Source organism: Scomber japonicus, chromosome 5 (genome assembly GCF_027409825.1).
Source record: "Scomber japonicus isolate fScoJap1 chromosome 5, fScoJap1.pri, whole genome shotgun sequence".
Lineage (NCBI taxonomy): Eukaryota > Metazoa > Chordata > Actinopteri > Scombriformes > Scombridae > Scomber > Scomber japonicus.
In genome coordinates, this window is record NC_070582.1 from 23,831,484 (window position 1) to 23,947,196 (window position 115,713).

General features: G+C 39.2%; 5 protein-coding genes across 5 annotated transcripts; all 5 read right to left on the minus strand.

Annotated features, from left to right (window-relative positions):
• Positions 1 to 10,433: 10,433 nt before the first annotated feature.
• osbpl5 (oxysterol binding protein-like 5) lies at positions 10,434 to 60,593 on the minus strand. The gene is made up of 23 exons (XM_053319539.1): positions 60,397 to 60,593; positions 40,711 to 40,772; positions 26,426 to 26,581; positions 26,174 to 26,247; positions 24,708 to 24,788; positions 24,238 to 24,339; positions 23,744 to 23,947; positions 23,425 to 23,509; positions 23,129 to 23,291; positions 17,705 to 17,918; positions 17,428 to 17,612; positions 17,194 to 17,275; positions 16,143 to 16,241; positions 15,850 to 15,946; positions 15,333 to 15,431; positions 14,416 to 14,513; positions 14,199 to 14,288; positions 13,755 to 13,891; positions 13,366 to 13,545; positions 13,088 to 13,217; positions 12,865 to 12,979; positions 12,674 to 12,776; positions 10,434 to 12,226 (listed from the first exon to the last, which is right to left on the minus strand). The coding sequence occupies exons 3-23, from the start codon at positions 26,559 to 26,561 to the stop codon at positions 12,091 to 12,093; spliced, it is 2,610 nt and encodes an 869-aa protein (XP_053175514.1). The 5' UTR covers positions 26,562 to 26,581; positions 40,711 to 40,772; positions 60,397 to 60,593; the 3' UTR covers positions 10,434 to 12,090.
• A 5,671-nt stretch (positions 60,594 to 66,264) lies between these two features.
• Positions 66,265 to 80,283, minus strand: ptprja (protein tyrosine phosphatase receptor type Ja). Its single transcript, XM_053318885.1, has 27 exons — positions 80,132 to 80,283; positions 79,652 to 79,912; positions 79,130 to 79,390; positions 78,549 to 78,821; positions 78,115 to 78,387; positions 77,708 to 77,971; positions 76,764 to 77,030; positions 76,383 to 76,637; positions 75,133 to 75,384; positions 74,660 to 74,920; positions 74,309 to 74,572; positions 73,298 to 73,564; positions 72,913 to 73,176; positions 72,306 to 72,581; positions 72,031 to 72,180; positions 71,613 to 71,814; positions 71,197 to 71,312; positions 70,985 to 71,072; positions 70,854 to 70,898; positions 70,532 to 70,619; positions 70,024 to 70,114; positions 69,668 to 69,744; positions 69,311 to 69,445; positions 68,876 to 68,992; positions 68,222 to 68,382; positions 67,953 to 68,088; positions 66,265 to 67,849 (listed from the first exon to the last, which is right to left on the minus strand). The coding sequence occupies exons 1-27, from the start codon at positions 80,262 to 80,264 to the stop codon at positions 67,691 to 67,693; spliced, it is 5,136 nt and encodes a 1,711-aa protein (XP_053174860.1). The 5' UTR covers positions 80,265 to 80,283; the 3' UTR covers positions 66,265 to 67,690.
• Positions 80,280 to 82,668, minus strand: LOC128359452 (receptor-type tyrosine-protein phosphatase eta-like; the record flags this gene model as incomplete). Its single annotated transcript, XM_053319946.1, has 4 exons — positions 82,517 to 82,668; positions 81,623 to 81,883; positions 80,748 to 81,008; positions 80,280 to 80,389 (listed from the first exon to the last, which is right to left on the minus strand). Coding segments are annotated over exons 1-4 (741 nt in total), but the record flags the coding sequence as incomplete, so codon positions are not given.
• A 1,594-nt stretch (positions 82,669 to 84,262) lies between these two features.
• On the minus strand, positions 84,263 to 88,170 carry LOC128359455 (receptor-type tyrosine-protein phosphatase eta-like). The gene is made up of 5 exons (XM_053319947.1): positions 88,047 to 88,170; positions 87,002 to 87,262; positions 85,507 to 85,767; positions 84,480 to 84,724; positions 84,263 to 84,274 (listed from the first exon to the last, which is right to left on the minus strand). Exons 1-5 carry the CDS (start codon positions 88,168 to 88,170, stop codon positions 84,263 to 84,265), a joined length of 903 nt encoding a protein of 300 aa, XP_053175922.1.
• A 612-nt stretch (positions 88,171 to 88,782) lies between these two features.
• Positions 88,783 to 105,978, minus strand: LOC128358557 (receptor-type tyrosine-protein phosphatase eta-like). Its single transcript, XM_053318888.1, has 7 exons — positions 105,750 to 105,978; positions 92,132 to 92,153; positions 91,682 to 91,873; positions 91,177 to 91,428; positions 90,444 to 90,704; positions 89,992 to 90,252; positions 88,783 to 89,209 (listed from the first exon to the last, which is right to left on the minus strand). The coding sequence occupies exons 1-7, from the start codon at positions 105,813 to 105,815 to the stop codon at positions 88,860 to 88,862; spliced, it is 1,404 nt and encodes a 467-aa protein (XP_053174863.1). The 5' UTR covers positions 105,816 to 105,978; the 3' UTR covers positions 88,783 to 88,859.
• Between the last annotated feature and the right edge of the window lie 9,735 nt (positions 105,979 to 115,713).

The following is a 115,713-nucleotide window of genomic DNA, read 5'->3' on the forward strand; positions in this document are numbered from 1 at the left end:
TTAACGACGAAACAACACATACATACAGTAACCTCTTTGAGATTTCTGCCTCCACCCTGACACAATGGAGGTGAATGGAATATGATTTTGTTTGCTCATAGAATTTATAAGTTACATTTTAGCAAGACCAAGTGTCTACAGACATGCTAGCAGGTCTGTGAGGTACTTAGAGGATTTGAGCTGAATGCTAACATCAGTATGCTAACATGTCCACAATCACTCAGTGACATGCTAGGCAACATCAGCTTGTTAGTACTAAACACAAAATACTTTAGCCTTTAGTTTTTCAGGTTTTTGGACAAAATGCAATATTGACCTGATGGTGCCACTAGATGAAAAGTCACCAAAGTGATTACAAATTCAATCTGAAGGAGGGTTTAAATGTCTGTGACGAATTTCACAGCAATCAATCTTGTTTTTCAGCGACATTTTGATCGAAACCAGGAGGAGGAAGAGTCAAAGGAAAATTTAGGGGATTACCAGAGTTATCAGGATTAATCCTCTGAGTACCATAACTGTGTGTACCAAATTGTAATTGATCCAATAGTTGTTCAAAAAACAACTCAATAGCAACATCTGCTTCCACAAAAAATGTCATTAATCTCTGTTAAAGAAATTTTACTTCCGAAATGTTTTGCTCAGAGCATATTTCAATGGAAAGGAAATTCCATTCACCTCCACTGCATTTGGGTGGAGGCAGAAATCTCAAATAGAGTATTCTCAAAACCTAGACAAATAAAACGGACACTATTTGAGTGACTTGATACCGCTAGACAGAAGTGATTACATTTTGGTGGACCAGTCCTTTAAAATGTTAGTAACAGAGATGTGGACTGTGAGCAGCAGAGCAGCTGGGGATAATGTCTGGAGCTGCTCTGCACAGTCAGAGTCTGATCACACTGTCTAACTGGGCTCCTGAGGGGAGGTTTAGTTACCAGCACCTGCCTGAGTGGGTGTGTGAAGAGATGGCTCAGAACAGATTATAATAACATTACATTTCCCAGTCTGGAGGTCGAATGTAAGAAATCACTCAGAACTTGCAATCCTTAACATTTCTACATTAGTAAATGTCTGTTTTGGCCATCTCTACAGTCAGTGAGAATGAAGGTTCATCTTAATCATCCAGGTGGTATGATGTCTGGGGAAAAAAATGTAACCAGAATTATTGGATGTTAAGCTGTTCATCCGGTTCTCTTATTTTCATTACATATTGTGCACTCCTCAGTGGGATTAACGGGATTAATTAGTGTTAGCCAAATAACAAAGACAGATTGAACCTCAACAGGATGTATGAGGGCAAAGTGCTGGTGACACTGTGTAATAGCTCTTGGGTGGGGCTCAGAAACTCTGACTGTCATTCACAAGTTATAGTAGAATTACGTCAGATTATTGCCACAGCTACTAAAGCAGCAGCATGAGCCATGCTTCCTTCAATGAAACCAAAGGTGAAATGAATGGCTGTAATAAACTGTAATAATGACCCCTGGTAAGAGCTGTTACCAGGGCAAGAGGAAATGAGTACAGCATCGATGTTACACAAGGGGAGTGCAAATGAAAGAGAAAGAAAGATAAATGAGCATATAAGGTGTGTGTGTGTGGGGGGGGGGGGGGGGGGGGGGGGGGGTTAGAAGAAACAGAAGAGTTTGCTAAGCAGGAAAAAATGGATTCAGGAATTCCCTGGTGCCCCACCAAAACCAACAGCACACCAGGTTCAATTACCTAATCAACTGGCAACTCAGTGGGGATACTACACCATGCACAAACAACCTGCTAAATGATTTTTAGTTTATCTTTCACCCTCTTTGCATTAGGAAATGATTTGACCTGAGCAAAGAAAAGAAAAAACCCACATCATGCAGGAAGATAAACCATTTTGGGTGCAGTTTTATCAGTTAATGTTGCACCAAACACTGTATACTGTATATGTATCAGAACCATATAAAATAATTTTCGTAACTTTATATCATGACATTTTGTCATTTTGTTTACAAAAGGAGTCACATTTAAGCTTTATTTGGTGATAAAGAAACCATCAGTTGAAACTATTGTCAACGTTTTAATTTCTGCCTTCTCGGTATATTTTCTTAATACGTACATTTTATTTCATCTTTGGGACTGTGCATCAGGGAAATGAAGGCTGTTTGTATGAAAATGTCTTTCTCAGTGTGATGGGACCACAAGGAGCAGGCTGAGGAAGCTGGAAAGTCCCTTTATTAGGCTACAGGTTCTTACACAATGCATTCCTGCACTCCCAGATCCTACGTATTGTTTCACTTCTTGGCTACAGTTTGCTGATCACTTCAGCAGTGTGGTATTGACCCAACAGCTAAACTGTCCATCAATCACACCAAGATGCAACAGAGGCGCATTGTTCAAAGACATGATGGAGGGTGTTTAATTGCTGCTGATCAGGGTGTAGGCTTGTGTTTCCAAGTCTGCATACCTTCACAGCCACCCAGGAGCTGGATGCCTGCGTGGGTTGAACTATGAATGACTGGATGGACAAATGGACAGGAAGTTCTGTCTGAAGCAGACAGAAAGACACAGTAACACCAACACATAACAATAACAGTAGCTAAATCAGGGGGGCAATTTCTGGTTATTGTTTTTTTTAAACTTTTAGTTAATATCAGATTTTTTAAAATTCCAGAAAGTTTAAGAAAACTTGCCTCAGTGTATGTTGTTGCAAACTTAACAAAAGTAATACTGAAGTGGGAAAAAATGGTATTTTCCTTTAAATATGTATTTCACTATTACTGTAGCTAATCTAAGTACTGCCAGGTTATTTCTGCATTTAAGACAATGTTAACACACAGCAGCAGCAGACATGTGTCTCACTTTGTAGTGAGCTGATTTTTAACAGTTGGCAGTCCAGATAAAGAGTAAAAAATGATTTAACTTTGTTTGAGAGAAACAACTGAATATCTTTTATAGTTGTAGTATAGTATAGTCATTGTGATTTGTCATAGGTGGAAAAGCACAGCTGTAACTAATTAATTACAACCTTAATGATGGCTCAGTGCCTGGGCTTTTGAATTCTTATACTTAAATGGCACAGAGCCATTGATTATGTCCTTAATTACACATGTGTCAGGTGTATCCGGAGGTCTTTTACCTACTTAAAAATCTGAATATAAATGTGAAAAATCTGTTAATGAAATATCTGATTAAAAACTGTTTAATGACAAGAAAAAGCAAAACTCTGGATTTGTCAAGGTCAAGCCTGGTGCTGCCTGACATTGAATTTATGTGACATTACAGAGCTGTAAGTGGGTGCTTTATAAACCCCCTATAGAAGTAGGAAATGGGAAGACTAAAGCTTCAAATAAGAGGAAATCCTGTTTTTCATGGCTCAAGGGTCTTTCCCAAGAAGCAGGGGAACTCACAAAGGCCCTCTCTATCCGCACACTGCCCCAAGACTGAGCACAGTGGCAACCTTTTGCCAAATAGGCTACAGTTATGCTGGAGGTCAGCATTAATCAAGTTAGACAGCACGTTTAAAATGCTGCACAAGCACACTTCAGTTATGTAAACACAGGTATTTACACCACAGTCCTGGCTTTACCCATAGTAATGTGGGTCATCATCTATAAAAGGTTCATTAATATGGACACAGCTGTGCAATTTCAAAGAATATGCTAAAAATCACAATAGTGGTATTTATGGGAACTTTCAGTAAAGGAATATATGGAAGTCCATATTTGGCATCGCAACTTTTTTTCTTCAACTCATAACTATATTTTTAGCTTTAGTTTTGAGAAAAATGTGATTGCAAGGATCTTTTGCAAAAGAGGTTTGAAAGCACAACCAGTGCATGTGAGAAAAAGTAATATTCTGGTCTTATAAGCAGCACAGTCATCTGTGCCAGCAGCCTCACTGACTCCTTTTCTTCTCCACCCTCCTTCACATTTCACATTGAATTGGTCTGAAACTGGGCACAGACTGTAAAGCCAGGAGTGTTATATTACCCATCATATTCATTTCAGTATGCATAGGGTGTAACTTTATGGGTAACATTTTCCCACGAATGCAAAGGAAAATTATGTTTCATGAATCAGAGTGCATTTGAAAATATAATTTTGTCTTCAGACAGGAAGTCCCAATGATCTCATCTCCCATGGATGTCGTCTTTAATGAACACACTGTATACAGACACCCAGCAGTATGGTAAAAACATACACATCTCCCAGACCAATTGCTAAAACATGGGCGCAGTTGTCTGGTTTTGTCCCCATGAGGGGTGTTCACACTAGTCAAAGGTGGGGGTATAACCTATGTGAGCGGTGGGAACAAGAGATTTTGGTGTAGATTTACACAACCCCCAAAGAAATATGAAGAAATTACTGTAGCAGCAGAGATGGAGTCCCAGATTAGGATTTCAGAGTTATGCATGAAAAGGTTACAACATTAAATATGAAAATCGAGATCTTTCCTGTTAAAACATGTTCCACATGCTGTTACACACATGCACAAGCAAGCTGACATGCTACATCTACACACACACGCACGCACAGAGGAGTCTTTCAGAGCCATTCAGTCCACACAAACCCTGTTCCCCACAAACAGAATCCCTTTTCTTCAGTCAACGATCGACGAGTGTGTGCGCGAGGAGCTGCGTGTCAGCTATCTGAGCCAGAGGACAAGGGGCAGGGGCTTAGGCTTGGGCTGGGGCGAGGATGGAGATGTTTTGGGGGGAGGCAGAGGGGACATGAAGGGTGGGTGGATTGTTGGGTAATGAGTCACTGGAGCCTCCTTCAAAGCCTGTGCTCCAACCTCAACACCCCCCCCCCCCCGAACACCCGAGCAGGGAGGTCCACTGGAATCTGGGCCGGTATGGATGGAAGAGCTGAGTGGGCAGGCCACATACAGTGTGCATACACATGGTTGACAGTAGTACACACACAAGACATACACACACAGCTTCTCACTCGCTAACTGGGGTCAGGATCTCGCCGCATAGGACGTGGCCCAAATGACAAAGGCTTCTACTGTAGAGGATCTGACGGGTGCATGTACAGTATACTCTTGTCTTTACTTTATGAAAGTGCAATGCAATTTATTATCTTTCCATAGTGAGCTGGTATACACACTGTGTGGCAGTCTATGGCAGAACACATATCTACATATTTGACATTCTGGTTATTAAAGTATGATCTGGTGGCTTTATTTTGATTCTGTATCTTGTTAATTTTGAATATGATTTTCTCCACTTTTTTCTTTCACCCACATGCGGTCAAGTATTGTCCATTAATGTGTAAATTTGACCCAGAGACACCAGCGTGTTTGTTCGAAAACACAACAACAGCCTGGCAATAAAATCCCCTGTGTCACATCTCTGTGTTAATGCCCACAATGATCCTGGTAGCAAGTATGACGTCTGTATAGGATTTCACCACACACACACACACACACACACACACACACACACACACACACAGCTGTGACCTCATGTCACAGCTTTCACTCTCCTGTTTATTAGATCATGAGCAACTGTTGACTGCAACTGTAGAAATAATGAAGGAGTTTAAAGTGACATGACATCATGACTTGGAAAGCAGTAGCACCTCAAATTAAAGCTTTTGCTGCTGAGAGAACAAAACAACAACAATGAGACACAAACAGGAAGCAGAGCTCAGTTCACAGTGTATATGGAGAGTACTATTGTTGGAAGAAGTATTGAGATCCTTTACTTAAGTACAAGTACCAATACAGCACTGTTAAAATAATTGATTACAAGTAAAAGTTCCTTGATGTAGTTAAAGTATTGCAGTAAAATGTGTGATTTGAGCCCTCTGACTGAGTTTTGATACATAAATCTATTTTCAGTTTTTGTACTTTTTCTCTAATCTTTGATTTTTGGTGAAATATTGAATCATTTGATTATTTATTGAAATTAAACCATATAAGAAGCTTAGAGGAGATAACTACAGTATCTGGTGAAGTTGTTAACAGCTCATAGACATCTGAAATATGAGCCTGGCTACACACTTTGACGCTTGATATATTATCCATTGTGTCAAATCTTCATCTGAAGAGTAACTAAAGTTATAAATGTAGTGGAGAGGAAAGTATAATATTTCGCTCTCTGAAATTTAGTGGAGTGGTACAAAGACAAAACATCACATGGAAGTACTCAGTAAAGTACCTGAAAATAGTCATTACTTTCCACCACTGAACAGCAGACAGAGGAACAAGATCAAACACGAACATAACCTTGGGCACCATACATATACATAGATGCCTCAACTATATTTAGATACCATACATCCTCATGCGGCTGCAGAATTGCATACATGCCGTATAGGTCAAAGGTCAATCATCCAGTAACCTCTCAGTCCATAAATGTTTAAGAGCTGTAATAAAAATGATAGAATACTCTCTCCTCTTGGAGTGATATACACTCTTTTTGTGTTTGAATAGATAGAACATGATGTCCTATTTTCAGAGATGAATGGGAGTTAGTTGCAGTGAGATGGATGGGTGTGTAGTGTTAAATCCCATCTGAATGAATGTGTGTTTGTCTCATTAAACTGTGGGACGGGCTAAGTGCTCCGGAACAAGACTCGACAAGAGCCACAGCACTACATGGAAACTCCACCGGCGGGAAGGCAGGCAGGCGGGCAGGCAATGCTGCTGCCATGGCAACAAATCAAATGACACTGCACAGCTGGTAATAACTGTGTTTGGAAGTTTTGTAATGGCTGAAAGGTGATTTGCTGACATTAGAAATAAGAGATGGGTCATTATCACACCTCTCTACTTTTGTCATTTTCAACAGAACTTCAGTGTTTCTTCCTCCTCCCTCTGTGTTTCTTACGGGTGATGCGTACCTGTTTACACAAGACCACCCTGCTTCCTTTTCCTCTCAATTACATCACATGCTGTGGAAGGTTGGCACAGTAACAGACAAGCAGTGGCATTGCTAAAACCACCCCAACAAATCAGTACATGCTGAAAAGAGTTTTTCTTTTAAAGTGAAACTTAATGATTCATCCTGTAAATCATCAAAGCCCAAGTCTTTTGAGTTCACTTAGATTAGAAACAAAAGTTTAAATTTGGGGTCATCATCTCTTTAGTGAGGCTGAGGTGGTGCAGGCGCCATAATAATCAGTGACACACAAAGTTGGACAGATTATCACACAATGACTCACATCAGGATCTGCAGTCAAATACAGATAAAAGTTAAGAATAGTCCACCGCACGTGAAATACTGGATTAAATAAAATATAACCGAATCAGCTTAAATCATAAGAAATCTCGCAAACTTGTGGCTTTATTATTGCTCCTTTAATGCAGGTTTAAGTGAAGCAAGCACTCAAAATGTGCTTCATTACTTTCAGCCACTGTATAAGTATATTTATAAGGTACAAAGAGTTCCTAAGGGGCAAGGAGTCCCCTAACATTAACATCACAGGACTACAATTCAAATCAAGGTCAGTGATTTACTGGTTTTACTTGCAGCTAAACTGACACCATATGATCTTTTACAGCACAAGATAAACAAAAAGACATATGACACATATCACCTCAGGGTGTAGCACACTGCCAGACTCTCTATGTCTCCATCCTGTCTTCTGCCCTCTTTAAGACATGTTCCAACAAGTCCTCAGTCTCTGCCTCCCACTGGCCTTTCAACATGACGGTTCAGCTTATTCGGGACGGGCCTGGGCTGCAACAGAGCAGCAACCCACAAAGCAAACATCCGACCTGACTGCCGCTGTCACTCAGCCAAAATAAGAAGGAGACGCCTTGGTGACGCTGGCCTCTCCCTGGTTTACCTGGGAGAGAAAACACAGAGGAAGAAGAGTGCAGGGATCAGAAACAGAGAATAAAGGATAGTTTTTTTTGTCTAATTATGGCTCAGTGATGTTGAAAGTTTGGAGCAATCAAAGCTACTCAAAGTGAACTTATGCTCATTATGGAATAAGATCTGGGTTAAGTCATTATTAGACATCCTAATCTCATATATTACATAATATGATCAGTTTGATGTTACTTTGGGGAAATGTGCTTACTGGCATTTGCATTTTTGCTGAGAACTAGATGAAAAGATCGTTTCAACTCAACTATTTTAAACATCCCCTCATCTAACTCTCAGTATGGAAGCTAATTAGTGTATTTCCCAAAATGTCAAACTATTCCCTTCATTTCTAAGCAATAAGAAACGATGTTTCTGGACATATAAGTAGTGTTTTGATGAGAAAGAGGAATGTTTCAAAGATGAAGTAAGTCTGACTGATGTCACTCCTCCACTTCCATGTGACTCATTGATGTTCGGTTTGAATGTTGCCTTCCACTGTGGCCATTAATACTAACAGTGTGTGGGATTATTGTATTTGACACCGCTCATGCAGTGCCAAGAGAAGTAAACACACCAACACACATGTTAACAGACCAAACACAGTCCAGAGCAGGGAAACTGTTACAAGTTAAAGGCTACACACAAATGGAAAGGAAGCTCCTTTGATGGAGTGATTACTGCCTGGAAAATAAACACACACAAACTTACTCAGATGGCCTAATTTGGACTGTCATTCCCTCCATCAGCCCCACACACATACAGTCATGCAGCACAATGGTCCAGTGTGCACCCACTCAGATATCCAGCTAACTCTGGAGAGTAGAAACAAGACATGGGGGAGGACATTGCCCCTTGATCTTTACTCTGCCACCAATCTGCCCACTCTGTTAAAATGAATCCCTCTCAGCTACGTATCATTGTTCCGGCGCTGACCTTGTGCTCGACCTCATGCAGAGGTGGGAAAAGGAAAATAAAACGAACATCTGTGCACGTTTTCATCTTTTCTCTGGACGTTCACAGGCTTATAAATTGAAAGTCTGAGCACACGTGGAAGCAGAACAGTGTGGCATTGCTGTCAACTGCATTAATATCTAAAGTAAAACATATACAGTAAATGTATGAGCCTGATTATTTAACAGGGTTTGCACCAAGTAGTTTTTAGTAAGAGAGGTGGAATTCAAATCACCACACCAAAGGCTTCGGATAGCTACAGTAATCACTAAACCACAAATACATTCCACTTGTGCAGATTAAAGTCTGTTTGCATAGCCTTGACACTTGATATGTCAGGTATTCACTTCATCACACTTGAAAGACGGTCTCTGTTACACCAAAGTGACGGGGAGGAAGTTTCTTTGGAGCCATCACTCAAAATATCATCACAGAGAAAATGAAGTTACGGGTGGATCCACGTCAGAAATGTGACACAAAGAAGTCTCATCAGACTTAATTTAACTCTTTTGCGAGAGAGACCTTTGTTCACATTTAAGATAATATACAAATCATACAAATTATATGTGAGGCAAGTTTTTCATTGGTGATTAAACTGGTATAAAACAATGTTAAAATGTTAGTGTGTAACAAATGTTCTAGTGTATGTGACCATGCTAACTGATTTTAAGACATGACCGTGTGTTATCTTGCCTTCTGTTGCAAGATAAATTGGCAAGAAAAGTAATTGATTCTACTTGAGACACATTCTTAAAGTATACATGTCAGTATGCTGTCAGCTTCTCATGAGCACAGCAGTAATCGGATCTATTTCTGAGCTTAATTTTACTAATTTTTTATTCTGTTTATTTGCTGTTGTTTTATTGTATTTTTATCTGTAAAAAATACAAATAACTTATAATAATTAAAACATTTATATTTATTTATTTTAATAAATCTAATTGGAACTTTTTCTAAAAACTTTAAAAAAAAAATTGAAGTAGAAATGAGCTTTTTTTTTGCTTAAATAGATTTTCAAAACAGTACTATTACTTCTATTTAAAAGGCAAATTTATTAACACAATGTAGACACTGTATGTTTATTTACTGAACATCCATCACTGTACAGCTTCACGCATGGCAGGGAAGCTCACATGGGCTTAGATCTGTGTGTGTAGCTGAGATCTTGATCCATGTGGCGTCTACCAAGAGATTTTCACCTGCTCATGTTCGACTCTCGGGCCTGTGAGAGGGTCTGCAGCCACTGTGTCAACCACTCATCCCAGTTATGTGGTTTGTACAAAAAAAGAAGTGGCCACCAACGTCGATAATACTCCTGATGCAGGACTTTTTTTGTGGTATGTAGGGAAGGATTGTCACCTGAAGTAGCCTTGTTTTGTCTGGTTTCACATTTTCTTTCATTTGCACTCAAAGCTTGGGGGATTTATTATTTTGGCTGCTGCAGTTTAGTAATGTGGAGAGGATTAGACAGTGGAGCAGGTTGCATCTCCATCAAGGTGATGAATACTCTAGTTAATCTGTGTCAGTCCCACTACAACATCTCCCTCTACTGGATAAACTAACTACACACTAAATATTTTCTGTCCGTATTAAAAGTGAAACATTTCTCATTGTCCTCAACACCTGTAGATACAGTTTTCTATTATAAGACATTAGTAAGAGCCAAAGGCAGAGGCAGGATTAAAATGTTTTACTGTAGTGCTACAGTATGCAACAGGTATATGAATGAAAACATCGGGCATCATCATGTTCTCTGTAGTTATGTTCAATATGACAAAAATATCTGGCATGTAGAATCCCCACAACATGGCAGTAGAGTAGAAAACAGGAAAATTATGAAAAGAACAAACAAATTTAAGTGTAAATGAAAGCATTCAAAGAGTCGACTTCCTTCTTGTGCTCTCAGATTCTTTCACATCAGGTAGATCAGTACTGGCAATGGACTGAAATTCAAGGGTTAAAAACCAGTACGAACTACGATAACAGACCTGGCTCTGTACAACCATAATGGCTTTCTTGCACAAATGTGCTCCCTCACACTGACACACATACACACATACACACATATACACACACACAAAGATGACGAACCCACAAAACCCTGGGAGAGTGATTGTCACCCCTGGTGTCCCTCCTCCAAGCTGAATAGATTTGGAAATTCAAGGTTAATCACCCAATAAATACATTCTGAAATCTCTTTTTAAAACAGGCTATCAATGTACTCCAGACAAATATATACAAATTGGTTAAAAGAACAAAAACACAACTAATTACTAAGTGTTTATATCTTAAAACAGTCATGTGAACATGTTGTGGACCAAGATGCACACACAAACCCCTTCCATTAGACAAAAAATTACATTTTTTTCTCCTTATATTTTCACTCATTCCCTCTGTCCTTTCCTCCACGCGCTGCTTCTATGCAACTGATTGTACATACTAGTGTCGTGGTCTAGACCAAAGCAGTGCTATGCTATAATCCCTTCCATTACGGCACAACAGGCACACAAATACGAAGACACTCTGTTTGGCTCTCTGCCCTGCCTCACTCCCATGATCCCTCCTTCCTATGTGTCACTAGAAACACACACAGTGCTTCTTGTAAACAAGTACTCTTTGTCCTTTCAGATTATAAATACTGTTTTGGTAAAATCATCTTCATTAAAGACGAGACAGAGTGAATTTGAGTGTACATTAATACAAAACACACAGAATTGCACTGTTGGAAGATATTCCTTCTTAGTTTGTATATGTCATGTTTTTCCTCCTTTTTTTTGGCTTCAGCGTTAAGGCCCAAAATCTGGAGTGGAAGGGAAGTAGGAGAAGTCCAAGCGGTGATCTGCCTGCGCCCATAGGGCCTACTGTAGGTACGAACACACACACACGCACACACACACGCACACATACACACACACACATAAACAGTATTGCAGGGCAATATAAAAAGACACTAAGGAATGGTGAAACATCCTCTCTGTCATTCTTTTTACAAAATCATTCTTCATCATACATTTCATCTTTTTAGTCTAATCTTTTTTTAGCTATTCTCATCTCTCGTCCCTCCTTCCCTGTCCAAAGTGCGTGGGTGCCGGTGCTGTTTATGTCTGGCTACACTAGGGGGTGCCGTTCCTCTCTGCAGATGACTGACAGGCGGTGGCTGTGGCTGTGTTTATTGCTATAATGTCCGTGCTCCTGCCCTCTCAGAGGAAATGGGACAAAGTCGCCCGCCTAACACTGATCGGAGGTCTCAGCCCCCTCTGCTGATTACAGTCTGTGCTTGTTGGAGGGATCTGATGCCAGATCAGTGCCGGAGGGAAACTCCTCCCTGCGGAGTGGGCTCAAGTGAAGACGTAGTTGAGAAGGAACTGGGAGAGGAGCAGAACACATAGGATCAGACAGTGACGGCCTGTTAGCGACACACCATCATCTGCCGTCCTCTGAAGAGTCAGCTGACGACTCAGAGCCACCAGGTTCCTACAGAGAGAAAGAAAGAGAAGGTGTTCATCTTCAGTTAAATAGAATGAAGTCTACAGTCTAAATAATTCAAAAATGGCTAAATATATCAAAAACAACTATTTTAACTATTGAAATTTCTAAAACATGACACTGAAATGATCTGATTCAGGGTATTTTGTTACAGACCCTATTTAGCATATATCCAATAGCTGATATCAATGTGAGCTTCTAAATTTGCTTTTGAATCTTGTCACTAAATGTAAAGTCTGACACTATCAGCAGTGAAAAGTGGAAAACCACCTTTAAACTTTCTATCCTAAAATTATACATGAATTCAATTCCGGAAAAACTTTTTTTCACCTCCAGAGGAAGGATGTTTTGTGCCTCTGACCTATTAAGTTATTTACCAACCAGTTTCCTCCACAAATATGTGTGACCGTAAATGTGTGTGTGTGCTATTTTTACCTCTGGATATCCTGCTGTGTCTTCTGTATAGATGTGATGGAGGCCTCCATTTGGGCGATGTCTTTCACCTCTTTACTGCACCGCGCACACTGGTTTGAGAACCCTGGTCACATGACAGGTGAGCACATTAGAATTAAGCTCATGCAATCAAACACGGCCTGTGTGTTTTTAAGTGTGTGTACGCTCCTCACCTTCATTGTCGGAGGACTCGTGTGTGGGTTCTGGTGTGGTGCTGCTGCTTTCGGTGTTCTGGCTGCAGCTGGACGGCTGGCTGCTGGTCTTCCTGTGCTTCCCATTCACCTCAGCCTGGGAGGGAGCAGAACACTGTTTAGTTGAACTGGTGAGTGCTTTACCTTCATTAAATTCATTTTTTGAGTGGGAGCTGAGTGAGATTTGTGTTAAGGTCTGACAAACCTTCTGTTGGCTGGCCCAGCTGTGACTGTAGGAGAGTCCATTGTGTCTTCTCTGGGTTTTCTCGTGTGTCTGAATCACTCCGTCCTTTTCAAACTGAACCAGACAGCGCTCAGGATCCCACGGCCGCGTGCTGCCAAACATGGAAATACATATAAATTGAAATCTCCATGCACCATTATCTCCATGTTTTTCCTCTTCCTGTTGACCTAAAATTGAAACTAAAAAGACAAAACTACTTGAAATATCATGATTTCTTTGCTTGATATGTGTGTTCGTACTCCATGTGCTTGTAGGTCCACTCGGAGGTCACAGGATCCTGATGGAAAAGTCGTGAGTTCCAGACTTTGTCTCCTCTCTCCTTTGCCTCTTTCCGCTGAGCTTCTTCCAGCACAAACTTCTCCTGGGTGGCCCTCATCTGATCCCGATCCATGATGGCACTGGTCACATGCTGCCACAGTCTGTCGAAACCATATCGAAACAGATTCACAAACATATTGTTATTAGTTACATCTGTGTTTTCTCTGCAAAATCATCTCTGATCCTGTTTTCCTGTTTGTTGTCTGCAGATAATGACTTATGACTATATAACTAAAGAGATTAAGTATAAACACAGTGATTGACAAACAAAGATAGATTTAGTTAAGAAATATAGGCATGTGTGGTTTACCGTTCAGACTCAAACTCTCCTTGCTGGTCTAACTGGACCACTTGTCTCTTGAGGCGGCTGCTGCGGATCTCTGGGCTCGGGTTCCATAATGTCTCCTGAAGGCCTGAACGCTTCTCGTGAATGAACACCTCGTTGTCCTGAATACAACAAACCAAATGTTAAGTCCCATCGACTAAATCTATTCATAACATATTCTCTGAGTGTTCCTGTGGATATCAATTAATCATTTTGTTTTGTCTCCTTCACAGTGAGGTCAGACTGGAAGAATTAAATAAACTTTCTTTAAACCCTCTTAAGAGTGTCTTCTAAACATTTCTCTGTGCTGCTCCATAAACCAATTACCAATTTTGCCCTAATTGCTACAGGGAAGTAGTAGTAGTCGATTACTAAGTGGCAGAAAAAGATGCTGAAATATTAATTTAAGGAGATGGCAAAAACTCTCACCCAGTGCCCATCAACAGTAGCCATTAGCTCCTCTCCCACAAAGATCTTCCCACTGATCTGATTGACAGAGCAGGAGCCTCCCAGGAAAGGCTGCAAAGAACAAAAACACTATTACTAAACTTGTTTCAGAATGGTTGATAACTGGTTAAGTTACTGTTATAATGTTAAGAAAAAAAGCTCAAAACTAATCAATAAGTCTACAAACATGAACTTGTACCTTCAGTTTAAACTCCAGCTCTGTCAAACATTTTGTTTTCTCACACTCAATGGTAACCTTCCCACCCAGCTCTAGTGTCATTGTGCCATACAGGATACCTACAGGAGACACAGATACATTGTTAGAGCATCATATGGCCAGCACATCTGAATTGTAAGTGAAGATAAAGATGGTAATTACAAACAAAACCAAGTACACTTTGAGAATAAACAGAAACTCAACCAGGCTTCCACCCATCATCCATCTCTACTTTTGGCTCTCAGCCATATGACAGCCCATGACCAGAGCAGGGCAGGGCAATATTTGATTTCCAGTGGCACAGACATATTGACTACGACAGATGGCTTCAAAAGTAATTGCCCACACACAATGTGTCATAGAAGGCAGATTGTATTTGGTAGATTAGTTTCTTTGTTGACCCACTGTACTCTCTGTGTTTGGTGATTTAAGTACTGAACAGTTGGGAGACGCCAGAGCTAAAATCATCCAACAAGTCACAAATAAATTGGTAAGATCATGTTTCTACCAACTCAGGGTGATGTCAGGGCATGTTATCTTGTAGCAACACAGACAAAATGATTTCCTCACACTTCGACATTGTAACGCCTTGCCTCAGTGCCAGAGCTGTAGCTCAGCTTCACACTATGCAGAACTCTGCAGCTAAACACTCTTCTCACCCCTGTTTTAACCTCTCTGCACTTTTTTATTTTTCTCTTACCAATTTCTTTTAGTATAAATTTTAAAATCTTACAGTGAACTCTTAACTGTCCAAAAGATCTGCTGGTTCCAGTGTGTTTGGGTGATTTATGTGTATACTGATACTTGTGCAGAGTCAATTTTCACTTGTGGTCACACAGCAGCAACAACATGGACCAACTAAAAGTGAGGATCACTAAAATTTAAAGCAGACCTCTTACCTTTGCAGTGAGCATATGGCATAGTGATGACATATTCCTCCTCCCTCCCTAAGAACAGCAGCCTGGCTTTGCCGTCCAGAATAGCTGACAGAGAGTTACCTACATAGCAAAGGGGCCAATAGAACACAAGATTAAAGAGCAGGTCCACCTTAAAAAGCTAACAATTGCAGCCATAATATGGGCATTGTTTTAAGACAGACATGAAAAATCTGAAGGTGTCCTTTAAACTGAAACGTAATTACTTCATTGTTATTTCATTTCTAGGCATTTGCTGTATGTTTAGTGAAATGTAATGATATATGATGTTCTACAGATGTTAAATGTATTATTACAACTATGTTGTTTAATTAAAACAGTGCATCACCTTTAAAAACTCAAAAAAACTCCCAAGATAATAAGCAAAGGTTTCAAGCCGCATGGCCAAAGGAAATGTGTATTAAAGCATTTATATTTGTACTTCTCTATGTTGAACTTTCAACTATGATTAACAGATTGCACATGGCAGTATGCTGTGTACCATAAAACTTGGACTTGGCCAGGATGCTTCCACTGATAGAGAAACCATCCTTCCTATTGCAGACATAAAAGGCAGAGATGGGCGGATGGTGGGACACCTGGCAGAGGAAAGAGAGAGAGATATTTGAGCAGCAGCGTGAGAAAAAGAGGTGTCAGATTCCCTCTGGCACATATTAATTTCACACTTGCTGCATTTCACAGGTGTGTGATATGTGTGTTTGCCTGATTCTGCAAAGTATTTCACACAAGGGATGAATCGTGTACTGTGCATTCTAACAAAGAATACGGTTTAACCTGTTCAGCTATGTAGAAAGTGCAGCTATCTCTTTGAGGATGAAGCCAGCAGCAGCGAAATGTCTCTCCTAGGATTGGGTTGTAAGGCTTCTTCAGACCCTGGAAAATGCAAACATACACAGCAACATTAGAATCTTCATACACAGACATAGAGTTCGTCTTTTAAGTAAAATATGGAAAACGACCATTTATTCTTTTCGATTTTGTCAAAGTTGTGCCAAATTACAGTTCTCTATCATTTAACAAAACCCAGTGCAGAGGATGAATCAGATTGCTGATGATCACATCACCACAATGGCCAAACTAATGAGATTTCTTTAATTAAATCTTCAGGAAATGAGACACAGCATTGCAGACAGACAATCCTGTAGGTTTCAATCCAAACATTTAAGAGAAACTGCAGAGGAGTACTATTATGAAACAGCAGTATGGGTGTAATATGTATTATGGGTTGCACAAAGCCATATTGTTACAATATTAGCAGGTTTCTACCTGTCCATGTACAGCAAGCCAAGTGGAGTAGAGGCAATTTAATTTACAGGCATTACCCGATGGCTCAAGTAGGGTGTTTTGCTGCCACTGAGGAAATAAATTCCTAATGAGTGGGAGAGGCTCTCCTTGTATTTATCTTGCAGTAATACATCCTTGACAGATTTATCTGTCAAGTGGTCAAGAAATACAGTGTCACAGAATGTCATGTTAGAAGATGGCGAGCCTAAATAGAAACATACCAGAAAGTCAAGTGCTTTTAAAATGGATGTTTCCAACAGAAATGAGAGAATGAAGAGTATGCAACGGACAAACAGAATGGAGGCATGTCCATGTCCAAGTCTTTGCCAATCATTAAACAGATCAGTCCTCTGGTAAATACTATTCTTGTTGAGTCGGTAAAAAAGTGTAAGTGTAATCAGATAAGTTTAGATACTTTGTTGTTGATATCTTGTGTCTATTGATTTATTGTGTCTTTATTAAATGTAATGATACATTTAGGAGATATTGAATATGGTATTGTGTTTTATTCAAAATGTGTCTCAATATGAATACATTTTACCTTGGGCTTCTTGTAGAAGCCAGACAAGTACCATCTCAACACCTGCTTGATCCGACCATATGCACTCTCCTCTAGTGCAGCTCTGTGCCAGGAAAGATGAGAAGGTCGTGAAGAAGACAAAATTATGAAAATAAAAGCAGACAGATAATAAATCCCAGTCTTTATCATAAAACATTAAAATGTGCCCACTTATATGCAATCATGCACAGCATGTAAAGACTATGAGTTACTGACTGTGAGAGGAAATCAGCGTGGTAGTAGTAGTCAGACAGTTTGTCCAGGAAGGAGCGAGGCTCCAGGATGAAGGTGGGCAGCACCACCTTGGACAGGTCCATGCCTGGCCGAAGCTGCTTCAACAGGCCCCAGATCAGACCCTTGTTCTCCTCTGATACAGTCTCCACCTGGGATGCCTCACCAGCCTGAAGTAAAACATACAAACATGAGTACACCATGTTATTTGTGTTTCTTTTAAAGAGCTACCTACAGTACATAACTGAACATAGTGCCTCACCTCAGCCATCTCTTCTGTACTCTGCTCTGTGTAGGCTGTGGCCTGTGACCCGGGGGACAGCTCGTCTGATTGGTCCATGTCACTCTCCTCTGTCAACCTTGCACCATTCTCATTTGCTGTGGTGTCCCAGTCATCATGAGCCTCACGCTCCGACTTGTCTGAAAAGCCATCGTGGTCCATGTGGTGATTGCCCAGCAGCACGGTGTCATTCAACCTAATAGTGACAGAGTAGATGTGAACATCAGAGTTAGAACTATACTAAAGTAGAGCTAAACCGACCCTGATATTCAGACGCTTAATTGTCGCTGCACATCCAGTCCATGACTCAGCTAAGAAAAATACATTCTGAATAATTTCAGAATTTAATGAGATGCATCCTCCACTGCAGTTGTTCTACTCTGGTCTTTGACTTAACTGACCTGACTAAATTTTACCTGGTATCATATGTGGCTCTCGTAATGATAACACATCATTATCAGCATTAAGACAATTTTAGTGAGTATGGAAGCTTATTGACAGTGATTAGACATTTAAGATGATGTCAGACATTAACATTACAATCATCTCTTCATTTTACCTTTGATGATTGCCTCGTCATTCAGGAGACGATGAGTCAGACTGCCATGAACCTTTGAGGCTCTGAATGGCCTTTAAATGTGTTTTGAATCTGTGAGGTTCTCTTCTCTCCTCCTCACAGCTATGATGAGTAAGCCCACTGTGTTAGAGACTCTCCACTTTGAAGTCTATTGGGTCTGAATGCATTTCGCGCATCTGACCTGTCTGGTTGCTAGGACAACCAGACCACACATTACATCCTCATCCTCCCCCATTTCCTACCTCGACCTGGTCTGAATGTCACTGGTTACAATCAGGTGACACAAGCATGATAATGTTTGCGCATGCGTATATATATACACAAACACACACAGAGACACACACACACATTTGCACATTTGTGTCTAACAAAGTTGAGAGACAACTCGTTCAAAATGCATCCTATGCTGAATTATCATTTTCATGCGGGGGAATACTGCACATTATACACAGACGTCAGATCTGATGCCTCCCTAACAACCAGAACAACAGTCTAAAAAAAAGAAGAAGAAAAACATAGAGAAGCAAGTCACGCATCAGCTCATAAATGACCAAAGAAAAGAGAAGCGAGAATGAGAGGGAGGGACAAACCGAGGGGTGAAATCGATAGCTTAAAAGGGAACATCATGGTTTGAATCCTACAGCCATTTTCCAAGTCAGACAGTGGACGTCTGTGTCCTCTGTGGCTGCACACATCAAGACACACACTCAGACCCATTTAAACAGAGATGGCCACACAAGCAGACAGAAATATTTTAATTTAAGCAGATCTTAATCAATGCATACTCTTTGGTTCAAGCAAATATAGAAAAACAAGAACAAGACAACAGTAGTGTGCTCTAGGCTTTTGAATCCAGACTCAGTGAAAGGGCAATGGTCTCAGAAAACAAGGAAACTGTTTATTTAGCCAAACAAGAATGGAAGAGAGTTCAATTTTCAAAATGCCTGAAGGCTTGAGAGACTTGAAAAATCACATTCTTGCACACTCTGTGAATCACTAACCAGCCAGTCATGTTATTAATTAACCCAAACACGCCCTGGAGTAAATACCGCTTTCCTTACCTTAAAGACATAAAGCACTGAGACAAACTCTTCCTCAGGAATCAAAACACCACCGATAGTGATACCAGCAAAATCCAAACAAAAGCCCAGCCTGTCCTTGCTTCTTCTCCTCGTCTATATGTGTGAAAATGTTTTCAATCTAGTGTCTAAATGGTGTGGTTTTGTTTCCTCGACTCCAGCACACCTGCTTCCTGAATGTGTGTGCGTGCATATCCCTGTGTGTGTGTGTGTGTGTGTGTGTGCCAGTGTTTGTGTGTGCAAGCTTGCAACGGCTGTGTTGCTGCAGTCTCTTTCTGGGTGGTGTATGGTTCACATTCAACTCCATCTTCCTGCTCTTCTGTCAGTCATGTGATCCTATGGGCTGCTGTGATTGGCTGGGAGAGGAGCAGGAGAGGAGGGAGAGCCGGGATGGATGGCCAGAGGGAGGGTTTAGCCACAGAGGAGGGGGGTGGGGAGGAAAAGACTGTCTAATGTACGATCTCATGTACGATGTAACACTATACAACAATACACACTTTCAAGCAGAAATGAGAGAAGTAAGATGCATAAACCTCTACATGCATGCATTTATAGAGACTCAAAAAATGACAAGCAGAAGCACATAAAACACACTGTTACATATTTATAAATAGAATTAGAATTTATAACAATCACTGCAGATATCAACCTATTTGATTTGATAGGATTTCATATAAATAGATCTATTAACAGAAACTACATACACACCTTGGGTGGTAGGGCAGGTTGTTTTTAAACTAGGGATATCAGTTTTGGTTCATTATACTTTCAATAGACCGACACCCATTAACTGGTAACTAACTGCCTCCTTTTTAAGAAAAAGTAGTCATGTAGCTTTTGTTGTGAGAGCTAACTTGTCCCAGTTAGTTTGCCTTCTAGTTTATCTTTCTTCTCTTCAAAGTGTTTTTAATGTGTTTAGTCACAGTAGCTCTCCATAGTATAATGTACTCTGGCTCAAGGTACCATACTAGCTCTTTCATTCATCACCTTTTACAACACTGACAGAAAGCATAATGGTCTCAATCATTCAGCACACCAACTAGGTAATGGCCTCAGACCAGCACAGATCATACTTTCTCCCCCCAGCTAGCAGCAGCCTGATATTTGGCTGCGAGCCCTCCTTGTTAATGGCGGCCAGGTGCCTGTGGTACAGCATAGTTCTAGTATGGTATTGGCCCGAAGATAAGGCGTCCTTGATTATAAGATGAGCCCCCCTCCAACAACTGGTTTTGGAAAACAATAACGTTACTTTATGAAGATAACCTACAGCATAGCATAGTTAGATAGTCACACACTCTCCTACCAGGCTCTTGGAAATGGTCAAAACTTATTTTCCTTGGCAGTCAGCAATAATAATACTGCCAGTTTGTCTATTTGAGCTCCTTATCATCTCTGACAGTAGTATTTGGCAGCTTGACATATTCCATTCCTGCAGTAAATACACTGGAAGATACTTTGGGCTCATTTTCACTTGTCATGAATTTATTTCCTCCCTGGCAGAAAAATGTTATGCATGCCTTCAGAAAGTTCTGCAGGTTAAAATGGACTAATGAAACATTATTTGGGTTGACTGACTCTAACACAAACACTATAAACGGACTTTTAGGCAAAGGCTACAAACAACCCATAATGCAACACTGTGCGTAGGGAGTCAGTTTTGCACCAATACTTTATCCATTCAAAAAGAATATCTGATGACATCTGATTTCTGACATTACTGTCTGGTGTCTTAGTGTGTATGCAAATTAACTTAAAGGCCAACATGTGTAACCTGTCAAAAATATTCTTAGCAGGAACCACTGACATTCCCAATGTAAACATGTGGTGTGGCTAGCAGTTTTATATATATCTAGTTCTAAAACAGTATTTCTCCTCATCAAATTCATTTGGCCCCACATTGAGACTTTAAGAACCAAAGACATCTTCTGTTTAACTAATACATTAACTGCCTTGGATTGAGGATATATTAAAAGCGGTTACTGAGGGGCAACTTCACTTTTCCATTAAGGATTTTTTTCAATATGAGCAACCATTTCAGAAATTATATTTAAATAAAAAAACTGCTTATGGAGCTGTATTTAGAATATTTGTTATAGACAATACATATATAAGATATATAAAATATCAGAGCCAACATATATGACAACAAGACAATATAAACTGCTGTTTAGAGAACATTTCCACACTGCTCAAGTGGTCTCTGGTATGACAATATTACCGCCTACATAAAGGTGCGTTTTAGGCAGTTTCACCAGCTGCTACTCAAAACACTTAAACAAGCAAAGATAGAACAGAAAATAGAAAAGTCTTTATTGCATGGAAATTGTATTTGGTCTCACTGAAAAGAATAGCATATAAAACATTTTGAGTACATAAAACAAACACATTCATTCTATTACACACAGACATATGTCAGCGAGATGGACACAGCACATCACATGTACCCCCTCCCTCCCAGCCCCCACACATATGCATACACATCAGGTATAAAGCAGAAAGCACCAATTCCAGCCCATTTATAGTGCTCTTAGCTACACCTCCCTTTCATCTAGCGTTCCATAGCTTGTTGACCATGGAAATTGTATTTGGAATAAAAGAGTTTTTGTAGATTTTTTTCCTTGCCATATGTACTTTATAGCGCTGCCCTAGGGGAAGCAGCTTGAACTAAAAATGGAGGGGGTGGGTGTCATCATCTAATATTTTCATAGTTCTTCTGTGTACTGCAGTGCTGTGAAGTTTTTTAGTGTTTTTTGAGGTCTTCCTATAATTTTGCCCTGCCATTTTGACAATTCTGGACAGCTTGTTCTTGTTAAATAAAGTCAGGTGACCATACCAGACAGAGATGCTGTAACTAAGGACGCTCTCTATCAGACTGACATATATCCTTTCAAGAATATTACAGCTGACTCCAAAGCCCTTTAGTTTCCTAATTAAAAACAATCTTTGGTTGGCCTTTTTGCATATAGCATCAACATTCAGTTCAGCTTATCATCAATGTGTGTACCCAAGTACTTAACGGTTAACAATCTCCACAGTTTGACTGCTTAGTATCAGTGGTGTTGGAGAACCTGTTTGATTAAGAATTAGCTCCTTTGTTTTACCTGCATTGATTAAAAGTAAGCTAGTCTTACAACACTGTTTTAGCTCAAAAACAAGTTCAACATAATCAGATATGCTGTCGTTCTTGTGGAACAGTCCCACTAGTGCCTCACTAAATATTGGAGACTAAATGCATTCTCCAGGACACAATTTTCTAATATGTAGGACAATGTAAAGACTGTACAGCATTACGGCCCGAACACACTGAAAGTGTCTGATGTGTGCGTTTTGAGGTACACTTATAGTTTGAAATGGCTGAATGCACACCAAAAGTGTTAGGAGGCTCGTCAAACTGCTTTGACGCCCCTACTCTGACCTTGTGACTTTAGAGCATCATATGAGGACCCAGTGAACATGTTTTGCATTTGGTTAAGATTATTGCCTGAGATTCAATGTTTCTTCAGCTGTTAATCTGCACTGACAACTAGAAAGCTCAGACACTGTATTTGAGAATTTCTGATTTTTTCATAAAAATACAGCACAAATGTGATTGTTAGCAATGCCAGCAGTCTTGGGCATGAAATGCCAAGCACATTAACTTTCAGTGTGATTGACACACAGTTCATCTACAAACAACAACTGATGAATGTAAGGTGGAGATAATTTACATCTGAGAGTGTATGCAGGTGTAATGGTGTGTGTATTACTCACTGTAGCAGCTCTGTGTCTGTGAGTGCGGTAGACTGCAGTAGGTGGAGTATATGGGAAGACTCTGATGATGTGCTGATATCTCCTTCCCTCCCTGCTTTGGCTGTCAGCTTGTAGAGGCTGGAGCAGCTGAGAGCCAGCTCAAGGGCATCCATCCAGCACCGGCCTGGAGAGACCGATTATAGAGATGGGGAGGAGCGCCTTCAGTAAATTTTTGCTCATGAAACTATTGCATTTAAATTACACTGCACTAACAAGAACAAACGTTTCTAACGGAAACAAACAGAGATAGACCTCACCGTCAGATTCAGAGATTGCTCTGAAGATCAGGTAGTTGCTGGGTAGAGGCTGCGTGATGGAACCAACATTCTCTCCTTTGGGACCCTGAGAATATGGATCAAACAGTGACTCACGTTTTAAGCCATTCAGTCATGTTGTACAAACAGAAAAAAATAGCTCCTGCATAATAGAGCATTAAACAGGGTAATTATCATGTAAAAATTCAAAATATTACTGATAACACATCAAAAAGATGAATAGAAATCACAGACAAAACACAAAACTGTTCAGAATACACACAATGAGACAAAATACCAGTGAGTTACAAACATGTCGGACCTTGACAGCCCAGATGGATTTGTCCAGTGGGTGATAGAGCTTGAAGCAGAAGCCATCCTTCTTGGAGGGTCTCTCGATCAGCTTGCATGCGCTGAGCAGGATGGTGCCCACCCAGTGGTCTGCTTTGGGGGTCTTGTAAATCAAAAGAACTCCAGGCTTGAGGGCACACCACAGCTTGGTCCAACTCTTTAGAGAGCCACGGATCTAAATAAGGACGAGTAATGAGAGGGTACAGAATATTAGTATCAGACTTTTAGTTTGGTAAACTAAATACATGAACACATTCTGAGCTGTAGAATTGTTCCTGAACTGCAAAATGTGTTGTAACATTGAATGTGCAAATTACAGCTAGGATGACAATTTGTAAAATGTGTAAATGACACACAATACAAAGTCTGAATGGTGTATTGTTGGTGTGACTGGAAAGACAAGCATCATTCTGGGTGTGAAGTTTAGCGGCTTTCTGTGTTACTGCTGAGACATTAGGCCTGCACCTTTAGCCAGTTGGACATGATGACAACACTGGGGTCCTTTAATGCGCTAAACAGCTCTTTAGTTGCCCGTTTCTTCTCTTGCCTGTAATTCTGCTTTTGGACCTGTGAAACAGAAAAAACAAAAACACATGAATGAGTCATCAGTCTTACCTGTCAGAGAGCGGATCTGAAATTGCAAACACTAGGTGGAAGCAGAGTCAAACTCATTTCGTGCCACCATCCAATTGCCTTTGGTTATCATTAACGTGATTCATTGTAGGTCATTTAAAACGCTTTGCAAAATGTTACAAATTTAAATATAATTGGAAGATATATGAAAAGGTTCTCAGATGGGTTGTGTACATGAAACCCTCCAAGCTAAGACTGACAGAGATGCTTGAGTGCTCAATTGTACATATTTAATGATTAACCCAATTACTTTTAATTGCCTAGGCAAGCATTTTCAATATAGAACAGGAAGTGATGTGTACCTTTAGAGACTCTTTCCGGGCCAGCTTCTCTGTAGGGGAGGGGCAGTCCTTCTCAAGCCCATTAAACATCCTTGACTCAGACTAGAGGAGGAAGGAGGGAGGAGAGAGGACAGTCAATTACAATGAAGAGGAGGGGAAAAGAGAGACTGCAAAGGATTTAAACTAAATACAGGAAATCATAACTATTATAATTCCTCAGCTATTTAGCTTGCCAACAAACGACTGTGCAATAAACTTAGCAGAGAACAGAAAAACAGTTATGTCATTTGCATTAAATAAAGCCAATAAAGCCATTGCCACATTTCCCATCTGTTATACTCCTGGTTTTTGTGCAGCAGGTGGGTGGCCCTTTCAATGGACAGGGCAATTTAGTAGGCAGACAGTTCTAGTGTTGTGACCACACAACCACTAGCCCTTTTTACACAGTGATTTCAAGGTGTTTGATGGTCTCAACCGATCAGTAAGTCCTGATCACAATCTCAGTGGTAAATTGTCTTGTGATGTCATTGCAATACAGTATGTAATTAGATTACCATGTGTTCTTTATGAACTAAACTGCAAGAGACTCACAATATTATTTGAGCACACGCACGCAGGCATTTAGTTGTAACCATTTGTAGTAAAAGAAGACATTTTTTACAGCATAGTACACAACTACAACCCAATATAAGTGACAATATGCAAGTGTTAGGCTTTGCTCAATATCCTACTGTCACATAAGACCTTTTAAGATGCAAGAAAAGGGCAAACAGCCAACAATGCAGCTGTGCCTGTAAATTATTCCACATATAAAATAGGCCACACTGCTAGGCGAGGTGAGGCGAAGCAACAACAGGAGAGGAGACAAGACAAAATGAGATATCCAGTTGTCCCTGGAAACATTTATTGTCTCTAATTAGTATTACTAAAAAATGGAGACAGATTGTTAGAACTAATGCAACATAAACAAGAGGCAGCGCTAGGACAATAAAAGTCTGGGTTGCCAAATAGTTAGCTTGCAGTGCTGAAGACACAGTTCCCACCATGGCCCTAACATATACAGTAACATCAATTTTTGTATGACATAACCATACTACTGCACTGCCATGGCATGACAATGTAATTTATTCCTGGTATGTTCCCGCTGTTTTATCCAAAAGGTCACTTATCTGGTTTCTATATCAAATGCACTGATTTTTTTAAACAAGGAGAAAATCACATGACCCATTTGTAAAATGCCCTGATTTTACTTGATTTCCTCTAAAAATCCAATTAAAGATTTGTGTTTTAACATATTTTCAATAAATAGAGGGAAACTCTTAAAAAGGGTGGGAGGTTGGTATAGTTATAATTCTTGTTGACATTGCAGGCTGCTAATATTGGAAGCAATCAGTGGAAAATAAATCATCAAAAGGTTGTGTGTTCACCTAATCAGTCATCTAGAGTGAGCTGTTGAGGAGCTGCCCAATCAGGAGCTGTGATCTTACCTTGCTGCCTGGTGATTGGGCAGGACTAAGTTCATTACTCAGCATGGAGAGACCGTTCCTGTCTGTCTCACTGCCTGGTGGGAACCCACAACACACAGTCACATACAAATGAGCTCAGTGTATAAACCTGCAGACAGACAATTAAAGCATCGCAATCCAAAAAGCAGCGAATAAGCAGCAATTGAGGTCTGTTGAGTTGTACGTGAGTAAATACAGTACAGAACAGGACATGGTACACTGGTGGTCTTCTACCTGGGCTGAGGCTGTAGAGGTCGTTGTCTCCTCCATAGGACAAGTTCCGGGTGAGGGAGCGGGGGTCAATTTTGGGTGGGGAAGTGGCATTGGGGCCCAGAGAAAACCTCCGTTGGAACAAACTTTCCTCCTTCATCCTGACAACCTGCTTGTCCTCTGCAAGAGGAGAAGGGAGGACAAGATGTGTGGAGGAGGGAGAAAACAGAGGGACAGAAGAGAGAATTCTGGTTAGAAGAAAATACTTTCAAGATTTTTGCATGCATGCATTCCTTCATGTGCAGATTTATAAATATTTCAGTGAAGTGACTCATCCTGTCTTTATTGCTCTTCCTCTCTTGAATCTGATCTTACTTGTTGTGTCTTCCTGCTTCACTGACTCAGAGCTCTCTAACCCCATCCTCTCTCCTCCTCTCTGTGTATCTATCAGTCTGTCTGGACCCCCGCCCCTTTCTATCTTTTCATACACCAACAAAGACCTACTGTAAGAAGACATGTCAGCCTGTCCACATTATGTCAGCCTGTCCGCATAATGGCACAGTGCATGGCAGTGACAAGCAGTTCAGACTGCACATTGTCAGTGTACATAACAAATAGCGTCTCCGCCCAAGTTCAGCCGCTCTGCCCACAGTGAGCCACTGTCCAAGATGGTGCCCCATCACCCCTACGCCACTATCCTCCCTGTCTGCCTGCGTCAACAGGCTTCAATCCACAAATTGCTGCACCCAAATGTAACCTTGTTTCTTTATACATACACTTGATATCCACAAGGATCCGTTCTACGTTCTAGATGCACATGTGAGGCCAAATGCAGCTACAGCAGATGTGTGCAGGATCAAGCTGCGACTCTGCTGCTTCAAGTTGTGATTGTGCTGCTGTTCTTAATTTAGTGAGTGAGTGGATGAGTCATATTTTTAGACCACCATGCCCACATAAAGGAAACAGCAACCAGCGACCACACAGGCACATGCATATTGTATCAGTGTCTGCACACACAGGCCTGTTTCGAGACTTTTCACAGTCTTCTGTGAATCTGTGTGTGTTCTTAATGATGGAAATGTTTTTCTTCTTTGATCCCCGGAGACACAATGACGTAGCACTTGCTTTCTTTCAGCCAGCTCAGCCTCTCTTCTTCTACCTCCGTCTCTCCTCTAGCGAGCTATGTGACTATTGACAAGTTGTGCTCTATTCATAGAATGTTATTAACGCCTGCTGAGGGTCACGGCTGTTTCCAGACAGATCATTATGCTCGTTCAAATGGGCGGTGAGCTGATCGGAGCAAATCGGAGCTGACGGTAAAACACTGAGTTTAATGGAGCGTAGCTGTTACCACCTGGATCAGTCTGGACTGCCACAGTGTGCTCTGCTTAGATCAATATAATCCTATTCATTTTCTCTCAGTGCACAATAACATACAGTAAAGACCCTCTGACTTCCAGCCTACAGAGCAGTCTCGCCAACAGGTCTTAAATTATAAACATTCGAGAACAGCATGTTACATAAAAATTCATTCATACAATGTTTTTCACAGAATGATTCATCTTTTAACCTTCCCACATATTCAGTTGCAATAGTGATTCAAGTGAAGTATGTCAAAAGTCAACATACCAGGTATCAGAGTCGTAGGAAATTAACTTTTTAAAATGTGAACATTACCAGCCACTGACAGATAAATGTTAAAATTAATCAGCCAGTCAATAGTAAAACTGACATCAACCAGCCACATTGATATTTTACCAGTGTTTGGCTGGTGTGTGGTGCTAATTTTCCACCCTGATCATAGTTCATTATAAAGCCGTGGGTTGACAATGGCCTAAACTGGAAACTGGAAACCAGGCATAGTGCTAAAGGAGTCCTGATGATTAATAAAGTGCACACTCCCTCTTCAAGTACATACATGTAGATATTAAATATACACAAGCACCATCACATCCGTATACTCGTAACACCACTCCCTGCTTTCTTGGCTTTCCACTCTCCCTCTGTGACTCATTCTTTCAACCTCCTGGCTCACTCCTTATTTCTGATCTTGCAATATATCCTGTTCTTTTCTTCTTCCTGCACTCTGCTCCTTTGTTCTTTTTAAAGACGCAGCAGTGAATGACCGAGATATGAGAGAGAAAAGGTACATTTATTCTTCCCAAAAAAGAGCCTTATTTGTCCTTGTGGGGCAGGTCTAAAAATAGCATTTTGCTACTGCAGTGCATGTGTGCATGTGCAGTACAGTGCAGAAGCTTTAGCATTGCACAACCGTAAAAACAATGGGCTGGCAAACTGCACACACACACACACACACACACACACAGAATTAGTACCACTTACAGTACAAGCCCTGGGGTGGGTCAAGATATTGTGGACAGACATGCAGACTAACAGGACAAACCAATCACAGCTGGTCCTCACAGCTGCAGGGCGGGATTCATTGGGGGAAGAAGAAAAAAAAAGAAAAAAAAAGACTGACTACTGTGTGTATGAGCATATTACGCAGTCTAGACCAAGCATGGGTGTGGCGTCCACACATGCTTAATGGGTTTGTGTTGTGAGTGGGCCTGTCAGTTGAGGATATATGGAGGATATGCCAACAGTGTTTGTAGAGTGACGCAAACGTAAAAAGATGAATGTGTGGATGTGCATACGTGACCGTGTGCATGCTGCTGCTGCTGACTCAAGTGAGGATTAGACATGTACATGATGCAGCGCCAAAAGAGAGAGAAAAAAATACTCTTTTCTAACTAGTGGATCCCAGCAGCAGAGCATTACTGGCAAACATACGACATGCAAGAGAACACAAACACACCTAGACACCAGCAGTGGCACTTAAGATTACTGGCAAGCTATATCAGAGGTACAGGAAAATATTGATGTTTGAAAGAAAAGCAAAGCAGAAAAATGTCGGCATCAGTTCACCTCTCATAGCAAAATGCTGGTGGGCTCTAAAGTGTTAAATGCTGACGAGTTTCCAACAGCCACTCTAACATTACACCAAACCAAAACAAATGAACTCCTGTGGCTTCAGTCTGTGGGAGGTCCCAGTAACACACTGCACTTCTGCTGTTCTACCTGTGGTACTGAATCTACGTAGTGCTTCTGCATGAGTGAATGAATATAGTGTTGTAGTTACTGTGGATCAACAGGTTTAAGTGATGGTATGATTTTATTTAACACGCTGCAACTTCTTCATAAAAGCAAATGTCTGTTCTTTTCAACTTTCTCTAAATAGATTTAACATACAACCTATCTTGAATGCTGTACTGCCTAAGTTTAAGATACAAGTGCACAGTTGAAACTAAATGAAAACCCACTGAAGTGTATTCATCATGTCCTGATATAAACTTTGGCTGACCTCTGAGGTTAAGAAGTGCAGTGTTGGCCTTCACAGAAGTAAGAGGACAAGCAGTGTGTGTAACAGAGAAGGTGCCAATGTGAGGGGAAACATAACTTGGCATTAACATCAAAAGGACACTGAAATATATCAGTGTGGCCTGAATAAAACAGATAAAAGCTAGAAATTAAGCATATATACTGACACTAGCAGAAGCATTGAAAGAGAGAGTTTTTTGTATGTCACATTGGTTTAATATATTGAAAACAGAGATGTGAGCAACATATCCAGTGAGAATCCATATAGAAATATAAGCACCATTTTTATTGGTCTAAAGCAGCCTTTCTACCCTTTAACTGACCTCATTAACACTGAAAAACAGCATGCAATCGCACTGGCTTTCACCGTTCACTGTACACAGCACCTGAAGTTCACAAAGATAGTCTAACACTAACTTCATCCCCCGCAGTCATGCTACACAGAAGTTGGGCTAATATTTACCCAACGATATGAACATCTTGTGGAAAAGATAACAGCTAAGTAGCAACGCTGGGTCAGTCAATAACACACATTCCTGTGTCACATATTAACCTTTAACTTTGAGGAGAAGGACAGATAAAACAACAACGGCAAAAGTGTCTGACCCACAGTTACCTTGTCGAGGTAACCATGGTCCTCGTTGTCACATGGGACATGCACCTTTTTAGTTATCATAATACTAACGGGGAGAAGGAAGGAGGGAAAACACAGGGCGGTGTCTGGAAGGGAACATGTTGACATGTTGAAACTTGTATATTGTTAATATGCTTGAATGATCTGACTGGCATAAATCTCTCTCTGGGAAACATATGGCGTGAGTATAGATGTACTGGCTGATAGTAATCCTGGTTGTAATGGGGGGGGGCAGTTTTATGTTAGTTCAATGAAGCCCTTAAAGTGTCCGCAGCTCCAGGATCTTTTTTAGGAAAGCAATAACATATTAACTCAATCCATAACTCAATTTCTACAACAACAACAACAAAAAAAGAGAATCTGGCTGAGTCAGTTTAATAGAATCAAAATACATACAGTCCATATTGGAGCAGAAGGAAGCATGTTATCCTGCTGGGGTTAGCTAGGCAGTAACACAAAGTCTAATTCTACAATAACACAGCTAAATCTGAAAAAGTCTTTTCCTGTCTGTTTTGTTCTTCCATTCAACCCAAGCAGAAGTTTGTCAAACCCTAAATCTGTTTATTTAGAAAACAGTCCCAGTTGATAAATCTGGAGGTCTCATGCTTCAGTGGGAGGGGAAAGGAAAGCTTCATCAAAATGTACTCTGAGGTGGTGACATTATAATGCAAACTTTGTGTTTGTCTTCAACTTTCACTGTCATTGCTGATTTTCAATGCAGATGAAGCTGAATTCAAGCACTGTTATTATCCTCTATTTATGATTGTGTTCAGATAAAAGTGACAAGATTAGCTGCCTCCATGAAGCATTGCACAGGAGCTACTGTGGGTGGACAAGTGGCATGTGAGGGCTGAATTCAAGTCCCTTTTCTGTATTGACAGTGACAAAAGAAAAAGAAAAAAATATGTCAATAAGAATAACAATATAAATATCAATAAATTGTGTGTTTGGCTATCTTGAAACACACTGATTACAAGTGAGACCAAGCAAAGAACTCCTGCTGTGTTTAAATACAGCTAGTCAAAGAATAGTACTTTTTAACTATAACCAGTCTATAAAAAGGAACCTAAACTAGATGTCAGTTATTTTTACAGCTGACTGACAAACTGGCTCCCCTCACTTCACTTACTGATTTTCTGATGTTTAACAGTAGCTCTTACATCTCCTTAACTAGTTTGCTATGCTTACTAGCAGCATCATGGTGAATCTATTCTGCACTTTGAGGAAAAACTACGCAACTTGTGGCCCATCTAAAAGCTCTTTTTTCACCTAAATGGTCAAATTTTTAAAAAAGAAGGTGGGTTAAAGAGTGAGTAATAATCTTGATCATATCCACTCTGAGAATGTCCGTTTCAAAGGGAGTTTATGTTAAGAGAGAGCACACAAGGTTGCTCCCTGCGCAAACATCTGCACGTGTGACAGATAAGTGACTGTCAGGCACAAATGTGGCCTTGACATATAAAGTCTACCGTGTGTACGTATGTGTGTGTCTACATGTGTGCTCAGTTTGTGTATAAGAGTGTGAGAGCTCTGCAGTAATGACAGCCAGCATCAAGCCAGCTGTTCATAATATGATGGCACAGATTAAATCCAGACACTTCCATCCTTGAACCACTTCATCTATCCTTAACCCCCCCTCCCATCTCCAGTGACGACAGGACTAATGGATGCCCACATGACCTAGATATACACCAATAGACTGTTGCCAAGCGTAGTATGTGCATTAACAATGAACACTGAAACATACAGTACATGGTGGGAGACACAAGGGAGAGAGACAAGAGACATATACATACGTTTGTTCTTCCATTTGCTCATGTGCAGCGCATTTCACCCGCTGCTCCTTCTACTGCAGGACTACTCACATACCCTGTTTCCATCTTAGCAATGTGCACACACACTGGATTATTTATGCAAAGGATTCATTTTTTAATTTCTCATCTCTTGCTACATCCTGTGTGGCATAAATTCTTAAAAACACAACTGAAAAATGAGGAAAAGGCAGATGCTAGCTATATTCTTTTTTCCAAATACAGCCACTATCATCGATGAAAATAAGGAAAATAAAACTTATTGGTGCAAAATATTCACATTAAATAAAGAAAAAATATTATATATGTATGAACTAACTCAAACACAATTACTGTAAAAATTGATTCCATTTTAATCTTTTAATTGAAGACTATGGGTTTCCCAAACTAAGTGCAACACTAACACATCAGTTTAAAAAAAAAAATCTAGTCAAGAAATCGACAAAGCCGCCCACACTTACATGCTGTTCAGTTCAATGACATTACTCAGTCAATGACACAGTAACACTTGTCCACAGTGACTTTCAGCAAATAAATACAGCTTCCATGACGATAGAAATATTCTTAGTGTACACAAGAGGGTCACAGTTCCACCAACTTGTGTTAAATAACCGTAGTACAGATAAATACTTGGAACCAGTTTCCTTGTCGGAAAGAACATGAAAACAAGCACAACTAGGTCTACTGTCACTGTTAAAGAAAAGGAGACGCATGCGCTAATTTTGTGACACTCTGTGGGAGGCTGTGTGGTTTAGTTCCTCTATTTTTGGTCTTGCCGGGGGTGCAGGTATATTTTAAGGAACTCACATGGAAAAAAAGCCTTCCAGCCCAACTTCCAATTTGATCCGACTCTAAATAGGAAACCCCCTTTGTTGTTCGGGACTGTGGTAGTCCAGAGCCATGGCAAACCTCCTCTGTCCCCTGTAAACCCCAGATCTCCACCCTGTTCTACAAAGCATGTTCCTCCCTTATGCTGTAGTAATATCAACAATTATACAGCACGTAGCCATTATATCCCCATCTATTCATTTTCTTCAAGGTCTTGCTTCATCTGGTGGAGCACTGAGAGGAAAACAGCGGGACTCAAGATTAGTCATCTGTTCCCTGTGCTTCAGGATAGACTGGCAGGAGACACAGCCTCCCTTAGTACACACAGACACTTTCTGAAAACAGAGGCTTCTGTCAGGGAGAAGGAAAGAGTAAGGTAAACATAGCCTGAGACCCAGAAGTCCCTACAAGGGGGTGGGAAATGAAGACAGTCTGGTTGAAGCTGAGGGTGAGAAGTTGGTGCAAAGATAAACCGATAAAGGACTGTAAGCACAAACTGGGAGATATGGGTATGTCGATACAGAAACACACATCCAAACCAAATAATGGGTTTCAAAAATGAGATCTTCAAGTCTGTCTCTATCTGCCTGTATCTGTGTAACCTCGTTCTCTCATCTCGCTCACCGACAAATACTTTCAGTTTATATTCCTGACTGTTTTGATAAAATAGTCATGCACACCTTTCTTAATGAAACTGAAATTAGGCCTGTTAATATGGTCCAACTTCCTGAGACCGCAGAATCCAATATGAGGGTAAAAAACGCTGCCTCATGTCAGATTAATTATTATACATGGACCTGCTTGATTTTGAGGTATCACATTCTCTAACTAACAACAGTCACAACACTATCTGGAAGAAAGGCAAAAATGAACAAGAGAGCACTTATTTTCAAAGGTTTCAGACTTTGAGAAAAGATTTGTGCTTCAAATTTGTTCACATTTGTTTTCATAAAAGAGACATTTTATTAGAGAGCAGGAGAAGCCAGCTGACTGTCTGGATAGTTGGATCCAGGCCAAGGGGGGCTTTGTGTGAGAACCAGACTTAAGCAGACCCATCCAGGCTGATAGAAGTAGGCCTTGCAGTGGTGCCAGGCATGGCCCCTTTATTTACATACAGATGCATCAACACACAAGTGCACATGCAGGTCTACACACATACAGGCACTCTCTGAGAAGTACCAGAGGACCTGCATACTGTAACATATCCTCCCTTCTTTAAAGACACTCTTAGCAAAGTGCCACTTTAACACCACTGAGAAGCCTTTCAGTGCACATAAACGGATACACAGACACAGACCGAGCAGCACTTGCTACATGAAGATCAGCCCGCACACCGATTAACACATACAGTACACGCAGACCTTTAGCCACTAAATACGTTGTGGCCGAAGATTAAAGACGTACTGGGGAATTTCTGGTCAACAAACACGGTGATGAATCAAGTCATGATTTATGACATCTCTCACTTTTGATATGTTCCAACCCTTCAGACTATCAGCTGTTTCCATCCATTTTCATACCATATTACATAGACTTGTATTTATTTCTTACCTTGCACAAAAGCTTAGCCTAACCCAAACAATAACCATTGACCCAAAAATCAGCTTTTCCAAAATTGGGGACACGGCTTTTGTCCTCACTTAGGTGGTCAACTAAGTGTTGGACTAAGTGGTGGTAAGTGTGAAATTTCTCCTCGAATGTAGACACACGCACATGCTTGTTAATGGAATCAATGGGTCAAATTTGAATTGTGGTTTCAATCAGTGCTACACACACTGTGCAGGACTAGTTTACAATATAAATGATCTTTCCATCAATAATGAGACTAGAAAAGAAGTGGATTGAGAAGACAAAGCTGGAGATGGGACATTCAGAAACAAACAAAGTAGCATACAAAGGAAAGTGGGCTGGTAACATCAAACCAGATGATGTTGATCTCCTGCCTTGCTGGGGAAGTCTAATTGCGACAGGTACAAAGGTACAGGTATAAACATGTACAAGGTCTTCACCACCCTTTTAATTATTCTTTAATCTAACAGCTGTTAAAGCACTTAAACAGCAATGAGGAAGAAGCTTGGGTGTTATTGCCAATTGACTTTGTATTTACAAACACCACCTCCAGCTTTCATTGTGTATGTGCTGAAGAGTATTGCAAGATGTTGCTAAAAAGTAAGAAGCACTACAAGAAAACTCTTAATTAAATAATGGTGAAACTGGAATATACATCATCTTCATCATCTTGGTAATGCAAAGCTATGTTCATATGCCAAAAGAGCAATTTCTTTATGAAAAAATAAAATGGAGTTTGACAGCAACAATTAATTTCCCGCCGAAGGCAGCCCACTGCCATATCGACCTTCCTTTTAGCTCTAAATACCACTCCTGCATTTCCACTCGAAAATCCGGAAAAATCAAGGCATGAAAAAGCAATGTAACAGCCATTTTCACTTACTGCATTGCAACTTGAATTATATATAGCCTAAGGGTGATGCAAATTAGATTCCTTCTCTCGCTCAACTTCAAGTAACTGCAGCAATTTGAAGACCTTGTTACATCTCTTGACAAGGCCTTTTTATAGGGCTGAAAACCTCTGTGGCAGAAAAGGGAATAATAAGCTGTGCAGGTTGCACAGAAAGATAAAGATAAAATAAGCCTGTGCCTGATTAAGCTGGCACAGGCTACAGGCTAGAAGACTAAGTGTGGTCCTCAAGGGAATGAGGGTGGTGAGGGCAAGAGCTCATCTGTCTGTCTGCTGGATACAGGAGGTGTGAGGGGCAGGGAGGAGAACATCTGCCAGCAGAGACCTGCAGGCTGCTTATCCTGACTGGACAGAGGGATGGTCATTTAGCAAGACATAATAGATGACAAGGTGTGAAATAAATGACTTTAATTAACGATTCTAAAGCAAAGGGCAGCCCAGTAGGAGGCAGAGGCGCGGAGCCCATTACTGACTCCTCAGATTGTAATATCCCATTTAATCAATGATCAGCTGCCAAATATTAATGAGTCATCACTTACAGCTTATCTAAAATTAAATTTGATTTTGGCATTTTGTCATTTGTCAAATTGATCTGTTTTAGTCTGAGCTGTCAAACACCTACACAGTAAAGTTGGGCAATATCACCTACAGTCTGATTAACTGTTACATTAAGAAACATTTACCTTTAACAACAATTAATTCAAATGATACCTTAAACACACCTTTGCACAAGATTGTCTATCCTCATTAGTTTTTTATACTGAACAATATACATACATTGTTAATTAATGCTGAATAATATTCAACATTCATTAAGACTTTAGAAGAAAAATCAGAGAGACTCTATTGCCACTATTTAAAAAAAAAACATTTGAATAACACTTTTATGGCATTATTCCATCAGCTGGATGTTTCATTTTAACACATACTTGTATAATCGACTGCTACTTCTGTAACGATCTGCTTCAGCCTCCAGACTGTGGTCAGGGAGCAAAGGGGAACCTTCTTTACACCTGTGATCCTCCACTATTTTTAGACAGTACATTTAGTTTAGTTTTGTTCAGTATTTGTACAGTGTTGAATAAAGTGTGCCCACACAACCAACCTGACACCTTTTTATGTACTAGCTCTATTTTATCTCCACCGCCCCCCCCCCCCCCCCCCCCCCCGCAACTACATTTCTAAAAACAGTTGTTTTTTTCCATCTGAATTTATTATTTATATCATTTAGTACTTTAAAAACTAGTTGAAACATGCTGACTGATTGTTGTACATGCATGTGTATAGCAGGAGTAGGCTGCTGCCTGAAAGGATGAATTCATTAATTGCATATACTGACACACAACTCTACACACAGCCACATTTAGCACATACAGACAACTTACATCTTTAGTATATTTCAACTGTCTGTGGAAATCAAATGCAATTTGATGTGAAATTTGTGGAAATAATGAGGAACTTTTCTTTGAGCTTGGTCCTGCATTATCACAATCATAAACAGTGACTGACCAATAATTCAACCTTAGCCAGTCGGTCAGTCACTGTAATTGCTTCAGTCAACACACTTTGAATCCATCCTCCCTCTGTCCTTTATCTTATGTCTATCAGACATGTTTTATTTAAATTTGACACTCTTTAAATAAAATAACAGGCAAAAAACATTTTACCTTTTCATAATGTTCAAGTTTTTTATTGCCTTCTTCCAACTAAACTGCTGCTAAGAATACTTTAAGGGCATCTGTAGGTGAGTGCATCATACAAGCAGAAGTTTTGATCAGTCTTCACTTGCAACTGCATTAGCTGAACCCATCTTCAGAAAACTGAAATCCTAGGTGAGATCAATGAGCTTCTCCTCTCCTCCCTCTAATCTCAGCATACACGGCTCCTCCAGCTCCTCTTCCCAGCAAGTAACGATGAGAGAGAGAACTTCACCCCACTTCTATAAACTGCCAACTTCTCTTATTTGGGAAAAAAGAAACTCTTAAAAAAAGAGGAAAGCTGGCTTACCACTCTGTGTTGGACTAGTGGATGCTCTCACACACGAGATGAATAGATACTGCCACAGCAAGACTTGCTCATGATTTTTTAAAACATTTAATGGTAAGCAACTAGGTCAACCTGCTAGGAGAGCAAGCTCTGCCATTTGTCCTACCAGATACTTGATAGTCGTGTCACTAACCACCCCAGTAGCTAAATTAGCGTAATGTAATGAGACTTTCTCTATAGATCTAATGTTATAATAGCCACTGTGCTGCACTCCTGCATTAACAAAATCATCTTTTTTGTTTGTCCAGCATTTTATCCTGATTAAGAATGTGCTGAAATGTTAGTAAAAATGCTCAAAACTGATCAAAGCACTTTATAAAGTTTGTCATATGAACATAAGTTTAGCCAGGATTACATCTCTGAAATGTTAACAAATGGTGTTAATAGTGCACGTTGTAGTTCTTTAGCAGCTTTTTAATTTGATTTGATTGATAGCATTTACAACACTGTAATCAACAGGGATCAAAGTAGCAGGACTGCAACGTCACTTACAGACAGAAAAGGCGTTCTTTTAGTTAAGTGAATTTTTGGCTGTGTCTGTCTGCTAATAGGAATTTTATCATTGGCCTGCACTTTCACTTCATTCTCTTCTTGTCCACCAGGGCTGATTAGCTAATGATAATTAAGGCTTTGGTCAACAGCTCAACACTTCCCACAGCCTGTCAACACTCCCTCGTTCCTTATCTACCACCTGCCCTCTTTCTGTCCCTCCGTCAGTCTCACACTGACAGACACACTGCAGCACCTCCCAGGCTTTTCAAATACACACTCTTTAACCCAACCAGTGCTAATTGCAACAACACATTAAGGTAGACAGGAGATAATGATTTTGACACATAGTAATGGCTCTACTAAAGATGCCACTTGTTGTTCTTTAAAAAGTCAGATCAAACAAATGACATTAAATGTCTTGTATTATCTAACCATGCATACAATTTCAGTTGTATTAATCAAGGTCTTAAATCTGAACCACTTAGACTTCTACTGCCACCCTAATACAATGAAGATCCATGTTTTTTGTAGTGTTATTTTTAGCTGCCATTCTGCTGTTTCAGAGACAATAAGACAGCTTTCTGCATGTCACTTATACACAGTGAGAGTCTAAGATCAAACACCAAGTCTACTCTCCAACCCTCAGGAACACAATACATAAAACATAAATGTCTCTCTGTCTCCTTCAGGGTTGATCTAATTAAATTACACTTTGCTTTGCTGATCAAAAGACACTGCTGGATACCCTATTTTCTTTGAATACAATACCCTTTGTGGAAGCTATTTAGCATTACTAACACTTCCTGTGATTTATTTGGCCTGACATCCAATTTGGACGTACTTTTCCTTTAGATTTGTTATTTCAAGGTCAGGCCCTAAACATATAATTCATCTTTCAGGGTCTGGCTACAGGCTAACATTAAGTAAAAACAAATTACAGGCTGCTAATTCAGGGTACGACCTATACATCTTGTTGTGCCATCCTATTCCTCTGACTGCATCCCTGCTCTGAAATGCTACTGCTACTGCAAACCAAGTCATACTGTTTAAATGATAAACATTAGACCCTAAAGAAAGACTACATATGGAAAGGAGAGCAGTGGTGCTATTGACATAATTTCCCATATAAGTATTTACCATGCTGTCCCTCTCTACAGCTTTTTAAAAGTAAGTCATAGTAAATACAGGCTCACTACACTCTTCTATTATCTGGCCAAATCTGTTGACCAACAGTACATTCACTTTTTAAAGTCAATGCCCAGTAAATGGACACAACAATGCTGACAGTTCACTATCAGTCAGTCAACAGAAACTAGAGACATGAACTATAAAGTATTTATTACAATTATTTTTACATCACAGTAAATCAGATACTCTGACATTGTGTGGCTTTTATGGCGGGCAAAAACAAGATATGGGTGGCCTGGGTGTGAGCTGCTGAGGACAGGTTGAGACATTTTACTTAGTTAATGTGTAACTTGCTGTTAAATCTCATATTTCTTCCTGCTGCAAACACATGCCAAGATAAATAGCTTGGGCAAGGCCGAACTCAAACATTTCCTGACTGATATGAGCGGCAAATGATGTTTTTCATGGCTACAACAGAGCTACCTTCTTGTAGCTATAAGAAAAAGCAAAGCGAGACTTCTGACTGAAATAACATGAAGACAATTTCAGGAAACCAGAAGCAGAGATGGTAAATTTATTGTGACATTTATTGTGACACCAAACATACAGTTTTACAGTAAGTGTGTTTACTTTATTTGAATATGTGTCTGCTTATTAGTGTATTAAAATGACCTGGTTTCCATCTTTTCAACCAGTGGACAGATGTGTTCTACAGCTGACTGTCTCATGTACTGTTTATACAACTAACCGACATGCATACAGACTATGGTAGACTTATCCATCCAGAAGACACAAAAATACACACAGGATGGTAGGCTGAAAAAAGAAACAGAACCTAGTCATTACACTTTAACGCAGTATGAAAGATCAACATGTACTCAGGCAAACTGCCGGTTATAGGACTTTGTGTCTCTCTGAAGTATCCTTCTGTAGCCAAATGTCCTTGTGCAACCCCAAACATTTACTCCCTTCTAACCCAAATGAATCTGACACACCCTATAAGCTGCTGATCTCAGTTCTGTCAAACATTTTCTCTTCTTTCAGGGCTGCACAGCACTCCAACTTTGCAGCACTGACACAGTTGCTCATGTATGCAGAAGTCACCAAAACACAGATGTAAGCTTTGAGGCAATTACTGATACTGAGATCAAATAGCTGTAGGAAAAAAGTAAATGATACAACCTGCCATAAAACAGAAAGTAGATCCACTTCACACCTTAAGAGACATGCCCTAATTCTCTATTCTGTTGAAAAAAAGTGAGTTATCCCTTCTGGCAACTCTGGGTAAAAATGTGTTTGCATTCATGTCAAATTTTGAGAGGAGACTGACGCCTGAGAGAAAACTGGATCACAAATTAAACAGGCACACCAATACAAGCACACATTACTTTGCACTGTTGCATGTGAATGGCACAAAACCATTCGCTTAACTGAAGCTAAAACAAATAGCCAGCCAATTTACCTGAGCGTATGCATTATTAAGACATTAAACGGTGAGAGCTCAGCTTACCTTTCACCTGAGCCGCAGGAGACACCACATCCAGAAGCCTTTGTTGGAGTAGCCTGCCTCACCTGCAGAGATAATAAATAAAAAAAGTAAGAGTAAGGTTTCACTTCAACTCTCATACAAACACATAAACTGCTTCACAAACTGTGTCCCTCCTTCCCATGCACCTCCTGGTCACACCACTGTGCTAGAGAGGGTGGAGCCCCACCCCATCCCACCCCACCATACCCAGTCCTATTTGGGAGCTGCTAACGTCTCTCTGGGTCAGTTAATTACAGCTAGTCTTCCACTAATGTAGAATTGGGGCAACATAACTACTTGGTCTTTCTATTATGGATTTAACCCAATGAAAAAATATAATTAAAAAAAGACCATTGATGGTTACAGTATAGCCAGCAGCAGTCTTAGTGTTTTTTTAATGGAAAGAAATGCTCTGTTCAGTTTGTGTTTACTGAGTCAACAGAAACACAGCAGCAGTTACAGCTAACCATACTCAAGCATTCACATGCATTCACACATGTGGAGGGCAACCACAATAATCAAATACACATCCTGTTAGGATGGGATTTCAGCACCGAGAGAGCAGGACTCTGTCGACAGTGTGATCTCCAATTTAAACACTCCCACTTCCCATTTAAGTTGAAAAATTTGACACTCATTGTAATTGTTTGTGCTAGGCATGTATTGTTAAGAGCTAAAAAATTGTGTTTTCAACACCCCATTCTGGTTTTACTTCTGTTTTCTCTTGAAATGCCTCTCAATCCTGCCAGAGCAGAGAACAATGCATTCTCCAACAGCTGGGATGTGTGATAAGCCACAAATCCAACTGAAAATACCGCCTCATGGTTTTATGTCCCTGCCAACCAGTCAAATTGCAGTTTGCATCCATGTCTGTCCAGACTTATATTTGCAGTGAAGACATTGAAAGAATTGAATAAAAGGTATTAAGGTACAGGCATGTATCAGTCCAGTGATAGTTTCCCATAAAAAACATGCTGTCTTCACGTAGACAGTAGTGCGAGAGTGTTTTGTCACGTGGTGCAACAAAAATCATCTTAAGTTCAATATCAGCAAAACCAGTGAATTTGTGGTGAAGTACTAGAGGAACAGGAGGCCCCCTGTCCTTGTTGTCATCCAGAGAGAGGAAGTAAAGAGGGTGGACTCATACAAACACTGTGGGAAAACAAAATACAAAGAAGCTACAAATTCTAAAAAGTGGACAAATCTTCAACCCGACAGCACAGAAGATCTCCACAATCACCACAGTTTCATGGTGGGGACCCAAGATTAATGTCACCAATTCAGTATCCAACCAAATATAAAATATGAGTTCCTGAGTTATGGTGTTGAATAACTGTTTTTTTGCAGAACATCATGATACAGTGAAGATGACCTTTAGAATATAAGCTGTCATCACTTCATCATTTTATCATATTAGGCATCTGTGTGAAACTTTGTCATAATTAACATGAATTCTTGAGTTATAATGAAAACATGTTTTGTGAGGTCACAGTGAACTTTGACCACCAAATTCTGGTTCATCCTTGAGTCCAAGTGGACATTTGATGCAAATTTGAAGAAATTCCCTTGAGGCATTCATGTTCACAAGTATGGCATGTACAGACAGACAAGCAACCCGAAAACATAATGCCTCCGGTAACGGCTGTTGGCACCACTGAGGCATAAAAACCAAAAGAAAATAACACACATGTCCATGTATGCAGCTGCTTGCATACACACACAAACACAGATACACAAATACTGTATAATATCATTCCCACCACTATCCCACCTCAATAACACAGGCCTGAATAAACAGTAGAGGTTTGTCTCTATGACATTTTACCAAGACCATTAAACACAGATATTTCTACTGGATCATTACCACTTCACAGGTGGGAGAACTAAACAAACTGGAAACAAATCATACATTCCAACTGCCAATTCCCAGACTTTACCAAGGTTTAAACTAACTATATGAATCCTGCATATATTTCAGCATATTTTCAGCAGTACAAAAGTGGCTTGGCATGGATATCTGAGGTTAATACCCCAGTTAATGGCAAACCAGTGAGTGTAAAATGGGCTGGGCGGCGGGGCGGAATCTGTGCCTTTAAATCCTATGGCTGAGCAAAGGAGCAAGCCATAACACTTGAGTACCTCTAACCTAAATAAGAAGTGAACTGAGAGAGAATCCCTGAGCTGACAGTGCTTGAGGGACACAGACAAAAGGAGGAGGTTGTGTGGAGGAGATGGGAGCCAAACAGCAACAGACAGACAGCAACTAGAAGAAAACTGAACGATGTAGAGTTGAGGAAAGAGGGAGCTAATTTAAAATGGACAGCAAGGGCCATGGCATACTTAAAATAAAGCAAAACATCCATATTAATTTAAATGATGTATAATTATTAATAATAATTATTATTATTTAATTATGTATTTACTTTGTCCAACAAAATAGTAGAATATGTATGAACATACTGTATGGCGTGTGTAAAAGATGCATGTAAAAAGAGTGAAGGGCAGAGGAAGATGCTGTGACCCAGAATGTGGCATGGTTTTGATGGAAGGGATCCAGGACTACACCATGTCCTCTTATACAATCCTAGCTGTCCTACATTTTGTCACTCAAGACCAGATGTTCATGTATCAATTCTGGGGACCAATTTACTGTGCAGATAAGTAAACTACATGCCATTAAAAAGTGAAACTGACATTGAGAGGCTGTGTTCTGTACTATGCTGTTCATCTCACCAAGTAACCATTAAAATATAATTTAAAACTCCTTAATGGAGAGTCCCCCTCAAATAGATCTTTAGCGCATGCTGTAATGGCTCCAGCAATAGGAAACCAATGGTTAAACTGGGCAGTTTTACAACCTGCTGTTTAAATGTATCCTCAGGTACAGTGAAGCACACAGATGGCATGAAAAATGCACAAAATCAATTTGAGACAGAAACAAATGGTCACTGTGACAGCTGATGTACAACACTATCAGTCACTGTAGCGACTGATGGGTTAGCTGAAGTCTTTAACTGTCAATTTCTATTAATAGTAGATTCATATACCTGGGCCGAATAAAATTGAGCAATGGAAAGATTAGCCAAACCTCCTGCACACTAAAAAACTACATGGTAATGATGGGTGAAACACTTCTACGTGGAAGTGTGCTCTCAATGCTTCTCCCCAAACAAACTATGTAACATTTACATCTGAACAGTGAGCTTGCCAACTTTCCTACCAAGAGATAAGACTGACTCTTAGGAAGAGTCAAGGCCACATTCTGCCAACTGATTTACAGTTGTGTCTCTGGCTCAATTAAGGGAATCAATGTGTGAATAATGACTTAATGAAACAGATTCACCTAAAATTTTAGGATGTTATGGGCTACTTTTGACCACATTTGTCAGCAATACACTCCGTTCAGGCTACCCATCTCCCTGAGAAAGCACATAGGAGTGCAGTTGTATTAGCTGGGAAAAGGGGTGAGTTACCACACATTGTCTAACATGTTTAGAATTGCGAAAGCCTCCATTTGCCTGATTATCCACAAGTTTTGCTAGGCCATGCGCCATGTCCTCAGGCCTGACCACATTAAGGGACATCAAGAAGAGGTAGCTTAATACAAGGCTTCTGAACAAGATGGGGTTCCCCCACAGTGCGCTAGAGCGATTGACAAGTCATATTCCCATATTTGCTGCTGAAGACAGTAGGTTACAAATCACATTCACACACTGTGATATGTATTGATTAACATTCACAAAGTGTTAAATATTTTCAATGCAATTGATAAAAAACTTGTTTTGTTGTGAAGAAAGTGTAATTCACTAAATATTCCAAATAAAATTATTTCTATTATCCTATCATAGTGACATTTTCAACTGTGCAGGGTTAATGTAAACTATCAACATAAAAATTGTGAGCAATGTTTAGAAAAAACTATTTTTCAATTGCTTTTTTTCAATTTTTAAAATTAAATATTTGCACACATGAATTTTGTGCCGAATGAAGGTGCAACTTGAAAACAATGAAAAGAACTCCCACACACTGTCTCACTTGCTGTTCAAATATTTATTACAACGTTTCAGTCTGTCAGACTTTCGTCAGGTGTACTATTAAGGTTTACTCATCCTCTAGAAAAAGGTAGAACAGTGGATGTGCCGAGGCCTGGTTGAGCTAGATCTTACAGGAGGGATAGTGGCTGGTTGGTTGTGTCGTCGTTAAATGGCGGAGACTGAGGTGAAGCCATGCAGAACGGATAAAGTTGTGGAAAGAATGTTGAGGCAACAGGTGGTGACCATGGGTTGTAAAGGTGTAGAGGCTGGACTAGTGCCTGATAAAAAAGTGAATATGAGGAGTGGTTTGACCTTCCAAGGAACTGTGTGAACATTGGGAACATTTTGAGCTCATAAACATTTGAGCTCAAGTGAAGCTTAGTTTCATCTGTGTTGATATCACATAGTCTTCACAGCAAAGACTTCAAGTGTTTGCATTTTGGTCTTTCTTTTCCTGCTCTTGGTAGATGTAGCTGTAAGAAAGAGGAACAGGTGTTTGTTAAAAGCGATTGTAGCAGAATCACAAGAATAATGAATATACATAAAATAATTAGGCTAACAATGGAGGGTAAAGCCAAGTAGAAAGAGAAAGGTTTGTAGTAATACTGAACAGTAATGAGATAATACAGTATTGTCAGTACAGAATACAGTGTACTAAACAGTCATGTATTTATTGGCTAACCATCCAGTTAAGCAATCAACAGTTAACTAATGATTAAACAAAAGCTAGATCAAAACAACTAAGGGTCTTTTACTTCCAAGGAACGAAGAGGTCTTATTATAATACTATAATGTAATTGATTCTACACAATGTTTTAAAATCCTCAGACATCCTGTGGTAAATAAAGTATGGGTTGGTTGGACATGAATTAAGCCTTTCATTGGAGACCTCCATAGAGTCAAAGTCCAGGCCCAACCCATATCTGAGCAACCAGTCCTATACTTTGTAAGTAGATCATAATACCTAGTAAACTGAAGATCACATTCAACAGTTCCTGATCTAAAACGTATTTGATGACTCATCATTTTCTGTGACCTTCAGGGTTTGAAGAAGCATCAATACCACAATGTAAAAGGTCTTTATGGCTACGTTTACATAATGATGGTCTGAACAGGAGACGCAAAAGTGGTGTTGCGTCTTCACTTTTTATTCCACGTTTAGACAAGCGTTTTCAGGAGGAAATATGCGTGCATACGGTGACGCAAAAGTGTGTGGAATTCGATTGGGTATGCATGCCAGGTGGCTAGGTGGTGCTGTGACAGTGTATCTATCACACAACACCGCCATGTCTGAGCGCATGCGTAGAATCTTCCTTCTTCTCTAATGTGCGCCGCGAAAACCAAAACATGGCTACCACCGGTAATAAGAATTTCGTCTGGTCAGACGAAGAAGTGGAATTATTGCTTCAGGTTACACTAGACTACAAAGCAACAAAAGGCGCAACAATGCGTGAACTGGGAGTCCTGCCAGACAAAATACACAGATATACGGACTGCATTCATAGAGCAGTATCCTACTCCCCAGACGACCAACCGAGAGGAACTGCCTATCCACATGCAACTGACGAGATCACTAAAACACAAATTTCATCCAAACTTAAAGCCATTAGGACGAAGTACAGGGATGCCGTGAATACGCAACGCAGGAGTGGCCATGGGCGAGTTATCACACTATTTTTTGATTTGTGTAACGACATATGGGGTGGGTCGCAAGGCACCACCTCTTTGGAGAATGGTATCAAGACTGCCGAGGTCAACGGCGACACTGTGGACTCTTGCAGTGAATTGAGCGTCATATCTGATCAAACTGAAGAAAGTGTCAGCCCCCAGATCCCAAGTACCCAGACCCCACTCCAGAGACGAAGAGGCCTACTTCAGGTATTGTTCAGCCTGTTAGACCCATAGACTGTCTATGGTTAGACCTAAGACCTGTGGAGTACACTTAAATATTGTAATCAAGTTCCTGTATCTACTTTGTTCCTTTTGGGGGAAACCCCTGTCAAAATTCATTCAAGGTTACTTGACATCAAACATGACAGAGCATGTATTTGTTTTAATAAGCAAGGCTTTAGAGGATGATGTTACATATGTTGTTATATTCACGACTACTGTACCTTGTTGAGTCTTTTGCAAGACACTACCTTACATCTGAAGGCAATTAGGCCTGCTTTTGTACTTCCATAAGTGGAAATGTAGAAGTAGGACTTCTACTTTTACTGGAGTATTTAAGCATCTGTATTTCTACTTTCACTGTCAATCCCAACACAGTCATCAGCTAATGAATGTTACTTTTTCTCTTCTCTTTTCAAGGCAAGGCTCGATGGCCATAGAAGCAAAAGGCTCCAGAAAAAACTTTGTGTGGATCCAGTGCACACCGACCTCGACATAAAGAGGAAGATTGCAGATATAATGGAGAAAGCTGAGAGAAGCAACAGTGCAAGGCTGGACACAATTGCATAGGCTCATGTCAGAATGAGCAAGAGTTTTGATGTCCTTGTGAGACACTTATGTCAACCTCAAGTAAACTGTGCCCCACCTATGCAGTACTACACAGCGCCAGCACATTCACTCACACCCCACCCATGGGCTCCGCACATTCATACACACCACCACCCATGGCCCCAGCACAGTCATACACACCACCACCCATGGCTCCGGCACATTCATACACACCACCACCCATGGCCTCCGCACATTCATACACACCACCTACCATGGCCCCAGCACATTCACACACAGTTCAGCAGATGGGCCCTGCACATCAATCCTCCTACAGTAGACCTTGATCTTGTGTCTTGGTAGGAAAACTGAGTTCAATTTGTTTACATTTTGTTGCACTGTTTTTGTTCAGTACCTGCCTAGTTTTACTGTTCAAGCACTTTAAGTTAATTCTTTCTCACTACCAGGCAGAGGCCCACTAGTGGGCTACAAAGTGATATGGGCTACAAAGTATGATGCATGTTAGGATAACTTTACAAAAGAATTTCATGTTTACATCATTTAGATGCGTAACCTCTGTTAACCATATTTACCAGGGTCTGTTCTGTAAGTATGACTAGGTTTGCCCTGGAGTAAAAAAAGATTGAGACTCCGTGTTTTGGTTAATATGGCACTTTATTATTCATTGCCTTGTTTGTTTTTTGAGTTTTGACTATTGCAATAAAAGCCTGAACAAGCTGATGTTGCAACACACCTGAGCTTAAACATTTTGATAATGAGGATCAACTACAGATGAACTAATAAGGGAACAAGGTGCTTGTTAGTTTAACTGAAAAAGTCCTAATGTAAATAATGCTATACTGTATGTGAATATAAAGTAGGTATACTGATCTATACAGTGTATTACAAAGTGCAGTGTTCACCTTGCTGTAGAGAATGTACAGCCAGTAGTCAGCCACCTTGGACACTGTCCACCTATGCACAGTCTTCAAATGCCATTAGGGGTCAAGGTATTTAGTGAGGATTCTCCTCACTCTCTTTCCACCTCCCTCATTGCAGTCGGTCAGGTAGGTGTTTGTTTGTGTGGGAGGCTGCAGATCCCTGTCACACTGTATGGCCTCCTGCTCAACACAGGGATCCACAGTGTCGTTCCAGGCCTCACAGTAATTGTGGAGAACGAAGCAAGCGTAGATGACACTTGGCAGGTCGGTGAGATTGATGTCCATGGGCCGTCTCAGGGCTGGAAACCTTGCCTTGCGCCGACCAAATGAGCATTCAATAACCATACGGGCCCTACACAAACAAAGTCCAAAATACTGCTCTGATGGGGTAGAGCCTCCACTTGAATATTCATTCATGAGGTAGGGGAGAAGGGGGTAGGCAGGGTCTCCTAAGAGAAAGACAGGTATGGGCTCCTCGAATGAATCTGTGAGGCACGCCAATAGCCTTTCAAATTTGTACAAATACAGAGTGCTTTACTTGTATACAATAACAATATAGTGAAGCCTACATGGGCTATAGAAAAAGCAGAAAACATTTAGCCTACCTATATTTGTGGTCGCAGACCGCTTGGACATTCAGGGAATATCTGCCTTTCCTGTTAATGAAGTCCATGGGATTGACAGCTGGCTGTTTAATGTCGATATGAGTCCCATCTACTGCCTCCAAACATTGGGGCATTCCATGATCCTTCAGGAATCCGGAAACGAGCTTCGGGCACAGTAGATGGCAACCGGAGGTACTTTGGACCAAGGTAGTCAGTTATGGCCTTGCAAGTTTGTCTGATGATAACTGACACAGTTGATCGGGATAAACTGAAAGCGTTGGCAGTTTTCCTTAGGCGCCCCTCGTCGCTTAAATAATATAACGTGCAAGCTACCTTCTTCAAAACTCCGACAGGTGCCCTCATGTTGGTAGTTTCACCCTTGATGTAAGGTTGAAGTTCTTCACTTAAACCAATAAACCGATCTTTGGACATACAGAAGTTTTCACGCCACGCATTTTCATCAGCTACTCCTTCCACAACCATCGACTAGATCTCCCAGGTCTCGTCCAAAGCCGCCTGGGTCGCCTCCGACGAATTGGTGCATCCAAAATTTGATAGAGGTAATTACAGATCCTTCTCTGTTGAGTAATACTATCTGTACATATCCTGTACATTTCATGGAAAGACTCCTGTATGTTTATTAGAGCTGCCAGAGCAGCTTGAAGGTCCAATGCATGGAAATAATCCAACATGTTTGTTTATTTCCCTGTACTGGCGCATGTATGTGACGTAAACGCATCTGAGTAATTCTTCCAACACTGCAGGTCACAGAATCTGATGGGTCACAAAATGCAGAGTAACAGTTGCTACTAGGATAAGGAAGACTTGTGACTGACTGCATACCCATAGCATTGTGCTGTCACTAATCATTCTGACTTAATTAGATTTGGGCAAAATGTACACCACTTAACAGGCCTACACAACTTTTATGCACTGACATTAGAGTGAAGGTAATGTTATCTGGGGTAAATGGCTACAACAGCTGACAGACAGCTGGTTAACCTACCTGTCTTGTCATCAATATCGTGGTCGTCAGCTGAACTTGTTCTGCTCAACGCAGTTTCAGGCTCCTCTTCCGCTGCACTGCCACAGCTGACAGCTGGGTTTATCACCCAAAACATGGTTAAGCTCACTGTAAAAATGGGCAGGTGCCCAAACCGCTTCACTACCTCGAGTCTTCAGCTTCATTAAACTTGGCTTTAAGGCTCTTCATTTTTCTCTGACACTGCAGCCAACTTCTTCTATTGCTGTGTTCAATGGTTTCTTTCTATATGTTTTCAAACACAGAACGGTTACAATATGAGTCCTCAAGTTTTGCTTGTACATGAGTGACACCCCAAATACACCTCACTGTCACTCCACTGAATACCTCTGTCGCAGTTTGTACTAACTGAGTGACTAAACAGTGCATATTTGTGACCAAAGTCGATGTCTAGTGAATTGTTCACACTGTCTGGAAAAAACAGGTCTGAATTAAGTAGGAGCAAAAGAATCAGATTTGGACCTGCAGTCTGAGAATAGCCTATTTGTCCTGCGTGTTTGTCTCAATCTTTGACTGCCTAGTTCACCAAAACTTGGACAATTAAGTGTGTACAATGGAAATAAGTGTGCAGATACTTCGATTTCTTTTGATATCAAAAACTCAAAAAGCTTTCTTCAGTAGCCATTTCCACTTCCCTCTCCATTAATTAGGGGTGTAACAGTAGACAAAATGTCCAGTTTGTATCTCAGTTTGAGGGTCATGGTTCAGTATGGTTTCAGTACAGCAGGAAAAACAAAACAGAACAAAACACGACTCTGCAGTTCAAGTACAAATTGCCAAAAGACCTGCCAAAAGTCAAAAATGAAGTCATTGTCTGTTGTGGGAGTAAGTCTTTTCAATTAATGAATGCTTAGACAAAGACCTTCATAGGGCCCTATGATTTTTCCGCGATCATGGAATTGCAGACGGAATTGCCGAATTGGCCAATTAAAACAGAATTTATTTTTAACACCGAAAATTTGTGTGGAAGAGGAACGTATGTCTGGGGAAAATTGCACAGAGGGAAGCAAATCTGGCCGGCACAACAAACCCCCTCGACACACTGAGCCCATCCCAAAACAATGTAAGTATGGTGAAGCAGCTGGCCACGGCTCTGTCTTCGTCGACAAAAAAAACTTTGAAAACTTGACACTAAAGGCCCATTTATGCTCAATGTTAAATATGGATAAGATCCGTGCTCCGCGTTCATTTCGTCTGTATTTCTGCACGTTTCCATAAAGCTTACGGATACGAACCAAACAGAGCAGTACCACCGGAAACCGTGGGGGCAGTGTTGCTGTCACTACTCGATACGTAGCACCAGCAAAACACGAAGTAGTAATAACAATGTAACTTTGTTGAATGGAGGAAAGGTTGTGCGAGTTGTTTAGAAACTTTACACATATCGTTTTTGTCTTTTATGCAAGAGGTATATTATCAATCGCTGCTCCACAGTCGCCATGTTTGTTTTTGAGTTTTTTGAGCCCCCTGGTGGATGCATTGGTTAACATCCATGCCAACGTAAAGGACGCATGGAAGTATGTGAGCAGTGACGGTAACACCGTTTGAAAAGGACGTACACATTTTCGTACGTACGTTGAGCATAAATGGGCCTTAACCCCTCAGATAAAATGGATTTTATAGGGCCCTGCCTTCATCTGCTCCTGGATCTGACAGGCTTTAATCCAAATTAATCATAGAGGCTGATATTTACCTGTTCTTAGTTATACATGGATTGTTTGTCCAGTTAAGCTGGGGCACTAAGACAAATAGACCATAAATGTTATCACCCTTCCTGCTTAAATACAGAAAAGTCAAAGGCCTAAATCACAGGGACACAAGAAAGTGAGCACTGACCTCTCATGATGGCAGCACATTAGGCTTTACAGGAATCGCACTGGGTCTAAGGGCACTTAGCAATAAGTGCACTTAAATGTCTTACAGGGGCTAATTGCTGCTCATCACATGCCCTTCTACCCTGGGGCTCGCTTGTGCCATTACGTATAACTCTGGTTCAGCACAATTAAGCTGGCAAGCAGCTGCTGTGTGGGGACCAGCAACATGGGACCAACAGTCAACAGTACCAACATAAAATGACCCTTTCCCCCAAATAATTATTTATTATATGACACAAATGATAGACAAAAACATATAATCAAATATAATGTATGTGAGAATAATTTGTTATAAAGCAAAGTAAACAACACAGCTCACAATCTCTTACATTTAACTGGATGTGTTTGTCCTGTGCAACTTAAACCTCACACTTTTAGTGAATGTTAAGTGTCACCCTGGTTTCAGGGTTAATTTTCTGTTAATCGATGAATTGTCACAGCTCTACACTGCTTTCTTAACCACAGCTTTGTTAAGTATTACCTGAACTTTTTACTGCACAGTCAGAGCTCATTTATCAAAACAGACTTGAAGTCAATTCACACTGGTCTTTTACTTAACTTAGACCCCAAGACATTCAACATAATAATCAACAAAATGTGAAAAATGAATAGTGACAGTAACACTCACACTAACACGCATAAACTAACTAAGGCTGTGGGCGGCTGGCCTTTTAAACTGGGCAGTGATCACTAACTTGTTCATTAAATGTTACAAACCTGCAGCACAACTGCAAAGCAGCATGAGAAAAATAATTGTTACAGTCAACAAAGAAAGCTGACTGGATGTCCAGTCTTAACCCTTTCATACAAGAGACAGGTATGGCATGTTAGATAAATACCAGCTACATTTAACCTTCAGTACTCTCCACTCTCCTGGGAGTTGGTTTAATGACCTTTTAACATCAATAATGTTTAATTAAGTTTCCATCCCTAATAGAGACGCCTGTCACCAAAGCCTGGCAGTGTCTGACCTCCGTTACCATGAACAGGAAGAAACGCCCATTGGACCCATTCAGATTGACCACCGACCCGCTCCACTCAATATGGAAGGGTAGGTAAGGTTACCTTTTTCCATCACAGGATATCATGGATTACGGATTATTGATTTATCCTTAAATGCAGTTAGGACAATGTGTGAAATCTGACACACATCAGCCTTGAAAAAGGTATAGTTTACACTTGGTGGATGACAGACTAGTTTTTAAAGGCAGATACAATAATAATAGATAATATTATTATAATATTAATAATAGATACAAAAACTCCAAAATAAAAAGACTTCATCTTCAAGACATGAATTTGTACAGTAAATCTATGTAGGTGATGGATCAGGAGATGTATTTTAGTATGGCCTGATGGTTGCACCAGAAGACAGTTTTATCTGTCTATTGAGGCTGTGATGGTACACAGAAAACTTCCAATCTGGCAGCTGTTTTTTCAGAGCTGTTAACCACAGACAAACAAGATAGATGTAGCAATCCCTCTTAACCTTCCTGAACATGTTTCTTTTTTCTCCCAAAAGACAGCCAATAAACTACAGCCAGCTGTGTGGGAATTATCAGCATTATTGAAAGAGGACACAGACAAATCATCTTAAAGAAGCTTAAATGTCAAAACCATCAGTAAAATTTAAGGAGTGCTGCATCAACAAGAGCGTCGTGATCATTAAAGGGATATTCTGACATTTAAGAACAAAAACCCCACTTGTTTGTTTGATATCAATTTCATCTCTGTGCATTTAGTAGAGAGATCAGACCGAGATGTGTTTATCTAAGTTCAAAAGAGCGGAAGTGGAGAGGGGGGGGTGCTGGTGGCACAGAGACACAAACACTGGAAGGAGGGAGAGTGGAGAAATGAATGCTGCAGCAGTTTCCATGGACGTTTTGACACTTATTTCCAGGGCAACACCTGGTCACTGCTGGAATCCATTGTCAGCAACATAATTCAAGCTGACCATGGGCATTATTATAAGGAAAAGTCAAAGCTGCAACACTTCTACGAGCACTTGTCGATAATAGATGGTGAAAAATACACAAATGTTATATTTTGGGTGGAGTATCGCTTTAAGACTTAAGTCAGATGATGGTCCTGTGTCATGGAAACCGTGCTATGAAACCTGAGGTCTCTCGAAAAGGTTAAGGCGCGCTTTCTGGGAGGTGACTGGCAAAGACAATTTCTCCTGAGTGCTACCAGTTTACTTTCAGTGTAATCTAACATAGTGTTACTTTCTCCCTTCACCTGACCACTCTATTAGCTAACCAGAGGCTACGCTTAAATACAATGCTGACACTGTGGATACATTATATCATTTTCTTAAGTGACAAAGTTGTGATATTACACTGATAGTTACCAAAAAATCTGTCTGTAGGTTATGACACACCACGGCATGAAAAAAAATCAGCAGCCAGGGCCAAAAAATTAGAGCCAATCTGACGTAGTCTGCACGGAGCACCGTGATGACCCTCCAAAGAGGCTTTAACGGGCTGATTTTAGAACCATGACGTAATCAAGCCTCTCAGCAACACCTCTTTCGTAATAAAACAGTTTGTATGTCAAAAACCTACAACACAGACACAGCAGCTTATCCCTTGAGACTGCAGATTATCAGCGTTTGACATGGGGTGTGCACTGTGCCAATCATTTTCAGGGACTGGACCAAATCTCTGTGTAAGGCCTACCGCTCTGGAACAGCTTTAAAAACTGATGGAGACAGTGACGAGGACTTTATGTGCCATCGCCACATACTTGTAACCAACTAGTACTATTGTTGATCAGTATACAGACAGACATCAAATCAAAATATGCACAATATCAATACACAACAATAATAATAACTCAATAATATGTGTATTTCATTTACACAACCAGGACACAGACATAAACTATAATAACTACTAATATTTTCTCCACATTGGACGGTTTTGTGGTGCTGTGGTGTTTACATTTCATCTCATTTTCTGTTTCTGTGCACCTACAAATTCTACAAAGCAGAAGCACGGGGCACTGACTAAAGCTGGCAACATTTACACACTCAGCAGCTCCATACATTAAGCTGGAGACGAGTGAGAGGTGGATATTGATTGCAGAGGCGCTGTGAGAAAGCTGCGGACGCTGCTGGCTGTAAAAAGAAGAGAAGTGGATCTATGGTGTTAAACCTGCTCTATAAATACACACACCGGCCACCCTGCAGCCTAGAAGAAAACGTCAGGGGTCACTAGGTCGCAGACCCTAAATTTGTGAGTAGGTGTGTGAGTACTTGTGTGTGGTGAGCCGGAGACATACGATGGAGGAACAGTAAGATAAACTCTTTTTTACAATCAAAGAATAGAAATGCAAAACATAGACTGCATGTTCAACTATAGTAACATTTGTACCAAATTAAATTAAAGACTGCAATATATAGACTAGTCCAGGCTGTCACAAGTGACCCCAGTTGAACCCATGCATCAGGTCAAAAACACACTGTTGAGTATTGTGTGAAGTAGGCATTGTGGGATTTTAGTAAAGAAACTAAGAAGAAGAAACCTGAAGAGGCAACGGTTCTCAGTTCAAGTACTATAAGACACAATATATGAGTTACATTACCAACATTCTGCAATCTGTGTAAAGATCTCATAATGGAAATATCCAGTTTCCAGTAATATTGTAAAAAGTCACAAATGTAGTTTAATAGTTCAGATTTGTATTTTTCTCACTTTTGTAATGAGAAAAAAGAGAAACAGCTTCTCCAGATTAATGTGCTACCAACACAAATGACTACAGTCTACAGACACTACCCTGTCATAAAGCAGAGCTATCATTAAATCTGAGCCACAATGAATGTCCAAATCACAGACAGGTGTAACAAAGTTCACAATGATGCAATGAGGCTTTTATAATGTGACATACATGTTGTGAAAGCTTTTAAAAAACAGCTTGAAAACATATTATAACACTGAAAGAAAGAAAAAAGCCAGCACTTCCCTGCTTTGTTCACAGATTAGTTTTCCCTGGGAAAAATATGACATTCTGCGAGAATGGAACCTGTTTTTAGACATAAAGGCCAACTTACAGCTGTAAAGTAAGTTAGAACTCTGTAAGACAAAAAAAACTCTGTAAGACCAAGGGAGGGGAAGGGAATCTTGGCACAACAGAGGCTGCTAAAAGTGCGTTTACTCTCTGGGGGCAGAGAGACAGATTCAATATGGAGCAGTATTAGCCTAGATTCCCCCACTAGATGTTGGGGAAAGCATTCACATCTCAGGGGAACTGGATAGGCACTGAGCCACTTATCAAACACTGGAGTAGGACACTTCCACTGTAAAGTGCAGTCACATTCAAGCTAACAGTTCACAGGGCTCTGTGGGTTGTTGTTTTTTTTTTTTTTTGAAAATTACTTGGCTTGATTCACGGAAGAGTTTTCACACTTGTCTTGACAATCAAGTGCAATCAAAGTTTTTAAAGACTGCTATAGTGTGAAGTGACACTCTTTGGCAATACAGCCTGCCAAGAGATGGCATTAGTGCTCTATCTCCACCTTGTATTAAGCAATTCAGGCAAAGACTCTACTTTACTGGCTGTGAGAGCAAACCTGCCTCCATGTTGTCTAGTCTCCTGGCACTCATTTGATTTGATCCGTTTTTGTTTTCTTGCTTATTTGTGCTTAGTTGTTGTTTTTTTTTTTGGTGTCACTGGTACTGAATTCATAGTGCAGCATATCAGACATGAGATGGGCTGGGAGTGCAGTTAAGCATTAAACAGTGAGGCAGTAAAATTTACACACAAACAAACCACAGCTTTCATTTTCAGTTTGAAGCCCCCGTCATTTGAAACACTGCATGGGAAACAGGAACTGATCAAAAAAAAATCTGACGTTCCAAACTGTTTAATGAAAAGATAACCCTGTAAAATAAAAGTGAAACAATGGAAAACTCACTCATAGTAGCTAGATGAGGATCTACTTGTGGAATCGTTCAACTTGCATGTATGCAAAGCAGCTATTTGTTGTCAATTTAATATCTGTCAAGATTTCACTGATCCCAAAAATACAAAATCTTGAATCCCAGCTAGTGTGCTTTTGTTCCTTCATAATTCATCTGTAACCTTCAGGCAATGCTACATCCCGCTTCCCCAGCAATGCAGTTCAGCTGGTAACTTTTTAAGCAAATATATTTTAGCTGTGAGCAACAGCAGGTATGCAGGAACTGCATATTTTAGTTTTCTGTTTTATAACTTAACTTGACAACTGCACAGAGCTCACTCAATACAGCATCAGTCTGCATGAGCTGCAGTATTTAGAGGTGTGGTGCACCTGAAAAATGTTGCTGAAATAGACACAATATGACTGACATATCATTAATTATTCCTTCTTACATGCTCAGATGTGTGTATTAAAATATCTTAAGTGCCGATCATTCTTTATTTTTGACTTCACTCATGACCGACTCTGCACATAGATAAACCTGCAGATGCACTGAGTGTTCTGCTGGTTGAGGCCTTTAAGAAGTGACGTTAATCGATTTGATTCTGACTAGAAACGTCCTCTTTGTCACATGTCGTCACGCTCTCTCTTCCTGTGTTTTCGGTCACTGTAATGTCATGAATTCAAGTAACGGCAAAAAAAAAAGAAATCACCAGACTTTACACTAGTCTGGCTAACGCTAGACCCTACTACAAGTGAGGAAGGATCTGGCGAGGAGCCGCTCATTTTTTTCGTATTTGAGGCAGGATCAACGAATGTCGATCAAATGCTTCTGTACGCTACTGGACAAACTTACAGCCAATCATATCAACAATACACGATGAGGTATTCAGAGCCTGTAGGGAGCAGAGCGAACACATCCTTTTCATGAAGGAAAAATCATGTAGTGCAAGTTTTTGTTTTATTTTCAAAGTGAACTTGGCCTTCCAATTTATTTAGCACACAATCTACTGCTGCTTTGAACAGCTGCACCTCCATGGCCGCCATGCTGGATGTAAACAGAGTCGCTCTACGGGCGTCATCGTCTTGAGCCCGCCTCCCCGTACTGTGATTGGTTCCCTATCTCAGGTGAAAATGTTGTCTTGATGGCTATGCTAACTTTCTGAGTGAAGTAGCATGTCGCTGGAAAGAGAGCATGGGTATATACAAAGTCACATTTACACCTGAAGATTCCCCTCTTCTGACACTGTGAAACCCTGGCCTCTTTTCTTCTGAAGTATTTTTGGGGCATTTCTCACAAGTGGATAATAGGGATTAAAATGGACATAAGGCAAGAGAGAGAGAGAGAGAGAGAGAGAGAGAGAGGAGAACGTGTAGCAAAGGCCCACAGCTGGACTGAAAGCAGGGACACGGGTGGTCACATATACAGTGTGGACATGCTATTTTCTCACAGCACAGCATGGAAGTTGGGACATCTGTCGCTGTGTCTTCCTGCTAGAAAAAGCAGTGATATTAAAACACACACACACACACACACACACACACACACACACACACACACACACACACACACACACACACACACACACACACACACACACACACAAACCACCCACAGAAAGTGATTCAAACAGCTCTTTGCACTCTCGCCACCCTTCTTTTCCCTTCATTCAGTATCACTCTCGCCTCATTTGTCATCCACAGTGGAGGAAAGCCGCAGTTCTAGTTGATAGGCTTAAAGACCAACACCATTAAATATCCCTGCCTGATTAGTGCTAGGTGGACTGTCACATGACATGATGACCAGACTTTGGGTGTTTACAGATCAGCACAGAAAACCTCCCACCATTAAAGAAGCTATACTGGAAAAATTTAATAGATGTTGATGTGTTTGGTTGTGGTGGATTAAGGTTTAAGCTAAAGAACACCATTAGGCATACACTATTTAAAGCAACACAGACTAGCATAAGCAAATAGTGTCCATTGTTATTGATCTCTTGACCCATTTCCAACAGCTGCTCAGTATATAACCTCCAAATGCCTGATACGTTACCATCTCAGCTACTGACACCACTTTCAGTACGACATTTTGAGGTCATTCAATATCAGATCAATTTTTAGTGAAATACAAATCTGACAAAGTTCTGATACTGGACATTTAATGCTCTGCGTAACATTTCATAAAACATGTTGCTTGAAAGTAAAGACAGATTGCAGAAAGGCTGAGGTAGAAAATAAATAAATAAAAAGGAAATAAGGATTTTGTCGAGGTAGTGTAAAAAAAGAAAAGTGGGGAACGAGTCATATTGTTAAACAGAACATATTGTCTTTTTCTCACTCTGTTGCAATTTCTCAAACAATGCTAGACATTTCACTTTCATCACTCTGGTGATAATTTCCTCTTGTGTTTAGATTGTCCTCTTTTCAGATTATTTTTTTCCAGTATTTTTGAGTGGCATATTCCACTAACCCTTTAAACTATTAACTAAAGTGCACTCTGGTGTTATTCTCATCTCCTGCAAAGCCCAACTCCACATAATACCCCACAATTAAAGATGATGAGCTCTTCTATCTTTGTCCGCACTGGGAGGAGACAGAGATGGATGAGGCCAAGTTGCACTGTAAAATCTCAAATATCACAAGTTCAGAGAGGCCAACATTTACATGTAAGAGTTTTTAAATATCTAATTATCATGCATATAGTTTTAATTGTCTTACATCATCAGCAACAGCAACATATGTTGGCCCTTTTCTATTGCAATATATTGAGTTATTGGCTAAAACAGAAATGTCTGCAATAAACCTATATTGGCGAATTATCTGAGCTCTAACTACAAAGCCCCTCTTTTTTTCCTAGTCAAGATAGTCATTTTCACATCTTGCGTAATGACTGTGTCATGAGCAGAAAATAAAGCAGATAACGTGAAATTCCAACACACCCATCACCCTCTCAAATAACTAAAAACATCACCTCCAAATGCCCCTAACATTAAAGGAGAGAGGACTCTGTTGACAATCATAATGTGCCGGCAGTGAACACACCACAAAGGTTACAGTTTGGCCTGCAGTGACATTTAAACCTCCCAAAACTCTTATGAATCCTTCACATATAATCACACGATATTATGCGATGTCATTAAACATACTGTATGCAACACACTGCGTGCTACTTAGTAAGACGACGTACCTAATATTAGCATCGCCTTAAATAATGGAGGTTGTTACCAAGTGCCAGTCATCGCTATGGTTATTCCTCACGACTGCTCTGACACATGTGCTTATATTGCGTTGACTGTTCCCCGTTTAACCACGCAGTTAAGTACTAGGCGCAGGTGATGGCAGGGAATGTAAAACGCTTGAAATACAAGAAAACCCTACAGATGTATTTGCTTGCTACAGCCACCCCAGACATCGGGTCGGTTCATGGTTGCCATGCAAACAAGTGACAGCCAAGCTGCAGCCGCATGGGGCTCCGTCCGCTCCGCTAACTCGCTAACATGGTGATGAGGGCTGACTTTGTGTAGCTAGCTACGAAGGTTAGCCAGACGGTAAACCAAACAACCAAACACACTAAGTGTCCACATTCTCCCAAACATTTGCGTCGTTAAGCTGCTCCAAACTATACGTCTGGATTCAAGAGAGAAACCAAGCGCTCCTCATTCTTGGCAGTCAATGCTATCTTTGCTAGCTAGCGTAAAGATAGCGCATAAATCATATTCCCCACGTTAGTTGGACAAATGCGAGTATTAGCTAAAAAATAAACAGCACGTTATCTATGTTGACGTGTTGGCTTGGTGTGGTGAGAGAGTGGCTAACTTAAAATGTGAACTTACTCTGTGTCGACCAAGGTAGCTCTCATACAGTTGTTTCACAGCTTCTTTCCCAGTCCGGCGTCATAGCACAGAGCTGTGTGGGGGGAACAGTAAAGGTGGGAGTCTACTCTGCTGGAGGAGAAGTTGCTCCGTTTTCAACATGGAGAGTGAGGAGCGGACTGGACCCTCCTGCTGCGGTTCATCTGGCTGCAGCCTGCTGCCGCACAGGGGACTCTGGCGACACCTGCGGCTACAGCAGAGTACTACAGCTGCTGCATGGATCTGTGTACTGAGTTAATTTCTACTTTTGCTCCACCACAGTACAGAAGGAAATATTGTATATTTTTTAAAATTACAGTTACCCCTTGGGAAATTTGACACAAGATATAATTCAAAAAGAGGGTGCATATCTTGTTAAAGTTTGCTATCAGCAAGTAAAAAAGCAATAACAAGGTTATGGTATAGGGCAAAACCACCGACAGTGGAGCAGTGGCTGTGCACTGTGGAAGAAATATTTGTAATGGAAAAAATTACACATAAAGTACGATTACAAGAGACACAATTTCAGGAAAAGCATCATCACCACTGGAAAATAAGGACACTGATGTGAGAATGATTGCTTTGTGAAGTGTGTAAAACCTGATACTGTAATTGTTTTTAATTAAAAAAAAAAAGTTATAAAAAAAAAATTACAGTTACCCCAGAATCACAATAATTTTACCAGGCACACAAATAATTACACATACATAATACAAATATAACACTAAGGTAATAATCATAATGAAAATCACAAGGAAATATTGTTGTTGTTTTTTAAATTCCATTACAGTTACCCCAGAATCACAATCATTTTACCAAGCTCATAAAGAATTACACATACATAGAAAAAAATATAACACTAAGGCAGTGATCATAATGAAAATAACAAAAATAAATAAAGTAGGCCTAATCATTTTAAAATATGTTTACAGAATGGAATAATATGAAATATATGAATGTGGCCAGTGCAGGTATGAAAAAAGGGATGTGATATGTCGTCTGGAAAGAAGCTGTTCCTGTGTCTGCTGCTGGAGGCTTTTATGGATCACAGCTGTTGTTACTTTGTATATTAAGATTTTACATAGATATCAGCATAATATCAACCTAAACATAAAAATATTGTTATATATAATACGTTGCTATTGTTACCAAATGATTGACAGTTCAGTTCAAATTAGCTCCAACTCCAACTCACAGTAAAATGCTGCTTATACATGAATACATCAGTGTAATCATTAAAAAATATATAAGTATGACATGGTACATTTACTTTTGATGTTTTAAGTATATTATGCTGATAACACATCTGTACTTTAACTCAAGTCGCTTGCAATTTGTAATGCAGGACATATAACTTGTAACTGAGTTATTTTTATATTCCTACTTTCACTCAAGTAAAAGCTTTGAATACTTCTTCATCATTGCCTACACGCTGGGGTGAAAGAAGACTTCAACATTTTATTTAAAATATTATGGTGCATTCCAGTTCAAGACAAATGTATTTCACAGTAGTAGGATAATTATTCAGATTTTTTATTTAGGTAAAAAATAGCAGTACATGATGTAAATGTACTCTATTAAAAATGTTCTTTACATTTTAAAACAAAAGCATTCATTAAGCAGTGCAAGTGTTGTATTATCATATATTATATTATCAACAGTAGGAAAAACACAGGTGTAATCAATAACATTAATAACAGCTGTTTTACATATTGTTTGGCCACTTCCAGAGCCCTGCTTTTGTGTATGTTGGTCCACTGGAGTACACAGACACTTGATGAAACTGAGCTCTTGCTTATGTTGTTATTTCCAATGTTCCAGCTTTTCCTGCTGTGTCAAAATGTCTGCTGGAAAAATGGTCTATTGTGAATGCTTGCTCACGGACATGGCTGACTCACACAATGAAATGGAACACAGCTATCGTGAACTTTATTAAATAAGCCTGAGCTTTCCTGTTATGACAAGCTAAAAGTGTCTGCCATAAAAAAGGTCAATTGTGCATCATTATCAACATTTAAGTAGCATGTTATTGTTGTAGCTGTTACAGGTAGAGCCAGTTTAACCACTTTATTTACAGTTGGGTAATATAATCTACAGCTATACATCATATTTGATAAATGTATCATACTGTATGTTATGTTATATGCATCGTTCTCTTGGTGTTGTGCTACCTCTTCTAAACAAGTTTCATTTTTTTGAGGGAAAACCATAAATTAATGCTGTCAGATAAATGTAATGTACAATATTTCCATCTAAACTATATTGGAGTAGATAAGGGGACACAGCACAGACAGATGGAGTCTATAACTAGTTAATATATTTAGCACATACTTTACCAGTACCATGTAGCTTCTGGAGACCAAAATGATCCAGTGAAGAACCGTGATGGATGCATTAGCTGAGATTAACTTAACTGTGGCGTTATGTCTCAAAGGGTGCGAAGAGGATTGAGAAAGCAATTAAGTACCTCAAGACTATATGCTTAAGTACTTTAGAAATGTATTTTGTTACTTTACCACCACTGGAACAGGCACAGTGGTTGGGAATATTATTGCCTGGTATAAATTCTATGTTAATAGGACTTTGTTTGTCAAGCATCTCAGTTTCACTCTGATAAATAGTGTGCAAGTTTAACCTCCAATTTTGCCCCTTTACTACCCAGAAGAAGCTACAGGTCACTATAAAGAATCGGCAAAAATGAGAACCCTCTGTCCCTCCCATGAACACGTTCAGATGTGTTAATAAACACTCTACGAACCAAGCCAGGCTCTCTGCAGTGATGGAGAAGAATCTGGACAAACTATCTATGCAACATATCATCTGTATCGTCTGAGACAATATTAGTTATTTTGGAGTCAGGCTCCCCCTGCTGTCCATAATGTTCCTCTGCCCCTCAATCCTCATCATTTACATACAAGTAGAAAGTAATACATGATAAATGGAAAATAGAGCACTATTAAGACAGACACATTTTGAGTTTTCTATTGGTCTGTGAAGAGGAATGTCTCAGCTTTATGGTTATACCAACATTATCTTTCAACACCAAATATTTGGTGAGATATGCACTTCCAAAGATTGACTGTCATCAAATATTATTTTAGAGAAAAAGGGCATTAAAGATAATAATTGATATTCAGCCATTTTTCACATTATTTTAAACAGATTTGAACACAATATTTTTTGGTCTTAAGACATAGGTAGCCTACACATGCCTTCACGCATGTATGTGCACGTGACCACATGCACAGGCACATACACAGTACAGTAGATAGGCCTAGAAGTCCATGTAGACAAACATCCAAAAGGTATGGAGTACAATTGATAAAATGTCATCAAATATACTGTGCATAGGATGCAAAATATAACAGTGTATTTAAATATAATCATATGGACAATATATGATGACAAATATAGAGCTACATGTATGTACACATGCACAAGTGGTATTTGGTGTACCAGGGATGAGAAGCACTGCATTTTTTCTATGTTTTTGAACTGGTGATAGACAACGAAGCCACGGGTTCACTCGGTTTTTCTACAATCGCAAGTTGCCATCGTCACAATGTCAGAAACCCAGTTTTCAAGAATTTAGATCCCCAGAGAGTGGCCCCGACAACCCTCTGGACTAGTGACCCACCTTTGTGGCTGGGGTGCCAATGTAGGGGTTTATTGGCCCAAACTGTTTTCTGTAGCTTTGTCTCACTGATGGATTGGAAATCGTGACCTGCCATTCAGAGCACAGGTCATAGAGGTTCAATAGTTTCTTCCTCACCACAGATGTCAATAGGGCAATTTTCAGTTTTAACAAACAATTCCACTTGACAACTACTCGAACTGCTAGTCTCTCAGCCGAAATGAGCTACATATTTTTTTCTTTACATTCTGAAAAGTTTTTACAAAAAATATTTTTGATAGATACCAGAGAGTCAGATTCATCTAAATGTGTGCACAGGATCGCTACCATACAGGTATATATTTTTGCTAGACATTTTGACCCAACCAATATTTATGTGTGCAAACGTAGACACAAAATCACTATTAGCTTATAATATGGAAGAAAGCTCGACACTCCGACCGTTTGTTTGGTCCAACTCAGACCTTTGCCAATTTACGAAAGGCTATCTTTCATTTTAAACCCAGGTAGGCCTATAGCCCCAAGGCATCCATCTTTTTACTTTAAAATAACAATTGCTTCTTTTTGATTTCCCTAGTTCCCCTATATAAAATTAACTGCTATTTTGTTTATTTTCTTTACTGTCTGTTCATTGCAAGGAAAAAGGGTAGCTAAAATCAACAATTTAGATAAGACAAGTCTTTATGATTGAAATTCTAGTTTTTATAACTATTTGATTTATTTTCCTATATCTGTAGTTCTTCTTTTATCTCCCTTTCCTTACTGTCTCAGTATTATTCATTACAGTTCTTTTTTATCTATATTCTATAGATTGTATACCTAAAATTTTCATGTAATGTCTATGTCCATTAAGGGTCGTGTATTGTCCCTTCCAAACCAGATGCCTTCTGGTTTTGCCCAGGATACTTCCTCATAGCTAAAGGTGTTTGTTTACTTTAAACCAAATGCACTTGAGTAGAGAATCAAAACAAATCAGGTTTTTTTGATAATCTGTGTTTATCCTTGTAAGTGGTATTGGTATTAATATGTTTGCTTTTATTGGTTTTGTCAAAGTAAATGTCTGTCATAGCTTTACTGACCTAAACATGCGCTACAATGAATGAGCCACAAGCACACTCATTGTAATGTCAAGTCTTGAAGTCTTCATTCATGTACAGTTACTACAGGTAGAAAGGCCTCAACTTAAAGTTGCTACGAGTGGTATGCTTGTGTCATCCTCAACTCTACAGGGTATTTGTTCTGATTTTCAGAGACATGCAGCTGTTACGGCCTCCATAATAATCGGAAATATCATGGTGTAATCCGTTATGGAGGATTTGTTGTCACACAAGCAGTTGTGTTATTAAATTGGGATTGCCCTGTTCTTTTTGTGTTTGCAGGATAAATTGCCATTACAATGGTCTTAACTCTCCGTATGCTTTTTTTGTTGCATCTCACAGCATGCAGCAGGAGAGAGGCCTCTGAATGCCAAATTTATTTTTACATCCAACTTGTGGATCTGAGAAACATGAAAAATAATAAGGAGCAGTTGAGGGTAGAGATGCAGGTATTGAAGAAAGTGAGGATAGAGAGGTCATGTAAGACGTGAGAAATATCAGGCTCGCTGAAGCTGACGTGCGAGCAAACTCCTTATATTACCACCATGCCAGGAGTGCCCTGTGCTGTGTGGAAATGATTGCTCTTAAAATGTCTTCATATTGAAAAATCCCCAGGGCTGCTGGCTGTAAAATTAGAACTTTTTGAAGCTTCTCCACATTGTCCCTCTAAAAGCTTTTTCCACATAAAGTAAGAAAGAGAAAAAGCATTAGTTATTCATCCTTTGAGGGTGCACTTAGCTACCTGCAACCTCAAAGTTGCTCTGAATAATGCAGAGGTGTGCCAGCTCAGTCCTCCTCTGCAGCAGGCAGCATATTTGCATGTTATGCTCTATTTATTCTTTCTGGTTGACTAAAATAGTTTTGAAACACTTTGCAAAATGAATGTATCAACAGTTCAGTATCTACTGTGCATCACGTCACACAAAACGATATTAGCTTGTAAAATGTTATTGAATACAAAACTAGCATGTAACATCAGCTCAGAGCACTGCAAATCAATTATGAATGTGAACCAGTTACATTATGGTGGGGTAAAGAGCTGTCATTTCATTGAAGCTATTGGATTCAAGGAAAGGAAATACTGATGATCAAACCACACACTACATAGCCATAAACAAATGGGGGTGTAAATGTAATAACATATTTAATCCCATTTTGTTTGACAGTACACAAATAATAAATCCTTGCTCATTTTACATATTTTGCGTTGTACCAGCAAGCATCTCATAAAGCATTTCAAAAAACATCCTACACATCCTTTGTGACTATTTGCTGTTCTTGCTTTTCATCAAAAAACATAAGTGCTTTTAATTAATTCTTTAAGTACATTATGATACAGTAGAAACAAAACATAGATTTAAAATATCAACAGGCTAACCACACACATGAATGATTTTTTTCTGTATAAAACGTACCTGCCCCATGGAAAATGTTTGCCCTTAAGAAGCAAAAGAGAAAAAAAGAAGCTTGTGCTTCTCTGATTATTTTAACATCACAGCAAATGTCCATAGATAATATATGCAGCATGAAGTGACATAACTGTTCTGTTCATGAGGAATGTACAGTGCAGAGAAAAAGGGTATGAACATCAAAACAACGGATGTGATCTTTAAATTCTTCAGATGACACACTGGTGCGGTATAGTTTTTTTTCTTTACATTACCATACCGACCTGTTAAACATTCAGCTTTCATTGTTTAAGTTCCTGACTTTTGTTTAATGTGACCCAAATTTGTTTCCTTTAATCAAATTTGTTGTAAATAACAAAATGTTTCACAAAGCACTGGCCAAAACATTCCTGATACAAAAAAAAACAGACAAAAAGAGGACAGAGTAGAAACACAAATGCATCCAGTGCATTATTCACTACAGTGCATACACATAAAGAGATTCTACAACAAACAAAACTCCTTCACTAAAGGCATTGCACAGTTCAAATTAACTTAAGAGGTGCAAAGTTGTCAAAAAGTTATTTGTTGGATGTACAGTAAAATTTCATATGATAGATTGTGACACAACATGAATATAACAGTCATTTCTGGCCTCAGCTGTAAAAACTGAAATAGAGTGCCACCTACTGGTATTAAAGCACACATGTTTTGAAAAGGCACATTTATAAGGCAAATCCAAAGGTTTAATGAAGTTGTATATAATACCTATACAGCATCCAACATACCTGAGCAGTCATATACAGTAGTAAGCAAGCCACAAATTTAAAAAGTACAGCTAGTCAATACAAAAATATGCCAATATAACAAATAATCCAATTTCCTATTTGACAAAAGTTTACATGTAATCCAAATATTTTTGGTCACTGATCATTATATCCCCATATACAGTTCTCTCCATTATCTAGCATTCAACATTTTTAACAAATAAATACCAGGGGAAACAGTTTAAATGTAGGCAGCTAAAAGATCCTTAATAAGAGCGACACTGGTGGACTATAAAAAAATAAATACAGCTCAATATCTGCTAAAAGTATTCCCTTTACAAATCTGCTCAGTTTCTTGCTAAGAGTAAAGAAGAAAGTGATTTCCTGGGTCTATGCGTTGTGGTATCCATTTTTTTGGAAACCTTTTTTGGGTTCTACGTTCTCGTAAATGGAGAGTGCAGCAGTGTTTTGGTAGATTAGATCCACATTGGTTCCAGTTCTTGATCTGATGATGTCCATTGAACATTGGTTTAGGAAGACATACTGGTCCTGCAGAGACATTGAGTACAAAAGTTCACCAACTGCAGCTTAGTGATCATCGATATGTAAAACTTTTTCTGACCAAATCAATGTGTATGAGAACGTGTCTTACCTCTGTCTGCACCATGAGGGGCCGGTGCATGCGCAAATCATGGACGATGCCATACACGTCCACAATATTTTCCCTTTCAATCTGAAATATCAGACGGTCGATGGCTATGAAGGTACCTGTACGCCCCACACCAGCACTGAGTAAACACACAGAGGAGGGAGAAGAATAAGAAAGAATAACAGATAGTAGCAGTCTTTTTATTCAAATTTCATCATTTCTGAAAACAGTTATATAGCAAAAGTGGGTGTACGTGTGTGTTTATAGCAGACCTGCAGTGGACCACAGTAGGAGAGTGTCTGGAGTATTGGTCCATGTGCTCTCTGACCAAATGTCTGAAGCTGATGAGGAGCTCAGTGGTTTCAGGTACCCCGTGGTCTGGCCACGCTGTGAAGTGGAACTGGCGCACTGTGCGGGTTTCGGCTGTTTTCATCTGAAAGACACACATGCATATAAAATAGTTGTGATTGAGAAATAGATGCATATCACAACTCAAAAATGTTTGACTGAATTAATTACAGACAGCTGTGAATGTCTAGAGTAGAAGCACACCAAAACATACATTTTCATAATTACTGACAAGTTATATCACGCTTCCATGGAGCAGAGACCGTTTTAAAATTGTACTTTTTTGGGCGTAAGGATTATTGTGACTTTTTTTCAAACTCCCAACATTAATTCATCTCTATGAGAGCATCAGGCCACAGGTTAAGAGCGTATCTTTAGTGCTGTGTGATTACTGCACATTCATTCAATTATTGACAAGAGTTGAGTATTGTTAGTTCACTCATATAACTAATAGGGCTCTGGGACAAGTACTCAAAACTAAAGTTGTTAAATAATCACTAATGGGTAACAACCTTTACTGACATTGATTTTTATCCTGCTAATAATATTTTTTTCCCATGTTACATCTTTCCATTTACATTTTTGATGTCAAAGTCCCTGATGGTCCAGTCTTCAAGTGGTATTTCAGAGGTCGTTTTCACAGTGATGTTTTCAAAGTGCCTGCTGCCAGAATTCCAGTACTGCTCACATTTCACCTGGAATGGGAAGACAGTGGTTGAGTTGTAACAGACTGCAAGTATTCAGCATTCAGAATATAGAAATGATCTGTATTCAAGCTAGATTACATTTAGAAACCCCACTCTAAAAGTAGTAGTAAAAGTACTTTATGAATCATGTTCTTTTTTCATTGTACTGCATTAACAGCAGGGCCACACTCAGATGATCACCTGCAGACAATCACCTTAATATGCTCACTAGCATATTAATAGATGGATCACCCTCACATGCATAACTGAAAATCGGGTGTGTAGATGTGGTCACTGCTAGATGTGGTTTCTTGTGTTCCTACTTACTCTTCCCTGTTCATTGCAGCGTGTCAGCATGACCAGGGTCTGAACATTCTTCTCCCAGATCATCCTCCAGAAATCGCTGACTGTTGTGGGCAAAGGACCCTGAGCTGCAATGAACTCCTTCCTCGAGTTGTAACCCTGTCAAACAGAACACCAGCCCCCCAATCACAAACACCCATACTATTCAGATTTCCAGCAGATTCTCAAGTGTTTCAAACATCAATGTAGATGAAGGCAGAATAGTTTAAATTGCATGGCGTTAAGCAAAAGAATGAGCAGCTATATGGTACAGTAGGATGGTTACTGATACTGAAGCAATGACTGAGGCAGAGAGCTGATTCCAAGAGTGTCAGTACGCACCGGCATGTAGTTAGCATTGATGTAGTCATCATATGGACTCCCATGGATAATAGAGAGTTTCACCCTAGACGAGTCATCTAGGGGGTGAGAGCAAAGGATGAATGAAATGAAAAAATGTAATAGAAAGGACTGACAGTGTTATAGCAGAACAAATGCTCGTTTTTCTGCAAAAATTTAAGGAACTGAGATTAATTACTGCAGTCATATGTCTTTGTACTGTGTTACTGAAGTGCAAGACAACTTTGATATCATGTCTGAACAAAAGTGTGATAATGGCAATAGGTATGATGATAGTTTAAAGAGTAAAGAGTGTTATGGTTGGAAGCAGCAGAGGTGGATTGGTTGAAGTGACTCACAGGGAAGCACGTTGTTGTAGCGGTTCTTGGGCTTGTTCTCCAGAGTCAGAGCGCTTGTTTTTGACTGACCTGTACCAACAAGCTTCAGGTCCTTTGAAAGAAAGACAAAAATTGTGACTGTTGATTGGGTGGCTCGGAATATCACCAAAATCTAGTGCCTGTACAGTTCCAGAGAAGCAACTTAATAATAATAGTAGGGATGCACAATTGACAAAATTTCTGTTAGCAGTAACCAGAAGTTTTCATGGTCCTTTTTTTGGCCTTTACCTACAATAAATATATAGCCTGCTATACATAACTGTAATGCTGCTTCATTAGTACCCGTATCCTAAACTTCACATTATTTAGCTTTCATTACATTGCATAACAATTCTTTTGGTTCTACATCCCAATTAATTTCATGATATACACCATTTTAGGAATAATTGTGATATTGGTCCCAAGGTTTTAATTTTAAGCATTTATTCACTGATATGGATAAGCCTTGAATATTGAGCTTATGTTTCACCTCAAACTCTTCTGCAAAGCCACAGTTGGAGTCTGCTTTCTGCTTCTTGTAGTAAGCTTCGTAGTCCTCCACCCTCACTGCCACACTTCTGCTCACACCAGAAGACAAGAGAAATAAGTTCTGTTCTGGAAATCTTCGACTGTACCACTTGGTACAATTAGTCTGTTCCTGTCATAATGTAACTTTTGCTACAATTTAGAGGATTTATACTTACACTTTCGCTCTGGAAAAAAAAGAAAAGAAATGCAATATTGACAATTACTAGCAAAAATTATTTATCATTTACTTTAATTGTATAACATCATAAAAATATAAACCTTACCTCATAGAATGAATCTGGATATCAGACGAGTCTTTGTTGGATAACCTATAGTGCATAAACAGTGAGTTTATAGTTTAGTCCTCTTAACACCGACTTCATTTTTTTTTTCACCAGTGATGATGGTGACAAACCTTTTCCAGTAGATAATGAAGCCAATGAGGATGACGAAGAGAACGCAAAAAATTCCCAATGTTGTTCCGACAGCAAATCCAATGACGGCTAAAATGTCGACAAAGATTATGACAGATGATGACAGAGAAAGAGACAATGAACATTTCTTCACATTATAGGAAGTTCACAGCAAAAAAACAAAAAACAAACAAGCTGGGTCTGAATGTGGTACCTGGGTTCTGTGGGAGGACTACAGCAGAATATAAAGATGTTATTGAGAACAGTGACTTCTGAATGTTCACAAGGCCGTTGTCCAGAATCAGACTGGTGAACAACACAATGGCATATCTGTAGGATTTAAAATAAACATAGTCAGTTTAGAGATTTACAATGCTCTCTGTCTTTCTCTCTCTTAGCATATACAGTATTGTGCATTTCCACTCATATCTCAGAGCACCTCGTGCTGTAAATTTTACAAAAATAAGACAATACACCACATAGGAAGTAATGGTTGTCATTTTTTATAATAATGATTTCAGAGTGCAATATCCCATAAGGAAAGGTCATTTTATCAGTTTTTGACAAGTAGTTCCATTATTGAGAAGTAACTATATTATCTGCAGCTGAATATCTGGTTTCAATACTTACTGGTATGTTCCAGTGGCCTTGAGGATACCATTAGTGTAGGAGCCATATTCATCTTCACCTCCTATTTCTATGCTCAGATCATTTCCTCCACTGCGTGATTGGCTGTTGTCTGTCACTGTTGCCAGGTATACAAGAGTACTCTTTTCAGTCCACTGTTCGTACGTTTTCCCCAAGTAGATCGTCAGATTAGAACTGTTAGCTTCTGAAGGGACAGGAAATAGCAGATCACAGTCATAGGCTTTTGGTAGGAAAGTTATTTTTATTCATCATGTAAAATAAATAAATAAAACAGTAAGTAACACTTGGGATAATTAAACTGCTATCAGGCATTCAAGTCATGCTAAACAAAGGCTCCTAAACAAGGGATTACAACATAATCACAACAATCTGACATTAAGAGGGGAAAAAGGAAACTCACTAGGGAGATTGTTTGCCACCAGAACACCAACATGAGTGATTGGACCATGCGTGTTATTCAGGAGCGTGGAATTGATCTGAAGGGAGAACTTGTTGTACGTTTTCTTAGTCACTGTTACCAGTTTCTCATGCTTTTGTGCAATTGGTGGATCTACAAAAAATATGTGAAAGAAAAGATTAGATTTTGAGAAGTTCTTTCTCAAATAATGCTAAAATATAATAGTAATTAAAAGTTAAAAGCTGTAATTTTATTGTCAACAAAGAATAATGTCCTACTTGTGATGCCTGTCTTGCAGCTGAGAGACACCGGAGTGCTGGGTAGTCCACAGCTCAGCACTTTCAAACTCAGATTGTATATCGAGTAGTGTTTGAGCCCGGAGATAGTGTGACTACAGTTTGGATTACAGGTCCTTGTTAAGGTTTCCTCAGGGATGTAGTCTCCAGTGATCTTGAAGCCTGTGTAACTGCCTTCAGGATTTATCCAGGACAGGATGAGTTCTGCATTTATTTTGTTTGGAGCTTCATATGTGAACATTTTTGTTGGGCTTGCATCTGCAGCAGAAACAGATATTAAAGTCAATGAATATAACATTTTCTTTGGGTGGTTTAAAACTTATGATATAGCAAAATATCTCTACTATATAATTTATATGGAGTAGCCATCATTTACTATCATAATAATAACTATGATCATATTATTCCTTATTAAATAATATCTAAAAATCCAAAATTGAAAACTTTACTTATACCCTAGAATCACTCTTAAAATATGCTTGCTTTTCACATTTTTCATATTGTCACAGTTGAATGACAAATTTATTTGAAAACAAAATGGCTGCAATATGTCTATATGATATGAATCAAGCTGCTTTTATGATCATACTTGTGCAACTGGAAATTGAGGTTGAATCACTCTGTGTTCCATCTGAGGTCTCTGTGATGACGTTCACTGTGTAGCGGCTGCCAGGAACCAGGTCCTTGATACTATGTGGTTGTTGTTTAATTTTGTAGTAAATGATTGAACCATCTGATGTTTGCACGGTCAAATTGTAACTATAGCTGGTTTTGTGTTGTTTCGGTTCATCCCACTTGACTATAATGCTCTTCTCGCTTGTAGAAACCTCAAGCTTCGTCACACGGAATGGCTCTGATTGTTTTAAAGAGAATTGAGAAATGTAAAGGTTAATAGATACAGTAAAGGAGCAAGAGGAAATGGCTTGTGCCTACACATGGTTTGAAATAAAGAAATAAAAAAATAAAGTCCTTACTTGTGGTGGCCTGACTCTGAACCTTGTCACTCTTAAAATCCATCACCCCAACTGTTACCACAGAGATGTTGTACGAAGTCCCAGAATCCAAGAAAGCAAAAGTATAGCTGTTGTTTGTGGTAATGATATATCCACTTCCCAAGGGTGATATATTTTTCAGCTTGTAGTAAAATGATCCATTGGTCATCAGAGGAGCAGCCATCCATTTAATGGTAATGGAGTCGGTTGTCTTCATCATGATCTCAATTGGTCCAGGAGGGTTTGGAACTTAGGGGATGGGAGTACAGCATATCAACATCAAAACTCAACAAAACCATGCCTGGTTAAATGGTCTGTTGTTTATAAAACACAAATATTTGACATTACAGCAGGCCATGTTCCAAAGCTACTATATAATGTTTTAGTTACTCTAACTTCTACTAGTTTCCAGTCACTTCATCCCCTTAAAAAAATGCAACTTTCAGAAATTTGCTTAAGACAGGTAAAGCATTACAGTAAGTATGTAATTGCCTTTAGTTTTTATATATAATTAATATATAAATGATTGCCTGTTTATCCATTACATTTTCCTACACTGACTTATAATCAATAACAGGCAAATTAAGTGAAAAAAAGTTAGTTTTTTTTCTTGTATTAATGTCCTTCCACACATGTGTGCAGTCATACAGAGTGGACCTGTTTGGAGCCAGAGAAGTGCAATAATGATAGTGCACTCTTACATGCTTTCTTTGAGTGCCATCATGTCTTTGAAAGCACCATCAAAGTTTGAACATGCTCACAACTTCAGTACTATGTGATGACATGTGCAAGGCAAAAATATAATATAGGCATTATGTTTGACAAAATTCAAGATGTATAAACTGTGGTTTCCTGGAAAACACAGTAGATGATCCCAAACCATGTGTGTGGCAGTTTTGGAACTTGATACTGACTGTAAATTACTGAATATGACACAACACAACACAAAACCTTAAAAACAACAACAACATAAAACAAATTCATCATACTTACAGGTAGCATTAGTGACCTTTTCAGATGATACATTGAAGGGTCCACTATGTGAGATCACCCAGGCGGTATAGTTCGTTCCAGCTGACAGGCTCTCAAACAGCACAGACATATTGGTAGAGTTCATTTGCTGTTGCTGAAAACCTGAGGAAGTGCTAGCTAGATAAACCATATAATACTCCACGTTCCCAGGAGGATTTGTCCATGACACCAGGATTGAACTATTGTAGCCCTGGCTGGAGACAATGGGTTGCACTGCCTCAGGTCCTGTTAATGTGTGGAGGAGGAAAGATTATAGCTGGTCACCTTTACAGTTTGAAATAAATAAACAGAAATGGCAAGTTAGAGACTTACTGGTGTACTGAGAGATGCAGGACGCTTTCCCTTCTATGCCATCCTTGGCCTTGACAAAAACACAGAAGGTGCAGGCGGTGCCAGGGGTGAGCTCTGAGATCTCTGTGCCTTCTTCTGCCAGGGTTTTGCTTTTGTTGCCACATACAGTTGTCTTAACCTGATATGTATAGTCAACCTTGTACTCTAGCGGTTTCATCCAAACCAGACGTATAGCAGTTGTGTTCAAAGTTTCAGCCTGCAAATCCGTAACATTATATGGCCCTACAAAACAAAGTAGAAAGTGTTTTTTATGAATCAACATTAAGCTCAAGGATTTCTTTCATATATATCAAATAAGTAGCACTTCCCCAAGTACAAATGCTACAGAGACAGCTAAAACTTAAAGGAATAATGAATATTTAATTGTTATTTACTTTGCATGTTATGGTTAATTTGGGATTAATATTGTTTCTTGCCACATGTATTATACATACGCGTGAAGTAGGATACTGTCACAGGATCTGCTTGGGTGCCATCTACTGTTTGTGTAGTGACAATGAAGCTGTAGTTGCTCCCAGAGAGAAGTCCAGTGAATGTGAATGTTGTAGTTGGGATTTGAGAAAGAGATCCATTTGTGATCTGCACCAGGTATGAGTAGTCAGATTTTTTCTCCAGCTGCTCCCACACCAAAGTCACTGCATTTGTGGTGATTTCTGTCTGTCTCAGCATAGTTACAGGATACGGTCCTGAGAAAATGAGACAGAAACATGATGTGACATGAATTTTGAAGGGTGTGTTTTCTTGTATCACATCTGGGATAGAAAAATAAAATAAAAAAAATAAAAAAAATAAATTGTGTTTGTGCTTCCCTGTGAACAAGAGGAAAACCTCAAAACCTTCGCCTTTGATAAATAATAATAAAAAATCAAATATAGCAGAAGAGTTTACTACCAAAAGTTGTATACTCCAGAAATATAAGAAGTTTTCAAGTATTTGAAACTAAATTGTGGGACTTTGGAGTAAATTAAACAAGATTTACAAATAATACTTACAAATGCAAAATAAATAGGACTAAATGAAATGATGAAAGTGACACATTTTGATAGCTTGTATATTAAGTTGAATAAATTCATTGCATTATGGAAGAAGAATGTGGAAGTCAGGAGATCAAAGCAATAACTAGTTGGGAGAACTGCCAACAAGCTTCCTTAAAAATGTAGCTACTTGGCTGCAGACTTGCTGCAAATAAGAAACAGCTCCCACATCTCAGGCATTTTTCTAATGGCTTTAAAAACTGCAGCTATTAACCCACCACTAAAAATGAGTAGCCTGGATGCCTCTGTAGTTAGTAACTACAGACCCATATCAAATCTACCCTTCATAGATAAAATAATCAAAAAACCATAGAACGTTTTAACCTCAAACCGAATCTTCAGCACTGAAACTGTTCTGACAAAATTTCATTCCTCCTGTTACGTTGGCACTGTTGACCATTTAATACTACTAGACAGACTGGAAAACAGAGTTAAATAGAGACATAGAATAAATTGTGTCCATGCTTACCCATGAACAGGAGGATTGATTACAGTGATCATACTGTATGAGCCCCTATAATTATTTCAAAAAGACTCTGGACCTATTCTTAAATAAAAGGGCTGATAAAAAAAAGGAAAAATAAAGACTAAAAAAACTATAGGTGATTGTTTCCACAGTAATACCCCTGGTGTGTGTTAATTATACTCACTGGTGTAGTTTTCTGCTGTCACAGCTGTGCTTTCATAATTCTGCACACCTACAGTAACAACAGAGATACGGTAGGGGGTTCCAGATTGGAGCTTGGATAGCAGGAACCAGTTGTTTTGGATTATAAAAGAGCCGTTGACAGTGGATACACTGAAGTTGTACTGAGAGTGGTCCATGTCCTCTGGAAAGGCCCAGGTGAAGTTGATGGACTTCACAGTCTGCGACTCCACCATGATGAGGCCAGGAGGGTTGGGAACTGAATGGGAGAAAGAACACTATTTCATTTGTGCTAAGTTACAATCTACAATACTACTGCACTACAGGCATTTTCAAAATAACCTCTGGTAAAAATAGAAAATAATGTATCATAGTGGGGACTCACAAGTTGCGTTGCATTTTTCACTTGCATTATTACTTTCAGAAGGTCTACTTTTGGTGATCACCACCACGCAGTAAAGCACTCCTGGTTTCAGGCCATGAAACACTGTGTTTGTAGTAGTGTTGCTCAGATCCGTGTTGTTTTTCTCTAACTGTGAGTCTCTGTAGAGCAGGACAGTGTAGGAATCCACCAGCCCTGATGCAAGCTTCCAACTCACTGACATGTTAGTTGTGCTTCCGATAGTAACAATGTCAGAAACTACTTCAGGCTCTGGAGGAAAAAAAATATTTAAATTGAATGTAAATTACATTTAGAAACTCACTTTTAGGTCTGCTTGAGCTAATGAAAACACACACATTAAGTTAACTTGAACACATACACAAGGCTGGGTAGACACTGAATAATTATAGTGTAACACAATCAAAATGTAAGGGCCAATCTGACCAAAATTACATTTGAGATGTAAAATCCTGAATTACAATTTCTGAACCTGTAGTTGTGCCACTTTTATTATTTGTGCAGTATCTTTATACCTCAAATTTGACAAGTTATTCTTAAAGGGCCACTCTTCACAATGGGAATCCAATACATTTTAGGTTTAATCTTGACTTGGTTATGAGACTTACTTTTTTTTGCAGAAAGCTTTTATAAATGAAAATACTGGAAGAGTGGACATTTAACAGGCAGGGGAGGTCTAATGAAAGGCACTGTTGCATTATGGATATTGTGGAGATTTTGGGGAGATTGACCCATATCGGAGCCTAAAAGCCATTACATTTCTGCCTCTGCTACGTTGATGGAGTAATCAGAGTAATCAGAATACAGTATTATAATCCTTAGTTTAGTATTACTCACCACAACTCTGATTAGGTAAATTAATCTTTTTAGCCAGCAACAATGCGTTATATATTTAAATAAAAAACGTGTTAGAAACTTTGAAGGCATACTTGTGTAGGTTGATATGCTTTCCACAGTGGACTTGACTCCCTCTACAACTGTGAACACCTCAAAACTGTATGGTGTTCCAGGGTTCAGATTGAAGAAGGTATAATTTTCCATCTTCACTGAATTATTCTGAACCACCTCGGTGCCGAGGAGCGCTTTCACCAGGTAAGAGTAGGAAGGCTTATGATCACTTTGTCTGAGCCACGTCAGCTGGATGGCAGTTGGTTTTGTATCTGTCACTGTGAGGTTGGTCACTGCTTTGGGCACTGCAGCACATAGAACAGAGGCTTATGTAAAATACCACAATGAAAAAGTCTATTTTGCTTTTTTTTTGTATCTTATGTATGTAGATACTGCTGAACTCATTAAAGTTTCAGCAGTTTGACAGCATTTCAATGTAAGGCCTTACTTGTGTAACTGAAGGTCTGTTCTGCTGTGGATGTAATTCCTTCTGCTGCCATTGTTGTGACACTGATAGTGTATCTAGTTCCTGGCTCCAGATCAGGTACATCAGTGCTTGTATTATTAATGCTGTTTTGTTTGTTAACAAGTGTTCCTGTAACACTGTAGGTTTGAACAATGTATCGGTAGTACAGCTGGGCTTCCGATGGTAATGACCATTTCACTTTTATTGAGGTGGTGGAATTAGGGCTGGCTACAAGATTCAACACAGGGTTGGGCACTAAAAAAACAAGAAGCAAGGACAATTTTAATTGCAAAGAAAAGTAAGAAGAAATTTCTATATAAATAACACATTTATTAAAAAATGTATTAGAATATAGAACAAATATTATAAACAGTGCAAAATGAATGTAATCCCCCCAGGAATAGAGAAACACTTACGAGTGTACACAGAGTCACTGACAGCCGAACTCATAAAATTTTGAGGCCCAACTGTTTTCACAGTTATATGGTATTCAGTTCCAGAGGACAACAGGGACAGTGTTTGGTTATTGACTGTGCTGCTTTCATTTTGTGATTTACCACCCTTGGGCTGGTAGGTGATATGGTAGCTGATGTCTGGAGCACCCTCCATCAGGGTGGGAGTCGCCCATTGCAGATAGAGCGAAGTGTTTGTCACCTGACTGATAGTGATGGAACCAGGAGGCTTGGGAACTAAAAGGTATGAATAACAGTTTCAATAATGACTGATTTCAGGTACACAAACACACACAGACACACTTTTTGTTCATATTTTTCTATTATTGATTTGCTACTGATTATTATTTGAGAACCTCTTGTACTGATATATATGGAAATATAGGTATTATTATGTCCGTGAGAAAATTCTCAGAAAAGATTTTTTTCTATGATTCTGTTATTCAGATCTGATTTAATGGTTTAAACCCACTTCATTAGACTACATGCAATTACTGTAAAATATCTGAAAATGACAAAACCCAACAGCACAATGTTGAACGTACCTGTGGCAAATGAATACTGGTCAGACGTATTGCTGAACTTTCCAGCTACAGCCGTCACTGTGATGTCAAAGACTCGCCCAGGATGTAAACTGGTAAAGTGGGCTGTGGTGATTGTTGTTGTATTGCTATATGAAAATTGCAGATTCCCATTTGAGATGTTCACTATGTAGTGATCCACCCTCCCTTCAGGTAAGGTCCATCTTATGGTCATATTATTAGTTCCTTGCGCTGTGACGGTGATATTTTCAGGATTCACAGGCCCTACAGATTACAAAAAAACTGAATACACATTCACAATAGGCCACATCTTGAAATGACATATATGAAATATGGTAAAAAATAACTGTGGCATAACAGCAAAGGAATATAATGAATGAATATAGTACTATCTTTCTAAACATATATATTTTTAACTTTTACAGTTTAATTAATTTTAGCTTCTATTTTTTGTTTTGCTTGCTTTATATGTTAAAACTTTTGCTTCTACAAATATGTCCTTTCCCTCAATAAATATGGACCTACTCGTGACAGTTGGTGTTGTGGTTCCTTCTCCCATGTTTGAGGAATCTCCAGCAACTGCAGCCACAGTAACATTGTACTTGGTTCCAGGGATTAAACCATTGATCATAAAGTTGGTTTCACTGGTGATGCCTTTCTCTTCCACGGAATTATTGCTCCACAGAATTATGTATGAGGTTGTGTTGCCCTCCGGTTCAGTCCAGGTCAGAGACACAGATGATGTTGTGACCACAGTCTCAGTGAGATTATTCACCACAGCAGGTTCTGGGAAGATGAGAGGAATAAGTACAAAACAACATGTTGTTTACATCTGTTGAAGAATACATTGACTGACATACATTTATGTCAATCAGTGTATTGTGGAGAGATAAAGGAATAGAACATTTTGAATTTTCTGATACCATGTGCAAATAGGAAACCTAACTCTTGTCACAATTGTTCATGTTTAAATTGAAAATGTTAAACACAGAATGTATGGCTTACTTGTGAATGAGGAGAATGTGTAGGGGTCTCCTTCTGTTTTTCCATCACTGGCGATGGCAACAATTGTGATTGTGTAGTTTGTACCAGGGCTCAAGTTAGATAACTCAGCATCAGTTTTGACTGTGTTTGTCATCTCTGGTTTTCCACCGTTGTGCCACTGTACCCTGTACTGTAAGATTTCACCAGCAGCTACCTTCCATTTCAGTGAGATAGCGATTGTGTTTGTGGACGCAGCAACTCCCAAAATTATACCCGGTTCTAAAGGAAAAGAGAGGAGAGGAGGGGGGGTGACGGAAGAGGAGAGGAGAGGAGAGGAGAGGAGAGGAGAGGAGAGGAGGAGAGAGGAGAGGAGATGATCCAAAACATCAAAATAAGCGATGGAGGTAACAAAAACATCAACACGCGATCAAAATGTAAGAAAAGCAAAACAACAAAGTACAACATTTAGTATCAGCACCATCATCAACTAAAATGATGCATTGCTAGTATTTTGGAGCAAGAACCTAGATCCTGGTCATACTGCTCGGAAAAGAGAGTTGAAATCAATGCATTTCCTCTTCTGCTCAGCAGACTATTACTACCTGACAGTATGGACAACATTTAAATGCTTACTTACTTGTGTACCGAGATACAGTAGCTCTCTGTCCTTCAGTGTGACCATCACCTGCCACTGCAGTAACAGTTATTGTATAATTGACACCCGCAGCCAGGTTAGAAATAGTCTTGGATGTTACATTGACACTGCAGCTATCACTTATATTTCCACCTGTCCATTGTACTTTATAGGTGGAGCTGTTTCCCTCTGGTTTGGTCCAGCTCAGAGACATAGAGGATGTTGTGAATGCAGTGATAGTGAGATTCCTGACTATATCAGGCTCTGTGAGTAACAAACAGGTACCATCATTGGAAAACAACAGTAAAAAAGGTTAACTGTTAAAGGCTATCATACATGTATGTAGTTGTTTTGTTTATGGATCATATTAAAATGTTTTCATTGAATTAAGGTCACAGTAGTTACAGTAGCAAAGTTATGAAGATGACTCATCCATTCATCGAGCATGCTTGCATTATATGATCCATTTTCAGTTGGTGGTATGACTACACTTCTTTGGGTGAGAGGTGACCAAACCACCTCATGTCACTTCTGTCTTTCCTGGATCACCAAGCTTTTCACACTATGATAGAATGTGCCACCCAGTGACGAAAAACTCATTTCAACAGCTGTTTCCATGACCTCATTCTTTCAGTCAGTCACTGGACCAATATTAACCAAAAAAAGAAAATGTAGATTCTGATGTCTGATGTCCAAACTAGCATGCAACAGCAACCTTGTGTGTTATACCAAATTCAAACCACTCCAGTGCACACTAATAACAGATGCCATCTTATTGTCCTAAAACCATAAGTTCCCCAGGCTTTACCTTACTCTAACCAGGTGTCCTCAGACTACCACTACCTGACAGTATGAAACAACATTTAAATTATACTTACTTGTGTACTGAGATACAATAGTACTCTGTCCTTCAATGTGACCATCATCTGCCACTGCAGTAACAGTTATTGTATATTGGACACCAGCAGTCAGGTTAGTAATGATCTTAGATGTTTGGGTCACATTTTCAAGTACATTGATTTCTCCACCTGTCCACTGTACTCTATAGAATGAGCTATTTCCTTCAGGTTCAGCCCAGATCAGAGACACAGAGGATGTTGTGATTTCACTTACAGTGAGATTCCTGACTACATCAGGCTCTGTGAGTGACAGACAGGTGGACGCAGAGAAATAATGTCAGTAAAACATACAATTACTACATACGGAAACACCATTGTTGAAAATTGTGCATTAGACTGGTAATAGGAGTGGAACTACTATGTTGCATCTATAAGGGCAACATATAATATTAAATGCAGATAGTGATGCACTGCACATCTTACTTGTATACTGTGAAACTGTCTTTGCCTGTCCTACTGTTTCATTATCTCCAGCCACTGCAATGATGGTAAAAGTGTACTGCACTCCAGCAGTCAGTGAAGTGACATTTATTTCTGTTTCATTGACACTAAGACCCCAGTTGTCTGTCCCATCAGTCCTCTGTACTCTATAGAAGGGGCTGTTTCCTTCAGGTTTAGTCCAGGTCAGATACACAGAGGATGTTGTGAATTCACTGACACTGAGACTTGTGACTACATCAGGCTCTGAGAGTGACAGAGAGGTAGACGCAAGGGAGAAAAGATGACAGTAAAACATGATTCACTGAAGACAAAGTGCAGGAGTAACATCATCAGAAAACCACAGTAAAAAAGGTTAACTGAAGGAGGTATTAAACTGACTATAAGGGCAACATATAATATTAAATGCAGATAGTGATGCACTGCACATCTTACTTGTATACTGTGAAACTGTCTTTGCCTCTCCTACTGTTTCATTATCTCCAGCCACTGCAATGATGGTAAAAGTGTACTGCACTCCAGCAGTCAGTGAGGTGACATTCATTTTTGTTTCATTGACAGTAACACCCCAGTTGTTTGTCCCAGCAGTCCACTGTACTCTATAGAAGGGGCTGTTTCTTTCAGGTTTAGTCCAGGTCAGAGACACAGAGGATGTTGTGATTTCACTGACACTGAGACTTTTGACTACATCAGGCTCTGTGAGTGACAGAGAGGTGGACGCAAGGAGGAATAGATGACAGTAAAACATACAATTGACATAACACTAAATAGGCAAACAATATTGTTTACAATTGTATGTTAGGTTATCTGCGGAATAACTACTAAGTTGCATCTATCAAGGCAACATATAATATTAAATGCAGATAGTGATGCACTGCACATCTTACTTGTATACTGTGAAACTGTCTTTGGCTCTCCTACTGTTTCATTATCTCCAGCCACTGCAATGATGGTAAAAGTGTACTGCACTCCAGCAGTCAGTGAGGTGACATTCATTTCTGTTTCACTGACAGTAACACCCCAGTTGTTTGTCCCAGCAGTCCACTGTACTCTATAGTAGGTGCTGTTTCCTTCAGGTTTAGTCCATGTCAGAGACACAGAGGATGTTGTGATTTCACTTATAGTGAGATTCCTGACTACATCAGGCTCTGTGAGTGACAGACAGGTGGACGCAAGGGACAAAAGATGACAGTAAAACATACAGTTACTACATACGGAAACAACATTGTTGAAAATTGTGCATTAGACTGGTAATAGGAGTGGAACTACTATGTTGCATCTATAAGGGCAACATATACTGTACTATTAAATGTAGATAGTGATGCACTGCACATCTTACTTGTATACTGTGAAACTGTCTCTGTGTCTCCTACTGTTTCATTATCTCCAGCCACTGCAGTGATGGTAAAAGTGTACTGCACTCCAGCATTCAGTGAGGTGACATTCATTTTTGTTTCATTGACAGTAACACCCCAGTTGTTTGTCCCAGCAGTCCACTGTACTCTATAGTAGGTGCTGTTTCCTTCAGGTTTAGTCCAGGTCAGAGACACAGAGGATGTTGTGATTTCACTGACACTGAGACTTTTGACTACTTCAGGTTCTGTGAGGAAAGAGGAGTCACATGAGGAAATTAATAGTTTGAAAAATAAATACATTGTAATTGTTGCACCAGTGACACTATCAAGCGGCCTCCATGTAGCTGAATATTTATCTAGAATCCTTGTAGTCTGGGATCCACCTTGATCTGGACCAAAACAAATCCAGACCATTGCTTCACAGGTGAGCTCTCGTTTATTAATATGTAAAACAAGCTCAACGCTACATCTGCTGGCCAAACCAGCAGGCAACACAATCAGCAGCTGTCTCACCCTCAACAGCTGTCCTCAGCAGAATATCACTACCAGAAAGGACCACATTTAAGTCCTTACTTACTTGTGTACGGAGATACAATAGTACTCTGTCCTTCAATGTGACCATCATCTGCCACTGCAGTAACAGTTATTGTATATTGGACACCAGCAGTCAGATTAGTAATGATCGTAGATGTTTTGCTCATATTCGCAAGTACATTGATTTCTCCACCTGTCCACTGTACTCTATAGAATGAGCTATTTCCTTCAGGTTCAGCCCAGATCAGAGACACAGAGGATGTTGTGATTTCACTTACAGTGAGATTCCTCACTACATCAGGCTCTGAGAGTGACAGAGAGGTAGACGCAAGGGAGAAAAAATGACAGTGAAACATGATTCACTGAAGACAAAGTGCAGGAGTAACATCATCAGAAAACCACAGTAAAAAAGGTTAACTGAAGGAGGTATTAAACTGACTATAAGGGCAACATATAATATTAAATGCAGATAGTGATGCACTGCACATCTTACTTGTATACTGTGAAACTGTCTCTGTGTCTCCTACTGTTTCATTATCTCCAGCCACTGCAGTGATGTTAAAAGTGTACTGCACTCCAGCAGTTAGTGAGGTGACATTTATTTCTGTTTCACTGACAGTAACACCCCAGTTGTCTGTCCCAGCAGTCCACTGTACTCTATAGTAGGTGCTGTTTCCTTCAGGTTTAGTCCATGTCAGAGACACAGAGGATGTTGTGATTTCACTGACACTGAGACTTTTGACTACTTCAGGTTCTGTGAGGAAAGAGGAGTCACATGAGAAAATTAATAGTTTGAAAAATAAATACATTGTAATTGTTGCACCAGTGACACTAGCAAGCGGCCTCCATGTAGCTGAATATTTATCTAGAATCCTTGTAGTCTGGGATCCACCTTGATCTGGACCAAAACAAATCCAGACCATTGCTTCACAGGTGAGCTCTCGTTTATTAATATGTAAAACAAGCTCAACGCTACATCTGCTGGCCAAACCAGCAGGCAACACAATCAGCAGCTGTCTCACCCTCAACAGCTGTCCTCAGCAGAATATCACTACCAGAAAGGACCATATTTAAGTCCTTACTTACTTGTGTACGGAGATACAATAGTACTCTGTCCTTCAATGTGACCATCATCTGCCACTGCAGTAACAGTTATTGTATATTGGACACCAGCAGTCAGATTAGTAATGATCGTAGATGTTTTGCTCATATTCGCAAGTAAATTGATTTCTCCACCTGTCCACTGTACTCTATAGAATGAACTATTTCCTTCAGGTTCAGCCCAGATCAGAGACACAGAGGATGTTGTGATTTCACTTACAGTGAGATTCCTCACTACATCAGGCTCTGAGAGTGACAGAGAGGTAGACGCAAGGGAGAAAAGATGACAGTGAAACATGATTCACTGAAGACAAAGTGCAGGAGTAACATCATCAGAAAACCACAGTAAAAAAGGTTAACTGAAGGAGGTATTAAACTGACTATAATGGCAACATATAATATTAAATGCAGATAGTGATGCACTGCACATCTTACTTGTATACTTTGAAACTGTCTTTGCCTCTCCTACTGTTTCATTATCTCCAGCCACTGCAATGATGGTAAAAGTGTACTGCACTCCAGCAGTCAGTGAGGTGACATTCATTTTTGTTTCATTGACAGTAACACCCCAGTTGTCTGTCCCAGCAGTCCACTGTACTCTATAGAAGGGGCTGTTTCCTTCAGGTTTAGTCCAGGTCAGAGACACAGAGGATGTTGTGATTTCACTGACACTGAGATTTCTGACTACATCAGGCTCTGTGAGTGACAGAGAGGTGGACGCAAGGAGGAATAGATGACAGTAAAACATACAATTGACATAACACTAAATAGGGAAACAATATTGTTGACAATTGTATGTTAGGTTATCTGCAGAATAACTACTAAGTTGCATCTATCAAGGCAACATATAATATTAAATGCAGATAGTGATGCACTGCACATCTTACTTGTATACTGTGAAACTGGCTCTGTGTCTCCTACTGTTTCATTATCTCCAGCCACTGCAGTGATGTTAAAAGTGTACTGCACTCCAGCAGTTAGTGAGGTGACATTTATTTCTGTTTCACTGACAGTAACACCCCAGTTGTCTGTCCCAGCAGTCCACTGTACTCTATAGTAGGTGCTGTTTCCTTCAGGTTTAGTCCATGTCAGAGACACAGAGGATGTTGTGATTTCACTGACACTGAGACTTTTGACTACATCAGGCTCTGTGAGGAAAGAGGAGTCACATGAGAAAATTAATAGTTTGAAAAATAAATACATTGTAATTGTTGCACCAGTGACACTAGCAAGCGGCCTCCATGTAGCTGAATATTTATCTAGAATCCTTGTAGTCTGGGATCCACCTTGATCTGGACCAAAACAAATCCAGACCATTGCTTCACAGGTGAGCTCTCGTTTATTAATATGTAAAACAAGCTCAATGCTACATCTGCTGGCCAAACCAGCAGGCAACACAATCAGCAGCTGTCTCACCCTCAACAGCTGTCCTCAGCAGAATATCACTACCAGAAAGGACCATATTTAAGTCCTTACTTACTTGTGTACGGAGATACAATAGTACTCTGTCCTTCAATGTGACCATCATCTGCCACTGCAGTAACAGTTATTGTATATTGGACACCAGCAGTCAGATTAGTAATGATCGTAGATGTTTTGCTCATATTCGCAAGTAAATTGATTTCTCCACCTGTCCACTGTACTCTATAGAATGAGCTATTTCCTTCAGGTTCAGCCCAGATCAGAGACACAGAGGATGTTGTGATTTCACTTACAGTGAGATTCCTGACTACATCAGGCTCTGAGAGTGACAGAGAGGTAGACGCAAGGGAGAAAAGATGACAGTGAAACATGATTCACCGAAGACAAAGTGCAGGAGTAACATCATCAGAAAACCACAGTAAAAAAGGTTAACTGAAGGAGGTATTAAACTGACTATAAGGGCAACATATAATATAAAATGCAGATAGTGATGCACTGCACATCTTACTTGTATACTGTGAAACTGTCTTTGCCTCTCCTACTGTTTCATTATCTCCAGCCACTGCAATGATGGTAAAAGTGTACTGCACTCCAGCAGTCAGTGAGGTGACATTCATTTTTGTTTCATTGACAGTAACACCCCAGTTGTCTGTCCCAGCAGTCCACTGTACTCTATAGAAGGGGCTGTTTCCTTCAGGTTTAGTCCAGGTCAGAGACACAGAGGATGTTGTGATTTCACTGACACTGAGATTTCTGACTACATCAGGCTCTGTGAGTGACAGAGAGGTGGACGCAAGGAGGAATAGATGACAGTAAAACATACAATTGACATAACACTAAATAGGGAAACAATATTGTTGACAATTGTATGTTAGGTTATCTGCAGAATAACTACTAAGTTGCATCTATCAAGGCAACATATAATATTAAATGCAGATAGTGATGCACTGCACATCTTACTTGTATACTGTGAAACTGTCTCTGTGTCTCCTACTGTTTCATTATCTCCAGCCACTGCAGTGATGTTAAAAGTGTACTGCACTCCAGCAGTCAGTGAGGTGACATTTATTTCTGTTTCATTGACAGTAACACCCCAGTTGTCTGTCCCAGCAGTCCACTGTACTCTATAGAAGGGGCTGTTTCCTTCAGGTTTAGTCCAGGTCAGAGACACAGAGGATGTTGTGATTTCACTGACACTGAGACTTTTGACTACTTCAGGTTCTGTGAGGAAAGAGGAGTCACATGAGGAAATTAATAGTTTGAAAAATAAATACATTGTAATTGTTGCACCAGTGACACTAGCAAGCGGCCTCCATGTAGCTGAATATTTATCTAGAATCCTTGTAGTCTGGGATCCACCTTGATCTGGACCAAAACAAATCCAGACCATTGCTTCACAGGTGAGCTCTCGTTTATTAATATGTAAAACAAGCTCAACGCTACATCTGCTGGCCAAACCAGCAGGCAACACAATCAGCAGCTGTCTCACCCTCAACAGCTGTCCTCAGCAGAATATCACTACCAGAAAGGACCACATTTAAGTCCTTACTTACTTGTGTACGGAGATACAATAGTACTCTGTCCTTCAATGTGACCATCATCTGCCACTGCAGTAACAGTTATTGTATATTGGACACCAGCAGTCAGATTAGTAATGATCGTAGATGTTTTGCTCATATTCGCAAGTAAATTGATTTCTCCACCTGTCCACTGTACTCTATAGAATGAGCTATTTCCTTCAGGTTCAGCCCAGATCAGAGACACAGAGGATGTTGTGATTTCACTTACAGTGAGATTCCTGACTACATCAGGCTCTGAGAGTAACAGAGAGGTAGACGCAAGGGAGAAAAGATGACAGTGAAACATGATTCACTGAAGACAAAGTGCAGGAGTAACATCATCAGAAAACCACAGTAAAAAAGGTTAACTGAAGGAGGTATTAAACTGACTATAAGGGCAACATATAATATTAAATGCAGATAGTGATGCACTGCACATCTTACTTGTATACTTTGAAACTGTCTTTGCCTGTCCTACTGTTTCATTATCTCCAGCCACTGCAATGATGGTAAAAGTGTACTGCACTCCAGCAGTTAGTGAAGTGACATTCATTTTTGTTTCATTGACAGTAACACCCCAGTTGTCTGTCCCAGCAGTCCACTGTACTCTATAGAAGGGGCTGTTTCCTTCAGGTTTAGTCCAGGTCAGAGACACAGAGGATGTTGTGATTTCACTGACACTGAGATTTCTGACTACATCAGGCTCTGAGAGTGACAGAGAGGTGGACGCAAGGAGGAATAGATGACAGTAAAACATACAATTGACATAACACTAAATAGGGAAACAATATTGTTGACAATTGTATGTTAGGTTATCTGCAGAATAACTACTAAGTTGCATCTATCAAGGCAACATATAATATTAAATGCAGATAGTGATGCACTGCACATCTTACTTGTATACTGTGAAACTGTCTTTTCCTCTCCTACTGTTTCATTATCTCCAGCCACTGCAGTGATGGTAAAAGTGTACTGCACTCCAGCAGTCAGTGAGGTGACATTCATTTTTGTTTCATTGACAGTAACACCCAAGTTGTTTGTCCCAGCAGTCCACTGTACTCTATAGTAGGTGCTGTTTCCTTCAGGTTTAGTCCAGGTCAGAGACACAGAGGATGTTGTGATTTCACTGACACTGAGACTTTTGACTACTTCAGGTTCTGTGAGGAAAGAGGAGTCACATGAGGAAATTAATAGTTTGAAAAATAAATACATTGTAATTGTTGCACCAGTGACACTAGCAAGCGGCCTCCATGTAGCTGAATATTTATCTAGAATCCTTGTAGTCTGGGATCCACCTTGATCTGGACCAAAACAAATCCAGACCATTGCTTCACAGGTGAGCTCTCGTTTATTAATATGTAAAACAAGCTCAACGCTACATCTGCTGGCCAAACCAGCAGGCAACACAATCAGCAGCTGTCTCACCCTCAACAGCTGTCCTCAGCAGAATATCACTACCAGAAAGGACCACATTTAAGTCCTTACTTACTTGTGTACTGAGATACAATAGTACTCTGTCCTTCAATGTGACCATCATCTGCCACTGCCGTAACAGTTATTGTATATTGGACACCAGCAGTCAGATTAGTAATGATCGTAGATGTTTTGCTCATATTCGCAAGTACATTGATTTCTCCACCTGTCCACTGTACTCTATAGAATGAGCTATTTCCTTCAGGTTCAGCCCAGATCAGAGACACAGAGGATGTTGTGATTTCACTTACAGTGAGATTCCTGACTACATCAGGCTCTGAGAGTGACAGAGAGGTAGACGCAAGGGAGAAAAAATGACAGTGAAACATGATTCACTGAAGACAAAGTGCAGGAGTAACATCATCAGAAAACCACGGTAAAAAAGGTTAACTGAAGGAGGTATTAAACTGACTGTAAGGGCAACATATAATATTAAATGCAGATAGTGATGCACTGCACATCTTACTTGTATACTTTGAAACTGTCTTTGCCTCTCCTACTGTTTCATTATCTCCAGCCACTGCAATGATGGTAAAAGTGTACTGCACTCCAGCAGTCAGTGAGGTGACATTCATTTCTGTTTCATTGACAGTAACACCCCAGTTGTCTGTCCCAGCAGTCCACTGTACTCTATAGAAGGGGCTGTTTCCTTCAGGTTTAGTCCAGGTCAGAGACACAGAGGATGTTGTGATTTCACTGACACTGAGATTTCTGACTACATCAGGCTCTGAGAGTGACAGAGAGGTGGACGCAAGGAGGAATAGATGACAGTAAAACATACAATTGACATAACACTAAATAGGCAAACAATATTGTTGACAATTGTATGTTAGGTTATCTGCAGAATAACTACTAAGTTGCATCTATCAAGGCAACATATAATATTAAATGCAGATAGTGATGCACTGCACATCTTACTTGTATACTGTGAAACTGTCTTTGCCTCTCCTACTGTTTTATTATCTCCAGTCACTGCAATGATGGTAAAAGTGTACTGCACTCCAGCAGTCAGTGAGGTGACATTCATTTCTGTTTCACTGACAGTAACACCCAAGTTGTATGTCCCAGCAGTCCACTGTACTCTATAGAAGGTGCTGTTTCCTTCAGGTTTAGTCCAGGTCAGAGACACAGAGGATGTTGTGATTTCACTGACACTGAGATTTTTGACTACATCAGGCTCTGAGAGTGACAGAGAGGTAGACGCAAAGCAGAAAAGATGACAGTAAAACATGATTCACTGAAGACAAAGTGCAGGAGTAACATCATCAGAAAACCACAGTAAAAAAGGTTAACTGAAGGAGGTATTAAACTGACTAAATGTAATTTGTCTCTGACAAAGCACATGAAAAAACATGGAATGTTTAAAATGTTTGAAATGTAACTTAATGTAAACATCTGAATCTGAGAGCAAATAAATGGCAAGTCCTTTTGAAGGTAAAAGCTGAACAGTGTGACGTTTTGATCGGTGGATCTTTGATCCAAATGTCATAAAATGGCTACCATAAGATTCTTGACTATCTCAGGTTCTGTGGAACAAAGAGTATTAACACTGGAAGTCGATATTTGAAGTTATTTGCAAATATTTTGAGTCAGACATTAAGAATTCTATTGATCATCTTACAATTTAAGCCAAAATTCAACAGATACTTACTTGTGTACTGAGAAATATCTTCAGTCACTCCTTCAGTTCTACCATCATCTGCCACTGCAGTTACAGATATGGTGTAGTTTTCCCCAGCTGCCAGTCCAGTAATGGTTTTAGATGTTTCATTCACATTTTCTTTTTCTCCGTCAGCCCACTCTACTTTATAGAAGGAGATGTTTCCTGTTGGTTTATTCCAGCTGAGACTTATAGAGGTTGTACTGATTCCAGTGACAGAAAGATTGATGACTTGTTCAGGCTCTGTGAGTGGCAGAGAGGTGGGTGGGGGAGAAAATATTGATATTTTAGGTTTTCATTAATCATTATATGTGTAACACATCATAATCATCTTTGTATTTCTGTGTATTCATACTGAAAGCACTTTGTTTGTAGTCATACAAACAACAGAGCAAACAGGCTGAATCTTTAATATGACAAAAACGCTTTAGATAATTCACTGAATAATTTGCGGATGACTGGAATACAAGTGATTTGACAAAGTAAATTGACTTACTAGTTGTGACCATTTTGCAGCAGTTCAAACAATCAAGGGAGATATTATAGACAGCTCCAGGAGTCAGACCAACTAAAGAACCATTTCCAGATATGTTTGAAACGGATAAGCTGCAGTTTGGGTTAGATTGAAACTCGACTGTTGTTGTTGTTGTTGTTATTATTATCGTTTGATTGCTGTCACATTCACCATCTATGAGGTAGGCGAACGAGGACAAGAACAAGAAGAAAAACAAGACCAAAAAGAAGAAATGAGCACAACTAGATTCTTTTAAAAAAAGCAAAATTCCTTTAAAAAACTTTTTTGACAGGAGTGACGTAATTAACAAGCCTATATTAAACACCAAATATGGTATTCCGTGAGAACTTGTATTTCTTTAAATATACAGAGAAGAATGAACAGAAAGGAGGCACATGAAACAAAATAAGTAAACAGCTAGTGTGTACTTACCGGCACATGCAGCTCGGGAGTCCTATGGGGATAAAGGCAGAGAAAAGCAAAGTAAATCATCTTGCACCAGTAGAGGTCAGCATTGAGTTTGAAACAACCACAAAGCATCCAACAGAAACCTAACCTCCTGTTCATATGTGTAAGAGCATCAGAGAATTGAGTGAGGACTGCTAGAAAAAGCCTGCTGAATTTAAAGCACTGAGTAGAACTCTTGTTGAAGCGGTCAGATGTCCACAGTTTCTTAAACTGCCTTTGTACACATGATATGTGGCCCCTGCAGTGAAATGACACAATAAGGCACCTTTCTCTCATTCTCTTTGTGGCTGCCAAAAAGCAAACCATGTATGTGGTCATAGCTGTTAAACTCTGATAAGAAAGCAGAGCAACATAGGCAGATTATTAAATCAACAGTTTGCTTATTTTTTATGTACATTTTATTTCCCAACATGATGGTCTCAAAGCCTTTTTCACATTCCCAAGAATTAAAAACTCTGGTGGGGAGATGCTGAGTTCTTGATAGGGATGGATATCAAAACACTAAACATTTTTCAAACTTTACTGGAGGTTTTCAATGGATGGTATATTGAGTCAGACCTTGTTGGCCTAAAAAAAGCCAAATTTAAATATATTGTCTAAGCATGGTGTAATCAGACAGTACAGTAGAGTATAACAACCATGTGTAAGTTAATATGTCCATGCTCGTCTGTGATGTAAAGTAACACCCAAAAGTTCTGTATTTTCAGATAAAGCCCCATGGTAACTGATGAATAGATCGTGTTTGTATGCCAGTAAGTACGCACAAGGAAGTAAACTCTCCTAATCATCATGGAGAATACTCTTCTGTGCATGTAGGATTACAGCTTTTTTTTCTTTCATGCTCCAATGATTACTAACAAATGTTGTTCACAGCAAGCCATAATATCAAATGTGGTCCTACAACTTTATATCCATACACCTCTTTCTCCATATTTTTACTCAGGTTACCACCTGTGACCTTGTATCAGGACTAAACACAAAGCACTGGTTACAAAATCACTTATTAGCCAAAACTTAAACAGTCTAGTGGCACTCAGTCTGTTTACCACACAGCTAAACATTAAACAGAAGACATCATCCCTCAAAACTGCATCACCCTCTCCTCTCAGTTCCCCTGAAAAAAGATCATAGATAGGACCGATCATTAACTCCCCCTAACACTGAAAGAGTGGGCATTACATCAGTCTTGCATTACAAAAGATCTAATCAAATACAAATACAAAAGGACAAGTGCAGGTATTTCTCACTGTGCAGGATACAGACTAAAGTATAGGTTGTAAGCAATACTCAAAATATAGTTTAATTGTGGATATATTCAAAAGTAGACTGATACTACACTTGCCAACTGGAGTTTTGTCAATATGTGGGTAGACTCAATACAGTTCAACAGCACCACAAACTATAGCCTCCAAAATGACCAGTCTTTACAAACTGGGCTGCAACTGGTGATAATTGTGATTATTTTCATTAATGATTAATCGGATTGATGTCTTATTTTTTCTGACCAACAGTCTAAAACTCAAAATGTTTACATGAAACAGAGAAAATCAGACAATGTTCAAACTAAACAAACTGGACACAATGAATATTTTGCATTTTTGCTTGAAAATACACTTTTAAAAGACTCAAATTATTAATTATTGATACATAATAATAATATTTTTTAAGGTATCACTCAAACAAAGTAGTCATTTATGCTTTAGTTATTGTATTAGACTGCATTAGTGTTAACTGGGTGTATCAACTGTAATATACTGGCCACTGAGTGTATTTTTTTTTTCTTTGTTCTTCTCTTATTCAGCAACAAAGATACACTGTGTATTAATCTGCTAACAATCTGTTGTATATTCCTTCTATACATCCAGATTTATACTTACATTGTAAATGTTATACAGCATGTTTTGCATTTTAAAGGCACACCCAGGCAAAAGGGAATTGGAATTTTTCAATAGAACAGAAAAGACTTTGATAAAAACAAAGGTGCTGCATTTAATAAAGCCCCTACCACCCCTCCATCCATGGAGACCAGTGTCCTCTCCTTATCTTTTCCTTCTCTATTCACAACAGTGACCTTGCCCTTCCTACCAACCAAGAACGAGGGTGCCACAACAGTGACCTTGCCCTTCCTACCAACCAAGTACGAGGGTGCCACACAGTGGTGCACGACACGTTCAAGGCTTCAGTGCTTTTGGTTGTGGTAGTTGGTGTTCTCTGAGAAAGTCAGTACAATACAGCACTATGTGTTAAGAAACCTCATTACCAGTGTTTTTACGACATACATTTCAATAAAATTCAGTATTCAGTATAATACTCAACCAACCAACCGACCATTACCTTAAATTATCAGCTAGATTATGTCACTTTGGGTGGGTTTTGTACACTTACTGGCACAACAGCCTATGAGGAAGTTGGCATTTGTATACTTCTGTTGTTTGTGCAGCAGCGCGTTAGAGCCGCTCAGCTTCCCTCTAACGCCCTGTCAGAGGGTGCAAATGGGTGTACAGAGAATTATTCACTGTCCGTAATTCAGTGATATACTTCCCCCTCTTAACATAGTAGATGGTTTTTGAGAGTTGAAAGATTGTCCTCAACAATATCTAGAGTTGGGTTTGGTCACAATCTAATTAGTGTCTCAAAATAAAAATTCTAATCATTAGTTCCCGCATTTCTATTAACATTTGTCATTTCTGTTAAGGAACATCTTAGCTGGTATTAATGTTTATTCTGATTACAAACATCAGGCTAAAAAGTTTCATATGCTAACATCCTAAACTTAAAAAAGTAACACTTTCAACAGGTACAAATGAATACTAATGTTTCCCCACCATAGCTTGATGTGTAAATATGCAACCGTTTATGAACATTTATACTTTATACTAAAACTTTACTAAACGACTTAGTGGTCTGTCAGGAGTTCTTCTGCCCCCTTCCTGACTCATTTGGTAATTTTTCTCCTCACATCTTGAACTTTCACCTTTCAACTTTTAAACAAACATGGACAAGAAGCTCTCACAAAAAAAAAATAAAAAATTAATTTGAACATCGAAAAAAAGATCACATTACATGAGTGAAAGCTTGAGACCAGTCAGCTACTAAATAGACCTTAATAGTTTGGCTTTTTTGAAGCTAAAGTTCAAGAATGATCTTTGAACCTTGTCAGGCATACAGTAACAACCAGCTAAACTGTTATCAAAAACTGGTTTGCCTTGTGAGTAACAAAGAGTGTTTTTTACGCCTATCCTATTGAGTTTGGTTAAACTAACTCCACATCAGAGAGAGCAGGTATGAAAGCTGTCAATCAAACTGTGGTGCTGCCTGAACGACTCAACAACTGGGTTGAGACTGTTTGAACTGGTGAGTCTCTGCCTGCTTCAAATCACATTCTGGTGCAGTTTTGCAATTTGTTGTTTGAATGCTAACAGGCCAACCATCCAGTGACTTGTGGTTTTCATAATAGTTCCAATAGCTAGTACTGACTACTATTATTAAACCATTCAGGTCTATTATATATAAATGGTTATGGTTTTGGTTATGGAAATAATTTGGTAGCCATGGTTAAATGTGAATACAGGAACTGTCCCCTATAAACCAGTCAAGCGAGGAAGCTTGTATTTTACTAGCCTACATGTACTTTTTATATGACATTGAACTCATCCCACCATAATGTTACTGTACAAAATGCCTCTTTTCCATCCTGTCTCTGTCTTTTTGTCACTGCAACATGTGGCCAATCAGTGGTCAAACAATACTACGAGTGCTCATTTTTAGATACTTTTTCCTGAACTCTTCATAACACTGCAGAACACTGAAGTATTAAAGTGTAGCAAAGCTTGCTGTTATGATGCTGGATGACATCACCAGTAACCACTGAATGACTTACCTGGCAGTCTGTATCACCCAATGTTCACAGCTCTTTGTAAAAAGCCAGTGTGAACAAAAGCCAGAAGTAAGCAATGTTATGACTAAGTTTGATTTTAGGAACAATTGTTGCTGTCTGTGACCGAACAGAAGTTTAACAAACAAAACCATGTCCTGCTCCAGAAGAATATGGTAAGGGTCACATACCAGTATGTGAAAGTTGTGGCTTAATGCTATGACAACCTCATGTTTTCATACACATCTTCATGTTAACTTGACCTCTGGGGATATGATTTCTCTGAGCTAGACTGCTGAATGTTTTATTTCCCTTTGGCCTTCTTCCTAAGTATCACTTATTTTCTTCTGGCTAAATAAACAAAACAACGTCTCAAGCCATTATTCCTTGGCACTGACCCAAGTTCAAATTCCCATTTTAGAAATACTGGCCTAGATATACTGAAGTTCAAATAACGGACTTTCTTGAATCCACTGGAAGTCAGCTCCATCCTTGTGCACATCCCTGTTTTCTACATTATATGTATTGCATATGTTGTAACAGGAGTGTTGGTAGCATTTGTTTAAAATCACTAATAGCAGGAGAGCATTTCTAAAAGCCACTCAAAGATAAATAATTTTGCTGTTTGCTTTGAGACACAGCTCAAAGGTTGGTGATATACAGCACTTGGAAGCTCATTGTTATTTCTCATACTTTCGACTCTCACTTGAAGAGTGATGTTTAATGGTCATTGTGCAAACATACCTGGCTGGGACCTTCTTGCCCTGTGTACAGTATATGTGCCCTTTGACTGTTCTGTCTGCAGGAGGAGGAGGAGGAGGAGGAGGAGGAGGAGGAAATGGCTGTACTGACCACTACATAAACATTACATCAACCCAAAAGGCAGTCGGCCTGCCACTACGATTCCCTCTCATTCCTCACAGTCTGCCTTTGCTGCTTGCCTCCTGATAAGGCCCCAGTTCCTTCCTCCATAATAACACCCAGACCCAAAAACAATCAAGAAATCACCTTAAAAGCTGTTTGCTCACGGATCAGTCTATTTAACCTTAGCTCCTCATAATCTGATAACTCGGAACAAAAACATTTAAAAAATTGGACAATACTTTATTCCTGCTCGTTGAATAAGTTTTGAGGGGTTGCCATGGTTGTGCTCTTGTTGACTTACTGAGTGCAATACGAGGATTCTTCTACAGCTGTAAATTCTGCAAAATCACATTATCTGACTCAAAGCAAAACATTTGTGGCGCTGTTGTGCGTGCATGTGTTTGTGCCTTGATGATTAACAACACATAATATCCAAGGTTCATGAGGAAGAAAAACTAATGTTGAAAGTGGATCATGCTTTTCTCCTTTTCTTTATTGGTTTTTGTCTCTTGACCTTTTCTGCTCCTTTGTAGTAGTTTTACTATTATCTGATTGTCTAATATATCTGTTCTACATCCATTCTTTTTTCTTTCTCTCTCCCATTTGTATGTTGACGTCTCCTGTTTTGTTTGTGTAATTCTCTAAAGCCTTCGTGGGCTGTGACTTTGGCTAGTTACCTTATAGCAAGATGAGTTTATCTGCTGTTACTCACTTGATATAGTAAACTTAATTAATGAGTTATTGGAGCATCTACAATAATTTTTCAATTACGAAAAACAGGAAAGGTGGTAAATTAAATTAAGGTTACAGTATCTCACCAACCGGTAACTTAAATTAGAGAGGTTAGAGAGTTCTGTTTCATCACATGGTTCCCAATTTAGCTCCACCCAACATCAACTTGACCCCAGGTCTAATTAGCCAGGGTAAATCAGAACACCTGTATGGGTGTGCAGGTCCTTTAAATATTATGACACACTGTTTCATCAGTCATTTTGCATATTGTGAAATAACATTTCTTCCTTGTTTTTACAGATTGAGTCTACTCAAATTAGAATCAAAAGAGAAATTATTTTGTTTGTGTATCCAGCTTTTAAAACTGCTTGTGTGTGTCTGTGCCTGTGTCTTTGTGTACATGTGTAAGAATATTAAAAAACAATGGGCACACAAGCTGCCTAAATTGCTTTTTTCCTACTGTGTGTTGTGAATGCAGAAGTTAATGATCTGATGACGTGAATGTGAAAACATATGTGAAATGTATGAAATCTACAGTCACTTTCTTTTGTTGGCCTTTAATAAACTGGCAGCCTGTTCTCTATTTAAGGTTCATCGCCTCAGAAGTTTCTCATGAGCGACCTACTCATTGTTTCTGTGCTACCACGACTTCCTGATGCTTCCTGAACCCACCCAGAGACCCTTGATAACAGATGTGAACAACATAAAGGACTTTTTATTCTAGACTTCATTCCCCAAGCTCATTAAGGTCAAATAAAGGAAGATAAGGACCACATGCCATTGGCTAATAAATCAACTCTTGTCTTACTTAAACTGTCTGGGTTAGCTTAAAACCATCAAAATTGTTACTGTTGCTTCTTTTATGGTGTGAAACATGTCATTTTCTCATACCAATTTGAACTAAGTTTGTTTTCCATAAACTTCTTTAATCATGTGCAATATGCCTAAATAATGTGGTTCTTGTATGACTTTGTATTGTAATTCAAATTGAGTTCCTCAGTTAAGGTCTGTGAGGTGGTTAAATGGAATGAACTTGATATTAACTGAAGTCATTTGATCATGTATTAAATTTTGTTTGGAACTGCATCACTGCACATGACTGATTCTGGCAACATTAAAATGTCAGGGGAATCGATGACCTTTGACCTCTCACTGTTTCTAGATGGTTTCAGGAAATTGATACTAATTTTACCCAGTATTCAGTAGCACATTGCTACTCTAGTCAGGACATTCAGTGTACACATTTATGATGAATGTGCAATTTAGCCTTTTTAAAACCTTGATACTTAAATATGTTATACTATCCTATATGACTACTGAAGACAGAAGCTAACATGAATGTATATTATAACCCACCAGGGTTAGAGAGTTGTGTGAAAAATGAATTATATTTGTAGTTTTTTTATTAGTGTCATTTAAGTCAGAAGTCACAGCACTACTGAAGGAGCTCAAAGCATTTGATGGAGCTACAGTACTGCCATTACAATATGTCTTAAAAACAATAAAACTAGTTTGGACCAAATCTGCTGGTTTATTGCATATCATATATTACATATTTGAGTATGATAGCATTCTTGTGTTACAACACTGCACAAGAGAAATTAAATTTGAGCATCCTCCTGTCAGATACTATAGGAACATGAATCATAAAATAATGCCCAAAGCTATGTCTAAAAATACCTGCTGCCTCCAAATACTCCCTGCGTATGATGGCTTATGTATGAGTGTGTTTGTCTCCAGGTATCATCCTCCCACACCACAGTCCTGCCACTGCTATCAACAGATCAGAGCATATGGAAATCAGTGACGTAGTATTTACTGTACCTAGCACTGTGCTGCCCTGTGAAGATTGCTGAGCTACTGGCTGCAGATACCCATCTGAGTACAATGCACTGCCATTAGAGCTTCCTCTACTTGCTGCTGGCCATGCAACAAGAGGAAGAGGTGTATGAGTGCATATGTACCCACACCCTGAACACAGACACTCTAAACTGATCATGGATGTTTTAAATGGGTGTAAGTGCTAAAGTGAAGTGTGATGCATCAATGTGTGTATCTGTGGAAAAGAAGCACAGGAAAAGCATATCATATGGGGGGGGGGTTATAAATAATGAGTGTTTTTTCATTCTTTATTTAAATTATCAACAAAAATACTATACATTTCCCTTTTAAAATCTAGACTCTGAAGAGCAACGCCTTTTGAAACCGGCTCCTGTCCTCAGTGACCCTGAAGAGCATGACCAGTAAAGAAAATTACAGTTATTCTTTTTACAAGAAATGTTTGATGCTCTTTATAGGTACAGAACACTATGTCTGCCTCCCTACATGAAAACATATACACATATTCTTCTAATGGTTTTCATTCCTACAGACATTAAATAACTAATTTTAGTAGAAGCTATGAACAACCAAGGAAAGGCAATGTCTTCATTATTACTGATTTTATCATTCACAGAAGTATAAGGCCCATTTTCACTGTAGACTACTACAGTAGTAAGATTGCTAATTAGAGCAGCTACTCAAGAAGTAAGATAATTATGAAGTTAATGTGCCCTGATGTTTCCTTTTATGGCTTGAAATGAAATAATGTGATGACTGGTACCTGCAAGTGAGACTATCCTCCATCTCTGAGCAGTGGAAATTGATAACAGGCCTGTGTTATAAGCAAGACAAGAGTCCACAGCTATGCTACACACAAAGAGGTGCTTTGAGGTCAATGCTAATGTCAGCATGCTGATGTTAAGCGAGTGTAATATTTTCCATATTCACCTCATTGTGCAGCCCACTGAACACTTGCTGTGGCGTTTCCCCCACTGGAACCACTCATGAGTTCTTTCTTGGCCCATAGACTTTACTTTGTGATGACATCACAGATTTTTAATGTTCTTTTCTCAACTCAAAGAAAATTTTACAAATATAAAACCCCCATGTATCAAACATTCATAATAGAGAGAGTCATGATTGACCTTGTTTGCAGGCCAAAGTTTTCAGTCAACAGTTTTACAGACATGTCTTTTATTATAGTGGTCTATGGGGAAAATGCTTTTTGGGCGGCAGGCAGATTTTTCACTGGCTCAGTGGTTTATTAACTGACTGACCACTACCATGGCTAAAAACATGTGAGTGAGTATTCAAGTAAGTTTTTAAAATGCATTTTTGTACCTGGTTGTGATGAGTACTGAGTAATGACCAAACCAATCTGCTACATACAGTAGTTGGGGCATTTTAAAACTCAGTCTTTATGGAAAGGCTGTATGTATAAAAAAAACAATAATTTTTCATCTGCACTACGTCCTTGCTGGGTCATGACCCGCTCGGAGGCCGCTGATAAAATGATGACTATCTGCTGACAATAAAGCCTTTGAGGCTGGGAGAGAAGCCTGCCTCTCATTTACATGGACTGGGAAACTGTGACTCTTTGTAATTCATCTTGTACATCTTGTACAGCGTGTTTGGGGATGTTAATTTCAAACGGGACTGTCCTCACACAGTTGAAGGGGGGTTGTGAGTGGGTGGAGGGTGCAGTATTCCACAAAGGAAGGCTTGATTTGTGACTTTTGCACTTCAGACCAATAATGGGATGCAAGACACAAGGAAGCCAATGGCCTATAATTTAGATACAGTGAGAAGAATACATTTTGGAAGGGGATGCGTCTATTCAGATGCAGGCCAGACGTCATCAGGTCATCAGCAGAGACTCTAGAGATTTTCATGGACATAAACAAAGTTGTATTTGTAGTGGTGTGAGTCCACAATTTTAAGTAGTGTTCATCACAGTGCCCAAAGCTAGAGTTCTTGTAAGTGTTAGAAAACGTCCCTTTTCCTTGTTCCAAGATGTTTCCCACTGATAGCGACGTCACCGTTCTTTTATTTCTCCAAGCTGTGAGAAGGCCAGAGACAGAGAAAGAGATAGAGAAAGAGATACAGCGGATGGGAATAGAGAAAGGCTCCGTACTATGATAAACTCATGCAAAGTGTTGTACTTTTCCTGGGTCATTAGTGGGTGTGTGTCAAGCCATGATTTGCACGCACTTACTGTAGACTGAGCCTAACAAACCACGCTTTAATTTTTTATTCTATTTTCACTCCCATGTTCAATCGATTTCCACTGTTTTGCATGTTGGCCAGACTAATAACTAGAAAAGTTCCCCAATACAAGAAAAATATGGACTGTCTGTAAATACTTAATGGACGTTTCTAGCAGAAAAGATGTCTTTATAGACTGGATGTGTAGCTGAGAGAACAAGGATAAAATCATGAGCAAACTGAATACTGAATCATTCATTAAAATGTTAACGTTTAATTTTGGGTAATATATTAATTTAGTATGAAACACTTATATGCTTTAATGGTCTCCACTGGGAATGAAATGTGAGTCTAAATAAAAGGATTATACTTAATATGTTTCACATACCCAAAATCAGACATCACATATTTTAGTCAAGGAAATATTGTTTTTCCAGACGAATACAAAGAGTTTGAAAGCAGGTAAACTGTATTAATGGTATAACTACTCAGTCTGTTTTAAAGGGGAACAACCATTTCTTGAACCAAGAAGCAAATCAACTAGAACACTTTAGCATATCAACAGGTAGTTAACATGTAGAGCAGTAAAGTGGATTGTTAAAAGATTTTGATGTACGGAAAATGTCAGCATGCAAAAATGTTCCTATCAGGGAAGTATTGTATTTCCCCTTTTTCTACTTCCTTTGGAGTTGAAGTCAGGTTATGTTTCCAATTGACATTTTTTTGAAACTTGATTAACAAAATTTAAAATCTGGTATATCCTGAAACTGTCACTAAACTGCTCTGGTGTTAAGTATCATTTGTTATTAAGTTATGACCTGCGATTCATCTTCAGTGCCGTGTTTCCATTACATAACAGGATCACTGAGGCGTAAATCCCCAACGAAACTGTCACTTCCCAAATTCTACAAGGAAGAGGTAACACTTGAGTCTTTCTGCCGGACCCTCGAACCCTAGAAAAGTGTGTTAAAAAGAGAGCTGCGAGGACAGATGATGTCAACACAAGAATTAGAGTGAGGATAAAGAGTAAGACTGAGAGTAATTAAGAGCAATTAAGCTGCTAAACAGGAGCAGAAAAGATAAGATGGAAAGAGGAAAGGGAAAAATCAACAAAGGAAAAGAGAAGAGAAGAGAGAAACTATTTTCTTTTGTTGTAAACTTTGCGTGTTTTGTTTTGCTCAGTATGGCCATCATCAATATCATCACTACGTTAGAACTGCGGTTAGAACTGGAACACACAAAGAAAATCATACAGCATTTATCAGCATCAAAGCACAATCAATACAAGCCTGTTTCAAACACAACAGATTATATCTACTACTCTGTGGCCGCGGAGGAATAGTACGTTTCAAATGTATGTACCATTTAAAATATGTTGTGATGATGAAAAAAAAAAGATTCACCTATGATCTCAACCTTGTGTTGATAAACAACTTTTTAACACATTTAAATGAGCAGATTAAATATTCAAACTGTGGACCTCAAGAGGAGTACTGTAGCTGATGTAATAGGGATCCTAATAAAGAATTTTTAAAAACATTTTAGATGTGATTACAGGTGCCCAAAAGCTATGAACGAGACAATCTCTGATTTCATCAAAGGACAAGACACTTTAAGTGAAGCAGGTTTTGTCTCTAAACAAGAAAGTCCTGTCTGTCCTGCATTTTAACTTTGGGGGAGAAATGATTAACAATGAAAACTTTAGGCCCCATTATTTAAAATTTCAACTGAACCAATACTGCATTATTTTTCATACCACACCAACTTATAATTATAATTCCTGAAATGTTAAAGCCATAGCCATATGCTTACAACACAATGTAAAGTCCTTGTTCATATTGAAACACTTGGTTATAGCCAATATATCTGATCACCAGAGTCTGTCTCCTTGTTTTACCTTTCAAATCCTAACTGTATTAAAACCAACTGTGCTGCTGCAGGCAGGTTCACATTTGCATGTGTCCTGTCTTCATCAATGCTTATCATGTGTACTCTTCATAGAAGTTGCATAAATGAACCTATTAACAATTACTTCCGTATCCAAACCAACGCATTTCTCATGGCAAAAGGACAGAGTCCTTATCAGCTTTTTTAGACCATGTAGCCCTTTCAACTAAATCTCACAGTCCTCATCAGGTTTATTTGCACTAGTCCAAATGTAAAGCATGAATTTAATTCATCACAACAGTTTCAAAGGGCAGCATATTTACAACAAAAGCATGTGTCTTTTGTAGTTTAGTTTTACAATAAACAGAACAAACCAATACAGGATCAAGCTGAAAAGTATAAAAATAGACTAAAAAAAATCAAAGAAAATGCATCAACTTTGCAAACATGACAATTATTAAAATAAATCCACTGTTTGAGGAAACTCCTCTAAATGTTTCTCGGAGTGGAAGCGGCAAACATCATATTGAATTTCTACAGTCGCTGTATTGAATTAAACAATTAAGCTGCTTTGTGTGATGTTAGGATATTGAAGCAGAGCATCATTCAATTTAGTATATTCACAACCATCTCCTCATATGTAAAGGACAAAATGGGCTGTTTGTCAGTGCCTGTATATGTGCATTTTATTGGTTACCATTAAAATAATCCAGTGTAAACTGGTCGGGACACTAACAAAGCTCTGTGGGTGTCAAGGTTACCCAATTTACATTTTATACACATAAATTCACCCCAGCCTCCTCTGTGACATGTTTCTTGGTATAAAACCACCATACCACTTTTGACCTTAAAAGAGGTCGCTTGCATTTGTCTGAAGAATTAAAATGTTTTGGTCTATTTTTCTCTTCCTAGTAAGAACAGTCTCTGCATTATCAAGTCCATCTGAACTATTTACAAATACACCAGAACTATCCATGCCAATATTGATGTTATTTAGTGGATCTGTTATTGGTCACAACAAGACTGATCAACTTTAATTAAACGCTGACTCACTTTTCATGGTCTCATGTCACCTTACATAAAAAATATCCCAGTGAGTTCCACTCAGCGAGGCAAACAGAAAAAAGAAAGCACAGGTGTTGGAGCGGTATTAGGTATTAACAAATACCTCCAGTTATTGGAATCTGTACTAGGAGATAAAAAACTGGGTTGGCGTATTTTTAAAAATAATGTCCTAATACTGGAGACAATTGGTATAAAAACATTTTCTGGTTATTAAAGGGAATCTTTATTGGCACTTTTTAAAATCTTTGAACATCTCAGTATAGTCCAAGACAACATCTCCACCTCCTAATTACAGCCTCCAGAATTACCAGAGGTCACTGCATTACCACAGACTGTAACTGTACCTAATAAACTGGTTACTCAGTGCCAGTGGAGTCCTGGTGTGAAGAGTTGAGGCTCCCAGAGTGACAGGGACACTGAGCTTCACCTCATTCCATTCCTGACCCCGTTGTGTCAGCCACACACATCCTCGCATACCATTCTCAACCTCCCTCGCCTTCTCTCTCTCCCCCTCTAGAAAGACCAGTGCGACAAGGACAGGTGGATCGGTGGCTGCTGGATGACCGGTCTATCTGTTATGCAAGCTTTGTTCAATAGGATGCATTTTTAACACACCAGGTCACTTAATGACCTGTGCAATCCTGAGTAAATGATTCACCAAAAGAAAGAAAAAAAAAGAACTGAAATATGCCAGTGTGTTTAAATAAGTCAAATTGTTAGACCTTATATATTGTCTCCATGTCATCCATAGCCTACCATTGTTCAACCTCTCCAACTGAAGGTCAACTCATTCATTACTTATTAATAACTCTCAAAGGACCATATTCATCTTAGAATAAACAATGAGATTGTTCATCTGCAAAAATAAGCTACCAAACCACCTATGGTAACAGTTTGAAAAGCTATTTCATTCTTGTTTTAGCATATTTTCACCCCCAGAAACTTTCCTCCTGAAGCTGAGCTGGAATGAGCTCACAGCCCGGCAGCTACCTGCGCAACAGGTGCAGTCAAACCCGCGTGATAAAAGTAGACCCTGAACCTCCAAACAAAGCGCCCTGTTTTCACTCCCCAAAACAAACCCCTGAGTGTCACGTCTGACTGTGTGATGCATATAATTGAATGAGACCTCTTTACCTTAAGGAGGGCACTGAAGACCAGGAGAGCCCACACAGAGACGCTGAGGCGCAGCAGCGGCTTCATGATGCCGGTTGGCTGAGGAAAAGTTTCGAGTGTCTTTTCTACCCGGTGAGTGATTTCATGTCCACACTTTGTTCTTGTTTGAAATGACAATAAACCATGAACTGTATTTCTCACTCCTAACGCTCCGTCAATCTGCCACTACATCGGGAGAGTTAAGTAAGACGGCCAAACTTTTCTCTCGGTGTTAACGGGGAGGGGCGCACAGCGCGTCACTCGGGAAAGTTTAGTGAAGTAGCGGCCACTCCTCTCATCATCGGCCCCCCTCTACTTCTGTATCACCAGCAATGTGTCGGTATACACTATTTGGACGGGTCTGCTTGGTCATGCAGAAATGAAAAAGAGTCATCCCGCATTCTTGCCATAACTTGGCCACGCAGGGTGAAGGAATGCACCCATGGGTCCCCTTAAAGACTACACAAAACCCAGCGGCCAAGGCAAATGTTTTTAGAAAACTTCCTTGAGGTTATTGGCCTAGTTTCACTGCCATAAGTGATGGTAGTGCATTTTGTTCAGGGCCGTAGTAACGAATGATGGGCTCTGAGCATGACCGTCCAAGGGGACTAATGTTGTATTGACTTACTCATAGTCCCATTTCTTCCTGAACTTTTAAGTCTTTTAAGTGTTTTATTTCATCCCAGACTTATTGCTGTACCTGTACAATCTCTATAAACACTAACATTTTACTTCACATGACTTGTTATCAGGGTAAATGTTAATAAATAACTTTTCTAACTAATCTATTTTCAGTAATGAGTAGTGTACAGGATTATTCAGTACTTAATTTACAGTTTTATCTAATCAACTGTAATAAGTGAACATACCTGGGTTGGTTTGCAGGGCCTTTACTCAAATTGATTATCCCATAATTAGAGCAGTCTGAACATTAGGTATAGCTGTATTTGACAGCTCACTGGGGGCGGGGGGGGGGGGGGGGGGGGGGGGGGGTATACAGTAAAAGATCACAAAGGTTTTATTTCAGTTGATTTGCAGGCACTTTGGGTGGTCAACACCTCATACTGCACTGTACTACTTCACCCATATGAAGCACAGTAAACAAAAAACATGATAAATAGTTGAATGTAATGTAAAATACACTGAAGCTGTGTCTCCTTCTAAAAGGACACTTCAGTAATGTAGTTCAAAAGTTTCTACATACTGTGTTATTGAGAGGATCAAGAAAAATATTCAGTGTGGGAGCCTGCATGATGAAGGTTATTCATGTAAAGTTTATTTATAGAGCATTTTTATCAGTCTTGTCACAGAGTGCTGGGCAGGAAACAACTACTAACAGTCAGCTCTTGTGTTGTAAAACTAAGGCAGTCCACCTTATGACACCATAGAAGTAGACAATAAATATTGTAATAAATAATTTCAATGTTATTATAATCTAGTCAATGGCACCAAATATTGCTTCCCTCCTGACTTCTTTATTTTATACATTGTGCTTTATTCCTGTTTTCTTTGCAGTCATGACCTAGTCTAGTCATCACAGTATTGTCTCAGCCTTTGTTGAGCAACATGTTTTTTCTAACAATGCTCATTACAGTAAGGATGTAGTTTTGGTTTTAACATGCTATAAACATGCTATCAACATCATACACACATATGCACACATTCTGTCAAATCTTTGCTTTATTTCATTTTCACTGACTTGCCAAAACATGTCTTATTAAATTTTTACTATTTATTTAGTTTTTGTACATCACACATTAAAATGAATGCAAAATTGATTAATTCAAATAAAAATAAAACTGTCATATGATAGATTTTTGTAATAAGGTCACCAGACAATAAATAATAATAATTACCAGAAAGGAATTTGCTACTGGGTTTTAACCTACAAATGAAAATCAATAAACTTTGGATTGAAAATACCCCAATACCACTTTCATGAAAAACTGGAATTACACCGTAGGTACATTTCATGTAAAGTTCACACAAAACAAACAATCACAGGTTCCAACAGAAACCAGAAATACATTTTTGCAATACTCTGGCATCATTTGATGGATGTGTACCAGTATAACCTAAATCTACCATTAACATTCCTGACCATATAATAACTTCTATAGACTGTAGAGCATTTAAGTGGGCTATTCTGCAAAATCACTTCTTGTATTCCAGTGTCCAGCTTGTGCCCTCTTTCATGTAAAAGGACCAAACACCTGTCTTCACCTCTCATTTACTGACACAAATTGCTGACATACAGCTCTGAGGTCAATGGCATCAAGTTTTTCTTGATGGACATGGCTAACTGCAATGTTGTTAAGACACATTTGTGAGATTGTTAACCTGAGCCAGGTTTTCAGTCCCTTAAGTTCACTTAAGCCTATTTCAGCTTCAGCTGAGGCCACAGGGATAACCAACAGCAGCCTAATAAGAGTTTCAAGGTCATCAAACAAATCTCTAACTCAAAGAAGCATTGCTGGTAGGATACCTGAAGCTGCAGCAGCAACTTGTACTTGTTCATTGAGATGAACATGGGTACCTGGGCCAACAGATTCTCTTTGTTAAGATTTGGGTATTGACAGATGACTTTGTTCATTTACCCAGTGAGGAGAACATTGTTTCATACTAATTCAACAACACACTCTCATACTGAGAAGGAGTAACCAGGTTGGACACACACAGGTTTCAGTGCTCTGGTTTGTGTTATCTGTCCATCAAATGCAGTCTTGGATTTTCTGTACTGGTTAGTGAGGGCTCCCCATCAGCCCACTATAAAGAACCAAGAATCAAAGGAGATGCATTGCAAGCATGTTGTGTGATGAGATTTATGAAGCACAGTGCACATATACAGCCAATGGATGCTTTCTTTTCAACATTGCCTGCACTCCTATGTACTTTCTAACCTTATTAGCTGCACCATCACAGATCTGACCATGCAGTCAAGGTATGGGGAGGTTAAATCTCTAAAGGATGTTGATATTTTTGTAATCACTGATCCAGTTGTTCCAGGTGGTTCTTGGGAAATAAGGTCATGGTCTACATACCTAAAGTACTAACAATTGCTCTTTTCCTTCTATATCTATATCCATCATTATTGAATATTGACAAACTGGCAGGGAGTTGCTTGCTGCTATGCCTCTGATAATTGTATTATTATTAGCATTTGATAGTTGTCTATTGACTTTCACTCTTGAGTACTGATAGTGGGAGCATGATGATGGGATTTGCTTTGTTGGTGGCGATCAAAGCTAGCTACAGAATTTTCCCAGTTGTTAAAGCCATTTGAGGAAAAGGCAGGGTGTGTTTTTTTCTGTTCTTTATAGCATACGCTTTAAAGCAAAGTCCATTTTTCAACTTAGGACTGTAGAGAAGCCAATATTGTTGTCTGTACCAACTTATGTAAAACCTCAAGAGCTTATTTGATCAATGTCTGGATCAGACTGGTTTGGCTCATGTCCCAAAATGTCCACTGCAACTGACCTGACCTTCAGATCAATCAGACCCTCTCTGTCTGCCTCTTAGACAATGAAGCAAAACAATAAATATTTGTTTTGTATCTGCAAATGCATGACATGCATGATAATTTACAGTAGTTTACTATTGCTTTGGTTCAATTTTCAGCAGATCTTGAGTGTGCAAAAGTTTCAACACAGCTTCTAATTTTGAACTTAAACTGTCATGCAAAATGAAAACAGGAACATGGATCAGGTTTATCAGAGGCTCATTAAATTGTAATGTTTCATTGTTGAATAGATACATGAAGTGGTTTTAAGTCATTTGAGATTCTTGTAATTGGGCTTTCAGTCATATTGAGACATTTTGAAGCATGTTTTGGTACTTTTTTCTATTTTTGCATTAAAATTGGGTCACCATTACAACAGACTGAATTTGTGCAATGATACAAGATGTAAGCTACACAATTATTACAGCCACCGTTCAAGCCTGTAATGGGTGAGTGCTTGTTACTCATCAGACACATTTTGGTTTCTCACTTAAGGTGTCAGTAAAGGTGAATACTCCTTTAACTGTGAATTCTTCTGCTGTGTTACATGCAACTTTAACACCTCTTGACTTGCATTGCATCGCTAAAGATGTGCTGTGCTGAGTGGGTAATTTTTTTCACATTTTATCTGCCACAGCTTTGTGACAGACCATTTTATAATGGCTGTTATAAGAGGCCTGCTGATGATTGCTAATAGAGATAGAGCTGAAATGAACTGGTCACTATGACCCACCATTTCCAAGGAAATGTTATGTAATCCTCTCGGGATTGTTGCAGCATGTTTTTTTCTGCAGGCCTGTTTTTTCCATTTGTGCTTGAGTTGCCATATAACGTATATGTTTCTTTTCTGTTTCTCCACTGACTCTGTCAAGAGCCCAAGAGTCAAGTAATTTTATTTGTGAGATAATGAAGAGCCAATTGTGTGCAGGAAGAACTGTCGTGTCATTTGCATGAATTCATAAACATGCACACACCATTTAAACCTTTTAGACCCTGACATCCCAGCCCGAGAGAACTGAAGTTGTCATACAGTATATAAAGTGCTACTCATACAGCAGCACTACCACTTTTAGTGTGTAGTATATTACTGTGAGCAGTAGTGAAATTAGATCAACTTAAATGTGTCATCCCATATTTTTTGCTGAGCTTCAAAGCTGATTATTTCAACCTCTGTCATTCAGCAGTGATAATCTCACTGCCCTTCCTGAAGAAAGACACATACTCTGTTGCTGATTCTGATCATTGCACACTAGAACAGACCACTTATGAATATCATTTCTCACTAAGTAGTGCATTTAATTTTACATAGTATCTAAATAAGCACAAGTTTTTCTTACCCTCTCATCTTGTCTTACCTCCTGTGTGTGTGAACACACACTCTCCCTGTTTCTAACTTGCTGACACATGCACACTCTCTATTTGTCAATACATTTGTATTACACGCTACAACTGTAAACTATAGTCTGATTACAGGAACCACTCTTAGCTAGTTTGCCAGCCTCCACATCCAAAAAGGTTGAGGACCCCTTCTCTACTTCAAATAATGGAGAGCATCATTTGTAGCTGCCCTTTCAGTATCACCACTTATCCTGGTGGCATTTTATCCTCTCAAAAGTCCCTCTCTTCTCTTGCTCTCTTTCTCCAGCTCGTATTTTTGTCCTCATCTTCATGATAATCATTGTTATGTATTGTTGTGTATAATCAGTATAATGTTGCATTTATTGTAGATGCATGAGATTATGTTAATTTATGAACATACCCAATAATTAATTACCTTCATGAATGAAAGCTTTTCATGGATACATTTTCATCATAGAATCATTGATATATAATTTAGTCCATCCTGTATAAATATGAAACACTTTAAAGTGGACCAGGAGTCTAAACACTGTATAGGAATGACAAGATCTGAGGGAATTATATAGTTTAGGAATGATTTTATGATGGATTTGCAGACCTGGATCTGGTGTGAACAGTGATGGCAATGAGGCTTTATACATTAATTTGCCACACAGTGTAATAAAAACATTTAAATAAAGCAGAGCCAGGATGAATTTACACTTCTTTATTGTTTTACACTGAATTGAAAAATAAGGAGAGAAAACAACAAGACAAAGGGTGGCCACAGCCCATAATGTGAAGTTCAAACATAGATAAAACCAAAATTGTAATAAAAATAATGCAAACCTAATGTCTTTGTTCTTTTAATGTATTCAACATGACCCAATCTCTATTCCGGTCCAAAATACACACAAGTGTAAGCAATGTTGACATATTCTAAACAAGACGTATAATAGCTAATCAGACACATCATAATTCCAAGAGACATGGTCCAGTTTATGTAAATTGTGTATTCAGGTGAATTATGAAGGTTATGGTGAGTCATTGACGGTCAATGAAAGCTGTTAAACTGTCTGAACAGCCTTTGACCATTTTTTATTTTCATTTCCACTCAAGTCGAGTGCTTGGATGACTTCAAAAATTGCCCTGAAATTGTTCGCCTTTATTTAGCATTTGAAAGAGACAGGAAACAGAGGGAATAAAGAGGTTATAACATGAAACAAAGGTCATCTAATTGCACCTTAATCCAAAGTCTTTTAAACTGAGGTTTTTGTGCACTGTGGCATACTGCTTTTTATTTTTGCCATGTTTGATTCAGTATTGCAATGACCAAAGACTAAACTAGGAAAAGAAGATCCGATTAGATTAGACTGCGTCTACATATATGTTGATTGACTGTATATTTTAGTGACATTTTTTGTCACATTTGCTGGAAAGAGCTTCAAAGAATAGCACAATGAGTCACACAGTGACCCGGTTCAGGTTCAAACATCAGTCCGAAAAGGTGTGGTTTGCCCTCCTTCAAAGAAGTTATAAGCAGGAAGAAACCAAAACATTTCAAGTTCCAGACCAAATAAAGAAGACAATGGAGGAATTTCCTAATTAAGACAGAATGGTTATATGTATTGGCTGTCAGCCACAAACTCACACTGGATGATTGTTATCAGATGATAAAGATGTGTTAGACTTGAAGATGGTGTGTATAAGTTATCAGAGAACAAATATGCATTAAAATCAACATGAAACCACAACTTTGGTTGATTTTCCTCTTAGTATTAACCGTCCTATGTCTAAAGATGGTGAAACAATGTCTGACATCAGATACACAAAAGAGATTTTTCGATTTCTGCTCACAGTTAACTGGGAGGATGTTGTTTTTAAGTCTTCCAATCCAAGTGAACTCCACCTTTTCCTCAGTTATCTTTGAAAATGGTAATTCTCTGATATGAATTACTGTACCATTGCCTTCAAGCATATCCTGACACATTAAAAAAAGATATCAGTGTTTGAGTCAGTGTTTGAAGTTTTTTCTGTCAATTAGGATAATTTATTTTCTTTGGTTACGAGGCAACTCCCAAGGAAATACTAAAGAAGAATAATGTCCTGCTATATACAGCGTTTTCTCACTCTTCACATGAGTATGCTACAGTACATGCTGGATTGTCATTACTCAACACCTTCAACACCATGCTCAACTCAGAAACATGTTTCCTCAGTGGAACAATGATTCACAAAATCACAATCAAGACAAATGATTCAAATGAAATGAAAGAATTGGATGATTTTTCTGCTGAACCAGCATCCAGCAGCCATTGAAGGGAACTGTAGCATGAAGCACCACTGTACTTATTTTTACTTATTAATTACAATATACATGCACATATTACACTAACCCAGCACACACAATTAACTCTATATTGCATATGTATGTTCTATATAAATCAGAATTTTGCAAGCAGAATAAAGTCTTTCTTTCCTTCCACCTACTCTTCTCTTGTAGGGTTTCTTTCTTTTGAAAGGTTTTCAGTATTTCAAAATTCAACTCTGTCCTCAGGTTACAAGACATTTAAGTGTATATACAGTATATGTATGTGAATGGCAACGTTCTTAGTTTATTTTGTGTGTGACTATGGCACAACCAGCTCAAAAAGGAAACCTTTAATTTTCATATAAATACTTTTGAACTGTTTGCAGGCAAACTGCAAACCTGACAAATCTGCTTCCATTCATTTTCTGAATGCAGAAGGCTCGCAATGGTTAAAATCAGGGGCGATTTTAAAGCCTTTTTAGGGGTGCTCCAGCGCCCCTATATTTGATTTCAGCACCCCTAAAAATATTGTATTTTTTAACACTTAATTTTCTGACTTTTAACACAATCTTTATTAGGAGCTGAGCCCCCCCTAAAGGTCAGATCCTATAATCACCCCTGGAGATATTTTAAGACCCCATTTCTGTGTTGCTCCTTGTCTATAGGCTATCAAAATAGGAAGAGACCTATTTTACAACACATACAGAACAGACATCAACACAGCTAATCATGTCATCTACAGTACTGTCCATGTTGTAGCTGTCCTGTCAGTGACCCCACTCTTGCCAATATTACTGTACTTCCCCCTGCTACTCACTCCCTGCCTCTTTCTCACTCTCACAGTCTGAACACGCTGACTTTAACTTTTCATTTCACATAACCACAGAGGCTTTATACATTACAGAGGCATGGATCATAGGCCCCATGTTTAACCGTACACTGTTATAGTTAAGGGAGTACAAGGGTCTCTTTAAACTTGTGTTTAGATTTGGGGAAAAAAGAGTTTCTAATTATGCTTGTGTGCAAAACTGTCACAGCCACTATCAGAGCAGGACCTTCCCAACTCTCCTCTCCCATCTCTCCATCTGCATAACTCTCTGTCTCATTTGTTTGTTTATGTTGAGCAAATGGTCATAATTGCTGCTATGACCCATGAACATGTTTGTTTACATCTTTGCTGTCGGAGCTTGCTGTTTAGATTTGAACATCGGAGTAAACAGGGACTGCTAATCTAGCGTTTGAAACGGTCCAATCTAAAGTCTTGTCCCTCGGAGGGATCATACATCGTTGAGAAGAGGATTGTAGCAGAGGTGGGGTATGTGACAGAGCCCTGCAGTGAGGGCGGAGATGCACTGGAAAAACATTATCTCTGCACACTCCATTAAAAACTCTATTAAAGACATCTCAGATTAATGTGAGACAGAATGTCGGTCTACTTTTTCTGTCACAGAAAACACACAAACAAGCATGTAGTCATTACGTTGTTAATACACACTGTTGGTCTAGCAAGTACACACAAACTCACATTTACTCATTCACACGTGAACACAAAAACTCTTCATTTCCATTAGAATATTTGTTTTTATTATTATTATTGAACAATAATATGCAAGCATTCTTAAATAATACATTTGAGAAAATGAAGAATATAAAAGAAAATAATCATTATTAGTTATGTAAAAATAATAAGTAGATAAATAAAATAAATGAGGTAAATGAAAACAAATAAATAAATAATACAGTACAGTTATACAGATATAGACAAATTTAGTCAGCAGCTCTTTCTTCTAGCATTACTGTAAATGACAGTATAACAGTGTGATGATCAATGTTATGTGCAACCATTTGGTAGAGCACATTTTGAGTTGCTGTATCTCATTAAAAAATGTGTTGAACTTAACTCAACCTGATCGAGCCATCTCTACCAGTTTAATTGTGTTATGCTAAAAAAATCCACTAGATGTCACTTTGTCTTTCAATAGCATACCTTTCCAGTTTGCCTCCAAACAGGAAGTGAGAAAGAGAAAATTGACTCCAGACATGACATATTTTGGTGAAATATTTGAATAAATATATGATCATTTCAGAGGCCTCACTGAACATAATTATGTAACTTGATGTAACAAAAAGAAAAACATGCTCTACCAAATGGTTGAACTGTCATTTTATGGTAGCTAGCTAATGTAATTAAAATTGACTATTGACTCTAAATTATACATTTAATGATATTCCATTATATATATATGGTGAAATAATTTAATAAGTGTGATTTTTTTACTATTTAAAAACATGCTTGACCAAATGGTTGAGTTGTACTGATAATAGTAGTGACACCAAGATAATCAATCTACAATTTTTATTAAAAAAAAAACATTCACTGTAATTAATATCAGAGATCAGCAAGTTCAATTCATTTCTTGACAAAGTTAGCATTCTGTTTGACTTTTTCTACATGTTTTTGGTATTGGTAAATGTATTTAATGCTTTTACCATGAAGGGACTTCTCAACTGTTTGGTAGAGGCCTATATTTTAATAACTACGGGGTCTGTTTAAAAAAAAGCAATTGATTGTAGTTATTATTGACCCAACTACATAAAAAATGCAAAGAAAATATGTTTCTATATCTTTTGTCTTGGTGAGGACATTAAAGGGCTAGAGGATGTATGTTGTCTTTCTGAGAATAGTGTGTAATTAGACTTTGCATGATGCTTTTAATATGATAATAAGCTATAACTATACTACTTACTATATTATAGTACAAGATATATTACTTTTGCCCGCCAAAGTCAAGTTCACA

What these genes read in the sequence shown, in the direction of transcription:
- LOC128358557 (XM_053318888.1), bottom strand. Translation starts at nt 105,815, where the DNA reads ATGAAGCCGCTGCTGCGCCTCAGCGTCTCTGTGTGGGCTCTCCTGGTC. An exon ending in GACAGTTTCACAGTATACAA is followed by an intron (nt 90,253 to 90,443) that starts GTAAGATGTGCA and finishes TGTCACTCTCAG; the next exon opens with AGCCTGATGTAGTCAGAAAT. An exon ending in GACAGTTTCAAAGTATACAA is followed by an intron (nt 89,210 to 89,991) that starts GTAAGATGTGCA and finishes CTTTCCTCACAG; the next exon opens with AACCTGAAGTAGTCAAAAGT.
- LOC128359455 (XM_053319947.1), bottom strand. Translation starts at nt 88,170, where the DNA reads ATGAGCAAAACATCTACGATCATTACTAATCTGACTGCTGGTGTCCAA. An exon ending in GACAGTTTCACAGTATACAA is followed by an intron (nt 85,768 to 87,001) that starts GTAAGATGTGCA and finishes TGTCACTCACAG; the next exon opens with AGCCTGATGTAGTCAGAAAT. An exon ending in GACAGTTTCAAAGTATACAA is followed by an intron (nt 84,725 to 85,506) that starts GTAAGATGTGCA and finishes CTTTCCTCACAG; the next exon opens with AACCTGAAGTAGTCAAAAGT.
- ptprja (XM_053318885.1), bottom strand. Translation starts at nt 80,264, where the DNA reads ATGACAAACACAGTCAAAACTGATGCTGAGTTATCTAACTTGAGCCCT. An exon ending in TCAGAGTCAGGCCACCACAA is followed by an intron (nt 73,177 to 73,297) that starts GTAAGGACTTTA and finishes TAAAACAATCAG; the next exon opens with AGCCATTCCGTGTGACGAAG. An exon ending in AGTCCTCCCACAGAACCCAG is followed by an intron (nt 71,073 to 71,196) that starts GTACCACATTCA and finishes TCGACATTTTAG; the next exon opens with CCGTCATTGGATTTGCTGTC.
- osbpl5 (XM_053319539.1), bottom strand. Translation starts at nt 26,561, where the DNA reads ATGAAGGAGGAAAGTTTGTTCCAACGGAGGTTTTCTCTGGGCCCCAAT. An exon ending in CTTTCTACATAGCTGAACAG is followed by an intron (nt 15,947 to 16,142) that starts GTTAAACCGTAT and finishes TTCCTCTGCCAG; the next exon opens with GTGTCCCACCATCCGCCCAT. An exon ending in GGCCAAGTCCAAGTTTTATG is followed by an intron (nt 15,432 to 15,849) that starts GTACACAGCATA and finishes TTTGCTATGTAG; the next exon opens with GTAACTCTCTGTCAGCTATT.